The sequence below is a fragment of the Mirounga leonina genome, unplaced genomic scaffold (genome assembly GCF_011800145.1).
Source record: "Mirounga leonina isolate KUSES-001 unplaced genomic scaffold, KU_Mleo_1.0 Mir_173, whole genome shotgun sequence".
NCBI classification, from domain to species: domain Eukaryota; kingdom Metazoa; phylum Chordata; class Mammalia; order Carnivora; family Phocidae; genus Mirounga; species Mirounga leonina.
The window spans coordinates 44,054,797-44,198,975 of NW_023270447.1; the positions used below are offsets into that span (position 1 = coordinate 44,054,797).

General features: G+C 45.9%; 2 protein-coding genes, 1 long non-coding RNA gene and 1 pseudogene across 3 annotated transcripts; 1 reads left to right on the forward strand and 3 right to left on the reverse strand.

Annotated features, from left to right (window-relative positions):
• Nucleotides 1-27,790: 27,790 nt before the first annotated feature.
• LOC118019337 lies at nucleotides 27,791-31,637 on the reverse strand. The gene is made up of 3 exons (XR_004681657.1): nucleotides 31,554-31,637; nucleotides 29,110-29,170; nucleotides 27,791-27,869 (listed from the first exon to the last, which is right to left on the reverse strand). It is a non-coding gene; the product is annotated as an uncharacterized LOC118019337 (long non-coding RNA).
• Nucleotides 30,814-97,310, forward strand: KANK4 (KN motif and ankyrin repeat domains 4). Its single transcript, XM_035018400.1, has 10 exons — nucleotides 30,814-31,026; nucleotides 64,784-64,871; nucleotides 71,380-73,323; nucleotides 74,605-74,716; nucleotides 77,363-77,581; nucleotides 79,443-79,530; nucleotides 81,923-82,142; nucleotides 85,502-85,644; nucleotides 90,201-90,401; nucleotides 95,399-97,310. The coding sequence occupies exons 2-10, from the start codon at nucleotides 64,856-64,858 to the stop codon at nucleotides 95,501-95,503; spliced, it is 3,048 nt and encodes a 1,015-aa protein (XP_034874291.1). The 5' UTR covers nucleotides 30,814-31,026; nucleotides 64,784-64,855; the 3' UTR covers nucleotides 95,504-97,310.
• A 2,490-nt stretch (nucleotides 97,311-99,800) lies between these two features.
• Nucleotides 99,801-111,962, reverse strand: LOC118018961 (annotated as a pseudogene).
• Nucleotides 111,963-132,059: 20,097 nt separating this feature from the next.
• L1TD1 (LINE1 type transposase domain containing 1) lies at nucleotides 132,060-136,857 on the reverse strand (the record flags this gene model as incomplete). Its single annotated transcript, XM_035017721.1, has 2 exons — nucleotides 132,060-133,758; nucleotides 135,862-136,857. Coding segments are annotated over 2 exons (2,580 nt in total), but the record flags the coding sequence as incomplete, so codon positions are not given.
• Nucleotides 136,858-144,179: the final 7,322 nt, after the last annotated feature.

Here is a 144,179-nt window from a genome sequence, read left to right on the forward strand (position 1 = left end):
CAGCATTACTTAGCCTAACCTCACTATGTGTCTTGCCCTGGGCTAAGTGAGTATTTTAACGTAGAGACTAAATTCTAGAGCAAGGGAGCCTGAGTGTCCATTAGAGCGAGGGAGCCTGAGTGTCCATCTGGGTTAGTTACTTTCTCATTGTGTGATCTTGGACCAGTGAACTTCTCTGTGCCTATTTTCTGCATTTAGAAGAGGGGGGGAAATAATGGAAACCACCTTATAGGGTTTTTATGAGGATTAAACTAGGTGTGCAACATAGCCCAGCACATAGTAAGTTTTCAAAAATGTTGGATGGTGATGATCTTATTTAATTTTCACAACAACTCTACGTAAGATTTGTTGATTGTCAAGCCATTGGGATTGCAGCATAACCGGGCCCTAGGCACACAAGTAACAAGACAAAGTTTTGAGATTAGAATTCAGCACTGACCCATCGGTCCACCTTTCAGGCGAACTTCTGTGTGCCTGGAAGCTGTCCAGCTCAGTGTGCAGCTACTTCTCACCTGTCTTCAGCTGCTCTCTAGAGGGTTCATTCACTTACTCAGCCTCCCCAGTGACCAAACCCATGCAAAAGATCCCCCTGGGGTGGACACTCAGAGCTACAGCCCTACAGCCACCAATCCTGGTCCCTCAGTCAGAGACAGTCCTGCTCTCCTGCCTAAAAGGCTGCCCAGGAATCAGACCCTTAGATATGGAATCCATTTGATTCCCTTCTGCACCAGACTCACCTCTTGGTCTGCCAAAGCCAAATGATTTATTTAAACAGTTTTTATTTTTTTTTAAAGATTTTATTTATTTATTATTTGAGAGAGAGAGAATGAGAGACAGCACGAGAGGGAAGAGGGTCAGAGGGAGAAGCAGACCCCCTGCTGAGCAGGGAGCCCGATGCGGGACTCGATCCCAGGACTCCAGGATCATGACCTGAGCTGAAGGCAGTCGCTCAACCAACTGAGCCACCCAGGCGCCCTATTTAAACAGTTTTTAAAAAGAAATAATCGGTGCACAAGGTAAAAATACTCCAAAGATGCAAAAGGTTATAGAGAGATGTCTCTTCCTCCCTGCTCCCCAAAGGCAACCAAGGTGGGTTTTTTAATCAGTTCCTTGTTTCTCTCGCTGGCTGTCCCATCGCCCCAGAATGCACTTCTGGGGCTAATCTCCCTCCGGCTTGGTAGCCACACCCACTGCTCTCTCCTGCCTGCAACACCCTCCTCCTGGCCTCCTAATCCTGCACATCCTGCCAGGTCTATTCAAGCCACCTTGTCTGGGAAGAGGTTTTTAGCAATTCCAGCTCTTACTCATCTCTCTTCTTCCTGACAGCATCCCATATCCGGACATTTTGTCATACCCAACTGACCAGGGGGTAGTTTCTAATGCGTGGTGTAGGCCACCCTCACTCCGCCAACCAGCCTGAAGGCCAATTATCCATCCCCGTGGCTTCCAATACCGCCCACACCCCGATGACTCCAAGTCCACTCTCCTGAGTTTCAGACATATTTTGCTTGAAACTGGCCTCTTCCTAGTTGTCCTATGGGAATGTGCTAAACTGAATTCTTGCTTCTTGCCCTTAACTTACCCTACTTTTTTTTTTTTAAAGATTTTATTTATTTATCTGAGAGAGAATGGGAGACAGAAAGCATGAGAGGGGGAGGATCAGAGGGAGAAGCAGACTCCCCGCCGAGCAGGGAGCCCGATGCGGGACTCGATCCCGGGACTCCAGGATCATGACCTGAGCCGAAGGCAGTTGCTTAACCGACTGAGCCACCCAGGCGCCCACTTACCCTACTTCTTGAATCTCCTCTCTCAATGAATGGCATCAACATCTGTTTAGTCATTTGAACCTGAAACTTCCCACCACCCCCACAGCCACTATTCCCCTATGTCCCTAAATTTCCGGCAAGGTGACCACCTGCCATTCTCCAGACAGAGGCTTCACTTTCGTGCCTTTGCTCCTTCTATTCCCTTGACTTTCCTCTTTCCCGCTCCCCTCTGCCCAGCCCTAGCCAGACTCCATGGTCCAGCACAACTATCATCTTCTTCGTGAGACCTTTCCCTCCCCTCTAGCTCTGATCTCCGCTCTCGGGCAGAATAAACTACTCTTTCCTCTGTGCCCTCATATTTGTGTTCTTGCTGCATATACATGGTTGGAACAACTTAGACTTGGGCACCCTTAGACTTGGACCCTTCACAGAGTGGATCTCCTGGTGAGCACTTCCTGCTTCTAACCTGGTTCCCTTTGCCTTTGTGTTTGTATCTTCTCTCCCAAGCACTATCCAAGAGTGAGCAGACGTCATCCATTCGTTTAGCATTCCCAGTGCCAAACTTGGTGCCTGGTTGTTGAGGAGACAGATATTCAATGTATGTCTCTTAGACACATACATGAATGAATGAGAGAATGCATGAATTAGATATTATATAACTTTTAAATCTGTAAACAAGGGATTGTAATGTATAATTTTTAAGGGACCTTGAAGCTGTAAAATTGTATTATTTGGAGCTCCTCAGTGTCTCTAGCAGCCCCTTTCCTTCCTTCCTCCCTTCCGTCTTTCCTTTCTTCCTCCATCTTTCATTCAAATAGCTATTGAGTTCCCTGTATGCCAGGTCCTGGACAGGACACTGGGGAGACTAAGGATAATAAGGAATTTTGTCTGCTTTCAAGAAGCTTACACCTTGGTATCACAATTCCAGATTTCAAGATAATTTACAAAGCTGTAGTAACCAAAACAGTATGGCACTAGCATAAAAATAGACACACGGACCAAGAGAACAGTATGGAGAGCCCAGAAATCCAAGCTTGTATGCTTAATTAATCTATGACAAAGGAGGCAAGAATATACAATAAGGAAAAGACAGTCTCTTCAACACATCGTGCTAGGAAAACTGGACAGCTGCAGGCAAAAGAATGAAAGTGGACCACTTTCTTACACCATACACAAAAATAAACTCAAAATAGATTAAAGACCTAACCATGAGACTTGAAGCCATAAAACTCCTAGAAGAAAATATAGGCAGTAATTTCTTTGACATTGGCTTTAGTAACATTTTTCTACATATGTCTCCTCAGGCAGTGGAAACAAAAGCAAAAATAAACCGTTGGGACTACATCAAAATAAAAAGCTTTTGCACCATGAGGGAAACCATCAACAAAACAAAAAGACAACCTATTGAATGGGAGAAGATATTTGCAAATGATATAGCTGATAAGGGACGAATATCCAAAATATATAAAAGAGTTATACAACTCAACACCAAAAAAACAAATAATCCAATTTAAAAAAGAGAAGAGATCCTGAATATACATATTCTAAAGAAGACATACAGATGGCCAACCCATGAAAAGATGTTCAACATCACTCATAATCAGGAAGTGCAAATCAAACCACAATGAGATGTCACCTTATGTCTGTCAGAATGGCTAGAATTAAAAAGACAACAAATAACAAGTGTTGGTGAGGATATGGACAAAAAGGAACACTTGTACCTGTTGGTGGGAAAATTGGTGGAGCCACTGTGGAAACAGTATGGAGACTCCTCAAAAACATAAAAATAGAGTTAGCATATGATCCACTAACTCCACTACTGGTATTTATCTAAAGAAAATGAAACACCAATTCGAAAAGGTATGTGTCCCCCTATGTTTATTGCAGCATTATTTATAATAGCCAAGATATGGAAGCAACCCAAGTGTCCATTGACAGATGAGCGGATAAAGACGATGTGGTATGTATACAATGGAATATTTCTCAGACATAAAAAAGATTTGCAAAAACATGGATGGACCTAGAGGATATTATGCTAAATGAAATAAGTCAGAGAAAGACAAATAGCATATGATTTTACTCATCTGTAGGATCTAAAAAACAGAACAAATGAATAAGCAAGCAAACAACAAAAAAGCACAAACAGACTCTTAGATACAGAGAACAAAATGATGGTTGCCAGAGTGGAGGAGGTTGGAGGACAGGCAAAATGGGTGAAGGGGAGTGGGAGATACAGTTATGGAATGAATAAGTCACAGGCTGAAAGGTACAGCATAGGGAATATTGTCAATGGTATTATAATAGACTTGTATGGTGATAGATGGTAGCTACACTTGTGGTGAGCACAACATAATGCATAGAGTTGTCAAATCACTATGTTTTACCCTTGAAACTAATATAACAGTGTGTGTCAATTATACGTCAATAAAAATAATAATAATTTAAAAAAGAGACTCACAGCTTAATGGTGGAGGGGAGGGGCAGGAATGTGTAATTCAGATGTCAGGCACCCACTTCCCCTTTCCGAGGACAGCTTTCTTTAACTTACAGGCCAACAGGTCTAGTACCACTGTCTCTCTCTGGGTTGTCCACTATTGCTAGTATCATGCATATTTCCCAGGTGCTGCCACATCCTCTGTGGGCCCCCCTCTTTATTGCTGATCACTATTTGAAACTCATGGTCACCTGACAGAATGAGACCTTCCCCACTGGTACCAGAAGATTGAGAGGCACAGTCTCCCTTCCCTGACCACCAGGCCTCTTAGGTCTTCCCGAGGCTACCCTTCCACGCTATGCAGGTATACATGACCTCCATCACAGGAAGGTTGGAACAACTTAGACTTGGACACCCTTAGACTTGGACCCTTCACAGAGTGGATCTCCTGGTGAGCACTTCCTGCTTCTAACCTGGTTCCCTTTGCCTTTGTATTTGTATCTTCTCTCCCAAGCACTATCCATCTGAATCAACATCCACTTTTCTAATAAGAGCTATCTTCCCACCTTCAAGGAAGGATATCAATCACTGAGCTCATTTATCCCCCATTTTCTCCCCAAGTAATGCCCCAAATCTGAGTTATTTACTTCTAGGTAAGGCCACAGGGCTCCAACCAATGGTCATCAAGACTCAAGAACCATGTGGGGAAGGGGTTTCCAGGTCCCATGGTCAAAGATGAGTAAGGGTCCTACAGGTTAGATTTCCTTTTCCACATTCTACCAGCAAGAGCTTTAGTCCTCCTTAGCCATTTCATTAGTGGTCTGGCTAAATTAAGGAAATACATATTTCCTGATGACAGACAATATTTTTTGGACACAGTATAATCACTGTAAACTCTTATTACAGGAGAGAGTTCTGCAACTGCCAGAATGCCTCACCTATCTGTGGAGTCAGTATGCCCCATTACTGTGCAGAGCAGGACTCAGTTCCTTTTTTGCACTGGAGAACAATCTGTTTATAAATAAAAGAACAGTGATACCTCCTAGGGGCTGTTCCCCATGTTACTCCGGCGAAACATGCCTCTGTATGTTCATTGTTGCAACTCAAGCATCATGTGCAGTAAAGAACGTGTAGTCAGTGCTCAATTATTGGCTGTTCTCAATCTCAGTCAATCTCAAATAATATCACCAGTTACCCACTTGCTTAGACAAAAATCTTGGGCTCACTCCCCCGCCATACTCCATATCCAATTCATAAGTCAATCTTGTCTATCTTCAGAACATACTCTATATTTGATCACTTGAATCTACCACCAGCTTTATCCTGTGATATTTTTCTTTTTTCTTTTTTTAAAGATTTTATTTATTTATTTGACACAGAGAGAGACAGCGAGAGAGGGAACACAAGCAGGGGGAGTGAGAGAGGGAGAAGCAGGCTTTCCCCTGAGCAGGGAGCCTGATGCAGGGCTCGATCCCAGGACCCTGGGATCATGACCTGAGCTGAAGGCTGTCGCTCAACCAACTGAGCCACCCAGGCACCCCATATGGTATTTTTCTTTATTTTACTTACTACCTACCATGATATTATAAATCTATAGGTGGTCCTCATTATTTGTGGATTTTTTTTTTTGTGAATCCATCTACTTGTTACAATTCATTTATGATCCTAAAATCAATTCTTCTGGTGCTTTCATGGTCTTTCATGGACACCCATAGAGAGAGGAAAAAATTTGAGTCACGTAATGAGCATGTTCCCAGCTGAGGTGAAACAAGGCAACCCTCTGCCTTCTTGTTTCAGCTCTTATACCATAAGTGAATATCTTTTTTTACGGTCTATTTAGTGCCATGTTTTCACATGTTTGTGCCTTTTCTTGGTGATTTTACTGTTTAAAATGGCCCCCAAGCATAGTGCTGAAGTGCCATTTAGTCTGAAGTGTAAATAGGCTGTGGTGAGCCTTATGGAGAAAATAAAATATGTGCTAGATAAGCTTCATTCAGGCCCGTAGTTATAATTACAGTGCTGTTGGCCATGAGTGCAATGTTAGCAAATTAACAGTATATATTACATAAGGTGTTTTTAAACAGAAACACACATAAAACAAAGTTATGTATTGATCAGTTGATGAAAATGTGACCAGAGACTCAAAAACCTAACCCTGTATTTCCCCTAGGAGCAGTGGTTCACAGTGACTTTATACAGCGTAACTGCTGCAAATAAGGAGAATCAACTACATTACTTTTTTTTTTTTAAGATTTTATTTCTTTTTTTAGAGAGAGAGAGAAAGAGAGAGTGTGCACAAGTGAACAGGAAGGGGGCTAGGGGCAGAGGGGGAGGGAGACGACAAGCAGACTCAGTGCTGAGCATGGGACTCCATCCCACAACCCCGACACCATGACCTGAGCCAAAATTAGGAGTCAGAAGCTCAACGGACTGCACCACCCAGGCACCCCATATTAATTTATTTGTTATCTGACTCACAGCAAGAATGAAAACTCAGTGAGGGCAGAAACTTTGCCTTTCCTGGAATGATGCCTGGCACATAGAAAGTATTTAATAAATACTTTTGGATCAATGAATGAGTTAGGAGACATTTTGTCTGGACCTCGGGTGATGGAAAAAATTGCTGAAGTTAAACAGTTCCTGAACATAAGTGACAAATTACAGTATGATCAGCCATATCTATGATGATCACAATGGAAACCACAGGTATTTTCAAATCACTGTATAGTTGTAGAAAACCTGAAATATAGTTTTATACTCATCAATACTTTCAATTATAGTAGGTATTTTGCTCACCACCAGATATCATTATTTTAATGTGTTAATAAAGGAACATTTCGGTACCACACATTTGAATAATTGTATTGAGCATAATTGATTTCCTTTGTAATCCTGTGGTTTTTATTTTCTGCATTTAAGACATTAAACATTAAAACATTGAGAGGAGATCCACAGGACGTGCTAGACCATCAGTGAGATCCATGGCACAAAGGAGTCTAAGAATCTTGGACTCAGTTTGGGTCAAGGCCACATTCAAGTCACACATCAAGGATCATGAAGCTACTTAGAGAGAACTGGGATCTACACTCAAATCTGCCTGCAAGCATCACCATAGACCGGGCCCCCTCTACAAAGACACTCCTCTGTGCATCCCCTCAGACATCTGGAAGAACACTGGCAGAAAGTTTCCAAAGGATTCCATAAAGTGTGTCCATGTGCAGAGCTTCTCACCAGGCCTGGACGGCATCGCTCTTCCAAGGGTGGTCTGAAAACAGTTTTGATCAAAGATGAGAAAAGAACAGAAATTGAGAGTAAGAGTTTGGGGAAACCTTTTTAGAAATTTGAATCTAACAATAAAATAACTAAGGCTTGTATTTTGTGTCTTTGTGTTTTTAAAAACCTTCCTTTTATTTTACAAAATCATCAGTCTGCAATGGATTGGAAATTTACAAAGACTAAAAACACACAACCAAACAAATCTGGTCTTTTTTCCACACACAGTTTGAGAATCACTATTGCTGGGGGATACAGTGGACGGATATGGGGAAAGAGACATGGATGGGTCATCAGGCAAGATGGGGCAAGTGCCTGTGTGTGTCTGTGGTGAGTGGGGACAGAGAATACAGTGAGAGAGTGGCCTGGAAACATGCTGGGGATTTGGGGCTTTTCAGTAGGACATAAAAAGCCACCGACCTGTTTTGAGCAGGAAATGAAATGGTCATATCTGAGTTTTAAGTGATAGTATTTGTTGAGCGAAACTAAATTTAAAAAATTCTCAGGCACTGGCTCTTTCAGAGAAGAGAATGTGCCTCTTTCATCAGAATGTACAAATACACAGAAATTGATTTCCATGCCTGGATTAACACACAAAGATGTGCATGAATGAGGATTGCTCTGGAAAACCAATTTGCCTCTTTTCTCCTGTCCTCTCCTCTCTCTTATTATTTCCTCTCTTTCCTCTCTTATTCTTTGTGTCTCATTTACTACTTTCCAACAGTACTTGCTGTGATGAGGGAAAAGGCCTGTATCTGAGCCCAGAGCTACCAGCCACATGTGGTCACTGAGCCCTTGCAACAGAATGGGGCGTCTGTGGCTGAGGAACTGAACTGTAAATGTAATTTAAATTTAAATAGCCGCACAGAAAGATTTTAAACAGCCACACGTGGCTGTTGGCTACCATACTGGAGAGTGCAGAGACTTTCACTACAATGAAAACAGGGAAGGGAAAATATAGATGCCGAGAAGTCTTCAGACGGGCTGTCGTGGCATATTCAGTTAATGAGAGTAGTCACAGTAGAACGAAGATGGCAATGAATCCTGCTTTTAACCCAAATATGTATGTTCTGGCCTATTTGTGCCCAGTGCACCTCTTGGAAAGAGGCCTGGGAACCAGGAGCTTGGATCCTGATTTTGATATATTACTTTACACAGGTCACTGCCAGGGGAAGGGCAAGAACTAATGTCCACTGAGCATTAACAAAACACCAGGCATGAGGTGTTAAGTTTACAGATTACTATGCTTGAATGTCACGCAAACCCATGAAATATCATTTTTATTCCCACGTGATAGATGAGGAAAAGGAGGAGCAGAGAAGTAAGCAATTTGTCCAAGCCACCCAGGTCTCGAGGTGTAGAGTAGGTATTTAGATATTTAGAGCCAGTTCTAAGGCCAAAACTCTTTCTACTGCACCTCTGGGCTTCCCTAAATTCTTCTGAGCATCTACTCCCTCCCTTCTTGCCCCCCCACACCCCCTACCCAGTGAGACAGGACAGGCAGTCCTCATACTGTCTACCCTCCAGGAGGGTGAAGAGGACCCAATGAAGGTTGGGAAGGCCCTGATATGTTGACAAGGCAAACTGTGCTGAGTGTGTGTAAGGGAGGGAGGTGATATTTTCTGAGAATACAAACAGGGCACAGTGTTCTGAGATGGCTCTGCACTCTCGCTGATATTGAAAATACTTTAAATTTTCCATTTAAGAAAAGCCTGAGGCCAGGCCTGTTTCAATCATGTAAAAACCAATATCAGTTTGGAAAGGTTATCACCGCCTTGCCAATTCCAGTCAACATTAAAAATGCAAATATTTAGTATTTAAATATAGCCTTTGGCCTCCAGCACTCAGGACATCACCTAAACCACAGTGGGCAGGTGTAGCACCTGCCCCTGAAGCCTTGGCCGGCTCCCTAGGAAGGAAGCAGAGGCTGTGCCTAAAAGTCTGCTTTAGACCAGGCTGATGGAAGCACTTCTAGCCCAATGAAGGTCTGGGTCCTCAGAGGTTGTGCAGCTGCAGTTGCTGAACCAGACAGACATCCATTCACTGGGGGCAGAGACCCCGTCGATTTTCTTTGTCCTGGTCTTCCCAGTACCTTATTCCAGGGCCTGCTTCATAGGCAGAGCTCAAGGGATATTTATCGAATAGATGAATTCATTCATTCATCATCTTTTATGGGTTATCCTATCATATCCCAGGCATTTGGGGAAATCTCGAGTAATTTACCATCTAAGAAGGGTGGTAAGATGTGCAAATAAATAATAACAACATGAAATAGCATCAAGTCAACCTTACCGCAAGTCTTAATTCTGGAGGTCTCTCAACAGGTGTTTGAAAATATATCGGATGACGAATACTTGTGTGGTCAGACATCGTGATTCTGGGTGCTCTGGGACATGGAGTAACTAGGCAGTGAGATCAGCAATGGGAGCTCCGTGGAAGAGGCACCAAGAACCACTGCTGAGGGGGGCTCGTGTCCTTGGTTGTCTCCTCCACTCAGACTGTAGGCTCTCTGAGGGCAGGACTGTGCCTTATTCAGCTCTCCACTCCAGTACCTCACATGGGGCCTGACACATAGTAGGAAGCAACATATGCTGAATGAATGAAGGAATAAATGAATGAACATTAGGAATCCATAAGGGATCACAGAAAAAGCGGCGTTCACTGAGAGTTTAGTATGCACCACATACTTAATACATAGCTTCTCAGTTAATTATAAGAATCAGGATGCAGCCAGGAGACAGAAACCACATCAGCGACCCGAACAGAGAGAATTAACAGAGGATTGTTAACTGGGTATAAAGTCATTAACTGGGTAACTGAAAGGGTAAGATGAGCACTATAAAGTATAACCGAGCTAGCAACTACAGAAAGCAGCTATCACCCTAAGATAAGGGACCCCAAGGGGAAAAGTTGCGATGATTAAGTTAGAGGCTCGGTAGAGAGACCTCGTGAGTTGGAACTCAGACACCAGCTCCAGACCGGAACGGGGGGCACAGCCAGACTGGAGCTGGTGTCCCTGATTGGATGCACGAACCTAATGCGTTGTTGAAAACTACAAACCGGCTTCAGCTACTGCAATGGGAAGGCCTTTGCCGTTGCTACGTGAAAAAGCCTTGCTGGGGTGATGGTCAGAGCCACCCCTCCCTGCTTCGAGACCCAGTTCAGATGCCATCTCCCCTGAGAAGCCTTCTTGATCTCTTCCTTCAGATAGAAACCCCACAGGAAGCAGACAGGAAGGCAGAAGTCTTATCGTCCCCCTCCAGCTGTGCAGCCCCCTCCAGCACCCCCCACTTGCAGAACTTGAGAGGGAGCCAGATGGACCAGCAGAAACGGGATTCGCGGAGACCCAGCCCGGTCATCACAAAGCAGAGTACAGAAGGGTTTTGGAGCTGAGACGCCATGGTGTCCTAACTATACAGGAATCTTCCCATCAATGTCGCGATGTGGAGACTGCTACTACCCCCATCATATAGATGAGGAAACCGAAGGTCTAAGTAAGTCAAGGTGACTTGTCTAATAAGTTGATGTGGCAGCAGCCTGATTTGAAGCCAGATCCATCTGCTCTTAATGGCAATACTCTACCAAGTTTCCTTCACGTTTTTAGGTTAAGAAGGTGTCAGGGGACAGGACAGATTTTAAGTCCCAGTGCTGCTGCGTCGGCAGCTGGGGATGAGATGGGGGCGTTCAGGTGTCACCTATAAGAGCAGGGAAGCAGGCATGGGGAAGTCATTACAAATATCTTCCAGTGTGCCACTTTAATCTCTCACTTTACTGTCCTTTAAGAAAGTTGAGATCTTCATTACTTGATCAAAAATTAGCCACTCAACAAAGTCCTCCCCATCCTTCAAGACCCAGCTCAGATGCCACCTCCCCTGAGAAGCCTTTCCAATCGCTACAGAGCCAGCCATGCACTCACACGGTATACCGGTGGGACTTGGTGCAGATACCTGGGCGGGGTTTTCTGGACTATAGGCCACACTAGATTGTGGGCTGCTTGAGGGCAGGCCTGAGTCTATCTGGGCTCTGCCTGACACATGGGGGGCACCCAATGTCTAGTGATAATTATAAAGCCTTGTTTCTTCCAGAAGCATGCTTCTGTAGGAGCACAAGCAACTCGAGGACCATATCTTTTGACTCATTCTCTGCTTTCCAGGAGTTCTTGGTCTAGTGCTGAAGACATGTTGGCAAAACACTGAAAAACAAACCCCCTGGTTGAGCTCTTCACCTCCCGCCTTTTCCAAAACATTCTTCTCACTCAGTCAGATGGAAATGTCACCATCGGAAGCCCCTGCTAAAACCTTCCAAAGGCTTCCTGCTCTTAGGATAAAGACTAACTCCTCAACTTTTTTGTCTAGGACCTCTGTCATCTGTCCCCCTGCCCCTCTTCAGCCTTGCATCTCATCGCTCCCCAATCCCCTCCGGCCTCCTTCTACTCCACTGGCCAGCTACTGAACCTCTTCAGCTTCCCCAACTCACCAAGCTCTTCGCATCTTGGTTCTTCGCTGGTGGGGTTCCCTCTACCCAGAACCCTCTCTTCTTGCTCCCTTTGCCCGAATCACTCTGGCTAATCTTGTAGGTCTTAGGTGCTGAGTCACTTCCTCCAGGAGGCTATTGGCAGGGTAACATGATGCTCCCAGAGCAAACTGCTCCTGATCATGCCTCTTATCCTCTGAATTGTAATGGCCTGCACTTGCTCAGAACACTGAGCATCCTGGTACAAGGCAGATGCTTTGTAGAACAGATCTGAATGAATTAAAAACTGCGAACAACAAAAAACTAAGAGAGGTCTCTCCAAGGGAGTTTGGAAGTCACAGGCTGCCTAAAACGTGGTGAGAAAACTCCTAGTGTCCAGGTGCCTGGTAAAAAGAGGACCTCTGGAATGGTGCGAAGGGCTCTGGATCTGGAGGCAGATCAGGGCTGGAGCCTCAGTGACTGGGGGGCAACCAGTTGGACGCTATGTTATTTTCTTCATCTCTATGATAGGCAATGTTTTCCTCCACCCTACTGGGTGCTACAGTTCACCAAGGAAATTAAACTGACAAATGACAGATTAGTGAGAGAAAAAACAAACAGAGTTTATGAGTGTGCGCAGCATGCATACATGTGGGAAAAACTTAGTGATGAGCGACTCAAAAGGGTGGTTAGAGCTTGGGACATATATTGTATAGCATCTTAATGGAGGACAATAAATTTGTAGATCAGTGACAAGACACAGAAGGAGAGGTCTAAGCTATCAGGGGGTGCATACTGTGGATAGGGAAATAAACAAATGGGGAAACGATTAGAAGATAAGGGCTATTTTAGCAGGTGTGTTGTCATTCCTCTTGGTGCCATGTGTGAGCTGCTAAGAGTCTAGAGTTATCTCTTGCAATGAAGAGTTTAAGAGTTGTCCTCCTGGGTCCTCCCTTTCAGGGTGCAGGAGAGGGAGATACCTTTACAAATGAAAATTCATGTTCTGCTTTTAGGCAAACAGGGGGTAAAGGCAGGGCGCTTTTTTGGTGTTTGCTGTTTCTCAGTTGTCTTCAGCCCAGGATAATCCTTATGACAAAATGGCATACTTTGGGGTGGCATATTCTGATCCCTTACAGTCTAAAAATGCTTGTCCTTCCCGCCACATAGGCTTGGGATGGGATGGCGCATGTGGGAACTCTGTGCAAACTCTAAAGTGCCAGACGAATGTCAGGCATAACCATTTCCACAACGATCATTTCCAGGAGACAATACAGGCTGCAGCCTGGCCAGTTTGAGTCACAGCAGTCCAAACACAGGCCTCAAGCTTTCTAGCTCCTTCTCCCCCGGGGCCGGGGGGGCGGGGGGGCGGGGGGGTGGCTATTTGCAAAGAAGACACATCAAAGCTCCAGCTGTGGATTTTTATAGTTCAATGTTGCATAAGCTTCCTTCTTGAGAAACAGAGTCTGGAGGAAAGGTGAGGAAGCTAATCGAAACTTCCTGCTCCTCAGCCCCCACCCCCCAGGGCTGGCTCCTTGAAGACCCAGCCTGCAGGCCACTCTTGACTTTTGTTTCCCTTGTTTCTCAGTAGGACTTCCCTACTGTTCTCTGTGGAAGCCAGAGAGACACATCTCCTCAAAAAGGACCCAGTGCACTCCCATGGTCCCAGGCCCCCAGAGCAATAAATCAAAGGACAGAGCTCATTAAGCATGATTCAGCCACAAGAATGGGACATTTTGAAGAATTCAAATCCTCCTTTTGCTCCTTAACAAAGCAAAAGACATCCATAGAGTAAACATTAATGTACCTACTATATGTCAGGTAATAAACATGTTTTGCATTATGTCAACTGTCCCCATTTTAAGAATGAGTAAATTGGGGCTTAGGGTATTATGCCAAGTGAAATAAGTCAATCAGAAAAAGACAATTATTGCATGATCTCACTCATAGGTGGAATTTAAGAAACAAAACAGGATCATCAGGGAAGGGAGGGAAAAATAAAACAAGAAGAAATCAAAGAGGGAGACAAACCATAAGAGACTCTTAATCATAGGAAGCAAACTGAGGATTGCTGGAGGGGGGTGGGGTGGAGGGATGGGGTAACTGGGTACGGACATTGAGGAGGGCTCGTGATGTGATGAGCACTGGGTGTTACAGAAGACTGATGAATCACTGACCTCTATCTCTGAAACTAATAATACATTATATGTTAATTAACTGAATTTAAATTAAAAAAATAAAATGGGGAAAGAAAAAAAGAAAAGAAAAGTTTAAGTTGGGTGGGGGCACGGATGGGAGGGCGGATGGGGGAGTGCGTGGGTAGGGAGGTGAATGGGCGGGTGGGAGAGCAGGTGAGAGCATGATTGGGTAGGTGGATGGGAGAGTGGGAAAAGCTTCTTGTCAGAATCAAGAGGAAGTGCTTGTATCCCCCCAGAAAGGCAGGGCTGTCACTTGTGATTTCATACTGAAGCCCCTCCCAGGAAAGGGCATCGTGTGTCGTCAGGGCAGTGTAAGCCAGGCTCTGGCAAAGCTGTTCCCTGGACTTAAGATTCTAGAGAGGCTCTTTCAACTTTTAGTTGTGGTTTCAGAGTCAGAAGAGTCTGTGCTCCACTATGTATGTACTGTGTGACTATAGACAAGTTACCAAACATCTCTGTGCTCAGTTTCCTTTTTTGTAAAATGAAGAACTACCCAACCTCATAGTGCTATGAGGTTTAAGTGATGTCACTCAAATATAAACATTTGTTAAATATTTATAACAAATATTTGTCTTAAATATAAGTTAGTTTTCTTCTCTCTGTCTCCTAGGCAATGTGAAAACCATTGCAGAGATGAGCTAAGACCAGTGAGACTCTCCCCTGAAGGGGAAAAACTCCAGGTGTAAATGAATTGCTCTGGAGCAGGCCTCGCTCTACTCTTCTGGGGTTGAGAATAGTTTCAGTGCAGGTAGCCAAAGAGAAATGAGTTTTTCCTTGTAATGAGGAAATTAAAGGTGACTTTGACTCTTGGCAACCTCTGAACTGCGGCTTCGTTTCAGTGTCCTCAGAGAAACTTAGGTCCAGACCTCCCATGGCCTTTTCTTTTGACTGAGAGAGGAACTGGTAGAGAGAAGTGGGGAGAGAGGGGGCAGAAAGGGGTAAGGGCCGAAGATCCAAAGCAGCCTGCAGGCACATTTACTTTTCCTGACTCACCCAAAGGACGGATGTGGAAGGAAAATATATTCCTTAGATTGATTGCTTCAGGATGAGAGTATGTGTGTGCCTGTGTGAGTGTGTGTGTGTGTGCGCGCGTACATGCACACATGCTTGTGTGGATGGGGATGTGGGTGTGTGTGCGGGGTGTAGTAGTGGGGTATGGATGTGTGGGAGGGTAGGGGAAGGGGTATGGGTATGGGGGTATGTGGGTGTGGGTAGGTAGATGGGGAGGGGGAGGGGATGGAGAGGGGAGGGAAGTACATGGGGGAGGGGAGAGGAGATGGGGGAGCATGTGGGGAAGGAAGTGTGCAGAGTTGTGGGTATGTATCTGTCTAGTCACACTGAAGGGTTGGGCCTCAGTAAATGCATAAAATCATGTATGTCTAAGCACTGTTAATAAATTCTTATTCACTGGCGATTTATAAAGAAGTTTATTTTCCATTCACTCATTCATTTTCTTATCACCAACACTGACCTACAGTGAGAAAAACAAGAAATTAATATCCCTGAGGAACTTAGGATCTTGAGAGAAGATAAGACATGGATGGGTTTCATAACAGTAATGAACACGTTTGCTGCATGCCCGACGCTGTTCTGGCACTTTCTGTGTGTACTATCTAATTAACTGCTCATAATAACCTTATATGATAGGTCCCACTGTGACTCTCATTTAGCAAATGAGGAAACTGAGGCTTGGAGCAACTGGCCCAAGGTCAGACGGCTCAGATTCCTTTTTTTTTTTTTATTCTTATGTTAATCCCCATACATTACATCATTAGTTTTAGATGAAGTGTTCCATGATTCATTGTTTGTGCATAACACCCAGTGCTCCATGCAGAATGTGCCCTCCTCAATACCCACCACCAGGCTAACCCATCCTCCCACCCCCCTCCCCTCTAGAACCCTCAGTTTGTTTTTCAGAGTCCATCGTCTCTCATGGTTCGTCCACCCCTCCGATTTCCCCCGCTTCATTCTTCCCCTCCCGCTACCTTCTTCTTCTTCTTCTTTTTTTTCTTAACATATATTGCATTATTTGTTTCAGAGGTACAGATCTGAGATTCAACAGTCTTGCACAATTCACAGCGCTTCCCAGAGCACATACCCTCCCCAGTGTCTATCACCCAGTCACCCCATCCCTCCCACCCCACCCCCCACTCCAGCAACCCTCAGTTTGTTTCCTGCAATTAAGAATTCCTCATATCAGTGAGATCATATGATACATGTCTTTCTCTGTTTGACTTATTTCACTCAGCATAATACCCTCCAGTTCCATCCACGTCGTTGCCAATGGCAAGATCTCATTCCTTTTGATGGCTGCATAATATTCCATTGTATATATATACCACTTCTTCTTTATCCATTCATCTGTCGATGGACATCTTGGCTCTTTCCACAGTTTGGCTATTGTGGACATTGCTGCTATAAACATCGGGGTGCACGTACCCCTTCGGATCCCTACTTTTGTATCTTTGGGGTAAATACCCAGTAGTGCAATTGCTGGATCATATGGTAGCTCTATTTTCAACTTTTTGAGGAACCTCCATACAGTTTTCCAGAGTGGCTCAGACGGCTCAGATTCCAATGCATGCAGCCTGGCTCCTGAATATGTGCTCTTAAGTATCACCTTAAGTCTACACCATTTGTTCCCCGCTGACCTACAAGGGCTAGGCTTATGTCCCGTACAAAGGACTGGCTGCCAGGGAGCAGCCACCCAGCAAGATGCTTGGTGCTCGAGCACCTGTGAACACCTAACCCATGGCCCTACGTCCACAGCTGTCTGGGCCCAATCTCTTCACCCATTCCTCTCCCTACATCTCCTACCGTTTCTACTTCTCATGTCACCCCAACACTAGTAGAGAGGGGTACCGAGAGGAGACCAGTGTAAACTCAAGGGCTCATCCCCCTCCCTGCAGGCCAGCTTCCCCACCAGACGTGAGGTGGGCGTACTGGTCCTGTGGTATTCTTTACCCCAAAGGCCTCCCGCCTCTGACCCTGGAAGGCAATGCCCATGACGGCAGCTGCAATGGGGTCACTGGGCCTTGGACCCATGGAGGGATCTGACTCTAGTCCTTGAGGTCATAATAACATCTCCACCGATGAAGCTCTTGCCAGGGAGTCGAAGAGGCTCTGGGGCTTTAGGTCCATTATCTCTTTCAGTTTAAGTCCCACGACAGCCCCAATTGAGGCAAGGATTATTAGCACCCTCCCCCCTTTACAGATAAGAAAACTAAGGCTCAGAGAGGCCAGTCAGATCAAGCAATGGTGCCAGGAGGACAGACTTGTCTACACCTCAGAGCCCAGGCTCCAGGCCATGCTCTCGTGGGCTTTCCCTCCTCACAATGGGCTGCAAGCGGAGTGAAAGCTGGTCCTGACTCTCCACTGCCAGATGGGAGAGAATGGATGGGCGGTGCTGGATGGTAAGCCACCTCCACCACTGAGGGACAGACGCTGGGGGAGTAGGTCACGTCTGCTAGCCCGAGAGTCCAGGGAGTCCCCTCCACGTAACCAAATGGAGGCAGTGCAGAGGAAGACCTGCCGTCTCTCCTTAACTTTGCCCCCGCCTGTCAGCACCCCCCAACCTGTCTGCCCCTCACACGCTCTTGTGGGGGGTCCTAGGGAAAGCGACCCGTGAGAACAACTGAAAAAGCGGGTTCCTACAAGCCCCACCCCCACCCCAGGCCATCGGAGGCTGGAGCAAGGAGACCCCCTTTGATAGTAGGTAACAAAAAGAGAGAGAAGAACCCTCCCCCTGTGGTTGTTCCTTCAGTCAGGGCTGGGGTGTGCTGACAGGATCCGCAGAGGCGACACTGGGGCCAGGGGACACGGTGACGGCTGCCAAAGGCTAGTACCAGAGGTGGCGGGGCTGGCAGCGTGTGCGGCGGGAACAGAAGAGGACAGCATGGAGAGGTGGCCTGGCAGCCGGCTGGATTCGTTGCTAATGTGGGAGGCGGTATTTGGGAGCTGCCAGAGAGAGACAGACGCTTTGGTGGGGGGTGCAGTTTGAATGAGAGTGGGATTACGCAGCAGTGAGTCCAACAGTAAAGTGACAGCACGCGGGCTGCAAGTCATCATTTCCAGCAGTTAAAACCCTGATTAATAAAGGCTCCCAAAGGCTGTGTTCCTGCCCTAGGGCCAGTGGAGGTTTTAGAAGGACATTACAAATGTTGGCTATTGTCCTTCATAAAGGAACAATTCAATGAACAGCCCTGGCCGAAAGGGGGGGAGGTGCATTCCTCCAAGGGGTTGTCTCCCACCCCGGGCTGTCCAGTACTGCACAGGAAGTCATCTGAGTCAACTGCTGGTGACCTATGACCTACGGCCCAGCACAAGAAGGGAGCACAAAAAGGGAGCTGGGCCAATCAGATTCCCACCTCAGGAATTTGAACCAAGAAATGCTGAGACACGCAGGCAGTTAGCAGCTGGGCTGGAGGCCACAGGAATGCACTGGAAGGTTCTATGCAGTGAAGTCAGAGCCAGAGTCTACTAACCACAGAACCGGTTAGTAGAAGGTGAGCAGGGAGCAGTGAGACTCTGGGAAAGACAGGGAGAAAAGCAGCTGAGAAGGAAACCACGTGGTCCCCAACACACTGAAGCTCCCGGCACCTTGATCCTCACTCCAGCCCTGACTCCACCTTCCTCCCTTTCTCCTGAGGGATGGGAGTGGCTCTCTGTTCCTGGAAACCAGTCCACGGTGGTTTTACAGGTTATAACAAAGACATTGAAGAACGGTGTGAGCAAGGTGGAGAGTCCAGGCATGATGATCAGCTGCCTCCCAACCACATCTGCGGCCATGCAAGAAAAATTTGACTTTGAAGGCCTTCGCACATCTAAATCATGCCCCAGGGAGGAAGGCAGTGCTGTGGAGTGGTTACTTAACCTTCGTTGGGAGCTAAAAGCTTCGAATCCCAGCTTCTCTTTCTAACCGTGGGAACTGGGGGCAAATGGACTCTTCTAAGTCTCAGTTTCCACACCTCTAAAATGGGGATAGAAAAGAGCCTCCTCCCTCAGGTTGTTGGAGGTGTTACGGGAGATGCCTTGCGTTGGGTAAGTCCTTCCTTTAGCTGCTGTGTATGCTGTGTATCAACTCCTCCATGAAGGGTAAGAGGTGGAATTAGAGGTTGAGGAATCTCCCTGTAGAATTTTCTACCTGCAAGGACCAGCGTGGGGCTGTCCACTGACAGGTGCACACCCTTCTCTTTGTCACTCTCAGGGATCCTGTAGGAAAGAGGCTTTCAGGGTCACCTTAGCTGCAGACAGGCCTGACTTAGCCAGTCTTATTAATAGGAGTGTGTCCATTTCTGTCTTAAAATAGCCACACAATGTTATTTAAAATGAGCTTCCAGGTGGGTGGTCAGATAGCTTTTTCTTTTTTCCCTTTTTATTGTCTTCCTCTTAGGAGAGTTCAAGAACTCTCATATTTTTCTATTTCATTTATAGCAAAACAGTCGTAACAGGAAGATCCATTGCTCTGTGTAACTTCCTGAGTCGAGGATGTTCAGACTGTCTGAGGGGGTCCCACAGTCAAGCACCACTCCCACCCACCCCTCACACCCTTCTTTGCAGCGTCCCTGGCAGACACTCATCTGCCAGGCATGTTGGGCCTCCTGGCTCCAACAGGACGGGCCGCACGGGGGGGGGGGGGGGGGGGGGGGGGGGGGCCGCGGGGGGGGGGGGCCCCCGCGGGGGGGGGGCCTCCACAGGGGCGGGGCCTCCACGGGGGGAGGGGCCTCATGGGAGAGGGGCCTCATCGGGCAGTGGGGAGGACCTAACTCAGGCTTTTGCCTCTCTTCTAATCGTTTGGGTTTTTTGTATCTTTTTTTTTTTAAAGATTTTATTTATTTGACACAGAGAGAGACAGAGAGACAGCACAAGTAGGGGGAGTGGCAGGCAGAGGGAGAGGGAGAAGCAGGCTCCCCACCAAGGAAGGAGCCCCCTGTGGGGCTCCATGCAAGAACCCCAGCCAAAGGCAGCTGCTCAACCAACTAAGCCACCCAGGCACCCCATCTATTCTAATCTTTTAAGTCATGGATGGTCCCTGCCTGGAAGCAAAAAGGCCCTTTCCTAACCTCAAACCCACACGCTCCCTGCCACCACCATTTCTTTCCCTCTACATGTTTCTTACTCACCCTATTCAGCCATTACACCCTCCTGAACCCTCCATCCATTCTGAAGGCTCACATCACTTTTGTCTTAACAGAAGTCATCACTTCCTCTGTGGTTTTTCAGGGGAAAGTGGCTCATCCTCTCAGACCCATTCCCCAGTTCAGTAGAAATAGAAAGAGCCAGAACGTCCTGGCTCTTCGTTGTCACTCTGCACCAGCGCTTGTCCACTCTCATATCTTTCTTTAAGCCTCATGCCATCCGACCGCTCTCCTAAACACTGAAAACTGTCCAGAGCTCACTCCCTGAATCATTCATGGCCTGGCTGTCAGTCTTCCTCTCCAGCTCAGGTTCTGTATCACCCTAGGAGATTTCAATGCCCAGGCAGACAACTGACTAGACTGTTACTTCTTGGGTCTTCTTAACTCCAAGGGACCTCACCTCCTCTGGACTTCAGCCTTCATGCCCAGACCCAACCCCGGATCTTATTATGGTTCCATTCTCGAATCCCTTTAACTATCTCATGACACTGGCATTTTGATCTCCAAAAGACCCCAGCTCTTCTGTCCTATTTCCTTCAGTCTTTCTACTTCCTTCAGTCTGTCAGTCCTCCTGGTGGGAGTCCAGACCCTGTAGGTGATCCTGAACTGCATTCACAGTAGTACCATCATTTCCCTTGCGTGGCTATCCTGCTATGCCTTCCTCCCCACAACAAATTCCAGTTCTTTTCTTCCAGTGTCAGTGGAGACCATTCAAGTCCAGCTCTTCAACCTGTGCCCTGCCCCTCCCCTGCTGACTCCTCTCTTTTATGCTTCAACTCCCCCACTCCTCTGATATTTTCCTCTTGTTCTATAAACCTGTCTAGGTTACTCCCTCTGACAAGAACCCTCCTAAGACCCTTTCCACCACTCTCCAATTTGACTGTCCCCCACTATAGTCTACTCATGTGTGACCCCCTTCCTCACCTCCTACACATTCCCCAACCTAATGCACTCTGGTATCTGTCCTGACCACTCAATGGAAACTGCTTTCCCTAAAGTCATTATCCTAGGTAATATTACTGTGTAATAAATTACAAAGTACCTCAAACTTAGTGGCATAAAACAACCATTTTATTATGCTCATGCATTCTGAGGCTAAGTCAGATTGGTCACATAATATAGCCTTTTTCTGCACCATGGTGTCTTCTGACCAGAGACCTAAACATGGCCTCTCTGTGTGGTCTGTCTTCTTTGAAGCACGGCAGCCTCAGGACAGTCTGGTTCCTTACACGACATGCTCTTTGGCTTCTCTCCCAGGGTTTCAGTTACCACCTATGTGCCATCAGCTCCCAGATCTGTCCTACCACAGTCCTCTCTCTAAGCATCAGACTGGAGACCCATCAACCTGGTGGATGTGTCCAAAGATACATCAATTTCAGCATGAACTAAGGTGAGCTCACCATCTTCCACTCTAAACCGGCTCCTCTCCTAGTATTCTTTCTCTCTCTTAGTTGTCCAAACTTCGACTCTTCCTTTTCCCTCACTCCTTACATCTGATTATTTACCAAGTCATGTTCATTCTGCCTCTGAAATGTTTCTACAAATTTGATCCCTTTACAAATGAAAAGATTAAGAATCAGAGAGGTTGTTACTTCCCAAGATTAAACAGTTATCATGTATTTATTCTTTCATGTGTCAATCAAACACTTACTGGGTACAACTGAGTTCTAGGAACTGGGATGAAAAAGCTTGTAAAACGTGGTTCCTGGTTCCTTTCATGGCAGAGATAGGCAAGTAGGCAGTAGATTACTATAAGGTATGATAAATGCTGTGATTGTGGGGAGCACTGGGTGCAACAGGGGCAGTGAGCATATCCTGCAGTGGGAGGGGTGAAGGTGGGGGCCTTATTAGTTAGCTATTGCTGTGTAACAAATACTCCAAACTTTGGCTGCTTAAAACAGCAAATGTGTATTAGTTCATAGTTTCTGTGGGTCAGAAATCTGGGTACAGTTTAGCTGGCTCCTCTGGATCAAGGCCTCACAAGGCTGCAGTCAAACTATGTGGGACAGCAGTCATCTCAATATTTTGCTAGGGGAGGAGGGTTTCACCCTGAAGCACACTCACTTGGCTGTTGGCAGGCCTCACATTTTCACTGGATGTTGGCCAGACACATCAGTTTCTTGCCCCTCCATTGGGCTACTCAGAACAACCCTTGCTTCTTTCAGAGCAAGGGTTCTGAGAGAAAAACAGTGAGAATAAGGGAAGAAGAGAGGGAGCCCAAGATGCAAGCCAGTCTTTCTGCAACCTCATCTTGTAAGTGGTAGCCTACCACTTAAGAAGACCCAAGAAGTAACAGTCTAGTCAGTTGTCTGCCTGGGCATTGAAATCTCCTAGGGTGATACAGAACCTGAGCTGGAGAGGAAGACTGACAGCCAGGCCATGAATGATTCAGGGAGTGAGCTCTGGACTTGTGATAACAAACATTCTGTTTGTTAGAAGTGAATCACTAGGTCCAGCCCATACTCAAAGGGACATGAATAAAAGGAGGAGGGAATACCTGGGGGTCATCTCAGAGACACTCTATCTCAGTGGTCAGGTGATATCTGAACTAGATTCAGAAAGAGTTAGCTATACGAAGAGCTATGCAAGACTGTCCTAGGCAGAGAATGCTCTATGTGAAACAATCCGGAAGTGAGAGAGAGAGCGCTGAGGTTGGAAGAATTCCATGCTCAGGAAGGTTAGAGTATAGGCTGCCATCCCCGTGGAGATTAGAATGCAAGTGGATGTTGTCAAGATCTGTTTGATAACTAATTCTGTCGTCCAATGGGTCACCTGTGCCTCCCAACTTAATATCCGATTTCTTGCTTAATATGTTACTGTCCACACTGTGATTTAACCAAGTTTTAAATAGTTAATCAACATTGACTATTTCACATACACAACAAAGCTCCATTATATAAAAAGATAAAGAAATTGAACTTACAGTCTCTTTCCTTTTTACAAAACCTCAAAAATGCTCAGAATGCTTTTACAGGAGAGCACATTTATAAATCATTACCGATGTGAAAGACACGGCTAGTATTTCCAGTTATCAGTGGGTGGAGATGACCTGACATTTTGGAATGTATTTATTTAATTTTTAAATAAAATTTTACATTGAACTATAACACAGAAAAGCGCCCAAATAAAGCACAATGCAATGGATTTTCAGAAAGTAACATAATCTCGTAAATATTACCCAGATTTAAAAAACAGAACATTGTCACCTCCCGAATCTCCCTTGTGCCATCTCCAAAGATATCCACAATCCTGATTTCTATCATCATGGAGAAGTTCTTCCTGTGTTTAAACTTTATCAAATGGAGTCATACAGTCTATACTTCTTAAACTTGGTACTCATCATTCATTTTTGTGAAATTCTTCCAATTTTTTTTTTTTTTTTACAATTTTTTAAAAAGTAGGCTCCATGGGACACCTGGGTGGCTCAGTCGGTTAAGTGGCTGCCTTCGGCCCAGGTCATGATCCCAGGGTCCTGGGATCGAGTCCCACATCGGGCTCCTTGCTCAGCAGGGAACCTGCTTCTCCCTCTCTCTCCCTCTGCTTGTGCTCTCTCTGTCAAATAAATAAAATCTTTAAAAAAAAAAATAAAAAGAAAAATAAAAAGTAGGCTCCATGCCCAACATTGGGCTCAAACTCACAACCCTGAGATCAAGAGTTGCATGCTCTACCAACTGAGCTAGCCAGACACCCCTTCCATATTGTTTTAAGTAGCAGTAGTTCCATTTTCACTGCTGTGTAGTATTCCATTGAAGGACTTAACCACAGTTTATCCATTCTACACTGGACATAAACTTAAATGGTTTCCAGTTTAGGGAAATTATGAATAGTACTGCTATTACTATTCATGATTATGCTTTATGGTGTACATATGCACACATCTTTATTGGGTCTATGTCTAAGAGTAGAATTGCTGAATTATGAGTGCACATATATTCAGCTTTAGTAGATATTGACAGTTTCCAAGGCGAGTATCAATTTACACTCCAGGAACAATGTTTATGAGTTCCATTTGCTCTACATCTTTGCCAACATTTTGTATTATTAACATTTTTACTATAAGCTATTCTAAAGAATGTACAGTGATACCTTATTGAGGTTTAATCTGCATTTCTCTAATAACTAATGATGTTGAGCATTTTTTCATATCATTGCCTTTCAAATACCTTCTTTTGTGAAGTGTTTGTTTAAATGTTTGCTCATTTCCCTATTGGATTGTTTTTTTTCTTATTCCTTTGCAGACATTCTTTATATATTGTATTAGTTTCCTAGGAAAGCCATAACAAAGTACCACAAACTGGTACCATAAAGTACCAAAATACCACAGAAATGTATTTTCTCACAGTTCTGGAGGCTAGAAGTCTGAGATCAAGGTGTTGGTAGAGTTGGTTCCTTCTGAGGGCTATGGGAAAACCTCTGTTCCATACTTCTCTCCTAGCTTCTGGGTGGTTTGCTGGCAATCTTTGGTGTTCCCTGGCTTGTAGATCTCTGCCTTCATCTTCACATGGCATTCTCCCTGTATATGTGTCTCTGTATCCACATCTCCCCTTTCATAAGGATACCAGTCACATTGGCCTAGGGGTCCGTCCTACTTCAGTATTACTTCATGTCAACTAATTATATCTGTGATGACTCTATTTCCAAATAAGGTGACATTCTAAGGTACTAGGGGTTAGGATATCAACATATGAATTTTGAGGGGGGACACAATTCAACCCATAACATATATGTTTTGAAAACATCTTCTCCCAGTTTGTGGCTTGCTATTACACTCTCTTAATTATGTTGTGGTAGGTTAAATATGACCATAAATTCTTTTTCACTCTCTCCATTGAGAGTTGGTATTTATTACTCTCTCCTTCTGATTCTAGGCTTGCCCTGTGACTGCTTAACCAATAAAACCTGTTGAAAGTGATGCCATACCAGTTCTGGGCCTAACCTTTGAGAGATTGGGCAACTCCTACTTCTTCTCTCTTGGAAGACTTGCTTTTGAGACACCAGTCTGTGAGAAACCTGAGCCAAATGGAGAGGCTTTTTAATGTAAGTTTCAATGAACAGAATAAAATACTTATTTAATGTATCATTGTGGTTTCTGTTGTTGTTTTTAGGGTTAGTGCTTCTGGTGTCTTGTTTAAGAAATATTTGCTTCCTTCTAGGACATGAGTATTTACCTATGTTATATTCTAGAAGCTTATTATCTTTCACATTTTAATCTGTATTGCCTAAATGATTACTGATTTTTATGTATGATATAACGTAGTGGGGGCATATTCCTCTTGAATTTAATAATAATGATAACTTTTTGGAATTTAGAATTAAGTGTGCAGTATAGACACCAACAAAGTAGTAATTTAACATCACAAGTAAGTAAAGCTCCATAACTACTTTACCTATTTTACCTACCTGCACTCCTATCACTCCCCAATAGGTCTCAAGACAATGAAAATTTAGTTATTTATTCACTCATAAAATATTTACTAAGAGCCAGGATTTACATTTATCTGTGCTGGATTCTAAACTAGGTGCTGAAAATCATCCAATGAGATACAGGCCTCTCTGAGTGTAATTACGTCTTGTGGGGAAAATTGGCAATAAATTTTAATTTTTTTAATAACACATAATTTAAATTGTGCTGACTGTATGAAAGAAAAGCAGAGATGCTATAGGAGTGGAGTCCAGGAACTCCTAAGTTAGTCCTGGGGTTGGAGGTACAACAGAGAGATTCTTTGCAGAAGTGATATTTAAGCAGAGATTCACAGGATGAATATTAATTATGTAAAGGAAGAACTAGAGGGAGGGAAATTCTAGGCAGAAGAAAACACAGCATGTGCAGAGAACTCTAGGCAGGAAAGAACTCAGTGTGTTACAGGAACTAAGAGGAGTCTCATGGCTAGAGGAGAGAGGATAAGGGGGACACAAGTTGAGACTGGAGAGGTAGGAAGGGGCTAGACCTATAAACCTTCTTAAAAGAATCAGACTTTATCCCAAGAGCAGTGGATGCCTTTGATGGGTTGTAAGCAGGGGAGGGGCATGGCCAGATATGTGTGTTTTTGAAGATCACTAAGGCTGCCTTATAATACAAGGTAGAACATGAGCAATGTGTAACATAGGCTTCAAAATGCCATGGTGGTTCAAAGCATGGAGAAATCCCATTGTCTGAGTTATCAGGAAGTCCTTCATGGAGGAAGTACCACATTACAGTAGAATCATTCAGACACGGGAAGACAGGGTGTGTGTGTGTGTGTGTGTGTGTGTGTGTGTGTGTTTATTGGGAGGCAGAGAAGGAAGTGTCTAGGTGTAGGGAGTAGATTGCACTCAGCCACAAAGCTAGATATGTAGGGACAGGTCTGGGGAATGGTGAACTGTCCTCCAGTCTGGCTGGAGGATAATGGGAAATAAAGCTGGAAGGTTAGGTTGTGGACATGAAGGGCTCAGAAGGTATACATGAATACATATATGTACAGCCCATTCTCATCATGTGCTGATCTGTGTTGGCAAAGTCGCTTACTTGCTAACATTTTCTTGTAACCCCAACATCAATTCCTGTAGCACTTTTGTAGTCTTTTGTGGACATGTGCAGAGTGGTGAAAATTTTGAGTCACCTGGTGTGCATGTTTACAGCTAAGGTTGAGCAAGGACACCCTCTGCTTTCTTGTTTCAGCTCTCATGCTCTAAACAAGTGTCCTTTTTGTGGTCTATTTAGCGGTGCTTTTTTACATTTTTGTGCTTTTTTAGGTGATTTCACTGTTTAAAATAGCCCCAAAGCATAGTGTTGCAGTGCTACCTACCTAGTGTTCTAAGCGCAAGGAGACTGTGATGTGCCTTATATAGAAAATACATGTGTTAAATAACCCCCATTCAGGAGTGAATTACAGTGATGTTGGCCACTAACTAGTTCAATGTTAATGAATCAACAATGTACCTGATGGGGATTCAGGACTGCACTTGTTGTGATGAGCACTGGGTGATGGATCTTGAAACTAATATTACACTGTATGTTAACTAACTGGAATTTAAGTAAAAGCTTTAAAAATAAATAAATAAAATAAAAATATAATGCATATATAGTTTTCAACCAAAAACATGAAACAAAGTTATATATCGATCAGTTGATGAAAATGGGCCCAGAGGCTTGTAGGAACCCAACCCTGTATTTTCCCCTGGGAGCAATGGTTCAGTATTAGCAATTTCAGTGTTTGTGGTCACTTTATAGGACTCCTGGGAATAATGAGAATTGACTGTATCTACGCACCTATTTTCCACCCTGAAAGCTGGTTATTAGGGGCGCCTGGGTGGCTCAGTTGGTTAGGCGACTGCCTTCGGCTCAGGTCATGATCCTGGAGTCCCGGGATGGAGTCCTGCATCGGGCTCCCTGCTCTGCAGGGAGTCTCCTTTTCCCTCTGACCCTCCCAACCCTCCCCCCTCTCATGTGCTCTCTCTCTCAGTCTCTCTCTCTCAAATAAATAAATAAAATCTTTAAAAAAAAAAAGCAGCTGGTTATTAAATATTATCAACACATCACTGACCGAGGCAGATCCTGCAGGAGCTCACCACACGGTGGAGGTGTTGGTGACCCACACTCTCACAGCTGGGCAGTGTTTGCTTGAAGCAGGATCTGAATGACACAGCTCCATGTTAGCAGCACTTTCTAAACTCTCAGTTAGAGGCGGTTCAGTCTTTGGAGTCACTAAGACCCAAGTTTGAATCCCACCTCCCCAGTTAACTAGTTGTGTGTCCTCAGGCAAGTAACACTGTTACCTTTGATGGGAGAATAATGGCCATTGGACAGTTTTATCATGAGTCCTGATGAGACGGGGTGTGTAAAGTGCTTGACTCAGCGCCTGGCACATGCATTCATGGCGAATACTTGTTAATCCAGCAGATGTGGGGAGCAAGGAGGCCTTCCATTCTCTTCCTGCTACCCAGTCCTTTGAGTACAGAGCTTCAGGATATAGCAGTGTTGTGCCCAGTCATTCTAAATCAGCTTTTCAGACTCACTCTGTCTGAAAGGCCCAGGCTGGGTCTTGCACTGGAGATGCCCAAACCAGAGATCCTAGAAGACCTGCTGCCTGCAAAGGGTCCTCTCTTTTCAGGACCGCACAAGGGGTCACTTTCCAGTCTAATTCTTGTTGCTCCCCTGTTATGAAAAAATAGGCAGTTTCCTAGCCAGTATCTGTCTGTGGCTCCTGGGTTTTTTTGGGGGGGTACTAAGGGGTGCATCTATTTGCTTAGCCCACTTTTCATCCTGTTTCTCGATACCCTAATCTGGGATTCAGAAGCCCTGGCTGCCCCAGTTCAGGCCTCGCTTCCTCTGACTCAGCTTTACCCTCAAGATACAGCCTCATATCTGAGTCATCAGGCTGAGCTTTCGAGGACAACAGTCTGGCACTCCCGCTCCATCTTCCCAGGAGAGGTGCTATGTCTCCACACCCCAGTGCCAGTCCGATGCCTAACTTGGCTCACAATGCCCAGAAACCAAGAAACAGATTTTTAATGAGTTTGGAGGATGCAGAGGAAAAAGGCTCCAGGACCAGGAGTCAGAATGCTGGGTTCAGTTCCAGCTCTATCAATTAGCTTGTGCAACTTTGAGCTAGTCGTGGAAGCCTCCTCAACTGGGTCTTCCTCTTCCATAAAACACAAGTAGTAATCCATGCTGGGTCCATCCCACAGGGACATCAGGAGGCCTGAATGAAATTGTGTGAAGTGCCCCCAAACTCGAAGGTACATACCCCTGTTCCATGGGCTAGATCAGGTTCATAAACTCATTTCATTTGGCTTGAACAACACTGACCTTCAAGTAATTAGCATTTAAATTTTTAAAATGCGTTATCACCAAACTGGGAGACTTCACTTACATATCTGATGGACAGCTCCTCTTTAAAAATGAGATGATCTGGCCATATTAACTCCTTGCCCCTGTGAAAATAAAGAGAAACCTCACTAAAGTGGATTCAGGATGCTAGAAGGGGAGGCTGCTAGGGGGAGCCCTACCACTCAATGTCAATTATAGGAAAAACTGTCAATTACTGACCCCTAACAGAAGACTCTCAACAGGAAAAAAGCATCAATTACAGGCCCCCAAAGGGAAAGATGTACATTGCATCTCCTACAAGAGATAGACTGCCCCTGCAACTCAGCCACTGAAAACCCGTTATCATGCTGAACTCTTCCTTCTCTCTACTGCACTTTTGTTCAAAACGACCCATCCCAACTTCCTCCTTCTTCTCCGTACAATAACGTTCCTCTCTTTTGTTTGCTGGATTTGCCTATGGTTTTGCTCTGGCTTGCTTGCCCTGGATTGAAATTCTCTGCTACTCCCAAATAAACCCATTTTTGCTATTATAGTGACCGGCAGTTTTATTTCTAAGGTTAACACCCTGACCGGCAACAACCCACTAGAGCTGAACAGCAGCAGCCCCTTACTTGGGCAGGAACCTGGAGCTGCCTTCAAGCTCGCCACAGTCCACACTACTCCCTATTACCTCCTAGTACCTAGGCCAAGCCTCTGTTGCCATTTCTTGTTGCTCTAGGACTGTTAATTTGCTTCTAGTGGAGCCCTGGTAGAAGCAAATCTTTTTAATAATCATGTTTCTATCAAAATGGGAAAATAAAAGTCCCAGAACTGTCCCTTGCCCCAAATCATCTCCTCCTTCGGATTCTCGATGTCAAAAAACGCAAGCCCTGCGGTTAAGTTTTCCCCTGTGCCAACTGGCCCTTTGAAAGGTGTGTAAGGTGAGTGAGAGCTGGGATCTGGAGTCCCACAGGCTCTACATTCAACCCTGCCCACGCCTGTTTGAACTCATCTGTAAAATGGAGTAGGATCAGCCCTTTTCCCCTAGGTTGACTTTGTACAACCTATGGCATTTAGTGTGCTGGTCACTCAAGGTTGGCGAATGAAATGGAAACGGTTTGAACTGATAAAAAGAATTGTGGGTGGTGGGAGTGTGAAATGAAAGACCGGATTCCTGAGTGGGGCTAAAGCAATGGCTGGGGAGGAAAAAAGCAAAGGGAAAAAGTACTGACTTAGAGGAGATATGAGTTCGGTTACATCCATCCCCACCCTCACTCTCCCACCTCTGCAATGAGAAAATCCCGCCAGGGATGTACAAGACCTCACTGTACCCACGGTTCTGTTACCAAGACTGGGTTCTGGTGGTGGCTTGAGCAAGCATTACCTTGTGTGACTTTGTCTCCCCCTCTATAAGATGAGGCTAGAAATGGCCCAACAGTTACTGTGGTCGTGAAGATGAAGTGAGAAATGCACGTGAACGCACTTTGGAAAGCTGCAAAGCGCTATATACAGTTAGGAGTTTTCCAGTCTCTTTACAAAAAGTTTTTCTTCCAAACTCTGTCCAAGGGCTTTTAAGCTTATCAAGGCTAAGACCCTCCCCTCGGTTTCGCAATGCTGCCCCTTCCTACACACCAAAGCCCGCGCCGCGTCAGGAGTCTTTTTTTTTTTTTTTTCCTCCCCTAGCGAAGGCGGGGACTCGGGTGGTGTTGGCAGCCGGCGACGCCGGCCGCGCCTGGCCAGTCCCGCATCGGCCGCGGTGGGTGTGCCCCACAGGGTGTGCGCCCCGGGCCCAGGCCCAGCTCGCCGGCGAGAGGGCGCCCGAGGGTGTGCGCGCCCCGGGCGACCGGAGTGCGCCAGCCCGTGGGTGCGCGCCCCGGACGGGGACCGTGCACCAGGAGGCTGCTTGCGCCCCGAAGCCGGGCTGTGCGCCGGCCCCAGGCACGGCCGGCCGCCTCCCTGCCGACTTCTGCGGCGCGCCAAGGTAAGGCGCTCTGCGACCCCAGCCCGCGCGGCGCGGTGAGTGGGGCGTGCCAGCACCCTGCCCCGCGCGACCCGGGTCTTGGCCCCGGCGCCCAGCCGCTCTTCTCCGCCTCTGCCGCCCGCCTCGCCCCCTCCCCGCGCCGCGTCCCCGGCTCCCCTTAAGACAGAGGCTGCGGCAGCCTGGGTCGCCCCGGCGCCCCTGCCCGGGGCTGGCGACAGCGCGCGGAGGGGGCTGCCGGGGCTGCGCGGGCTGCGCGGGCTACCCAGGGGCGGGCGCCGCTCCCATTCCGCCCCGACCCGCTCCCCGAGCCCCTGTGCTGGGGAGGGAGGAGACCAGTGGGGAGGCGGAGGCCGCGGTGTCCTTGCGGCTCCGGTGGTGCAGCCCCCGCCCAGCGCTGCCCAGCGGGGCGCTGCGCTGCGGTCCGGGATGCAGATTGCGGGACTGGCGCCCTGCGCCGGCTCCCAGGACGACCTGGAATCGAGCTCTTAGTCTCCTGTCTTTCGCAAAAGCCGGCCCCCAGTGCCTACCCTGGTATCCCTCGGCTCCCAGCTGAACTTTCCAGAGCTCGCGTTGGGCCACGACCTTGGATGGAAGCAGCGGGGCCGCCCTGGGGAGCCGCGTGCGCTGGCAGCCTAGGGCACTTCCGTTGAGCCTGCGTGCCACTTGGTGAGATTCCCACCTTCTCATCTCTCCCTTAACGTCAAACCTTTGACCCCAAGTACTTTGTCCCTGCAGAGTGGCCAGTTACTTAGCCTGGGAGTTCAAAAGTGGAGTCTCTTGGCCCCTACACCAGGTCTAAATAAGCCCTTGCCCTGAGCCTCTGCCAGGGCTGCAAGAACGGGCGGTTTCAGTTTTCGAGAGACCTCGGGTGCAGGCCTGGGGGCCAGGAAGAGGCATTTTCCAGGAGAAGGAGGAGGAGATTCCCCCCTTCCTGAGGATGACCCCCTGAAGCTTGGGCAAAGTCCTATTGAACAAGTAGCATCAGGGGAGGGGCAGATGCAGACAATGACCAGGTTGAGGCCTGGGGACAAAGCATCTTGAATTAAACACACAACCCACCTGGGTAAAACCAGACGTGGGTTCTTAGGAACCTTTCAAGACATGACACAGAAGAACACAGAGCTACACTTAGAATAGCAGCAGAGTGCACTCTGATATGCCTTTTCAATTCCAGTCCTCCTGCCCCATGTCTGAAACTCTGCCTGCTGGACCATAATGTGAGTTCTGGGGAATGTGAAAGGACAGAGAATGAGGGATGGCTCAGGGTGCATTCGGTCAACAAATACTGTGTGCAGGCACCAGGCAAGGTAGCGGGATAGAGAAATGAAGAAAACACGCACTATCTGGCCTCATGGAGGGTGCAGTCCAGTGGCCAAGACCGACATGGATCAAATCATGCAAATAGAGAATTACAAGCGGTGCTGACTTCTTTTGAAAGGGAGGGATAAGGTACTATGAAATTCTGTGATAGGCACCGTAGTCGCTCCGTTGGAAGGCTGGTAGGAGTTAAGCAGTTGAAGAGGATTGAACGAGCCTTCTAGTCAGAAGGAACAGCACAGGAGAGGACTCTGAGGCGAGCAGCAGAGACCATTAGAGGGACTGAAAGACTGTATAAGTGATGACCAGGGGCCCAAATGGCATCCCATTGCCTGGGCCAATCAGTAGATCCGTAGTTTCCTTTCTCAGCCATGATAATGGGCAGTCGGAGTCCCCCCCCTCGGTGGGGTGGCTTATCTTAAGACTTTTAAAGCTAGAATGAACTCATTGCCTATAGTGTAAAATTCTTTAGGATGGCTTACATGGCATTTGCTAATCTGGGTCCCACTGCCTTTCCAGCCCCGTTTCTGGTTCTCCCACTCCCCCATCTCCCGGCCACCATACCCTGCTCCGTGAGCACCCTCTGTGTTTTACTCACGGCTACACTTCAGGCAGTTCCTGGAACACACGTTGTCTTTGCACATGCTATCCTTTGTCTAAAATATTCTCCCTACTTGTGCACCCAGTGAATGCACACCCAGCTTTCAACGTCAACATGACACTTAAGGTTTCCACCACCACCGCCATCCTAGAAGGCCTTTCCTGACCAGAGTCCAATGCTGCCTTTTCTCTGTTTCCGAAGCTCCCTGGACATGTTTCTGTCCAGGGAGCATCAACTGCACTGAGCATCACAAAAACATATTTCTCTTTCCTCCTGTTCTATTTGTGTCTCAAGTACCCAGCACAGAGAAGGAGACATCGAAGGTACTCAGTAAATGCTTATTGGATGAAAACGGTCCAGGCTGGTATTTCTTAACTTTTTTGGGGGGAGGGAGGGAGTGTTACATCTATCTTGGAGATTCTGATAAAATTGTGGATACCATATTTTCCTCCAAGTGCATATAATCTCCTGTCACCCACTGACCCCACTTCCAGAACTTTGGACTTTAAGTTTACAGGAAACAGAGGCCCAGTGAGGTGCAGTAACTCCAGCTGGTTAACAGCATGCTGCACCCCCCCCACCTCCCCACCATCTCCCAACCCCCAGCTCCTGACTCCGGGGCTCCTTCCAGCTCTCTCTGCATCTCCAAGCCAAGTAGCCTCCTTTCATCCCTGGCACCTTGTGAAGGCCACTGCTCATGGCTGGAAGATGGATATTTTGGTTTTGCTTCAGTTCAGTAGCAGCCTAAGGTGTGACAGGGAGAAAAATCTTACTATGGGCAGAGTTGACAATTAGGAAGACAGATGGGCCATCTCCCTGCCCTGTTTGCGTCAATGTTACTACATCTGTTTTAGTTGGAGGATGGTCACGTGGGCTTCACAGTCATCTTCTGAGCCCTGGGTTGAGTTGTGTCGGCCAGGTTTGGCAACACTCTGGATCCAGGGCCCAGCTCTTGGTCTTGTCAAAGGCTTCTTCCCTATAGGGCAGGCTCTGGGGATGGATGAAGTGAATGGGGTTCTTGCTTCCCGCCCTTGGAACTCTGGCCTGCCTGCCTCCTGCTTTCTGGATATCAGATGGTCAACCACTTTGTGCTATTCCGTAGTAGTTTGTGGGACGAGGCATGGGCTTGGAGGCTAGGGCATATGGGGATTGGAGCCTAGATCTGCTGCCCACCAGCTGTGTGATTTACAGCTAGACCCCTAATGTCTCTGTGCCTCAGCATGCTAATTCCCCAGACCCAGAGTTTAGATGAAGATAGGCCTTCTGTGAACAGTTTCCAGTCTACATGGATAATATTTCAAAGTAGGATTAAAGGAAAGACAAGGGGCCCTCCTGCTAACAATAGGCCTGTCACAGTTTCCTGGATAAAATAAATGCTGCCCCAAGATTTCAAGGAGATGGTTAATGTGATATGCAGGCAGTTATAGATTGGTGGTGTCTGAGAAGCTGGCTGAATGTTCCTTCTCCAAGGGAAAGAAGCATATATTCAAAAGGAATGTCTCACTGTCTCATTTGGGCCCTGGGGCCTGGGCCCTGCCCTGCATGCAGCTTTCTGGGGACACAGGCTTTGTGGGAGAACACATGAATTCCCATCTCCCCATCCCCATTATTTTTCCCCCAAAGTGGGGAAATTGTTGGCTGGATTTATTTATATTTTTAATGTCGCTGTGGCTCCCCCCCGCCTTTGTGTGGAAGCATCCTTTGTTGTCTCCTTTGGTACGTATTAATAGTTTGCTGCTCTGACGTCAAGTGACAAGCGGGCACACAAATATGGCGCTGGGGAGAACTGGCTCCACGCAAAGATGCAGCCTTTGGTGCCGATTCCCCTCCACGGCCTGGTTTTTGCCCAGAAGCCAGAGATGCCGGCTCTCAGTGAAATCGATTCTGATTTTCCTGGCGGGATACCAGGCGGCAGGGCTGAGTGTTTCCTCGCCTGTCCTCACCATCCCACTCCCTTCTGCCTAGCCTCCTACTCCTGGGGAAGGGCTTCAAAGACAAGGAATGTCAACTTGGGTGGTGGCCGAATACAACCTAGTGTGGTCAGGGCCTAGACATTTATTAGGCATGATACTGAGTGTGTGGGGAGGAGGGACATTTTATCAGGAATGTTTGAGCTTTGTAAGAAATTGCTTTCATGTGTCATTTGTATGATTTAAATAAATAAATAATAAAGGCCATCACCCCTCTGCTCCTCAAAAAAAAAAAAAAAAAAAAAGGGAGGAGGGCAAGGGAGGGGCCATGGCTTCACCACGTGCTAGCCCCATGAGCCTGAGCAAATGCCTGGGGTTTACTGAACTTCATTCAGCTTTCTCATCTGTAAAACGCTCCTCTTAGTGCTGACTTAAGGCTCTTCGGATAAAGAAAACAGAGACTCCCTAAAGCTGATTCCAATGCAGAGGGCGAGGAGCAGTGAAATGCAGCCGTGGTATTTACCAACGGGCCTGAAAGGGTGGAGGCAGGCCTCGAGGGAGGGTGGAGAAGGTTCTGAGTTCGAGGCTATTCCACCAGCACAGCCTGTGCCATGGGCTCAACTCCGCACCTGCCCGCGCCAGCCCTCATCCTTCTATCACAGGAACCTCTCCTTTGTCACTCAGTACAAGTGCTGGAGAGGACCCTGTTGTGTGAGCTCAGTTCTCTGGACGCTGAGGCTCTCTCTCCAGGCCATGTCTTGGCTGGGCTCTGGCCAGCCTGGGCATGGGTTGCTGCTGGGGCAGGCATCCTCCCTGGGCCAGTCAGATGGGAGAGGAGAGCAGAGGAGGGTCATGTGTACAGAACGAGACCTTTTGTGGCAGGAAGGGCTGTGGGTGGAGATTCCTCGAGAAGGACATGAGCTGGAACTCCGGGATATGCCCAGTACAAATACTGCCTGAACTGGAAGGACCTAACAGGTTCTTAACTTGGGGTTAACCGCCCCAAGGAGCTCACGTGTAGAATTCAGTTTGTGGACGTGGTTGGGAGAATAAAATAACATCTTTACTTAGCATTTTCTTTGAATTTTCTTTTGAATTTTCTTTAGCATTTACTATGAATGTAGGCAACAAACCATAGTGTATTTGAAGTATCTGGGAGGTTGTCACCAGTAGAAATCACAAATCTTTTCATATCTCATTGTAGCTGCTGCAGATAAACTTGAACTAGGATTTATGCCCATTGCAGCTTTGAAATTACAGCCGTTATTACACTGGTGCTAAAGCTTGTTATTTAATGCATTAATAAAGAATGTATATTACACATTCATTTTTTAAAAATTTAATAATTATATTTCAATGTAATTGGCTTTCTTTGTAGTCAAGCTATACATTTTATTTTATGTATTTGAAAATGTTCCAAGAAAGGGTCCATTGGCTTCATCAGTCCACTAAAGGGGTCCGTGGCACAAAAAGGGTTAAGACCCTCTGACAGGAAGTCAGTAAGCTACAGTTCCCGCTTTCCCACCCTCCCTCACCCTAATCTTTCATATACTCATCTATCTCTGTCTAATTAGTGCAAGACATTCTTGAGCAGTAGCAAATTTCATTTAATAGTTTGGCAAATTTGCAAGAGCGCATAATTTGTAGTTTGGGTAGAAGGTTTTGATGTATATCCAGAGGTTAATTTACAAATTGCAGGCACACATGGGCAACTGGTTAGGTGGTTCCTATCAGCCCACAAACCCAGCAGCCCATACATTGATTGCTTGGTCCATCCCATGCAAACCAGTCCATTGAAACAACCACAGACTGGACAGTTGTGTTCTTGAGAGGTTAAGGAGCTTGTGTAGATAGCTAAGACTAATCGATGAATCACTTGATGAAATGCAAGCTGGAATCCTAGGAAGGAGGAGGAGCACTGGGAGAAGAGGCATTGAAGTGGGCTCTGAAATGGAGGGAATGCAAAGGAAGCAGACAGGAGGAAGGAGGGAGTCAGTGAGGATGTGGGGGAACTGGCCACATGTCGATTTTGAGGAGGAAGCCTGGAGAGAGGAGAGCCTGATGGAGCACGTTAGAATAGTGGTTGGTGTTTTGCTATCGTTTATTGAATGCTTGACAGGTGCCAGACCCGTGCCAAGCCCTTTCAATATAGCAGTTCTTCAATCTTTACCAACTGCCCAGTAAGGGTTGACTATTATTATTCCATTGTATTGGGTGAGTAAAATGAGGCTCTAAGAGGTTAAATACTTGCTGTCGCTCACAGAGGGATTAAGTGGTGGAGCCAGGAGCTCAGCCCAGATTTGGCTAATTCCAAAACCCAGTGCTCTTAAAAATTACCACAACCACAGAAGAGTCTGTTTGGAAGAAAACTATGGCTGCCATTTTGTTTCAGTAAGAAAGTGCTTACTGTCCATCCCTGTCTTCCCCATCCTTCTCGCCAGCCTTTTGCCTGTTCTCACCCCTCCTCCCTTCCCCCTCTCTACCCTTACTCCTCTCACAGGCACCTACGCTACATTAGTGAGAGGGGGATAAGACTCGAGAGCGAAAGCTGTAAGGCCAAGCAGAACCGGGTTCTCACCCCAGCTCTGCCGCCTGGCTAAGACCAGGCCGAGCCTCAGTTTGTATCTGTGAAATGGAGGTAACGATGCCTCCTTCTTAAATTTGCATGCGCTCTCTCTAGTGCTTCAGTGCCATTTTGGATAGTTCTTTCCAGTCGGGTGTCTCCAGCCTCTGTTTACACTGGGTGATGGCCCCTATCTCCTAGGCTTCTCTAGGAGGGCTTCCCTGAACCCCTCAAACCTGGCCTGTGGGCAGCAGGTGTCACTCCTTGTAGGGTCAGCTCTGGCCTCCGGGGAGAATTCATGAGCATTACTTGTGAGGCTGTGTCCTCTGTCTCTAAGCTCTCTCCCCCCCATCCCAGGGCTCAGTGCAGCATCTGGCCTGGAGTCTTGTTCAGGAGAACCTTGATCAAAGCAAATGAACGGTGTCCTTCAATTCCCTTTGCAGGACCATTCTTGGCACCTGTTCTAGGTCCCATCACCTGGAGCTTGTCTCTACGAAACCTCACTGGTTACCTAGACCACCCCTCTCGTCTTATAGATGTGGACCAGCGAGGGCAGGTGTCAAGCTCCGGTGGCACAGCTGGGGAGAGAACCCAGCCCTCTTGCACTCGCTCACCTCCTGGCCCTGACACTAACACTGAACGTGTTTCTCTGCCACACTGTTAAGCAGGCTGCTATTCTGGGGTGAGAGGATGTGCGTGGAGCACCTCCGTGGAGCACCTGAAATTACATTCTTGTGCAGTTGCTTACTTGCCCCACTCTTTTTTTTTTTTTAAGATTTTATTTATTATTTATTTGACAGAGAGAGACACAGCGAGAGAGGGAACACAAGCAGGGGGAGTGAGAGAGGGAGAAGCAGGCTTCCCGCTGAGCTGGGAGCCCGATGTGGGGCTCGATCCCAGGACCCTGGGATCATGACCTGAGCCAAAGGCAGTTGCTCAATCGACTGAGCCACGCAGGCGCCCCTACTTGCCCCACTCTTGTGCCTGCCTCAGGGCTGGCCTTCTCTGATCTAATCTTCTTCCGCATTCTATGCCCAAGTCCCAAGTCCTCGGCTTTGCCAGCTGCTGAATGGAGCCCTGTGTCAGCCAGGCCTGTGGGTGGCCGCCTTCAGGGGATGCCTTGTGGTGCCAAAAGACTCCTGTCCTGAGAATTCTGCCCACTGGCAGGACTGAGGCCCGAAATTCCTGGCATTCAGTCATTCCTTTGGATGACTTTGTCTTCTCTAGAGAGCTATTGTTAAAATGCTAACACGTTGCCCTGAAGGGGAGCCTCTTAGCTCAGTACCGTGGCCCAGTGTGGAAGAGGGCAATGCCGGGGGGCTTTGGTGAAGCCACACCACCTCCCTGTCCCTCCGCTTCTTAGCTGTGAAATGGGGATAATGTGAGATTGCATTATAGGGTTACCCCAAGGGTGAAAGGAGATAGTGCACATACAGTGCGGGGCACATAATAAATACTCAGTAAAATCAGCTTCTTTTTTTTCTTTCTTTCTAAGGCAGTTGACTATTTGGTCAGTTCTCTCGCTGAAGTCCTGGTTCTTATTAGTTTGTGTGTGTGTGTTTTAAGTATTTTGTTTATTTGAGTAATGTGGTCTCCTTTTAAGATTTTTTTTCTCCTTTCTAATTATAAAATGGTTTTGAACTTACTTTATTTTCTTGTCTTTAAACTAGGGTAAAAGACCCTGTCTTATTGGTTCATTGAGAATTTATTGAGCTAAAGTACCTGGGGATGCCAGGCGTGCCGGGGCTCTCAGTGAAAGCCTGGTGGTATTCTGAGTTATCCTGGAGGTGGGGATTGAAAGCACCTGGGGATTGGGGGGAGGTTCTCGGCGGGTCACTGGGGAGGAGATGGAAGGCAAAGAGGGAAGAGAAGGGGGAAGCAGGGGGGACCCTGCTCCTCCACCCCGGCCCTTTGAACCCGTTGTCTGGGTCAGAAGGGACCTGGGAAGGGGCGCCTGGGTGGCTCAGTTGGTTAAGCGACTGCCTTCGGCTCAGGTCATGATCCTGGAGTCCCGGGATCGAGTCCCACATCAGGCTCCCTGCTCAGCAGGGAGTCTGCTTCTCCCTCTGACCCTCCTCCCTCTCATGCTCTCTGTCTCTCATTGTCTCTCTCGCAAATAAATAAAATCTTAAAAAAAAAAAATTAAAAAAAAAAAAAAGAAAGAAAAAAAGAAGGGACCTGGGAATACTGTCCCGGCTCTGGAGGTGGATCCGTGGATCCTGCGATCTTTCCCCAGATCTTTGGCCTTCTAGGCCTATTCTTGGAGGTTCTGAATCCCCTGGAGGAATGGCATTCTTGGCCTCCCCCTCCTGGCTTGACTTTGGTGGAGTGGTGGTGAGCAGACGAGTTTTCCTTACCCCACTGGTCTCCCAGTGGGTGTCAGTGGGTATTGTAAATTGCTCCTTTGAGAGCAGTTAGGCTTTTGAGAACATCAGCCCTGGCCAGATTCTCTGCAGTTTCTCCTGAGACAAAGATGGTTCTCTTCAGCCTGGGTCTGGGAGAGGGTCTAGGAGCAGGAGCATCCTGGCCCAGCCTCCTGGCCTGTGAATGAGGGGCAGCGTCACAGGAGTTTTCTAGCAGTCCCCAGAGCAGAGAGCCTCACTTCCAGGGTTCTCTGCGAGAGGATCCTCCCCTCTTCCTTGTCTTCCCTGGGCAGTGAGAATTGTGGTCGGCACTTCTCCTCACACTGGCTTGCTGTGAGCTTCTCCAGTGTGCCTTCCTGCCAGCCTCGGGGGAAGGCTCATCCCCACTGTCGTCCATCATAACCGAAGTCACCCTTCCAAAGCAGGGTCTAACTGATGCAGAAAATCACTCTCCCTTAGTCCAGAGACCAGGAGCGAAGAGCAGAGGTGAATACTGGTTTCTGGGACCTTGAAACCAAGCAGCAACCTGCCGCTCAGGTGGGGAGGGAGGGTGAAGGGGATACAGCTGGAGCCTTCCCGTGTATCTGCTTTGGGGCTACAAAGGAGCCAGCATCCATTTCAGCCCACAAGTGGGGCTTGGAACCCTGCAGTTCATTATACCTCACATTTGTTGATTGCCTGTGGGCTGTTACTATCCCTTCTTTCCTCCTTCCCTCTCTCCTCCCTCCCTCCCTCCTTCCTTCCTGCCTTCCAGTAAATACCAACTAATCACTTACCCTGGGCCAGGGAGTGTGGTAGGCAGAAAGCTTACAGCATGATAGAGGAAACAAAGAATCAGATAGCTAATTACACACAGTTTGATGAGTGCATCTGACAGATGTTCTTACAGGGTGCGATGGGGGTGCAGAAGTGGGGGGAGAGGGACCAGTTCTGACTGGTGTGTGGAGAAGAGACGATGCTGGTCGCTAAAACTGTCTTGCAGGTTGAGTAGGAGCTACCAGATGGAGAAGGAAGGAGGAGGATGCCGGAGAGCAGGAGCAGATGGAGGTGTAGAAGGTGGTGTAGGAGATGGGCAGAGCCACAGTGTATACGGAAAGCTCAGGGTGATCACTTACTCAATGAGTTTTGGTTTTTCCTCCTGTAAAATGAGGATAGTGGTACCAAAGTCATAGCTGGTATACACACCCACAAATATCCTTCCTTTTTACCAATTTATGACCTACCAGCCAGACTTAAACATGCAGAAATAAAGACAACGAGAGGCAGAAGGCGAGGAGTGCCAAAATCAGTGGAAATACGACGGAGGGGAAGTAGCGTTTGGAAAACAGCCTTGGAGGATGGGCAATATTAACTGAGGTTAATACTTAGGATTAGGAAGAGTTGGTACAATTTAAGCGGATCCTTGAAGGATGGGGCAGACCCTGGTAGAGAAGACAGAAAAGGGTGTCTGAAAGGTTGATACAGTGTGAGCCCAGGCACAGAGGTGCTCAGGCACAGGGTGAGGTTGTGAGGGGCAGAGGAGCTGAGGACCAGCCTGGAAGGGTGGCCTGAGATCACTTCAGTGCCTAACTGGTGGGCTGGTGGGCAGCACTGGGTTTGCATGTGGGTTTTATTTATCCCCAGTATTTCAAAAAAGAAAGAAGATTTAAGTCAACATGTAAAAATCAGATTTTACATAAATCCACATGCTTGCTTCTTTTGGAAAAAGTCGGTCTGGCCACACCAGCCCTGAATTAAGTGAGTCGGTGACATTCAGGTGATCGTGGCTGTCCAGAGCTGCGGGCTGATATCGCACTGGCCAGCTAGCTTGCCCAGTCTCTCCACCATGCAGCTCACTCTCAGGTTCATACAGTGTGTTCAGAAAGCTCCTACTGAAGTGCTAATTCATTACAAGGGAGGGGAAAGAAAATTCTAAACCATTAACTTTGTAATTCCTTCGTCAGATGAGGGAATGAATTTTACCGCCTGGGAAAATTTTAATTATGGAGGAGCGGTTAGGTGGGGGCAACGGAATGCTTGATGCACGATGGCCTGGTAGGGGAAACTCTCAGAAGTGAAGCATGGGAGGAGACACCTGAAAAGAGACGTTGGGGCCCTGCGGTGAGTCATTTTGACCACTTCACTCAGCCATGGCATCTGGTGTCTTTGCTGGAAGGACCAAAACACCTGTCCTTGGCAAATATTTATCGCATTGTAGATGCTACTAGCTTACTTTATTAACCTTTTAAGCTTAAAAAATTGGACTCTTGAAGGACAAGGTGAAATTTGTGTGTTTTTTTAATTAATAAAGAAACTAATGGAAAAGAGAACTTTTTTCCATTTTAAAAATAATCTTTACAGTGTGTGTGTGAGAGAGAGAGAGAGTGGGTGGTCTTTGCAATTTGAAAGGTTCAATAAACCCTACTGGGAAATTTTTTATTAAAAATTATTTTAAAAAATCATGCCAGTGAGTGGCAAACATTTACAATAATACAGAAACATACGAAAGAGAAAACTATGAACTGTTAAGAATTGGTGATTAAGAGGGTGCCTGGCTGGGTCAGTCAGTAGAGTATCTGACTCTTGATCTCAGGGTTGTGAGTTCAAGCCCAGCGTTGGGCGTGGAGCCTACTTAAAAAAAAAAAAAAGGATGGGGCACCTGAGTGGCTCAGTCGGTTAAGCGGCTGCCTTCCGCTCAAGTCATGATTGCAGGGTCCTGAGATCAAGCCCCACATCAGGCTCCCTGCTCAGTGGGGAGCCTGCTTCTCCCTCTGCCTCTGCCTGCCGCTCCCCCTGCTTATACTCTCTCTCAAATAAATAAATAAAATCTTAAAAAAAAAAAATTGGTTAGGGTATATGGGATAGGTTAGAGTGTATTGTTCTAGACATAGCACTACACATCTATGAGATGTAATTATATCCTTATATAGATCTAGGTATCTATCTGGATAGAAATTTTTTTTTAGTAAAAATGAGGGTTTACATACTATTCTGCTGTTTTCCTCCTAATGATCTGTCTTGAATATTGAAGGTCATTACGTCACCTCTATGCCGATGTAAAGAGAGTCTGTGATGGAAAATACTACCAGATAGAAAGTGCCTGTTTTGAATCTCCACTGTGCCCCTCTCAGCCTCAGTTTACTCCTCTATATAATGGGGACAACGATTCCTTCCTTCAAAGGTTAAGATGAGGGTTAAATACAATGCCAAGTGTGCTCAGCATAGCTTCTTGGATACTGGGTGACAGAGCCCCCTGCACCACTGAGAAAAAGTAAACCCTGCTTCCATCTTTCTTTCTTAGGCTAGAATTCGGGGGGGAATGTGTCAATTACAATTTTTCAGAGTGGAATTTAAAATTCTTTTTTCAGAGCTGAGTAACATTAAAATCTCAAGCAGTTCATTAACAGATGCATTCAGGTTTTGTGTAGGACATTTTCTCTGGACTCACTTTTATTTATTCAGCTGCAGGAAAATTCCTGAAGCCAGGTATGTGGATTGGAAGGTATGTCTGATAGGGAAGCTGTGACCTGTGCCTGCCCTTTGTGGGGGCGCCTCTTGCCAGGGGGGAAAGTCAGCCCTTCTCAGTACAAGGCGGGGTGGGGGAGGGCGGGGGGGTGGGATTCAGGTCTTGTCTCTGGAGGCATCCCCTTCCTGCTACCTACTTTTCCTTTTTCACTTCCCTCCTTCCCCTTCTGGTTCTAAACTACACCCACGCTAAGTCCCCCCTTCCTCCCTATAGTCTCCCCCAACACCTTTTCCTTGTGTAAACCCCAACCCTAGATTAAACTTTACTGTCCCATTTCTTTGATGCAGCCTGGGACTGAGGGATTCCTTTTTGAACCCATGCCCTTTGACCTCTGCTGCTGCTTGGCCTCCCTCATGTTTATCTGCGTTGTCTCTCGTGGGGCCTCCCTCTTAGTACGTGGTCTGTTTCCTGCCTTACTGGGAAGGTGGAGGGCATGTGGCTTGAACTCTCACCCCCGCCTCATCGCTTCTCCCCATCTTTGCTCTCCTCTCCCTTGCCAGAGCCCAGCCTTACTTAGCCTCTCTGGGCCTCCTCTCTTCCTTGTACAGTAAGACTAATAGAATCGCCTTGCAGCTCTGGTTATGAGGCAGATGGAATTCAACTCTGCCGCCTGTGTCTTTCTTGCATCTCAGTCCGTTCCTCCTCCTGGCTTCTCCCCCTTGGCCTGCAGACATGCCCACCTTCCTCGGAGCCTACCTTGCCCCTTCTTTGAGCTGCTGCCCATTTCTCTCCTGAATTCCACTGAAGCAGCAAAGAGTAGCCCCACCTCCTGCTTCTACCATCTTGTCAACCCCTGGCATCTTCCCTTGTCCTCTGAAACTGAGCCCAGGCTCCCTGGTTTCCTCAAGGTGTACCCATTTTGGGTTTCTGGGCTGCGAGCCACCCTGGTTTTTCTTCCCCATTGGCTTCCCACATGTGACTTACTTCAGGAGTTTTCCTTACACTCCTTCTCTGCTCACTCTTGCTCCCCACCCCCCAGTACCCACATGAGTCTGCCCCTCTAATCTTCAGGTCTCCCCCCCGCCCCGTCTTGGGCCCACTTGTTCCACTGTCTGCTGGGCCACACTCTCTGGGTGAACCTCTCTCTGTGGGTGAACCCCTAGTCAGGCACTCAGCAGGCCCAAGGATGAACACCCATCCCCCTACTCCCAAATCTCTTTTCCCTCCTGATCTTCCTAACTCACTGCTTGTCCCCAGCGCTCTAGTTACCCAGATTTGAAAGCCGGGGCTGCCAACACCTCCCTGTCCTCCCTGATCCCGTGCCTGAACAGAGTGAGTGTTCAGCAAACAAAAGGTGGAAACCAGTGAATCCCACAGGTTGCCAAGTCCTGTCATTTTCTTGCTTGCTTGCTCATCCCCTTTCAATTCCTACTGCAGCCGCGGGGATAAACATTTTATATACTTCATCCCAATGAATCTGTACAACCCGGTAAAGAGAAAATTGTGTTTTCCTGTTTTACACATGTGTAGACACCATGGCTGGGTGGGGGGGGCGGTTTAGGGAACTTGCTAAACACACAACTGGTAAGTGGCAGAGCAGGGATTCGAACTTGCACCCACCTTCCTCCAAATCCACATTCTTCTTCTTTTTTTAAAGATTTATTTATTTATTTATTTATTTATTTATTTATTTATTTGAGAGAGAGCACAAGTTGGGGGGAGGGGCAGAGGGAGAAGGAGAAGCAGACTCCCCACTGAGCAGGGAGCCCAACAGGGGGCTCGATCCCAGGACCCTGGGATCATGACCTGAGCCGAAAGCAGACACCTAACCGACTGAGCAACCCAGGCGCCCCCCAAGTCCACATTCTTAATCTTTATGCTCTCCTACCTCTAGCAGTTCCAGTAGCAAGCTACGCTGTAAGCACTGAGTAAGCCCTGCAAGCTGAATACCATGTATGTAAATGGACACATTCTTCTGTGGCTAGATTGTTCCTGTGTTGCTGTTCTGTTTACCCTGCTGTTACCCCAGCTCATCGCTGGTTTAGTTCAGGGTCTGTGCCTTGACCCTTGGTGTTAGCACTTGGAAGCCTTGACCGAGCCCAAGTCCCTGCTGTGAAATGCAAGGGCCTAGAAGTAGGAATATGAACATCTCTTCAGATAGGGCATATGTTTCCCTTTCTCTAGGTCTTAATCTCCCTATCTGTACAACCAGAGAGTTGGGCCAGTTAATTACAAGAGCCTGTCTAGCTCTTATGCCCCGTGAATCTGTTTCATGGTTCTGCTTGCTCAGCACACAGTAGGTACTGCTGGGCAATGCACAGAGAGCAGAAGACGCATCGCCCTGGCTGTCATGAGATGACAGAGTTATTGTGGGAGACAAAGCAAACATTCAGGAAACTGCCAACAATGTAAGGCATTATGTAATTATGCCTGCGATCTCAGATTATATACATTTGTGATGGTTCAATAAAGGAGAAGAAAGGCTGCTGCTCTCTTAAAAGAAAAAAAATACGTAAAAGGAACAGTTAGTGAAAAGCATTCAGTCTGGCCAGACTTCTTGTCAGACCCACCACGCTTTTCCCTCTCAAAATCATTTGTTCATTCCGTAAATACTTACTGTCCACTAATGGGCCAGGCTCTGGGGACACTGCCCCCGAACACTACACCTCCCCCACTCGCTCACTGCCACCGGAGTTGTATCCGACACCCAGCTTTCATCTGGTTCCTGCCCTGCTGAAGAAACTTCGATGCTTTCCTGCTCTCTGCAGAATCAATGAGCTGACCTCCAGCCCCGCCTTCCCCATCCTCTGCCCCCGCCCTGCACTCTGGGCCTGGTTTGCTGGCCATTCCCCAAGCCCCTCGTACATATTTTCATGTCTGAGCTAGAGGGCTGCTTCCTCGGTGGGCCTGGCAGGCTTGTATTCATCCTTCAAAGCCCAGCTCGAATACCACGACTGCAATGGGCTTGCGGTCCCCCGTAATGCCTTCGCCCACCTCTGGGACACCGCCTGGCCTTGTTTAGGTCTCTGCCTCCCATTTTGGATTGTGAGATCTTTATTCCCCGTCTTATTCATCCGTGGATCCCCAGAACCTAGCCCTGTGCCTGAACAATGATTTCTGATGAATGGCTGACCCAACACCATCTGAGGCCCACCCCTGAACAGCAAGGCTCCCCTTGCTTCCCTCAAGCTGCTGGGCTCTTCCACTTCATGTCTTGGGTCCCCCCCCCCCCCCAAAAGGTGACAGGATGATTAAGGAGGCATCACTGTTGTCTCGTCTCCAAACAATAGTGGGGAGACTCAGCCAAAAGGGCCTGACTTTGGCCCTGGAGGGGGCTTTTAGCAGTGGCGTAGGTGGAAACCACCGTGGCCAGCGGGCTGTGGTGAAGGAGGCATTGTGTTGGGCTTGGCTGGCGGGGGTTCTGTGCTCCAGAGGACAAGTGGGTAAGGATGTCGGGCAGGCCGGCTCCGTGCTACACACACCCGCCGCAGGGCTGGGCCCCAAACGCCTTCTGCCCCAGGAAGAAAAGGAGGCTTTGTGTGATCTGGCTGCACTCCAAGGGAAATACTCCTGTTGTTCTTCTATTTTAAACTGCTCCTTTTTAAAGAAGGAAAGTCCAGAAGTGAAAATCTCTCTCCCACTCCAACACATCCTGCCCACCAATTTCAAATCAGTCGCTGCCTTGAAAGTATTAATGAATCTATTAATCGATCAATTCATTCATTCGATTACTAGAGCTTTAAGGAGCACTGCTATGGGTCGGCCCTGTACGAGGCACCAGGGAGATCATCCTTATCCCTTTTAGACCCTGTTCCTGATCGCTGCATGTCCACATCTTTGTGGAACAATGGTCCCACTCCTCTCAGGCCTGACGTCCCTCTGCGGGTCAGTATTCCCGCTTCAGGGGCTCCATTCGCCCCTGCCTGTTCTCTGCTTCTGCAGCCCAGTCCTGCAGCTCCTTGCAGAGCCCTGAGTTACAGCCCACCATCCTTCCCTTGACTCAGCCCTTGCAGACAAGCATGGACAGACGCATGCCACAGCCTGGGAGGTTAGAAACTTAGGCAGGAAGACCTAAATTCAACCGGAGCTCTACCATTCACTTTCTTTGTGACTTGGACCCAGTGATGAAAGCTCTCTGGGCTTTGGCTTCCAGAGCTGCAAACCAGAGCAAATAACACTGGACCTTGCACACGGAGTCTTTGGGAGAAGGAAAAGATAGTGGTGCGCTACCTGACCCAGTGCGTCCATACCACAGGCCCCTCTCAATAAATAATAACAGAACAATGAACAATTATTGAGAACTAACTAGTTGCTTCCTTCCCTCAGAAACAACAGCAACCACAGCTTCTGTTTGAGTGTTTTCTACATGCCAAGTGCTCTGTTAGGTATAGGCATGTTGCCACCTGGACAGCCTTATAGAAGGGACAGTACTATTTTATACCCTTTCAAAGCTGAAGGAAACTGGCTCAAAGAGGTAGAGTGACATGGCCAAGGTCACCAAGCTTACAAGCAGAGGCGCTGGGAATCGTGCCAAGGTCTGTTGGGCTCCCCCGCCATCCCTTCCCAAACACACGCCCGGCTCCTCGGTGCTGGAACCAGCAGCACCAGCGTCTCCCGAGAGGGTGTTGGAAATGCAAATCCTCAGGACCCCTGAATCAGCATCTGCATTTAACAAGATCTTCAGGAGACGTACATGCTCAATACACCTTGAGCTGCAGTGAACTACAGTTCACAAAATGTTTTTTAGACTAGGTTAGAGCAGGACTTCTCAACTCTAGTGTACATCAAAATCACCTGGAGGGCTTGTTAAAACACAGAGTCCTGCCCCCCCCGCCGCCCACCCCAAGATTCTGACTTTGCTTCTATTGTTTGTTCCCTTCACATTTATGATTTTCACTTCGGGGGTTCCTCAGTGTAGGGATAGTGGATTTGAGTGGGATGCAGGCAAACTCCTGGCTCAGGTCGTAGCCCAAGATGGCTCTTGGCTTATAGCTGTTGGAGCCATGAGGGGAGATCTGGGCTGGATTGGGTCCTCACAGAGTCACTGGTAGCAGCATGTCCCTGCTTTGGGGGGAAACGGGCCCAGTAGCAGGGAGGTACATCTCTCTCCCGAGTTGTATGAGGCCGGACCCATGGATTCCTGCATCAGCCACTGCAGCGCCTGCCCCGCCCCCCCTCCACCATGCCCAGGTGAACAACAGAGAAACAAATTTAATTGGTCACCGAAAACCCTTGTATCTGGCCTGAAAATATCTTTCTAATGTAGATTTTGACAGAGTGCTAGATCTGCAAAGAGCATTTTCTCTAAAATTGGTATCTGTGTAACTTGACCGCTGCTATCGAGTTAAATAGCAATTAAGCTCTCAAAGATTATTTGAAAAGTAATTGTGTTGTATTGATTAAATCATTTTAAGTTAATTAGAAAGTCACAGCATTTCTTAGCTTATTCCTTTGCAAATAAATTTATTTTATTTATAGACCTACTGCATGACCAAACAATGTTGTTTATATTTTCAATAATCATCTGATATTTAAGGAGCATGGCTGGCGATGCAATTTAATGCAAAGACTCCTTCATTTGCTACATCCTTCTATTTGGTTCCTTCCTTTACTATTTTTTTTTAAAGATTTTATTTATTTATTTGACAGAGAGAGACACAGAGAGAGGGAACACAAGCAGGGGGAGTGGGAGAGGGAGAAGCAGACTCCCCATAGAGCAGGGAGCCCAATGTGGGGCTCGATCCCAGGACCCTGAGATCATGACCTGAGCCAAAGGCAGTCGCTCAACCGACTGAGCCACCCAGGCGCCCTTCCTTCCTTTACTATTTAAGCTCCACGGGCAACTTGCTTCATAGACAGTTACAGAACTAGAATCTTAAAGGCAGAGAACACCGTGGTCAAGAGCTTGCTCTCTAGAATCAGACACACCTCAATTTGAATTCCAGTGCTGGTGCTTCCTAGCTTTGTGCCCCGAACCCGTCATCTGTGAAAAGGATGTAGGAGCACCTACCTACTATGCTCAATTTGAAATTTAATAAGTTATCATTTGTACAATACCGGATAATGTCTGGCTAATAATAATTATTATTTATAATAATAACAGTATAATTATTCTGATGATGATGATGATGATGCCTCAGTTTGGTCATCTGTAAAATGGGTGTGTCAGGGAATTAAAAATGTAAACACATGAATATTCAAAACTTCTCTGCCTATGGAGACTTCAAGTAATTCCCTTCTAAGAAAATTTCAAGCAGAGTTTTCTTGGCTCTTGCCCCAGTAATGCAGATTGGGGTCACCCAGTGATGAGAAAGCGCTGGACAAATGGAGCCAATATTGGGATTCCTGGTGATGAGGGGAGAGAGAGACTGGCAGAGGATGGGTGAGTAGATGCCAGAGGTGAGGGAGGTGAATGAGTGAAGAGCCAGGTGGAAGGGTTTAAGTAAGAGATGATGGAGAACAGAGCTCACTACTTCTGGAACAGTTGCTTTGCTGGAAATAGATGCTGAGAAGAGCAGAGATAGGAAAAGAAAATGTTAAGACTTTGCCTTGTGCTAAGAATGCACTTCCCCTTTGGTGTTTTCTCTAGAGACTGCAGTGAAGGTTTGGATTGCCTCCAATTCATTTTTTCCTGCTTAACTGCCCTTTCTTTGAACACAACCACTGAGCTGAGGCCGAGCCATGAGGGGCCATTTTTACCTCGTTTACAGGGGAGTCATGACAGTGCTCTTCCGGGGCTGAATGGGGATGAGTAAAGGACTCATACGGAGTAGGTGCTCCACAGGTGTTGATGACTACGCATCATACTTTCCTTGTGACCAGAGCTGGCCCGCGAAGGTCACCAACAGGGGTATGCACAGTTCTCTGGCTCTCTTCACTGCAATATGCCATTATCCCACATTTAACCTGCGACGCTGGCCACATTGTTTTTAAAGAAACCAATCGAATCAATTTGATATCCTCCAATACCACACTGCAGACCACTGCCATCTGCAGGAGGCTTATAAAGGAAAGCACTCCATCAGGAGTCTAGAAAATAGAATATGACCTTTCCCCTGCTGTATGGTATGGACAAGTCATGGAGCCTTAGTTTCCCCATTAGTAAATGAAGATGATGTCCAGGACCTGTTTTGTTTCTCTGCTCCCAGCAGTTGACAATCAGCAGGGGTGATTGAGCGCTTGCTACCTGCAGACCCCGAAGCATGAAGGAGGGGCCTTGCTTTACAAAAGCCCCATAATCGGGCTAGAAGAAAAGATGTGAGCATCTTTATTATATTTGTTGTTAGAATTAATTAACAAAAGTCTGCCTGTGCTATGTTCCAAATGCCCAATCATTTTGTGACATCTCTGAGCTGCTGTGAGTGATACAGACATGGGATGTGAACTTTGGAGACACTTTTTCTTAGTGACTTTACCCACATTAAAACAAAACAAAACCCAAACCAGAACAGTATATGACCTTTCTATATACTGCCGATGCTTCACTGCCGTAAACTCCATCTTCTTCAAGGAAAAGCTGAAGTTGATGGGAGTTTCTAGAGCCCTTCCTCTCTCACTGTCTCTCTCTGGTTCATTTCTGATGATGCCCAGCGCTTATCCAGCTGCATGCTGCGGAGGCTGGGTGCTCCTTATCCTTGTCTGACCCATATCACATAGGCCTGCTCTTCCTTAGACAGTGCCTGCTGGAGGGGCAGGCGGGGCCTTGGGAAAGAATAAAAAGCCTTTCAACTTGCCCGAAAAATCTGGAAACATCTCTGGTTCCACCCAGGTGTCTGGAGATTACTTATCAGGCTCAGTTTGGCTTAACTGACTTTCTTGAATGCGCAGGCTGTGCCAACATAAATCTTCCTCCCAACCCAGGAGGCAGATGCCGCAGCCCACGCAAGCCCTAAAGTGTCTGCACCTGCACCCATGTTCCGAAGCCAGGCAGATGTCTGGGAAGGCTCCCACTGGATTCTGACCAGGGACAATGATGCTGAGAGCAGGGGCTGCCCAGAGAGGCTGGGTGCACCGTGGAGGGCGTGTCTGTGCCGACCCTGGAGATGCTTTCACTGAAGCGACCCAGGAGGAAGGAGGGGAGGCTGAATTCCATGGTTTACTCTGAGTTGTGGTTCTCAAGCTCTTTTGACTGTGGCCCCATCTGGCGAAGTACAAGACCCTGTCGCCCACAGAGCCCAGTGGCTCCTACTTTGCAGTGGGAAAGAATTTGCAGTAACAGTGGATAAAAGGGGAAGCGAAAACTAAGCAACGTGGTCATGCAGCAAATACTCAGAACAAAACAATCCACAGAAACTCTGGAAAGTAATCTACAAGCAACATAAATTAACAGAATAGAAGCAATGAAAAACCAAGCCAATGCTGAGGCTGTGTTGCAGCAGTCAAGGGTCATAGGTGCAAACAGCTGAACCAGCTCTAGCAAGCTTAGGTAGAAGAGGAGTTCATTAAAGGATGTCGAGTCACTCCACCACCCTCTCCTCAATCACTTGCCTGCAGCCCTTCCTTTTCCAGGGCACTTTCTTCCAGTTTGAGGTCTGGCCTGTGTGCCTCTACCTGGTGAGCACGGGTCCCATGCCTGAGTCCTAACTGAAATGGAGGCTGGCACTGCAAATTCTGGCTTCAGCTTTGGGGAGGTGCGACTCCTAAGGAAGGAAATAACCCAGGCATAGGAAGGGTGTTCACAAAGTGCTGGCTAGCCCAAAAACAAGCAACAAATATCTTCTGTATTAATAACAAAGCGTCCTCCAGAGACTTTTGGGAATTCCAGCTCTTGGCCTGTGCACATACACAGGACTTTTGCAGTGCTATTTAGTGAGGGATGGAGGTCACACTTCTTTGTAGAACAGAGAATTAATGTTCTCAGTAAACTCTTGTAATGAACTAATTTTTGTTTGTGAATGCCAAAGTTTATTAACTCTCACTAACTCACTTATGTTTCTAGTTCCTTAGAAAAATGAAATCCCATGTATGGGTTTTTTTTGGGGGGGGTGATGAAAATGTTCTAAAATTAGATTGTGGTCTTTTCAACAACTGGTGCTAGGAAAACTGAATATTCATATGCAAAAGAATAAAGCCGGACCTTAACCTTAAACCACATATACAAATGACCTCAACCGTATATCAAAGTCCTCAACCTTAAAGCTAAAAACTATAAAACTTGTAGAAGAAAACGCTGAGGAAAATCTTCATGACAGTGAATTTGGCAGCGATTTCATGGATTGGATACCAAAGCACAGGCAACAAAAGAAAATTCAGATAAACTGGACTTCATCAAAATGAATAAGCTTTGTACATCAAAGGATACTATCAAGAAAGCAAAAAGGCGTCCTACAGAATGGGAGAAAATACTTGCCAATCACATATTTAATAAGGGGTTAATATCCAGAAACTGAACTACAACAAAAACAATTTTGCCAATTCAAAAATGGGCAAAGGACTTGAATAGACATTTCTCCAAAAAAGGTATACGAATGGCCAATAAACACATAAAAAAGATGCTCAACAATCATCGGTCATTAGGTCAGTAAAAATCAAAACCACCAGGAGATGACACTTCACACCTACTACATTTGCTAGGATGACTCTAATAACTTTTTTTTAAATTTTTTTTTAAGATTTTATTTATTTGACAGAGAGAGATACAGCGAGAGGAGGAACACAAGCAGGGGGAGCAGGAGAGGGAGAGCAGGCTTCCCGCAGAACAAGGAGTCCGACGCAGGGCTCGATCCCAGGACCCTGGGACCATGGCCTGAGCTGAAGGCAGACGCCCAACGACTGAGCCACCCAGGCGCCCCTCTAATAACTTTTTTTAAATGGGGGGGGAAAAAACCCCAATGCTGGTGAAGATATGGAGAAATTGGAACCATTATACATTGCTAGTGGGAACATAAAACGGTGCAGCTGCTTTGGAAAACAGTTTGGTGGTTCTTCAAAAAGTTAAAAATAGAATTACCATATGACCCAGCAATTTCACTTCTACGGGGAAGCAGGGACTTGAATAAATACTTGTATACCAGTGTTCATAGAAGCATTATTCACAATAGCTCAAAGATGGAAGTAACCCAAGTGTCCATTGATGGATGAATGGATAAACAAAATGTGCTACATGCACACAATGGAATAATATTCAACCATAAAAAGAAATGAAATTTTGCTATATGTTAAACCTTGGATGGACCTTGAAGACATGCTAAATGAAACAAGCCAGACACAGAAGGACACATATTCTATGATTCCATTTATATGAGGTATCTAGAAAAGGCCAATTCATAGAGACAGAAAGTGGACTAGATGTTACCAGGGAGAGAGGAAATGGGGACTGTTTCACGGGTTACAGAGTTTATGTTGGAGATGAAAATGTATGGGGTGTATATAGTGGTGATGGTGATCATTATGAATGTTTTTAAACGTCATTGAATTCTACACTTACAAATGGTTAAAACGATAAATTTTATCTTATGTATATGTATTTTTATTTTAGTTTTTTTTAAGATTTTATTTATTTGAGAGAGAGAGAATGAGAGACAGACAGCACGAGAGGGAAGAGGGTCAGAGGGAGAAGCAGACCCCTCGCTGAGCAGGGAGCCCGATGCGGGACTCGATCCCGGGACTCTAGGATCATGACCTGAGCCGAAGGCAGTCGCTTAACCAACTGAGCCACCCAGGCGCCCCTTATTTTAGTTTTTAAAGATTTTATTTATTTATGTGTCAGAGAGAGAGAGAGAGCACAAACAGGGGGAACGGCAGGCAGAGGGAGAAGCAGTTTCCCCACTGAGCAGGGAGCCCGATGTGGGACTCGATCCCAGGACTCTGGGATTCTGACCTGAGCCGAAGGCAGACGCTTAACCAACTGAGCCTGTATATGTATTTTACCACAATTTTAAAAATTAGGTGATGGCAATGTTTGCACAAATCTGAGTATACTACAACTATTGAATCGTCCAATTTATAGGAGTAAACTGTATGGTATGTAGATTACATCCAAATAAAGCTGTTTTAAAAAAAATCCTTTCCAGCTCTGACAGTTTCTATGATCCATCCATTCATTCACGTATTTATTCACTGATTCAAACATTTTTGTTGAGTTCCTCTCATATCAACTGTTCGGAATAGCGTGATAAATAAAGCAAACACAATCTCTGCCCTCCCCTCACTTAAAATACTATGGGTTTACAAAGGAATCATAGCTAACATTTACTGACTGTTTTTTTTTTTAAGATTTTATTTATTTATTCAAGAGAGAGAATGAGAGAGAGAGAGAGAGAGCATGAGAGGGGGAGGGTCAGAGGGAGAAGCAGACTCCTTGCTGAGCAGGGACCCCGATGCGGGACTCGATCCCGGGACTCCAGGATCATGACCTGAGCCGAAGGCAGTCGCTCAACCGACTGAGCCACCCAGGCACCCCTGACTGTTTATTTTATACAGAGCATTGGCACAAACACTTTGCACACTCATTTCATGCGGTCCTCACAACCATGTACTTAGCTGAATAAGGAAATTTGCTCGAGGTCACAGAGCCAGGATTTGAACCTGGTCTGCCTTACCTCAAAGCCTGTGCTCTTAACTATTTATCATATGTGGCCGCTGGGTTCCAGCCACCTGGAATTGGGGTCTCCCTGAAGACCTGCCCTGAGGCCCATGTGTCAGGCTGCCTGATCTGGTAGCAAGGGAGAGTGAAAGATGAGGTGGAATGCCCTCCAGGAGGGAGTGAGTCTGGAGAATAAGACCTAAGTCAGGGGTATCTTTCATAGCCATTTACAGTAATCATTATAGAGCAGGTATAACTATCTTTTAAAAATGGTTAGGTGATGGAATTTTATTTCTTTTTTTTTTTTTAATTTTATTTATTTGACAGAGAGAGACACAGCGAGAGAGGGAACACAAGCAGGGGGAGTGGGAGAGGGAGAAGCAGGCTTCCCACCGAGCATGGAGCCCGATGCGGGACTCGATCCTGGGACTTCAGGATCATGACCTGAGCCGAAGGCAGTCGCTTAACCAACTGAGCCACCCAGGCGCCCGGTGATGGAATTTTAAATATAAAATCAAATTCACAACTGAATTTATATTATTATATTAACAGCTAATATATTTATTATTTGTTGAACACAACCTATATAGCAGCCTTGGTTCTAAGTGGTTGACATACCTCATCATATTTAATGCTCCAGGACATGTAGGGTGTATTACTCTTCCTACTTTACAAGTGAGGCGGCTGAGGCACAGAGAGGTTAAGCAATTTGTTCAAGGTTGCACAGCCAGTGGCAGAGCTGGGATTCCAGCCATGGCTTCTCGACGTGGAGCCCAGACTCTTAACCACCACAGAACTTGCTCTTTGGTTATGTTAAGATATACAAAGTATTTGGACATGAGGTGGTAGGATTATGGTGACTTCCTACCTTTTTCCCCCCACAAATAGTTAATACTTTTATTTTCCAAGAATATATCACGATAGTGATTTTTTAGACCAAGAAAAGAAATCACACGTCTCTGTGACCTTTTCATCTTCTTACTTCACTGTTTTATTTGGTTGTGTTTGATTTGGCAGCTGCCTGAGCACGGGCACAAACGAAGCCCGGGCGGGGGAAGAGAGGCGGGCAGCGTGGCGGGAGATGCGGTGAGGTGTGATGCCACGGCAGCCCTGTTGGGGGCCGCTGCCCCGATTCGGCTGCAATCTTCCCGGGAGGGCGTGTCCCCTTCTCATCACACCCTCATCCACACGGAGGATCTTTCTTTGAAGACATTTCCCGCCCCCGCCCAGAACTTGTCTGTGTTGTTCGCTGGTTAAGCGCGGTGCATACACTGAATTCGAATCTGGGTGAGGATCTTGATGATACCTGGGCAACTAACTGTGCTGAGCCTCAGCTAATGGGAATCACTGTACCACCCCAAAGGGTTACTGTGTGAATTAAATAGGATGGTGTTTGGAATGGACCTAGGGTGCCTGGCACAGTGTAGGGTCAACAAAGAGTACGGCATTTGGATGTTATCTAGGTCCTTTTTGATTAATTCCTGTGGTTAGAAATCTTTCAAATATTGACCATCAGTATTTCTTCTTTTCTGAGTTGCCTGCTCGGGCCCCTTCCTCATTTGTCCCTTGGTGTGTGAATTTACAGTGCGTTTGCATCAAGGACTGAGAGCGTTCTGGGAGGGTCTTTTTCCCTGGGGCCCTGATGCCTTCCATTTTCTGTGGGAAACACATTTCACTGGTTAGTGCAGCCTCCTCTCTCCCTGAAATTGGCCCTGTTTCCTCCCTGAGAAATTTTCACCCGTTTTAGAAAGGTCAGTCTTCAAAACAGCTGATCCCCCCTCGGACTGCTACACCCCCAGGTCTCACACACGCATGATTTCTTTCTCCATCCATTTGAGTTGTGGTCCGTCACAGTGGCCGTGGCCAGAACCAGTCTGCTCAGAGAGGCTCTGTTTCAGTGGCATGCGTACCTAATGAGCATGCTCCCCCTCGACCCTGGGTAATCACATCAGCTGCAATAGCTGACCTTCCAGAGCAAAGTGCAAAAGCCTAAGGGACTGCTTAGATAAAAGGCACATTCTTAAGATAGTTTCATCTCCTTTTCCCTCTTGCCTAAATGTCCATCGTGCCTGACTTGGAGAGTCCACTCTTTTCCCATCGTGGGGCAAACGGGACCTGGGCCAGAAGTTGGAAATTTCTAAACTGCAAAAGGAATCAGTGTCCCCTCGGCCAAGTGATGCTTGCCAGAAAAGTTCTTGTGGATAAATGTGTGTGGTCCTGGGGATTCTCCGGGGGGCTTGGTGGTAACATAAGATTGGCTACTATCTTAAGACCTCTGTCCGAGTGAGGCCTAGGGGTGGATATATGCCTGTTTCCGACACATGGCAAGGCCCAGAGGCCATGGGAGGGGGTCCTCCCACAAGAAGCACAACCCCCTAGAGAGTTGTTGGGGTTTTCCATGAAGACCTTCCCTAGATGCGAAGTCACCTTCTGCGTGGACAGCACCAACCCTGAAGCTTGCGTCCCGGTATGTGTGTGTCTCCTGCACTCACCTGCAGGCCCGGTTCAGGCTGCATGGCTGTGAGGAAAGGGTATATTGGACCGCGAGACAGAAAATCTGAGTTTGAGTTGAGGCTTTGCCTTTTGTTAGCTTTGTAATGTGGGGAACCAACTTTGTTTCTTCATCTGGAAAATGGGCGGTAACATTCCTGGTTCTGCTCACCTCCTTGCCTGACTGCGGAGCGAAATGAGTGTGGGGGGCAAATTAGAAAGGTGTAGAAGACTCTCTCCTCCTCTTAGAGATAGAGTGGTCAGCACAGTGTCTGTCCCAACATCTCAGGTGGAGCCCAGAGAGACGAAAGGGCTCCTTCTCTCCAGAAAGAGGTCTGAAGTCATAGGACCCGGTGAAATGGAGAGCTTTTTTTTTACTCCCAGTGTCCTGGTGAAATGATACATGCTTCTAGCCATTCTCTGGCCAGTTTGGAGGGGATGGTCAATGATCATTTTAATCTATCAGAGAGGCAGCCTGCTCCTTGGTATCCATTTTTCCACATAACCTCAGAGTTCAAGGTATATTTCTGATTTTTTTTTTAATTCTGGTGGTTTGGCCTGTGTGCTCAGTTAGCACAGAAAAATACTTGCAGCAGTTGAGAAAAGTGTATGCTGCTGTCCCATAGCCTTGTCCCTCACATCCACCTGTGCCCTTTGGGAAGTCCCTTGACCTCCTTCTTGAACAAGATGCCCTAGAATCTTTTAAGGAAAATAAGGAGTGTGATCCAGTGTAGTAGGAAAAACAGAATTCTAATCCAAGAACATTCATTTTAATCCAGAGTCACTCTAGGGTAAGCCAAGAGAAGTCATTCAGAGTCTCTGTCTCATTTTCTGCACCTGTACAATGGGGATGCTCAGTGGGGATGCTCATCCCCATCTGGCTGCCTCAAGTTGCTTCGAGGATAAGTGGGACGCAGAATGTCAAGTGCTTTCCAAGTGCACTGGGCTGGATGCAGGCAGCATTTCGGGGTGACACTCAGCTCTGGCATCAACCACAGCATGGGTTGGGCAGTGTCTGTGAAGGTCAGAGCTGCTCTGACATGTCTTACTGATGGAGCTTCATTTCCCAGGGTAGCCTCGTTTGTCTAGGGCTCACGGAAGGTAAAGGGGACGAGGTCCCTATAATCTTTTTGCTAAGCCTGCATACAGGAGCCCAGATGTTCTCCTGGCTCCTTTTGACCACACCTACCCTGCTGTATCTCCTTCAGGTCCAGTTGTGGTGCTGGATTTGGAGAGCTTGGAGCCTCTGAGTGCAAGCCTCACACCTGCCTCTGCTCCAAAGAGCTGTGGCTGCAGTGGGCTGGCTGAGACTCTTCACAACGCTTGCCTGAGACCATCTGAGACCGTCCTCCTCCACAGCTGCCTTCTCGCTGGCTCCTTCACCTGCCCCCTGAACTCACTGGTCTGTGCTGCAGTTAGAAACCCTGCACAGAGCTGGGTCCTTATAGTAGGTATCTCCTGGCTTTTCTCTTGCTGCCAGAATAGGGTGCATTTTGGTCCAGGGGCATCAGACTGGTAGAGTGGCAGGAAGCAGAAGCTGCCAGTCTAGTCTGGGATCTCACTGGCCATTATACCTTCCTGCTCTGCCCCAGGAGACTTCCAGTTACTGACCAGGGCAGCCAGCCCTGGGATTGCTTGCGGAAGCTTTGCATGGTTGTGGGGCCCCAGGAGGTCGGTGGAGGAGGAAGTTTCTAAAGCAGAGCCTGGAAGAAAGAGATGCACCCCTGGAGGGTTTCAACTCCTAAGGACAATTTCCCATGTCCTCCTTAGGAACAGTTTTATTAATGAGCCGCCTGAGCTGCAGGGAGAGAGAAGGAAAAGCGTAATTAATTATGACCCCTCAGAGAAGCATCCAGAGTTGGGGCAGTCAGGGGAGGAAGGTATGTGCTGTTTCGGTGTTGTTAGCTATGGCAGGAGCTCTGGGCACTAACTTCCCAATGAAGGACTTGAGCTTGCTTCCTCTTGCTGCAAGATCGGGGATCAGCTTATTGAGCACTGAATTCCTGCCTGACCCTACTGCCCTCTTCCCGGGAGGGAAAAGGAAGTCAGTATTTGCTTTTCCAGCAAGGTCACGGATCACCTGACCAAAGCCTGTAACAGCTGGGAAGCCAGTGCTGCTAAGCTGACACGCCCCCCCCGCCCCCCACCCCCCCAGCCCTCAGCTCTGGTCCAGCAGCCAGCACCTCACTTTCAGCAGGGAGCCGCTCCAGGCGATGGCAGGGGGAGGATGCCAAGGCAAGGTAATGTGGTGATGATAGCTTTCCTCCCGACAGTCTGCCCTTCCTCACAAAACTCCAGGTTCAGCTGCTGCATTGCAGGCAAATGTGACAGACACTTGCCGAACGAGATGAGAACGGAGTTCATGAGGTTGTGTCAATGTGCCATTTATTGAGAAGGAGTTATCTCTTTGTTTCCTGGGTCGGCGGGAAGTGAGCCGGCTGGAGAACTCTGTAGGCAGAATCTTTTTTAGGAGTGCAGCTCCCCTTCCGCGGGTGTTTGGGCTTCAGCCCCTCGGGATGTTAAGCGGCACCGTCGGAAGCCTCCCCGGCACAGGGGCCATTTACACTGGGAGGCATGGGGCCCTGGAATGGGGAAGCAGGAAGCGCTCATCATTTTGGCAGGATCTGTAAGAGGTATGGGTACATTGTGGTTTTTTTGTTTTGTTTTGTTTTTTGGTCGTCTTTTGGAAAGAGTGCTTTGTCTTTGCAAGTGATTGTGCAGGGATTGACGGGGTTGCTGTTTGGTGCACTACCTTGCTAAATACTTGACTTTGTAAGGTTGAATTCTCCAAGAATTATCGTGGCAATACGGCCGTGCTTGGAGCCAAGCTTTCCTCTCAAGGAAATGCAAGCTGCTATTTATTTTGGCATGCAGCCTGTTCTAGGATGAAATACGGCGTTTTTATTATTGCAGAATAAAGAGAGGTTTGAAGAGAATAAAAGTACAGAACTAGGTTTCAGTTTCAGGACTAAGTAAAGGAAGGTTTCTTTGTATTTGGATTTGAGGTTAGGAATGAGATTGTAAATGGCATCATAAAAGGAATAACTGCAGAGAGGGAGAGGGTGTAGGTCTACACTGCAGGAGTCAGGCTGGCTGGGGGAAATCAGGACTGTTCCTAATGTGGCCTGGTAGTCACACGTGGGCTATCAGAGTGACTACCCCTTTGGTAGATTTTGAACGGGCAGCCTCAGTCCCCATCTCTTCACTGCCGGTTGGCTTGGAGAGGGGGTGTGGAGGGATGAAGTCGCACAAACTGTCCTACCCCTAGGTAACTGGGTAACTTTGGATCGGCCACAGAGCCTCTTTGTGCCTTCGATGTCGTGTTTGTAATTCGGAGGTGCTACCATGAACTGAGTGTCTGCCACATGTTAGGATGTGGGGGTGTGGTGGTGGGGGGTGAAGGGGAAGAGATGAGTCCTGCAGGAATTCTGACCTTCGCAAGCTTACAGAGTAGGAGGGGAGAGGAGCGAGAGAGAAAATGCTGTATATACTTGAAACATCTAGAATATGATGAGCTAATGAGAGAGGCTGGGACTGAACGGGGCATTCTTGATCCTGGGATAAGCCATCAACAAATGAAAAGTTACATAACAACACCAGGTAGTATAAGGTTCTGAATACCGAGGATACAACCTAACGGCATTGAGTAATAAATTGCTTTATGTCAAAATTTTTAGTGCTTTAGAAGGTTGCAAAATTCCATTCGAAAGGGGACTTCTGCCCAACAAAGTTAATTTTCATATTCCGTTGCATTGCAGAATAGCATGTGTTGATGTGGCAATTTTTCTTCAATTCCACTCACCAAATCACATCAAACATATACCCTTAGCTAAATTCTAAGATGTCCACCCCTAGGACCATGCCTGGCCCAAGTGCAGAAGGAGGCTGGGGTGGGTGAGGCTGCCAGGGGCAGGATGTGGGCCTGACAGTTCCCTCCTTTCCTGCCTGTGTCTAGACCTTTTCCAGTGGAAGCTTGCTAAGCCCTCTTCTTCAGAGAGTTGGGGTGTCAGCTCCATTTAATTTCTGTAACCTTGCAATGATTGATTTTAGTAAAATTCAAGTCTAAGAGAACTATTAGAAGTCTCCATAGAGTTCTTTTTTTTTTTAAGATTTATTTATTTATTTGAGAGTGGGGGAGGGGAGGGGCAGAGGGAAAGATCCTACAACCCTGAGATCTGACCCAAGCTGAAACCAGGGGTCGAACACTCAACCGACTGAACCATCCAGGTGCCCCTCCATAGAGTTCTTTTCAGTGAAATTTGACCTAATGTGTGCTGCATAATTATTTGAGGCCCTAGGATCTGATACATTAAGGGCTGAATCCTAACTCAAACCAAAGGCAGTGAGTGTGACTGAACTCTCTGAGGTGAGGTGAGTTTGTGTCAAAGATCCATCTGCACCCAGGTGGCCCCCTCTTGCTTAGAAGGAGCCTTGTTGCTTAGTGTCCAGTCTTGGAGAAGCAGATCACACACACCTTTCGCCAAGAGGCCTTACAAGAGAGTAGTTCTCCTTATCTGTCCCAGAAGGTGTTTTACACATACTTGTGGGAGAAGCAGAGAAGCATCAAAGTCAGGAACATTTCCTGCTCCCCAACCCCCCGCCTCCCCTCCCCCACCCCGCCGAGAGAGCTAGGGATCAGTTGTAGCATCGGGACTGGGCAAATGTTTACAAATCACTTCCCAGGACATGACTGGAGTCGGGTAGACTTGAGGGCAAATCCTGCTCCAACAGCTGCTTGTTATGTGACTTTGGCAGGCCTGGAAACTCTCTCAGCCTCAGTCTCCCTATCTAAAAAATGGGGACAATAGTAATAATCTCCTTGGGGTTACGGTGAGGATTGCATGAGATAATTCGAGCATGTTAAGTGCTTTGAACTCTGCCTGTTGCTCAGTAATGATATGGGGTTGGAGGAAGAAGGGAACAGAAGGGAGAGGAGAAACCTATGATGATGGAGAGACAGGTGAGGGGCCGCGCTTAGAGTTCGTGTCCTCACCCTTCTCTTCCCCAGACTTCACCTTGAAGCTGCCAAGCCTCTCCTGCCCGCCAGCATCTGGGAGGCTCCCCCATCGCCTGCAGGCTGCCGACCTGTGGCATTATCAGCCACAGTGTCCTCTGCCTGGAAACCTTCTCTTGTTTTTCTTTCTTTTTAAAAAAAAATTATCTTTATTTTTTAATTGAGATAACTGAGACATAATTGACATATAATATTGTATTGGTTTTAGGTGTACAACATAATGACTTGATATTTGTATATATTGTGAAATGGCTTCCACAGTAAGTCGAGTTAATATCTGTCACCATAGTTACGAACTACATAACACCATAGTTACATAGTTACAAACTATTTTTACGATGAGAACTTTTTTTTAAAATTCCCGCCTAACACAGTGTTATATATCAGTTTCAGGTGTACCGTATAGTGATTTAACAATTCTAAACATTACTGAGTGCTCATCGTGGAAATGTGCTTTTAACCCCCTTTATCTATTTTGCCCATCCCCCCACCCATCTCCCCTCTGGTAACCATCTGTTTGTTCTCTATAGTTAAGAGTCTGTTTTTTGTCTATCTCTTTTCTTCTTTGTTTGTTTGGTTTCTTAAACTCCACATGAGTGAAATCATATGGTATTTGCCTTTCTCTGACTGACTTATTTCACTTAGCATAATACCCTCTAGATCCATCCATATTGCAAATGGCAAGATCTCATTCTTTTTTATGGCTGAGTGATATTCCATTGTGTATATGTGTGTGTATGTGTATACTGATATATATATATCACACTTATGATGAAGACTTTTAAGATCCACTCTCTTAACAACTTTTAAATATGTAATACAGTATTATTAACTATAGTCGTCATGCTGCACATTACATCCCTATGACTGGAAGTTTGTACTTTTTGACCACCATCACCCATTTCATCCACCCTGTCACACTCTGCCTCTGACAGCCACCAGTCTGTTCTCTGTATCTATGAAATCGGGTGTTTTTAGATTCTACAAACAAGTAAGATCATATGGCATTTGTCTTTCTCTGTCTGACTTAATTCACTTAGCATAGCGCCCTCAAGATCCATGCATGTTGTCACAAATGACCACGATTTCCTTCTTTGTCATGGCTGAACAATATTTCATTGTATATATTTACCACACGTTCTTCACCCTTTCATCCACTGATGGACACCGAGGTGGTTTCAGAACCTTTTCTTTCTAGCAAGGGCAAACCTCCCTCGCCTCAGGTCAGAACCTTCCAGATCTCTCCACTTGCTGCCTCCTTAAGCAGCCACACTCGCCCTCCTTCAGTCACACTTGCCCTCCTTCTCCCCAACGTCTCTCTACTCCAGCTCTATGCGGCATTCAAACTCAAGTACTTGTTGCCCCCAGAGTAGGTGAGGTACTTCGTGTTGCCATTCCCTCTGCAAGGAGTGTCTCTGCCCCTAGAAACCGGGCGTGCCCTTCCGGGCTCTGTCACACTTGAATAGGTAAAGGCCCCTATGGCAGCTCATGGAATGGGTTTGGAGTGCTCACAGAGAGAGGATACATGAAATTTTGCCGGGCAGATTTTAGACTTCCTCTCGTTTGGTGGACCACACATTTCCCAGCCCTCTTCCCCAGTTTACTTATTTCTTCCCCTTTATTCCATCCCGGGTTGTTGGAGGCCACCCCTCATCCATCTCTTACTCCCAGTTTCCCCCAACCCTTCCCTCATCCCCAGTACACTTTTCTGGTCCGGACTTCATTGCCAAGCACATTGGAATTCCCGAAACAACCCTGTGTCCACTGCTGAGGTGTCAGATAATTCACTGTTATGATGTGTGTGGAGTTAGAATGATAAAAAGACCATTTCCTGGGTGATTTATTATAATGAGGGCAGGAGCCACATTGTTTACCATTCGAAGAAAGAGTCCTGGCAATGGATTAAAACTTTGGGGAGAATTTATGATCAAACCTCAAGGTATCCTAATTCAGTCTGGACAGTCTTCTGCCTGAATAGTTCCTGATGTCTTTGGAGCACCCAGCTTGAACTTGCCCTGCCCTGCCCAAGATTAGACATCACCTCTAAGGAATAGTGCCTCCTCAGTACTTGCAATGATCTCAGGCCTGTTTTGAATCTCATTGGGATGTCTCAGATCATTTATAGGTACTCTGGTTCCAGTTTTTTCCCCCAAAATGGATTAGAATTATTTTACCGTGATGGAAGGGAGTAGATTACAGCTTTTGATGTTGTGGAAGGAGTACCTTGCTAGTTGTCAGAGCTCTGGGCCTGGCTCTGCCCCCTTCACTAGAATGCTGAGAGGCCCCGCACAAAGCAATTAACTTCTGAGCCTCAGTTTCTTCGTCTGCCAAGTGAGGGGGCTGGGCCAAATACTTCCTTTGGTGTCGACCATCGCTAGCATCCTGGGAAGACATGCCCAGGGTCGGACACACTCTAGGAGGAGTGTGGAGCTCCCGGGCACCCCTGGGAGAAAGGCAGGGATGGGAGTTCTTTGGGGTGCTCTTGCCTCCATACTTATGCTAACTGTCCTTCTGTCCTTCTTTCTTTCAGGACTCTTCAGTGGGTTGTACAGACTTATCGGATGAAGAGTGCCTGAGAGACTGACAGTCTGCATTCCCTAAGATGGAGAAGACAGATGGTAGGCAGGCTGCTCTGTATAACCTGGTCTAAAGTGAGCACTTGGGTTGGAAAGGGATTGCTACCATAGATCCAAGAAACAGCCTAAGGGAGGCTCACAAGAGACATTCCCCACACAGATAGTACTGGGAGACCCAAACTATGTGTTTCAGGTATGAACGAGAGAAAGTAGTAGAGGATGAGAATGAAGACTTCTGTAATTGTTGGACAGTTTTCTCATTTCTTCCAAGCACCAAGAAGGGAGCAGGATGCTCTCACTCATTACTCTCATTTTAAGGATGAAGAACTTGAGGTCTGAGAAAGAGGCACAATATGGTGAAAGAGCCTCCATGTATATCTGGGTGACTTCCTGTTATTTAACTCCTCTGAGCCTCAGTCTCCTCATGTATCAGCTTTGCTGTGGAACAAACCACTAAAAAACTTATTGACTTAAAGACATTTACTATTTCTGAAAAGATTCTGTCTGGGCCCTTTTTTCTGGTCTGGGCCAGCACGGCTGGAATTTGCTGGGCGTCTTCATGTGTTTGTGGTCTTCTGGGGCACTTAGCTGGATGGTTTAGAATGGCCACACTTACATGCCTGTTGGTTGACTCTATGTCACCTGGGGCACAGGTGATGATTTGGCCATGTGTTTCTCACCACCCAGCAGGTTAGCTGGGGCCTATTCACGTGCTGGCAGAAGGGTTCCAAGCACAGCAAGAACAGACAAACCCCAATGTGCCAGCAATTGTCAAGTCTCTGCATATGTCACACTTGCTTTTGACCCACTGCCCAAAGCAGGTCACAAGACCAACCTCAGGGTCTGTGTGGGAGAGGAGGGTCCAAGAATGGGGTATGATTGTGACTGTTTCTGCAAACAGTCTACCACACCTCGTTTATAAGCAGGTATTAATACCTATTCATACGGTTGGTAAAACACTAAATGAGATAATGCATGCAAAGTTGTTGAGTAATACTATCTAGCGCAACAAATGTTTTCATGAATATTCCCCTCATCCCCTGCCCAGGAAACTTGCTGAAGGTCATAGACTAGACCCTGATCTCCTGACTTCTTCTTCTTTTTTTCAAGATTTTATTTTTAAGTAATCTCTACACCCAACATGGGGCTCAAACCCATAATCTTACATTTTTTTTTAAAGATTTTATTTATTTATTTGACAGAGAGAGAGAGCACAAGCAGGGGGAACAGCAGAGGCAGAGGGAGAAGCAGGATCCCCGCGGAGCAGGGAGCCCAATGCGGGGCTCGATCCCAGGACCCCGGGATCATGACCTGAGCTGAAGGCAGACGCTTAACCGACTGAGCCACCCAGGTGCCCCTCAAACCCATGATCTTGACATCAAGAGTTGCATGCTTCATCGACTGAGCCAGCCAGGCAGCCCCCCAATCTGCTGACTTCTAATGAAATGCTCTTTCCAGATCACCAAATGTCGGGAAACAGGAGTGCCTATAATCCCCGAATCACATGACCCTTCACCAGCACAGGATTTAGGCACCAGACAGCAGCCCCAGCCCTGCGTCTTCCTTCTTTCCAAATGTAGTCACTGTATATTTCAGGAGTCTGCCTTTCTCCCCAGAGAGCTGCCTTTTCATGGAAGTGGTTCCACAGAACACCAGCTAATTCTCTTCATGCCCCAGGGGCCTGTCATTCCTGCCTGCCTCATTTGTCCCTGCTCAGCAACCTTAGCACTGCTGTGCTACTCCACGTGATTCCCACAGCTAGCTCAAGAAAGGGCCCCCCTCCCTTCAGGCACAACCGCCTCACGAAATAAAGGCAGAAGAGGGACAAGCTTCCCTCACTGTCTTGGCCTTCTGAAGAGGCTCATTAAATTCCCCTTCCTTCCCGCTGTGTTTTTGGCCACTTTCTCTATAGTTTCTGTTTTACCCATTTCCTTCAGAAACCTAGTGTAGTCTTTTGGACTTTTCTTTCTCGCATTAAATACCTCTGATTCATTAGCTCACCTGCTGAACTTCACTGTGTTCTTCAAGATAATCACTGTGGCATCTCCTTCCTTCCCTAGGCCCCTTCAAATCCCCTTTTCCTTGCGTCTGTGAGTCTTAGGCTCATGACTGTATTTGCGGGTCATTTCCAAGGGTCTAATTATCTGCCGTGCTTTCAGACCAAGACTCTGTAGGGAATCCTAGGTAGCTCTGAGCCTATATATCTTACTTTTTTCTTCTCCCCTGACTCATTTTCCCAGTTCCTCCAGAATTATCTTCTTGGACTCTTGAGGCTGTCATTCTAACACAGAGCTAAATATTCCAAAGAACGAGCACACCCTCAGCAAATCCTCCCCTGCCCGGCTCAGAACCAGCCCATCGTGCCTTTCTTGAGTACCTGCGCCATATTCTCTCTATCACATTCATGCTAACAGCCACAACAACTCTGTAAGTTAGGTATTATTATTATCACCATGTTACAAATGGAGAAACTGAGGCATAGGGGAATTCAGTAATTTGCCCAGAATCACAGAAGTAGGAAATGACAGAGCCAAGATTCAAATCCAGCCAGTTTAGCTATGTGTTCGTTTATCTGATCAGAAGCTCATTTTGAGCAGAGATGGTCCTCTTAATTAATTTTTGCCCTGGCCCAATGCCCGGAATTCTGAGCTCCTTCATACCTGTCACCAGGTAGAATTAAGAGGAACAGAGCCAAATGTGAGCACAGGTCTGCTGGCATATCAGATCAGCTCCCTCATTCAAGGTCCAGCATTCGTTTTACACTGGGAGGAAGAAAAGGAACACAGTGGTGGGTGGCGGGTGGAGCAGGTGTGTGTGTGTGTGTGTGTGTGTGTGTGTGTGTGAGAGAGAGAGAGAGAGATACCCCATAGTACTAGCTTAGGAAAGCACCTATGTAACCCATCATCTTGGATAGCTGTTCAGTCTCACACTCCTTTGGTTTCCTTCAATCTCCCTTGTGGAAGATTTTGCCTTTGAATCTGCTCTTTCTTATTTGATGCTCTTCTTGTATTTGTGCTCTGGACCTCATCCCAGAGGCCACCGGGTAAATCAGCCTCAATTGAATTGAGGCAATAAGCAGATAAATAATGCAGCCTTTCCTTTAGGAGACTTCTCTGCCTTCCGGGTCATAAATCTGCTCTCTGCTTAACCTTAAACAAATATCTCCTCTCTGATTTGGCCTGTCTCTGTAATCCAGGAGGCTGCTGAGTCAACCAGGAGGTTGAGCATAGTCTGGAAATCTAACAGAGAGCAATAGCTCTCAGTTACTGAAATTACCAGTGTGCTTCTTTGGGGGAAAGCAGGTTGGTAAAAAAAAAAAAAAATTATGTGGGTGAATGGGAACTTATTTGGTGTTTTGGGGGGGCTTGGGAAGTATTCACTCCTTCCTGCCTGAAGTTCAGGTCCCTGGCACAGAAACGGTGGAACCCAATGAAGACCATCCTGTGGGTTGTCCCCTGCCATGGTCATGGTGTAACTGCCCACAGGCCCTGTGGCCTTACTGAGCATCGAGCCCGGTAGGCTTGATTGTGTCCGTGTGCACAGGGTCAGCCTGCATGTGTCTAGTTGGCCTCGTTTAGTTCTTTGGAAATAACTGTACTTGTCTAAGTACAGAGGGCCACCTGACCACACGTGGCACTGACCGAAAGGAGAGATCTGTCGGGCAAGAGGGAAGAGGTCAGGCCTAATGTGCCAGCACCTTTAGGGGAAAAGCAACCCCAAGAAGCTACCCCCAGGTAGCACCTTCATTTGCACCTTTTCTTTAACTTGTCCCTTTCCCTTCATTGCTTTTAGCTTCTCTTACCTGGAGCATGTCAGCCGGCTCCCATCTGGTCTCAGGGCCTTTGGTTTGCCCTTCTTCCAGTCCTCTGCGAGGACACTCTTTGTGACACCACCGTTGATTACCTGACGAGTAGAGTCAAGGCTTGTTGGTGTGCATGCAAGCTGCTCATGACCCGGTTCTTGCTGACCTTTCCAAATGTCTCCTTCTCCTGGTTCACCCTTCTCTACCATACATCACCCGCACTTATAGAACCCCAGAATACTGTGGCATTCCATACCTCCGTGCCTTTGCACATTCTCCAACATGTGTCTAGAATCTGTCCTATTTATTGCTGCACTACAAACACCCCAAAACTCAGTGGCTGAAAATAAGAATGTATTACTAACACAGGTTAGCTGAGTGGTTCTCACTCGGAGTCCCGTCTGTCATTGAAATCAGATGAGGGCTGGGGCCAGAGTCATCTGAAGGTTAATGCCTGGCACCTGGGCTAGGATGGCTGGAACAGCTTGGGCTGGTGAGGCAGCTCTCTCCCTCTTCCCACATCACCTCTCTATGGGGCTCTTTGGCTTCCCCACAGTATGGCAGGTCTCGGGGAAGTTGGACTTTGTACACGGCATCTGACCTTCCACTGAGAGGAACTTACTGGCTTCTTACGACCTAGCCTTGGAATTCTCTCAGCATCGTTTCTACCATATTATTTTGGTCAAAGGAGTCACAGTCCAGCTCAGATTCGAAGGGGTGGAGAAATAGACTCCACCTCTCAGTGTGGGATTCCCTTGACTGTACAGAGAGGGTGGGAAGTGATGGTGGCCATCTTGGAGATAAACAGCTACAATGTCTTTCACCCTCTTGTTCTGGCAAGTTCCTGTTTGTTCATTTTATGCCCAATCTTATGTCACTTTTGTGAAGTCATCCCTCTCCTCCCAAGGCAGAATTAACCTCCTGAAGAAACTGGGAAAATAAGTCAGGAAGGCTGTCTTTTGGGCACATATCTGTTACCATCCTTGGCACACCATGTTGTACCTACTGGTGTTTCTCCTACTTGACCATACATTTTTTTGAGGGCAGGTCTGTACCTAATTTATGTTTGTGTCCTTAGGATCTAGCTTAGCAACCAACACATAGGTCTGCAAAAAAACAGTGGTTGAAGTGAGCAAATTGAATTACTACTATTTTGTAATTTTGCCCCTAGGGCCCATTACCCTTGGAACTAAGCAGTCAGTCAGTCACAGAGAATTTGTGGAGCTCCTCCTGTGTGCCCAGGCAAATTAGCTTCCATTATGGGGCTTCAGTTCTCTCTGTTTTGTGTTTCCACAAAGACAATAACTACAATATTGAGTATATATGGATTTTCATCATTGTTCAAAGCACTTTATATGTATAAATTAATCAGTTCTCACAAGAATCTCACCTTGCTGTTAGTATTCCCACTGTATAGATGATAAGACATAGGGAGGCTAAGTAATTTCCCCAAGAGCCGAAATATAGACCAGGCTTTTGAATCTGCATTCTTGATCTCTGTGCTGCCCACCATGTGCTCTCCTGAGCTAAGCATTTTGGGGGCATGTTTAACAGAATGTCACAGAGATAATAAGGGGGATTACATGAGAACAAACTGTTTAACCTGAAGAAGAGGCTACTTGGAGACAAGTCCTTATGGATTCAGTCAAAGGACTGACTTGTCCTCAGCATCCCCTGCCGGAGTCAAGAAAACCACTGGTGCCTTGGCATGAGGGAGAACTTTCTCACCACAATGTCCCCTGACAGTCTGGGCTGCCCTGAAAAGTCATGAGTCCCGCTTCTCTTGGAGGACGTAGGCTGATGTCCCTTTGACATGGCCCTTGTCCCTTACCACCTTTTATCCAGTCTGTGAAGAATGTGATATTTCCTCACTTGACATGAGTTTTTGTTTTTTAAATATTTGTATTTATTTATTTGATAGAGAGAGATATAGTGAGAGAGGGAACACAAGCAGGGGGAGTGGGAGACGGCGAAGCAGGCTTCCCGCTGAGCAGGGAGCCCGACATGGGGCTCAATCCCAGGACCCTGGGACCATGACCTGAGCCGAAGGCAGACACTTAACGACTGAGCCACCCAGGCGCCCCTTGACATGAGTTTTTGAAAGTGAGGTTCATGTTTGTTAAGCACTAAGCAGTTTTCAGGTGCAAAAGAGCATGGGCTGCGCATGATTACACATGCCAGTTCTCTCTGATCTTCATGTGCCTGAAGGCTCACCCAGATGAGGACACTTACATAATGTAGAAGGCATAACTCCTTGATACCTCTGGCTTCAGCAAGATTTCCTAGTATCTGTTTGAGTAATGCGAGGTTCTGTCATAGTGTCGAGGCAATTGTGTACCTTATCCTTCAAAACACTCAATATTCATAATTGCCAATTAGTACCCTGATCTGGCAGATTCCTGGCCACTTGAGTTCAGCCATTACATGACTCAAACCCAGAAAAACAGTATGAGACTATTTTATTTTGCTGGCCTGCCAGCAGATTCCACAGCAATAACTGAGATGAATACTGCAAATTAGAAACTATTTCCTCTACCTATTTCCTTGCAGACATTGGCTAAGTACACACTGATTTAATAAACTGGATTCTCAGCATGGCCGGAAGACTGTGAGCATCTCAGCTTAATTTAGAGACAGGGACATTTAGGAGAAGTCTCACGTGAGAGCATTAAGTCTAAATCACACATATTAGGCCTCACCACCCATAATTCTTATTAACATTGTGCTTCCTTTTTACATGTCTCCCAGCCAAAGACCAGTCCTCCTCTCAGGGGGATGAAGAGAAAGGCCCTCCAAAGAGCCACCCCTACTCTGTGGAAACCCCGTATGGCTTTCATCTGGACCTGGACTTCCTCAAGTACGTGGATGACATTGAGAAGGGAAACACCATCAGAAGGATTCCTATCCACAGAAGGGCCAAGCAGGCCAAGTTCAGCACCTTGCCTCGAAACTTCAGCCTCCCCGACAGCAGGGCTCGCCCCCATGCTGCTCTTCCCCACCAAAACTGGTCCCCAGTGGTGCCGAAGAAGGTGTCGCTGGGGACAGAGGAGCGAGCCCAGTCGCTGCCCCCTGGTGAACACCCGCAAGCCTCCGCCAGCGGGAGTGAGGTGAGCTACCACAGGAAGGCCCTACTGGCAGAGACAGCCAGACATTTGGAGGCTGGTGCGCCCAGGGAGGCCGAGCCAGCCCCCGGGAGTGGACGGCCCCAGCTCTTGAGAGCGTCCAGCATGCCAGCCACACTGCTACAAAACAGGGCCTCAGAGGACTCAAGCCTAAACTCAGGTCCCCCCACACCTCCGGCCCTCCCTCCACTTCAGGGTGAAGGCAGTGTCTGTGATGGCGCCTTTGGCCCTGCAGACGGATTTGCAGGTTTTCAGAACTCCACCCCACGAGCAACAACGCAACCCAAAGTCAGAGAGTTTGGGGACGTGGTGCCAGGGATTCCAGAGCTGGTCCAGGAGGGCACTGAGCCTCCTGAGGACGAAGATGAAGAGGAGGCTCCCAATCCCCTCTCTCTCCCAAGTCCTCCCGTCTTATCCCAGGATGCACTTGTTGTTCTGGAGGATGAAGAAGACGAACACAAAACCAGAGAAGCAGAGGTGGTGGTCACCCCTGGCTCCCCAACACCCAGCCCCCCACCGCTGCCATCACCCATTCCTGAGAATGAGTTCCCCCTAGAAGAAATCGAGCTCAACATCAGCGAGATCCCACCCCCACCACCTGTGGAAATAGATGTGAGGAGCATTGGCATCCGGGTCACGGAGGAAAGCCTGGGCCTCCCCGCGGTGGATCCCCAAAGCATCTCTAGCCTGAAGCAACGGCTCTCTGCCCTCGAGGGTGAGCTGTCTGGAAGAACCGAGGAACTGGCCCAGGTCAGAGCTGCCCTCCAGCAGCAGGAGGAGGAAATCAAGGCCAGAGGGCAGAGGATTCAAGAGCTAGAACACACTGTAGCTCAAATGGCAGAAAAGCTTAGCCACGAGAACACCAGAGACATTCAGGGCCACGCTGACGCCATGGTCAACACTGACCCCCTGCATGGACTCTTGCCCAGGGAGTCCTGTGACAAGAGCATTGAGGTCAACCTTGTGGGCAGCACAGGATCTGAAAGCTGGAGGGCCAGAGGACAGGAGAATGGCCTCTTCGGGGGGCAGGCCAGCCACAAGCAGGGGGATCGGGGCCCCGCAGAATTCGTGCCACCACCACAGCTGTCACTGCCACAAGGACCCGAGGTGGTCCTCGCCCCCTCTTTACCTAGCTGCCTCTCCACTGAGCTGAGGATCGAAGAAGCAGGCCCTGAGCAGGAGGGAAGCCCTCAGGTAGGAGCCGAGGGTCTGGGCGGGGGAGCAGGGCACTCTTCATGGAGCAGCGACAGAAAGACGCCCCCAGCAGCAGGGCGAGAGGAGACCAGCTCAGAGCTGCCAGGGAAGGAGCACCCGGGGAGGCCACCAAGCTCACCCACAGATGCCACTCTCGGCCAATACGTTAAGAAGATCCAGGAACTCCTGCAGGAGCAGTGGAGCTGCCTGGAGCACGGGTACCCGGAGCTGGCCAGCGCCATCAAGCAGCCCGCCTCCAAGCTCAGCAGCATCCAGAGCCAGCTGCTGAGCTCCCTCAACCTGCTGCTGTCCGCCTACTCGGCCCACGCTCCACCCCAGAGGGAGCCCCCGGCCCCCTCTGCCTCCCCGCCCATGGGTAAATACTGGTGCCCAAGGCAGGGAGCCATTTCTCCTTTACCTGACAAGTCAAAGGGAATAGGGGTTTGAATTGCATGTGTATATTTTTCAAAAGGTTCAAGCACCTCCAGGAACCCAGTGGAAGAAACACCGATCTATGTAACAGTGGAGGCCCTGTGCCCCTACTCTTGTCCGGGCTCTAAGGCTGGGACTGACTGCAGGGCCACCACATATAGCTGGCACAGATAGCACAGGGCACAAAGATGCCAGCCAGGAAGGCACACGGGGGCTGAAATTCAGCCCCCACTCACTTGCCAAGTCTGCAGCACCGTGTCCACCCGGGCGGCGCCCGTTTCTCACTTGCGTAGCATGAAGGCAATGTCTAGGGCAAGACGGGCCCTGGCTGTGCGTGCTCTAATCCTCAGCCTCCCTTCATTGTTTCCTGGGCTCTTGCCTTCCTGTGGTCCCCTCTGGTTCTTGCATTTAGGGGTTCGCTCTAGCCTGGTTTTGAAGGAGCACTGTATTGAGATCTGAAATATTCCACTGAATATTTTCTGTGTGTGCATGTGCGTGTGCGTGTGTGTGTGTAGGAGAGAGACTGAATGCTACATGTGGAAGTCGACCCTTGGGCTGAGCAGCACTTCTTTTGTAACAAGTTACACGCTCCTTTCTGTTGAGTAAAGTGGAACCATATTTTGCTTTGCTCAACGAGCAGTGTGCAAGCCTGCGTCCTGCTGCAGATCACGAATGGGCTGCTTTTTTCATTATTTCAGTGCTAATTCCAGTCTTGCCCATTGGAAAATGCCTCCGATACCTTTGAGCACAGCAAAAAAGACGTGCTCTTGCTCACGCGTCTGCCATGCCTACCCCACTTCCCAGGTGTGTCAAGTGGCACGTAAGCCAGGAAAGACCGCGGAGGTGCCCTCGGGCCGACGTGGGTGCGGGAACAGGAGTCGTGTGTATGGGGTTCTGTGCCTGCCCCGCCGTTCACTGAGCAAGTCGGCTAAGACAGGGACAGTGATGGCACTCACGGCTCTTCTGGAAGAGTGCTCCAGGAACTCCACTCTGTCATCCACACACAGAGGGGCTTGTGAACAGGGACAGTTGGGCTGGTGTTGACTAGAAGGCCGGGCCTCCTCAAAGACCTTCACAATATCTGATTTACATGATCTAGATCTCTGTCCCTTTCTACCTCCTCCCATGCCTTCAGCCTGTCTCCCCTCAAAGCAAGAGTCCCGGTTTTGCTGCATTCTGGGACATCCCCAAGATCATTCTAACCTGTGATGTTGTGTCTACCTAGAGATCTCCCCGTCGACCAGCCTTAAATCCATAATGAAAAAGAAAGACTATGGCTTCCGTGCAGGAGGTAATGGGACCAAAAAGAACCTTCAGTTTGTTGGGGTTAACGGTGGGTAAGCATCGCTCATGAAGCCCAGACTGCCCCCCTCCACACTACCTATCCCGCTGTTGTCCTTAGCACTCTCTTTTCCTAGGGGGAAGCATCTGGTTTCCATTTTTCTTCAAGGGAATTAACGGCCCTTGAAAACTCCATCTTGGGTTTGCATGTGTTTGGCTCCTTGCCAGCTGTGGTGGTCTGTTGGATCCTGGGCTTTTAATGTCTCGGCTTTGGTGTCCCTGGGGACAGGGTTCCAGGTGGCTTCTGGGAGTTTGGGGAGCACATGGGCCCTTTACAGAATACATTTAATCCGAACCATAACAGTGAAAGCAGGACAAACTCTTCATTTGTTGAACTTCAAATTTCATCCATTTAATTTTTTTTTTCTTCCTTTTACTAACTTCCTGCAAACCAAACCAGCATTTTTTAGGATGAAGAAAAACAACCAAGGTCTATTGACTCAGAACATGAACCAAACCTCATATATTCTAGAGAGTAAATCACTGGATTTATAATATTTTCTAAATCATTCAACAAACATTTATTAAATGCCAACAAATGTGTTAGGTGTCAGGGATAAAAAAAAGTCAAATAAATCCTTGGTCCCTGCCTTTAGCTCATGGTTTGGACAGGGCAGAGATAAGACACCGATCTGCTGAGATGAATTCTAGTAAAGAAGGGAGCATGGGCCCAGCCAGTGGTGGGCCCCGGAGGTCGGAATCCCTGCTAGTTTGGGTCAGACCAGAAGGAAGACACCAGATTTAAACAAGGGTGACGTCACTGTTGCAGGCTCTGTGAGGAAAATGTCAGAAATAATGACATGGGATGTCACAGGAGAGTCACTGTTGCCATTCCCACTGACGTCAGACTCTGTGAACCCAGGAGAAGCAGGTCCTATCTCTCCCCTGCCCCTGGCAGTGCCCGCCCCGTGCCCAAACCTGGAAGTCCATCCATAGCTATTGCTGGCCCCATTGTCTACCATCGACTCCCACCTGTCTTCCCTAAAATGTGCCAAGTGGGTCCCATCGTGGGGCCCTTGCATTTGCTATCTGTCCTTCCTTCTGTCTCCCCACCGCCCTTAAAGTGCCCGTCCCAGATATTCTTCAGTATTTGTCACTTTAGTGCAATGGTTCTCAACCTTGGCCACACCTTGGAAACCCTGAGGGAGCTTTAAACATACCAATGCCTGAGTTTCCCCCCACCCCCAAAAACTCTGGCTTCATTAGGCTGGGGTGCTGTGCAGATACTGGGAATGTATACACCCTCAAGTGATTATAATGTGCAGCCAAGGTGAAAAACTTCTGCTCTAATTAACGTAGGGCCTCCTCCCATTACTCTAGTCCATGGTCCTTTATTATTTTATTCATTGTTCTTATCACTATCTAATTATCTTGTTTACATGTTTGTTTTCTGTTTTTCTCTACTAGAAATAGAAGCTCAGTTAGGACAGGGACTTTGGTATAGCATTTAGAACAGAGTATGGCACACAGTAGGTGCTCAATAAATTTCTGTTGAATGAATGAATGGGCTTCCAGGTGAAGTTTTTATGGAAGCAACTGTAAGAGAAGAACTGCCTGGTAAACATAATATGTCCCCCCTTCTCTTAGTCACAAAAGCAAAAGGTTGTTCCAAGCACGACAGAGGAAGAAATATCTGTGGTTTTTTAAACAAGACAGAATGTGAGCATGCCAAGGAGCAGCCTGGCTCTGCAAATCCAGTGAGCATGGGGGCCTTACATAGGGGCCAGCATCCAGAGAAAGGGCCTAAGGGGGTTCAATGGAAGCTGTGGCCACTGGTCTCCCCTGGTCTCTGTGGCAGTGTTCAATGGCCCCAGAGCCTGAAATCTTCATCTTAACTGCAGGATCCTCTATCGGGGGGTCTCCTGTTGACCATCAGCAGAAGGATCCATAAATCTGCCGGGACTTCCCTCCACCGTCTGTGGTCTGCCACCTCAATGGAGTCACACAAAATTGAACCTAAGGATCACTGCTGGGGAGGGTGGGCCACGAGGCAAGGGGGCCATGCCCTTGCTTTTGCTGTTGCAAGCAGTAGCTGAATAGGCTGCAGCCAGGACACGCAGATGCTGGGTTCAGGCACCCTGACTGTTCGTGTTTCCTATGGAACACTGCTGGGAAGAGACACAGATGGGTCCTCCCATGTCAGGTGTAAGCCTGGCTGGAACAGTGGGGGAGAAAGGGAAGCTTCACAATCACCCAGAGACGTGAAGATCTGTCCGTCAACTCCAAGAATTCAGGGTGGGAGTGGGGGGTGTTTGCCTACATCTGGGCCCCTCTCTAGACAACACGTTAGGACTCCAGGAGCAAATGCTTTTGTGAGAATCTTGGACGGCTTATCTGGATCATCCGAATGCATAGGCCAATTAGGGCATGGGCTATTTGTGTGTTCCCTGCAAACAGCTTAATTATCTTTTCTCCCCAAGTGGCGTCCGGTGTCAGGCCACAGCTCTTGACCACATCTTTCTCTGACATAAGGTTCCTGGGAATCCCCTCCCCCAGGCGTGCAGATACAGAGAATGGAGGATGTGGTTAGCAAGCTGGGGATTATTATCTGAAGCCCTCTGAAGCCCACCTGGTTCTTATTTGTGTTGACCTGGACACCGGGCAGGAAACACAGAACGAGTGACCTTTGTCTCCTTCTCCAGCTACGAGACCACCTCAAGTGAGGAGACCAGCGGTGAGGACAGCTCCCCGGAAGATGTGTCAGACAGTGAGGCCGAGAAGAAATGTGATGGCCCAGAACATAGGCGGGGCAAGGAGGCCCACCCTGCCTGCAAGGCTGGGCTGAGCATCCCCGAGGGCGCCAGCACCACAGGCCAGGAAAGTGGGCCTGGGGAAGAAGTCCCCCATCCCAAGGCTGAGAGGTGAGTCAGATGGGTACAGATGGGGGCACCCGATCTCTGGGAAAGAGCAAGGGCACTACTTCATCCTTTTATTCTAGTCTATTTTTTCATTTGTTCATTCATCTTTCTACCCATTCACCAGTATTTCCGGAGTTTCTGATCTATGCCAGCCACAGACGTGAATCCCTCCTTCGTGGGATATATTGTCGCACACAGAGCTCTGCATGTAAAGCTAACATCGTCCCAGGCCTGGAAATGTGAAGGACTTTACATGTACTATAATCCTTTTAATTATCCTGCAAAGTAGAAATTATTATAATCCCCACTTTACAGATGTGGAAAAGAGGCTTAGAGAAGTTAAGGGACACAGCCGAGTGGGGCTTCTGACCAGGTCTTGTCTGATTCTCACCCACATGCTTTTCTGCCTATCCTGTTGGCCATGTTTTTTTAATATATTTTTTTAAATTTTTATTAACATATAATGTATTATTTGTTTCAGAGGTACAGGTCTGTGATTCATCAGTCTTACACAATTCAGAGCTCACGATAGCACATACCCTCCCCAGTGTCTATCACCCAGCTGCCCCAACCCTCCCACCCCCCACCACTCCAGCAACCCTCAGTTTGTTTCCTGAGATTAAGAGTCTCTTATGGTTTGTCCCCCTCTCTGGTTTCATATTGTTCCGTCCCTTCCCCTGTGGTCCTCTGTCTTGTTTCTCAAACTCCTCATATCAGTGAGCTCATATGATAATTGTCTTTTCCTGTTGGCCATGTTGACATAATCCCATCTTTTAAAGAGGTGTGAGGTCATGTCACGTGATGAAAAGCAGCCCTGTCTTTGAGGCTGGACACACGTGGGTTCAAATCCCATGTCTGCCATCATGTTCCTTTACACAGGCGCCTAAATTGTACTTGCCTCAGATTCCTCATCTGTAGTATGTGGGTAACAGCCACCTGACAGGTTTGATCTGGGGACTGGATGAGAAAAAGTATGTGAAATGCCTAGCACAGTGCCTACCACAGAGCAGGCTCTCAAGAAATAGTAGGGGGGCACCTGGGTGGCTCAGTCAGTTAAGTGTCTGACTCTTGACCTCAGCTCAGGTCTTGATCTCAGGGCCATGAGTTTAAGTGCCACATTGGGCTCCACGCTGGGTGTGGAGGCTACTTAAAAGAAAAAGAAAAAGTAGTAGAAATAAGGATAATAAGTCCCATTACCAACATTGCCCCCCTCAGCCGGGGGGGAGTGACGAGCAGTGAATGGGGGCTCACTGGTAAGCAGGTCCACAGGGCTGCTCAACATGGCAGCACTGTAGAGACATGCTGAGGGCAGAGCTTCCTGGTGACCAGTGCCATCAAGTCCCACCCCGGGATGGTCTGTCTGCTCTTACACTAACATAGGAAGAGTGCTCAGCACCTAGAGCACCCCAGCTTAACTGAGTTTCATTGTATTGACTCTATTAGCTTGATGGTATTCTTCATGGAAGAATAACCTGAAAAAAATTGCTGGTAGGGATTGGGTTCTCTGGATTTTTCAAGTCACTTAGGCAGGAAATGTTTTATCCAAAGTCAGGAAGACAGCCTTCCCTTTTCCCAGCATGTCAGGAATTGCAGTTAGTCCCGTGGCCCCCAGAATGCTTTGGTGATCTGCTCCCGCCTCCTGAAAACAGCAGGATAAAAAGGGCAATGTGCTTGACTCACTCTTCAGCAGAGTTCAGAGGCCAAGCCTCATTGTCAGGAGGCTGCATTCAGCGGAATGCCCCTTGCCTGGGAAGTGGCCCAGTGTGGGTGCTTCAGCTGCTGAGAATCGAAAGTCAAGCTGGGGGATTACCTTCTTTTATATTAATATGAAAACTGATACAGATATATGTCTTTTTTTCTTTAGATATAAACCCTCAGAAGAATTCCTCAGTGCATGCCGGGCATTGAGCCAACATCTGCCAGAAACTGGGGCCACCACCAACCAACTTTTGGTACTGTGATTTTTCACTGTCATGGAAGGATGTCCCTACTGTTTAAGCTGTTAGTTCCAACTGGGTGACTTTGGTCCCTTGCCTGAGGCAGCGGTGTGGATGTGCATGGAATCCCTTTCCTCTGGGTGCCCTCCTTTGCCCAAACTCTGCTGCTGGGGTGATGATGATTATGCTGGGAGACCGGACCTGATGCATATGCATCAGGGAGCAGCCTGGCGCTCAGAGGCACTGCGGAGCGTCATCAGGCATTGCACCTGAAAGTCCAGCATAAAACTCTATGTGGGCTTCAAAACCAAAGCAAACCTTGTGTGGCTTGGGCTCAAAATCACCTCCCAACTGGAGAGAACTACGGGCAGAGTGAGGAGTACGTGGAACGGGAACCAGGGGTTCTAGTCCCAGGACAGCTGCTGGTGAGATACTGAGCAAGTCATTTCACCGCTCAGAGCTTGTTTCCTCATTAATAAAATGAGGGTGGGTGGTGGGCAGCATGGTATTTAATTCTGTAGTCTTTACTATGTTGTTGGTGGTGGGTTTTTTTTAAGATTTTATTCATTTATTTGTCAGAGAGAGAGAGAGAACACAAGCAGGGGGAGCGATAGGCAGAGGGAGAAGCAGGCTCCCCGCTGAGCAAGGAGCCCGATGTGGGACTTGATCCCAGGACCCTGGGATCATGACCCGAGCCAAAGGCAGACGCTTAGCCGACTGAGCCACCCAGGCGTCCCTTTACTCTGTTTTTCGACACGAACCTCTGGGTCAAGAGACCAAAAGCAAAAAAAATACATCTGCTTGCTCCTTTAACACCTTCATGGCCCACAAGGAATTAAACATGTAGCCATTAGGTTTGACTTTTATTCGAGAGATCCTGGCGCAGATCCATATTCCCAAGTCAGGAGAGCCAACTGGTAGGCCCCGACGTGTAAGAGCCTATAAGCATTTTTAAAGCCCATTTTGTTCTCCTTTGCAGGAGGGCCTTAGGGATAAAAAAACGATTAATTCAGCCCAACCCATTTTGATTATTTTATCTTAGCTGATTTCGCAAAACAAAAACAAAAACAACCAGTATGTGATGTGAATGTTGATCGAAACTCCTGTTAATCTTAAATGAATTACAGAATTAAGCTTTATGTTCCTTAATATTAGGATCTTTCTCCAGATTCTCCTGAAGATTCCACATGAAAGGGAGATATTCTGATATATAAAGTGTTTCAGCCACAAAAGATTCCACTGTTTCTGCCTAGAAAAGTGATAGGGGAGGGAAGTCTGGCTGGCTCAGTTGGTAGAGCATGCAACTCGATCTCGAGGTCGTGAGTTCAAGCCCCAAGTTGGGCATAGAGTTTACTTAAAAATAAAATTAAAATTAAAAAGAAAAGGAAAGCAATAGAGGATGTGCAAACCTGACACCACACCCATATTAGGATCAAAGTACCCCTTCCCCCACCCCACCTTAGAGACAAAGCAGGTTGTACAAGGGCCTCACTCTATAGAGCCATGGGAGGTTAGGGACCCAGCCCTGTTTCATCCCCATTTTGTAGATGGGACAGGTAAGTTTCAAAAAGACTATATGACTTCGAAGGTCACACCGCTGAGCTGGGACTTAAGCCTGGCCACGTGGGTTTAGTGACTCCAAATCCAGTTCCTTTCCAGAATGAGTGTGAAATCACATCCCCACGCTTTCTCCTCCGCTTCAGATAAATAACTTAAACATGTTCTATTTTAAACATGTAACACATGAGTAACACACAGAGTTGATGTCATTTGCTCTGGAACTCTCCTCATTCATGGTTCCAAAGGAGTTACATACTGCAGATAGTGGGGTCCTGCCAGGGTTGTTAAACCATTTTTTCTGAAGGTTCTAGCAAAGCTTAAAAGCCAAAAATAATTCAAGCACAGCTGTTTGGGTTTTATTTCTAGCATCACTTGGGTATGTTGTTTATCTTAGCCTTCAGCGTGCGTCTTCCCCATTAGTAAAATGTTGTGACTTGCTAGCTATGCCTATTAAGAACACACAAAAGTCCTGGTAGGGTCTGGGCTAAGGTCAATACAGGCTGGCTATATGTGTGTGAAAGACAGGGCCTTGGTTATGCTGTACATACAGGGGTGTGATCGAAAGCACAGTAGATTCAAAGTGTCACCTGGAAAAACGCTTTGTCACTGGTATTGTTTGCTCTCCCAGATCTCTTTCTACCTCACGTGGGGGGCTGTTCGCACAGCTTCCAACCCCCCCCCCGCCCCAGCTCTGACCCCTCCAGGAGTAGGTCACGTGGAGTTAGAGGGAGCTGAGGGACAGAGGTGGACGCATCCAAAGCTGACTTCTCCCAGTGGAAGCTAACAGCCCAGCTGGAGCTCCCCAGGCCAGGTGACCTCCTGGATTTGGAATCTGTTGGTATTTCAGAGGCAGAGCTTGAACACCCTCCGTCAAGAGTGGTTCCGCGTCTCCAGCCGGAAGTCGTCGAGCCCTGCTGTGGTGGCTGCCTACCTCCGAGGGGTCCGGCCCCACTCCCCACACTTCCTGCAGCTGCTGGTGAACTTGGCTGATGGCAATGGGAACACGGCCCTTCACTATAGCGTGTCCCACTCCAACTTCTCTGTGGTGAAGCTGCTGCTGGAGACAGGTCAGAAATGGTTGCGTCTGCTCAGTCTGGGTTCCTCCTTGAAGGGCCATTTTGGTACCCACTTCCTTCCAGCATGAGATTCTTCACTGTCCTGAGCTCCTGCTGTATTCTAGAACTGGACTAAACCACCATGCCTTTATTATGGCACTTATTCTTCACAGCACCCTTGTGATGGAGGTGTCATTATCCTCATGTTGCTGTGTGGGACAACATCATGCAGCCTAGGAGTGACAGTGTGGACAGATGGGTGATGGGGCTGGCTGAAGGCGTGTCCAGGCCCAATGGCATCTGTGAGTTTAGGAAGGTTGTATGAGGGATATCTAGGAGGGTACCAATAAGAGATATAAAACCCCAAATGATCTCTATGGGTTAGGCCCTCTGCTGAGCACTTGGCATATGAGATCTTGTTTAATCCTCAAAACTCCTGTTAATTGGGATGATTATCCCTGTTTTGTAGATGATGAAAGTGATGCTCAGAAAAGTCAACAGACTTTTGTGTGATCCTGAGAGCGCGCAATGACTCCATGTGTTGCTGGGGTTTAAAGGTGATACCATTGGTTTGTTCTTCTCATTCCTGGCATCCAGGAATTGGGGCACATGCTAGATCCGTAACCCTTACTTAGGAGGCCGGAGGAGGCGTTTAAGTGAGCATCAGGAAGTCTGAATTCCAGATCCAACAGCTTTCCCCCAACTTGGATCTTACCCACCCTTGCTTAAATGCCTCCCACAGCTTTCCATTGCTCTAAGAATGAAAGGCAGCTTCCTCAGCCTGGCCTTCAGGAATCCCGGATGGCCTGGCTCCCACCTGCATTTGCTACCTCAGTCATCACCATGCATCCTCCTTCCATCCACTCCAGTTACATGGCCTCCAACTCACCAAGTTCATTCCCTCCGTAGGACTGCTGCATTCTCTTTCTATCTGAATCCTTCTCCCTGAAGCCCTTCTCAGTCCTGGCTCCTTCTCATCATTCCAGTTCTCCAAAATTCTGTTAAGCAGTATTGAGGGCTTTTTACCTGAATGGAAAGGTGATGTACCTAATGACAGCCTAAAATTCTTTCTGCTTTCCACACCATCAGAGGAAGATAAAGTCACAACTCTAACATTGAGCCAATTGCACTAGATTTCAGTTCTTCATGGATTCATGGACACCATAAAAGGGGTAGCTCAGTTGAGAAAGGCACATAATTAAATGGAACATACCTCTGTGTTCTGGGCATGCAGAGCCTCATCTTGAAGAGCTTGGACTTGAAGCCGGTTAGAAGTCCTCCTGGTGGGCCAGGCCAGGCCAGAGAACAGACAACCTAAGCTTTGGTTGTTATACATTTCTGCTGGTGTCAACTGGGAATACATTCGGTTCTCCTCAACCCTAAAGTGATCTGGAAGCTTTCTGTTTATCATACTGATACAGCTAAAATAGCCATAAGCATAAAGTATAAAGGGGAGCTAGAGAATGGGCTGAAGGTACCATTACTTTCCTTCACTGTAGAAGGCCTGTTGAGGAGGGCATATTGGTCACACTCTGAAACCTAGGCACGCAGTTGTGAGGCATCCAGAAAGCACATTACAGACTATAAGGGGCTACACAGAAGTGACTCTTCATGATTGAGTATAGAGCCAACAGGTGCACCTCTGCCACCTTAGTCCTTGGTGATGCACCTTCATTTTGCCAGAACGCCACTACAGAGGAGAAAGCTTGCGGAATTGGAGCATGCTCAGTCAAGAGCCTTTCCCCTCGCCCCCAGGGATGGTTGGCTCACTCCCTGGTGGCTGCTCAGAAGCATCTGCTGTGAAAGTCCTGGGTCCTCAGCCCCTTTTCTGAGCCCCTGGGGAGGAGTCAGTCCTTACTCTACTGAGTTATAAGTCATGTTTCTGAAGAGACTAAAGAGAACTGTAACCTGAGGACTGTTTACACCTCTTAAAAGCAAACATCAAATAGTCATGAGAATAAAAAGGCAATGCAGATATTCCCATCTTTCTCAGGGCAGAGCTGTGAGGCAATGCATAGGGTTATATTTAGCTTTCATAGCCCAGCTGGTCATGACAGTGGTCAGAATGATTTTTTTGTATACAATGGCATCCTGACATCACAATGGCACATTTCTGAAAAATTCCCCCCATAGGTGTGGGGGAACTGTCAAACCAATATTGGTTTTTTACCCAAGAACAGAACTCATAAGTAGCCCAGACATTTTTTCATAAAAAAACAGATTTGTTACAATGAATACCTAAGTTTTCATGAGCAAGTAGCAAGGCTATAAAAACAAGAATACTATTCTGGACAATAATAGTGAAATAGTTAATGCTTATTGAGTGTTTGTTATGTGCTAGGTGCAGTTCTAAGTGCTTTCAATATATTAACTCATTAAATTTTACAGTAACCCCACAGGTTCTATTATCACAGTAACCCCATAGGTTCTATTATTCTCCCCATTTTACAGAGGAAACGCTAAGAAAGGCTAAATGACTTGATCTACTGAGATAGTTTTTTATTGTCCAAAAGAGATACATAGGTTTTTCAGATAAGCAACAGTATGGGGAAGATTTTGTTTACCTCATGGTACCGCCCTTATGGGGTGGGATCGTTTATACAAGAGATAACAGGCTGATGATCTCCTATGTCGCCTTTGGTGGAGAGGGATATGAATGCATATCCCCAGGGTTACAAAGCAGACATTTATTCTGAGTTCTCAACTAATACTTCATCTTAAAAATATGCTATTTTTCACTCTACTGTGAAATGTATTATTAATATAAACATGCATGGAGGCTTTTTTTCTCCCTCCATTTTTCAAACGAAATAGTTATTCCTGGAAGACTTCCTATGTTTATCCTGTGGCATTTTTCAGGCCCCCTGGTACACTGCCCAACATATCACTCGGCCTTTGGGAAAGACCTGAAGACTCAGCCGTCAGCTTAAGAGTTACACACAACATAGAGTAAAATCTAAAATGCACAGCTCTGGGTGCTGTGTGGCTGGATGAGTGATGGGCTCTAGAGCCAGACAGACCTGCGTCCTGGTCTCATTTCACCTTTACTTGGGCAGTTGATGAAGCTTCAATGACCATCAGTGTCTAGAACACTGCTTTAGGAAATAATCATGATCATTGTACCCCTTGGCCATCTCTGGACCTACTACCATGGACCTTTCTTGCTGGGTAGCCTCAGAAAACTTGTAAAGAAAACTAGTTCACTTTTAAAGGCCTCTACAAATGTAAACACTGACTCCACCACTGGGAAAAGACTGTTCTGTACCATGGCCTTTTAACCAGCAGGCAGTTGGCAGATGTTGATCAGGCTAAGCAGAAACTCACTTATGCTCCCTTGTGAGCTAGTCCAATGCCCAGTGCTCCTCTTGCAGGTGTCTGCAACGTGGACCATCCGAACCGAGCTGGCTATACTGCCGTGATGATCACTCCCTTGGCTTCTGCAGAGACCGACGAAGACATGGCTGTTGTCTGGAAACTCTTAAGAGAAGGAAACGTGAACATCCAAGCTACTCAGGTAGGAGGTGTGAACATGATCCCCTCTTTAATAAATATGGGTACCTCTCAGTTTTATTCTGCCAGTGGGGTGAGAAATTCCACAGAGATCCATGTAGAGTTTTTAACCCAAGAAGGCTGGGCCCTCCAAATGGCATCTGTCCAAAGCCTATACATTTGGTCTCCTCAAAAGCTTCTGAGATCCAGACAGGCTAGGATGGAGGTCAGTGAGCTTGTTATCTATGTCCTGGTCCACAACTGGGCAAAGTCCATCTGGATCTGACTTCTTGAACGAAGTGATCCCACAGTTAGCACCAGCAGGAGAAGGCATGAAAAGGCTGAAAGCATTTGCTAGTTGGTTGCATAGGAAGCCCCTGCAGGTGACCCACCTCAATCATGAATTAGAAAACAGTTCAGAGGGTTGGCATGTCTCTGTTCAGCTTCCAGGCCCCTCTACTTGACAGCACAGAGTAGGGGTCTGGTCCTTAGCCAGTAGGGCTTTGCATTAGACAAGGCTCCATAGAGAACGAGGGGAACTCTTCAAAAGACCACATACCCATCTTTGACCAATATGAGAACAACAGGGTGCATGCAACTCTCCTTCCCCGCCCACCTCCCCAGAGTGATCAGAGAGGTAGCCTAACTATCAAGAACTGTGAAGGGTGTGAGATTGTACTCTACCTTAATGTTAACAAGTTGGCATGCTACAGTGTCATGGATGCTGGTAGAAGACATGAAACTCCTGTGCCAGAGACAAAGGACAGTGTATTATTCACAGCAAGAAGAGTAGTCAGAGCATTGGTATTTATACCAGTTCTCTGAGCCCCAATTCCCAATTCCCATAGGGCAGTGTGAGGATGGCCAGATCCCTTTGCATAGAGTGGGTTATATTACTGGAGAGGAACCTTGAGTGTAGGGAACCTGAATCTTTTATACTGGATAGTGAGTATGTCTGCCCTCTGTTTTGGAGAAGATACTATCTCTCTCTTCCAAGGCTGTTCACTGTACCAGCATCTTTAAAAAGACTGTCTAAATTATCATGATTTCATTCATATGTGGAATTTAAGAAATAAAAGAGAGGATCATTGAGGAAGGGAGGGAAACTAAAACAAGACGAAAACAGAGAGGGAGACAAACCGTAAGAGACTCCTAATCATAGGAAAGAAACTGAGGGTTGTGGAGGGGAAGGGGGTGGGGGGATGGGGTAACTGGGTGATGGGCATTAAGGAGGTCATGTGATGTAATGAGTACTGGGTGTTATAAAAGACTTATGAATCACTGACCTCTACCTCTGAAACTAATAATACACTGTATGTTAATTAATTGAATTTAAATAAATTTTTTAAAACCCCAAAAATACAAAATAAAAAGACCATCTAGAACAACAAGGCAGAAAATGCCTCACTCACTCACAAGATGTGGAAAAAACTAAGACCCATAAAAAAGTGCCTCCCAACAATATATTTAACTCCCCTGTCCGCCCCCCGACAAAGTGACTGCAGATGGTAGCCTACCCAGATAGAGTCACTTTGCACACTCCATCTAATAGCAATCCTACTGGTGGCAAGAAACAGACACTTGTAGATTACTTTCTGTTTTTCAAAGTATTTTCACCTAGAGCTCCTACACCATTGGATTTAATAAGGCTGTTTTCATTTTAAATGTTTCCCAAAAACATGTTAATTTTTCTTCTAAATTGGTCCTCTATTTTTTTAAATTTTAAGATTTTATTTATTTATTTGACACAGAGAGAGAGAGAGAGAGAGAGCACAAGCAGGGTGAGCGGCAGGCAGAGGGAGAGGGAGAAGCAGGCTCCCCGCTGAGCAGGGAGCCCGATGCGGGGCTCGATCCCAGGACCCTGGGATCATGACTTGAGCTGAAGGCAGATCCTTAACCGACTGAGCCACGCAGGCACCCCTCTAAATTGGTCCTCTCGCAAGAAGGGATGGTCACCAAAATAAAAATCAATGCCCCCCCTTTTTAGAGGGGGGTGGGGTGCAGTAGAGGGAGAGGGAAGGACTCTCAAGCAGGCTCCACGCCCAGTGCAGAGCCTGATGTGGGGCTTGATCTCACAAACCTGAGATCATGACCTGAGCAGAAATCAAGAGTTGGATGCTTAACGGACTGGGCCGTTTTTTTATAGAGGAGAAAGTGATGCTTTAGGAGGGTAAGGGGCTCATCCCAGGTTGTTAAAGGAGGGCGGGAATTCATAGCTGCTACTGCTCCCTTCCAGCTCCCTCCAGGGCTTCTCCATAGAGGAGAGCAGTAGGGATCAGGTCAGTAAGAGTGAGTTGGGAGCCTGGGAGTCTCCTAGGCTAAGCTGTTTCTTTCTTTTTGTATCTCCAGGATCAGCACAGTGCCTGGCATATAGCAGCAGTTTATAAGTATCAGTGAATTAAATTGTATAGAATTGGACAAAGAGGGAGGTGAGGATGACAGGAGAAGTCAGGCAGGGGGGCAGACAAGAAGACGATCTACATATGTCATCTGGCTTTCAATGGAAATCTCATGGTCTGGTTAGTCCAGTGAAGAAAGAACCATTACGGGGCAACTGGGTGGCTCAGTCAGTTAGGCGTCTGCCTTCAGCTCAGGTCATGATCCCAGGGTACTGGGATTGAGTCCCACGTTGGGTTCCCAGTTCAGCAGAGAGTCTGCTTCTCCCTCTGCCTCTGCCCTGCTTATGCTCTCTCTCTCAAATGAATAAATAAAATCGGAAGGGAGGGAGGAAGGAAGGAAGAACCATTACTTCAGGGCTGAATATAAGCAACCCAAAAGGCAAACAGTCTTCTCTGGACAGATTTGTCTGGGTTCTAGAGAAATGGAGAACCAGGACACCAAAGAATACATTCCCACATACTGAGCATTTGTCATACATTACCTCCCATGCTCCTAACAACAATAATAGCTAACATATGCAGAGCACCTGTTAAGCACTCCGGTCTCACAACAACCCCATAAGGCAGGTAACTTTGTTAAGCATTCCCATTTTACCAGATCAGGAAAAGTCATTGAGAGGTTCATTTGTCCAGATTCACACAGATAATAAGCAGCACAGCCAGGATTTTCCTATTGCAAACCCCCTTTCTTTTTTCTAAGCCCCAGCATTCTGGGCAGGGAAGCATAATTCATCAGTGACTGCAGATTGGCCCTTAATCAGTGAACAAACACATCAGCAAACATGTCCTCAGCACTTCTTACGTGTAAGACACAGCACTCAGAACTGCAGGGGACCTGAAAGGACAGAAAACAGAAAGGTTGCCTCATTCTCACAACTTTAAAAAAGGCTGATGTCCAGTGAGAGAGACAAGCCCGACCTCCCTGGAACCCAGGAGGACCATGAGGGCAAAATATAATCAAGTTGTGTAAGAGGACCATGGTTATAAAGGAAAATCTATGAGAAATAATGCCCAATTTGTAATCAGAAAAATCACTACTGGTGTGCCTGGGTGGCTCAGTCGTTAAGCATCTGTCTTCTGCTCAGGTCATGATCCCAGGGTCCTGGGATCAAGCCCCGCACTGCACTCCCTGCTCAGGAGGGAGCCTGCTTCTCCCTCTCTCACTCCCCCTGCTTGTGTTCCCTCTCTCGCTGTGTTTCTCTCTGTGTCAAATAAATAAATAAAATCTTTAAAAAAAAAAAAAAAGAAAAATTGCTACCACACATTGTTATATTTACATCCTTTATGTCACTTAATTCCCACAAAAGCCCTGTGAGGTACATGGGACAGGTCATTATCATATTAATTTTTAAGAAAAGAAAAAAAACCAAGATTCAGGGAATACGAGGGATGGGGCCAGGGTCACGCGCTAAGAAACAGAAGATCCAGGGCTTGGGCTCACTTTCTGACTCTGAGCCATTGCCATGTGCGCTAATGATTACAGGGATGTCACAAAGGGTCAATGGCGGGGCACCTGGTTGGCTCAGTCCAAAGAGAATGAGACTCTTGATCTCGGGTTCGTGAGTTTGAGCCCCAAGTGGGGTGACAACATTACTTAAATAAATAAAAAACTTTAAAAAAAATTGTCTGTGACTATGGATTAGAAATGACCACAGGACCATGCAGGCAGAGATCTTATCAAGACAGAGAGGGTTCTGGGTATCACTGAACTGAAAATACCAGGGGTGTTCTGAGCAGACGAAGGCTTCCTGGAGGAAGTTAGGCTGGGGCAGGCCATAGGAAGCCATGGTGGGGAAGCATTCAACCCTTCCTTTACTCCATCATTCCACATTTACCAGCATGTACTCAGTGCCAGGCACTGGGGGGACAGAGATGAAATGAAAAAGACTTAGTCCCTGCCATCAGAAATTTCACAGTCCACGAGAGAGACTGACAGGTTGCAATACCAAGTGGTAAGTTCTATGTTACGATCCCGTGCCGGAGGGGTTCGTAGAGGGCTTTAGAGAGGATGTGGCATTTGATCAGTGTTTGGGAAAAGCAGAAGTTTGCTGGGTGGAGAAGGATGGGTCCAACCCCAGCAGCAGGAGATTCAGATCAACAGTCATTTTCTGGCAAAGTCTTGCCCAAGTGTCCCCGGGCTGGAGAGGGGATCCTCACCACACCCCTGTGCTCTGTGTGGCAGGGGGGCCAGACCGCGCTGATGCTGGGAGTCAGCCACGACCGGGAGGACATGGTCCAGGCGCTGCTGAGCTGCCAGGCAGATGTGAACCTGCAGGACCACGAGGGATCCTCAGCCCTCATGCTGGCCTGTCACCATGGCAACGCCGACATGGTGCGCCTGCTCCTGGCACACCCCGCCTGCGACAGCACCCTGACTGACAAGGTGAGACTTCCAGGCAATTAACAAGTAAGTGTTTCACTTCCCTTCCTGAAAAGTGCCTGGCCAGCCAGCAGAATTCCAGGGACCACGTGACCCTGGGATCATGACCTGAGCCAAAGGCAGACGCTTAATCGACTGAGCCACCTAGGTGCCCCTGGACACATGCTTCTTAAATAAGTGTCTCTGTCAGTTGATGGTGATGACAGTGAGGATGGTGGCCAGCATGGACCCAGTGCTTGCTCAGCGCGGGGCACTGCATGAAGCACAGACTGCGGACCTCGTCATTAAAACCCTACAACAGCTTTATGAGGTTGTCTCTGTGGATGCCACCCGTGTGCTCAGAAGGAAACAGAATCACCTCATGGTTATGTAACATACCCCCATCACACAGCTGGTGCAGGCTAGCTCCATCGAATTCCTCAGAGTACTCTCAGGAGCCAGACCCTTTCCATGCATTAGCTCCTAATCCTCTCGATAATCTAGTGATGTAGACACTTCCATCCCCATTTTTACTGATAAGGAAACAGAGACCTAGAGAGTTTATGTAGCTGTCCTCAGGTCACAAGCTGCTGGTTCTCAGAGCAAGGACGCAAGCCCAGGTTTGACTTCAGTGGCACTATAATGTAATGCTTTAAACACACTTCCCTGTACTTTCTTAACATCCACAGTTTGCAAGGGAAAAAGGCCCAGAGAGGGGGAAGAGTCCCCTCCCTGCCCAAGGGGAGACCCTCTCACCGGGCCATATCTGAACCACCCGAGATTGTTCCATCACTGATTCAAGCTGCTGGGTCCCTCACATCACACCCAGGCAGCACACACCCTGGTCCAGCAATCTTCAGTGCCTGTGAACCCCAACTCCGCCCAAAGCCATTTCTGAGATAGAGAGCACAGACCCTCTGGAAATGCATGTGGGAACAGTGGTGGGTTGCTGGAAAAAAGAGCCTCCTGTTGCAAACATTATACAGTCAGACAAAGGATCTGTGTTCATGAACTCGCTGCAGGATTGTCCCGGGGCAGAAAGAGGCAGCCCCACCCTCCTTTCTGGAACAGGCCCAGGGTCCTCCTAGGAGGGACTACTGCCCCAGGGAAGCCTGAAAGGGCAGGCCTGTGGGACAGGGGGCACATCCCTGGTCAGCTGGGATACTCAGGCGGTCTCCTGGACGCCTCTGTCCAGATCTGTCACAAGTTGAGAGAGAGGTCAGTGACTGCTTCCTGGAGGTGGAGGAAGAGCGCAGTGAGGGCTCTCTTGTAAGCTGGACAAATCGAGTGATTGCTAGAAGCATGGGCTTTAGACACTCATTAGTTTGAAACTGGGTTTAGTAACTGTGTGACTTCAGGCAGGTCATCTAACCCTCTTAGCCCCTGTAAATGGGGAGAGTCGTAGACCGTACCTAAATATGGTAGTATTTGTGAAACACGTATTTGACATCGAGCAGATGCTCAGTTGATGGTAACAGTTATTGTCATGAATAGGTGAGCAGAGACAGCTAATCAGAAGCAACCAGCACAAGAATGAGTAGGGGCCTTGGCGTTTGCAGGCAGTGTCTGGAGGGACTAGGAGGATGAAGGTCTGGAATTAGGGGAGCAAGTCAGACAAGAATAGCCACCAAAGGGAGAAATGGCTCTCACTGAGGGGTGATTCTGCCCTCTGGGGGAGATTCAACAATGTCTGGAGACATTTTATTTGCTGTATTGGGGGAGGAGGGGAGGCGGGGATGCTGCTAAACATCCTAACGATAAAGAACTACAGATCATCTGGCCCAATACATCAATAGCTGTGGAACTCTGGCATGAGTGAGTGCTGAAGTCCAGGCAGGATTGGACCACTGTCCCAATCAGTGCTGGATCAGGAAGAGCCTGACCAGGGTTGAGGACCAGGGCAGGGCCAGAATCCTGGGAGGGAGGAACTGGACAGCTACCCAGATGGTGGCCAAAGCCCATTGTAGTGGAAGGTGAGAGGGTTAGGGGATGCTCGGCGAGTACGGGGTGCCCAGGAAGTGCTAGCAGCAGGCCCACAGAGGGTTCTAGACCCTACTAATGGCCCACTCACCTGCTGCCTGCTTGGGTGAGGGCTGAGTCAGGATTCACACCTCAATTTCCCAAAGGTAACTTGCATGAGACATTTCAGAGGGACCAGGGAACTGCCGACGGAGGCCATACTGAGCACCAAGCCCTGTTACTCCAGCTTTACCCTGAGGGTAGGGTCCAGCCCTTACCATGGCCACCCTGTCGTTTCAATGTGCGCCTTCCCTATGGAGACTTAGACGCGGTTTCGATGACTTGATAATTTCTTGGAAAACTGAGTGAGAATTCTGTACTGAACTAGGTTTATCTCATCCTACCAATATTTACAGGTTGATATAAATGTGGAACCCCCAGAACAGCCAGTAAGGCACTTTCTCCAGGTTTGGAAGTTAATTTGAGAAATCAGTTACCCAGCCTCTGGGGGGCTGCCCGAGAGATGAGGAAGAGGAAGTGGTGGGGACAGCTCTCTGGGCTCTGAGGCTCACACTTTGAAGGGCTTATTTCGGCAATGCCTCCAAAGTACCCATCAAACTGAAAGCTTCCTAAGGCAGAGACTATGCCTTGCTCCTTTTTGCCTGATACATTGTAGGTTCTTGTCATATTGAAAGACAGCCCGACTACTACACACACACACACACACACACACACACACACGCACACACCACACAGGTGTGCTGGCTGCCTGAGCCCCTCCCATCTCTTCAGTCTTCAGTGTTCCCAGCTGGGACTGGCCAGGTGGGGTTCCCACTGGAACCATGCACTGTCGCCTTGTTCCCAGGACTCTGGCAAGGGCATTTGAGGGATACACCCTCCCCAGGTCTGCAGGTGAGAAGCCCACAGATGCAGGCTGTCACCTCCCAGTGGCCCTGTTCAAAGATGTATGTGTCCCCTAGGACTGGCCCATGGCTCTTTCCCATAATCATAGTAATCACACCATCTCCACCTCATAGAGCCTCAGGGTTGACAAAGCACAGCAATGGAAACCAGAGTACAGGGGGACAGGCCTACCAAAACCCAAGCCTCTCTCTTCCATCGAAACTCTGCAGGCTGCTTTTAGAAGACTCCTCTGCTTAAGGTCTTTGCTTGATTCCAACCTAGGAGAGTACTCCTTAGCAGTGCCTTTGCTCAGGTTCATCATCAGCTTGAAATGAATACCTCTTTGTTATCATCCAGCGTTCCCTCTGTCAATGCTCACTGGGTGCCGACCAAAGGGCAGGCACTGGGCCAGGTACTGGGATGTTCTTGCTGGGCTGGCAGCCACAGGCCAGATCTCGCGTCTGACCTCATGGAGACCTTAATTTATCAAACAGCTCCACAGATACCAACTTAAAAATGGTGGTGAAAGGAAGGTACAGAGAGTCATGAGGCATTTTCAGGAAAAGAAACTCTTATGTTTGATGAAGCCCATGCACATCCTTCGGGGTCCTACTGAAACACCACTTCCTTCCTCTGCTCCCTGCACCCCAACACACACACACACACAGCACCATCCTCTCCCCTGAGCTCACTCGGTTTCTATTCTGGTATGTCTGGCTCTGTGCCATGCATTATAGTGATTGACAAGTGTGTGGAGCCCCGAGGGCAGCTGGACTCCATCCTTGTGAGACTGAAGAGCTCTAAGCTGCGTGTGAACACCCCCCACCTGCTTCCGTGGATTCTCACATTTCAGGAAGTAATTCCACTCATATACAATAGGGCAGAGAACAATCCAATGGGGTCTTGGGTGCCCCCCAACATATTAAATCCATGAATAGTTATGAAGCAGAATATAAAAATATTCACACTCCCTGGGCTACAGAAGGGTCACATCGGGTTTTGCCTCCAGATGAGTTACCAAAGAAGTAGTTTTGAAGCTGTGGGATTTCAGAATTCTAGAATGGGACTGAAGAGACCATGGCTGCCATCACAGAGCTCAGCGTCTACTGCGTTGAGTCAGCCTTCCCCCTCACTCTTTTTTTTAAAGATTTTATTATTTATTTATTTGACGGAGAGAGAGAGAGAGAGCACATAAGCAGGGGAACAGCAGAGGGAGAGGGAGAAGCAGACTCCCCTCCGAGTAGGGAGCCCAATGTGGGGCTCAATCCCAGGACCTTGAGATCATGACCTGAGCCAAAGGTAGATGCTTAACGACTGAGCCACCCAGGCGCCCCTCCCCCTCACTCTTTATAGAGAATGGCCTGTGTTGTTGGCTGAGAGCCCCTCTGAATACCTCTTCTTTAGACAGTGGGCCTGGCAGCTCCCCGCACAATGTAAAAAGCACCGTGGCATCCTGCATCAGGTGTAAAAATGTGCATGTCCTTCTATGCTGTAGACCCACTTCTCAGAGTTGGTCCTTAGGAAATAACTAGAAAGGGGGAAATGCTTTCTGCACTAAATCTGTGATGGTGCAGACCTGGAAACAACCTAAGTCTCCAATAGAAGAGAAAGAGTTCAGTAAGTTATGGAATATTACACAGCCAATAAGAAAAAATTATATGTTATGATGACTGTGCAAGAACAAGGAAAAATCTTCTAGTACGCCATGATACGTTAAAAATAAAAGCAGGTTCAAAACTGATATGTACTATCACTCCTCTTTTTAAAAACCAACAACAAATTTGCACAAGAGAAAAGACTAGAGGGAAATACACCAAAATGCTAACTTTCATGAAGGTCTGGGTAATGGAAAAATGGAAGAGTTATTTTTTTCCTCTGTTTTCCGGTTAAAAAAAAAAGTATTAAAAACCATGTGGGAAAAACCAACCAACCATGTGACACTTATTTCCATCGCACAGATTTCCCAGAAGTGACTGCTGTTTCCATGGAAGGCGACCCATTTTTCATGATCCTCATGCCATTCCAATCTCCCCCTCTCCTAGGGTCTCTGGATGCTTGGAATAGACTTTGATGCCCCATGCCTACTTCCAACTCACCCTTCTCTAGGGCAGGAGGCAGACAGGTTAAAATCTGTTTCTCTTTTTCTCTCTTCCCTGTAGGCTGGCCGAACAGCTCTGTCCATCGTTCTGAAATCACCCGCCCATGTGGAAATTGCAGGGCTTCTGCAGGCCCACGCAGAGCAGGGCAGGTCCCTGGGGCCCTAGGGGCTAAGGAAGAACTGGCAGCTGGAAACAAAAGACTCCTTCTCTGGACTCCTTAGCCCTTGGAGAGGGCATGGGTCACAGCCAGAGGGCCACCATTCAAGAGAAGAAACTATGTCAAATATGCACATACATTCCTGTTATATAATTCTGCTCATTAGAACGCTTTGTAGTTTTTGCCTTAGGTCAAGCCCCAAAACTACGCAGGCTGCAGAGCAGGGTATAAGGTGCAGGGTGCACCCGTGTTGTCTAAAAAAATCCCAAACATCTTCAGCCTTGAATTCCTCATGACTCTATTCTTTGTCGCACTGTGTAGCAAGCGCATAGGCAGGAGCACATTAGCCAAGCAATACTTTTTACATGGAATTTTAAAGTGCACCACCTTTTTGTTTTGTAATCAGTTACATGAATATGTCCCATTGAATATGCATGTCTGGAGAGGATTGGGCAGAGGTGGGGGGGTGGGAGGAGGTGGATTTAAGCAGCCACCCTGGCAATCATTATCTAGAGGACCCTCAGAGAATCACCACATAGACAGCTGAAACTGAACAAACCACATACTTTAAGCGGGTTTGTTTAGCTCAGGTTGACAGAGAAATCCTAAATTCGGGCAAAGTAGGAAGAGCCTATGGGTATCAATACCAGATACAGAGTCTTGACCATTTCTGAGTCATTAAGTGGCTCCAGTTTGTGCCAGGGAAATTGGAATTAATTAGGAACTCCAATCAAGTAAAGCACACCACGTGTATTTGGGCAGAGTCCAGTTACATCAGCTCTTCTGAATCTATGAAAGAAACCAGTAGGAGCGAGCATCCTACTGGGGAAAGGTTGCTGTCATCCAGAAGCCACCACATTTCCTCTGCAGTCATATCCATGGCCTCATGGGAATCCTGGCTCCTTTCCCCACAGAGCCCTTGTGTGAACTCTGAGCCCCCAAGAGCCTTGGAGGCTTCTGGGGCTCCTGGTTGCAGAACCTGTCAACCTGGGCTATGGCAGGAGTGTGGGGGCTGCGCAGGGCAGGGTCCCCCTCGCCTGACTGCTCTCTCTGCTGGATAGTTCTTTCTTAAACTTCCATAATCCCAGGGGCCCACGTGTGCATGGCTTCTATTCAGTAACTCACACAATGTTATCTATTAATTTGTTCTTAAAGTCTCTTATGCAAAAAAATCCTCCTTATATAAAAAGAAAGACATCAAAGTTTGGTGAGCCTTGCACTAGAACCTCAAAAGCTTGAGTTCTCATTTTGACTTATAGCCAATTTGCTTGGTGCCCCTTGGGTGAGTCACAAAATCTCCTTGGGCCCTGGTTTCATCATCTCTAAGAAAGGAAATCATTATACAACTTACCTCCTAGGGGTGTTGTACAAGGAACAGCTGAACGGAAGTTTTGGAATCCAGTTTGTAACCCATAAGGACTACAGAAATGGCGCAGCAAACTTCTGTACGCTGCTGGGATTCATGAGAGATTCAAAGTCCCAGAGCAGGACACTGACATGTGACAGTGTTGCTCAGAGGTAGAGAGAATGGAGCGAATAATGAGCTAAAAATATTTTAAGTGGGTTTATTTTGACCTCAAGGCACACTTTAAGAGCAAAAACCCACTTTAAAAAATGTTCTAGCCCAGCGCTTCTCAAACTTTGATATGCATACAATCACCTGTAGATCTCGTTAGAATGTAGTAGGTCTGACAGGAAGGCACCTGAGATTCTAACCAGTTCTCAGGGGATGCTGATGCTCCTGGGCCACACCACACTTGGAATAGCAAGGCTCTGGCCTGGCCTGACTGTTTATATTAAAATGCTGCCTCTCAATCTTTTGTCTCGAAGTTGTTGGAATTTGCATTGTGGGTCTTATTTGTGCATTCTTGGAATTTGCATTGAGATCTTATTTGTATCAAAGTTCTGCAGACAGCTGTAGGGGGTCTGTGTCCTATGTTGCCAATTTAGAGTCTATTTTTGTATCTCATGTTAGGATGGCCACTTTCATTTGGGTCAATTATCTTTTAATGATCTTGAGTCCAGCTATCAAAACAGCTTATTTTTTTTTAAGATTTTATTTATTTATTTGACAGAAAGACACAGCGAGAGAGGGAACACAAGCAGGGGGAGTGTCAGAGGGAGAGGGAGAAGCAGGCTTCCCAATGAGCAGGGAGCCCGATGCGGGGCTCCATCCCAGGACCCTGGGATCATGACCTGAGCCGAAGGCAGACGCTTAACGGCTGAGCCACCCAGGCACCCCTCAAAAACAGCTTATTTACCAGAGAAGACAAACTGGTTTGCCTAGGGTTTGAGGCCACTGAGTCACTATCAAAAGGCTTTGTCCATCCTTTCTCAGATTTTTAGTATGTTTCTTTTCATCTTGACTTTGGAATGTGAACACATGATCTCCCTCCTTATAACTATTCCATTCTGTTGGAATGTCTGAGCCCAGAACATGGTGAGACTGAACAAGCATAGCCTGTCACCCTGTTACTGTCTCTCCAGTATTCATTCAACAAACATCTACTGACACCAGCCAGGTGCCTGACACTGTTCCTTGTGCTGGCTTTTATTTATGTATTTACTTATTTTAGTCATTTCAACTTTATAATTTTTTTAAGATTTTATTTATTTATTTATTTGAGAGAGGGATGGTGGGGAGAGGGAACAGAGGGAGAAGGACCAGTAGACTCCATGTTGAATGCAGAGCCCAACACAGGGCTCGACCCCAGGACCCCAAAATCATGACCTGAGCCGAAACCAAGAATCAGATGCTTAATGGAATGAGCCACCCAGGGGCCTCTCAACTTTAATATTTTTTTGTTACTCAAGTATGACTGACATACAATGTTCTATTAGTTTCAGGCATACAGTATATTAATTCTATACATTACTCGATGTTCACCATAGTAAGTGTAGTCACCATTTGTTACCATACGACATTACAATATTACTGACCATATTCCCTATGCTGTAATTTCTATCTCCCTGACTTATTTATTTTATCACTATAAGTTTATACCTCTTAATTCCCTTCATCTGATTTGCCCCTCCCTTTTTTTCCAAGGTTTTATTTATTTATTTGACAGAGAGGGAACACAAGCAGGGGGAGCAGGAGAGGGAGAAGCAGGCTTCCCAGGGATCATGTCCTGGGATCATGACCTGAGCCAAAGGCAGATGCTTAACGACTGGGCCACCCAGGCGCCCCTTGCCCATCCCTTCTTTTTTTTTTTTTTTTTAAGATTTTATTTATTTATTTGACAGAGAGAGACACAGCGAGAGAGGGAACACAAGCAAGGGGGGTGGGGGAGGGCGAAGCAGGCTTCCCGCGGAGCATGGAGCCAAATGTGGGGCTCGATCCCAGGACTCTGGGATCACGACCTGAGCCGAAGGCAGACACTTAACGACTGAGCCACCCAGGCGCCCCTGCCCATCCCTTCTTAACATCACTCATCGTCAGGGAAATGCAAGTCAAAGCCACAATGAGATACCAACTCACACCAAACAGCATGGCTAGTATCAAAAAGACAAGTGTTGACAAAGATGAAGAGAAGAGGGAACCCTCAGGCTCTGTTGGTAGGAATGTAAATCAGTGCAGCCACTCTGGAAAAAAATTAAAAATAGAAATACTATATGATCCAGTAATTCCACTACTGGGTATTTGCCCAAAGGAAACAAAAACATTGTTTCAAAAAGATGGATACACTGGCAGTGGTTTTAGTCACCCCTAGAAAAATCATGTCTAAGGTTACCATGATCCCAAACCCAGGCTTACCAAAACATTAAGCCAAGGCTCCACTGATTAATACATTTGTCAAGTGCCTGGCAGCACAACCACCAAGCAACATAAATCAGGCTCACTGGGGACAGGTATTAAGCTTAGGGTTGGAGAGAGGCCCGCAGATATCTTAACTTCCCTCACTGCCTTCGTGGGGCGTACAAACTGTTTTCGGAAGACAGGACACTTGTGCCGATAGTAAGGAATAAGACCAGGCAATATAATTCATTCCACAAATATTTCTTTTTTTTTTTTTTTCTTTTAGTGGGGGAAGGACAGAGGGACAGAGAGAGAGAGTATCTTAAGCAGGCTCCACGCACAGCACAGAGCCTGACTCCAGGCTTGATCTCAAAATGTTGAGATCACAACCTGAAATCAAGAGTCGGACACTTAACTGACACGGCCACCCCGGCGCTCCTTCCACAGATATTTCTAGAGTGCCCACTGTGTGCAGGCATTGGGCTCACATTAGAGATATCATGGTTCAGGCTTCCACTTGGCCATCTACTTAGGAAAACGGAATGGTGAGAAGGAAGCCCAGAATGCTACAGGGGTACCAATAAGGGGTACCAGAGCTGGTCTTGGGAATCCAAGGAAGGCTTCCTCAAGGAAGAGGTATCTGAACTGAAAATTTAAAGATTAGTGGATGTTTGCCAAAAAAGCAAGAGAAGGGAGAGGTGAGGAGAGGCAAGAGCGTGCCAGGTAGAAAGCAGGATTGCCAAGGCTGAACGATGGAGGACAGCAGGCATTTGGGGACCTTCACTCGGTTCAGTAGGACTTCTGTGTAGAGTCTGAGCTAGATGCTGGGATCAAAGTGTGGATTCAGAAGAGATGAGACTTACTATACACGAGGACAGATGATAAAGAGCCTAAAGAGTCTTTGTTCCAAAGGCAATGGCAAGCTGTTGAAAAACAGACTAACAACCAAAAAATTGTCAACCCTCATCAAACACAGATTTCTCAGGGATCTGCTGTCATCCAAGTACTGTGTTTGGGGCTGGGGACATACTGGTGGGCAAGTTAGACACAGAACTCAGTTTTGTAGCAAAGAAAGACAAACCCATCATTCTGGTGCAAGATGATGCATGTTGAAACTGGGAAAGTATGAGGTGCTATGAGGACAGGTGGACGGGCCCCTCAGCCTAGTCTGAGGGTGGGGAGGGGGTCCAAGAAGGCTTCCCGGAGTAGTGAAGCTATCTGAAGGATGGGGAGGTATAGCCATGCCAAGAGGAGCTGAAGAAGAAGCATGCAGAAAGCCTCAAGGCAAGAGAGAACACGGAATTGGAGCATTAAAAGTACTTCAGTGTTCCTGGAGTAGAAAAAAAAACAAAGAATAGCAAGAGGAGGCCAGAGAAAAAGCCACCGTAACAAATTTGAACTTGAAGGAACTAGGGAAGCTGGACATGCCACTCAGATCCACATTCTAGAAACAGCACTTCAGTTTTGGGGGCACGGGTGACAATTGCTCAGCAAACATCTGTGGCCTACCTATTGTAGGTGCTAGGCTCCAGAGTTAGTGGTTTGGTGGTGGAGATGGACACAGGCTGTGCCGTAGGATGAGTAATGGGCGTCTGAATCGTGCTGTGGAGACCACCGCTGCAGAGTGAGTCAGGGAAGCCTTGCGGAGGATGGGGCTTTTCTGCTAAGCCATACAGGGGTGTAGGAGTTTGCCTGGGCACACTGGACAGAACAGCGGCCATAAAGATGTGGCACAGAAAGAGCATGGGCTGTCCGCGCAGTGGAGCGAATTCTAGAATCACTTCAGTTTGGGTCACATTGTGGAGGTGCCCAGACAGGAGGAGATTTGAAAAGGTCTATAGACACATCTCACTTGTATGCTTGAGATTAGATATTTCAACTTGAGCCTGTAGCTTGAGGAGGAATCCCAGAACTTTGAGAACCTGAAGCTCTCTTCAGAAAAATGCACACATGTGCAAAATGTGCATGTCAGTTCAGGGATTCAGAAATCGGCAGTTAAAATCTCTCTGCTACAGGCAGTGGGGAGCAGAGTGATCAGATGTGCACTCAAGAATGATCCCGGGGTGGGGCTGGAGAGAGACTGGAGGCTAGAAGATCAGTTAGATGGTTCTCGGTAGACACTGGGTATGAAGCTGTGAAGGCCCAGTCCATGACGGCATCAGTGGGAAGAATCAGGCCCTATGGGAAAGGCATCAGGAGTGGGGATGTGCCAGGATGTCATGACCAACTGGATGGTGGACAGGGGTCAAAAATGAACGACAGGAAAATGGTGGTGCCATTGTCCAATGTCTACTCTTCCCTTCTTCCTTAGTAATAAATCCTCAACTTGTAGCTGGACATACCACCACCCAGAATACTCTATCTCCCAGCCTCCCCTGCAGCTTGATGTGGTCAGAGAACTAGGTTCCAGCTAATGAGGTGAGCGAAGTGATGTGCACACACTCCAGCTCCTGCATTTACAGGGAAGGGAAATGCATTCCCCCCTTCCTGCTGGCAGGACTGTGGTAGTGATTCATCTTGATCCATAAAGATGAGGCCAATGCCCTATGGATCATAGAATAGCAAGTCAGAAAGAGCTTAGACCCCCAACACTGTAAAGTCATCAGATCTGATCTGGACTATTTAGTCCCCATTTATATGTGAGCATGAAACAATCCTTTTACTTGTTTAAGCCATTGTACATCTGGATCTCTGTTGCAGTAGGAACTGGACAAGTGCACTCAGCATCCCATGACAGGCTCAAGGGTCTAATGTGATGGGTAGTGGATTTCAGGAGGGAAAAGCTTGGGAAGGCTTTTGGAAGGGGCATCCTTTCAATGGCTAGACATAATGTATATCTCTTCACGGTACAAGCCCCGGTCCCATGCCCACAGAGAAATCATCTGGCCCACACAGCCTTGTAGAAGGTGAGGCCTTGTGTCACCCTAGCAGATTCCTAAATACAAAGTCTGTATCACAAGGTGGCTAGTCCTTAAGCAAGACAGTACATATGAACTGGCCTGCCATGGAAATGTGCATAGGACTAGTGAATTTTCTGAGAAATCTGAATAAAGAAACATGCCGAGTTTCAGGCAAGAGCAGTGGGTTATGGTTAGAGAGTAAGAATGGAGAGAGGCCATGAGGTGGAATGAGGCATAAGGAGAGAGAATCTGCATGCACAGAAGTCAAGACAGGTTGAAAGTATGAGGCACCAGGAGCTATGGGCTGAGAAAAGATGGAGGACAAGGAGAAGGTTACGCCCATCAGATACACACCTACGGACTGCCGGACAGGCCCTCCTTTCCCAGGACCCTCCCCTCCCCACCCCATCGGGCATCCACAGAACTGCGGCGGGACCTGCTACACTCCGACAGGAAAACCTGGCCCTTGGCCATTGAAAGATGGACACTAGATACTACCCGGGCTAATCAGGACTTCCAGGAATTTTGGAGCTGAGATTTAGGAGATTCAGTCTCCCGGGTGTCTGGTTATAACTTGTAGATCTCAGAAGCTACTAGTGGCCAAGTTCAGCCCTGTGGTTTGAGGAGTAAAAGTGACTCGTCAGCTAGAAAGATTGAAGTCAGATTTCCTGGCTTCACCAGAGCAACCCCTGCCCCTTCCCAAAGACCCCAGTAGATACGCATGTCAATGCCATGACTACCCAACTGGTTTTCTTTACCCCATCTCCTCTCTGGCCTCTGTAGCTTGGTGTCTGAGCTATCTTGGGTGTTGAATCCCATCAGGACCACTTGGCCACTCAGGCTCTTAATCTGTAAACTGGGCAATCATTGTTTCTCCTCTGTTCTTGTAAGTGGTTAACTGGATAAAGTATCTGCATAGCACTTGGCCCCCATGGCAGAACTCGATATACGGTAGCATACTCCGCCCTCCCCCCAGCCACTTGATCCTTTTCTCCGAGACTTGGCCTCATAAAAATAGCAACTTGCCTTCACAAATGACTTAGAACTACCCAGGCATCAGTCTAATGGGTGTTATATGAAATCATTTATTCTTCACAATAATCCTAAGTAGGTATTAATATTATTCCTGTTGTACATATGCAGAAACTAAAGCACAGAGAGGTTAAATAACTCATCCAGGGGTGCCTGGGTGGCTCATTCGGTTGAGGGCTGACCTTGATTTTGGCTCAGGTTATGATCTCAGGGTCCTGGGATCGAGCCCTGTGTTGGGCTCCATGCTTAGTGGGGAGTCTGCTGGAAATTCTCTCTGTCTCCCCTTCTGCCCCTCCCCCCCATGCTTGGGCATGCCCATGAGCCCACGCACTCTCTCTCTCAAATAAATAAATCCTTAAAAAAAAAAAAAACCTCATCCAAGGCCACACAGCTAGTCCACAGCAGGTCTGGGATTTCAAGCCAGGAGTTCTGGCTCTGTGACGACACAGCACGACCTGCCATATATCTGGAGCTCTTTTAGCTTCCTTGCCAGTGACCCAGGCTGGGGAGGGGCGCCCAGCAGCAGGGGGTAGACACTGCTGAGGAAACAAAGCTGCTTCAGGGAGCCAGCGTTTAGTCAGTGGCTGACCCGCAGGGCCTACTGGGTGGCCCCAGGACAGAGGAGACAAATAGGCAGAGTGTTTGGGACTAGAACAGCTCAGGGGTCAGCACTCCCATGTACTCAGCATTTCTGGGGAAGAAAGCAGCCTTCTGTGCAGGGTGCAGATGGACTGAACCCCACATTGACTGAACTGTCCTTTAATAGGTAATTCCTTACAGTTCCAAATCTATTCCTTCACCCGCCCTCATCCTGGAGAGAGATGGGTCTGGACCAGAGGTAGCCGGCTGGTGTCCCCGGGGTGGGAGTGGGGGAAGAGGGGGGGTCCCACCTGCTCCCCTCTCTACCCCACTTCCACATCCTGTACCCCATCCTGCTTCCGTCCTCAGGGAAGGCCTGGTAACAGCTCTGGGGCCTTTGCTCTGAAACAAACAGAACCATTCCCTTGTTCAGTGGAGGATAGGAGAGACATTCTCTAATCCTTTTGTTGCCTTAGAAGTGAGGAAATTTCCATTCTTCTCGAGAAGGGAGAACTACAGGAAGAAACTAGATCTCCTTCTCTACTACCCCAGTGGTCAGATCCACAGCAGGACTGAGACAAAGCTCAGACTCTGTCTCTGTTCTAGCCGCCTGCAGAGAGGGCTCACACTGTGTCTTCCATCCTTTATTGGCTCAGAGAGGCGGGCCCGGCTCTGGGGAGGACTGAGGTTCTAAACACCAATTCTCATGTGTGTGAGGGTGGTTTCCAACCACATCCAAGCAATTCTTGGATGCCAGGTGGGTGTCCTCCCATTCAGCTCAACGCTGACACCATGTCCCCGGAGAAAACATCAGACTCTACAGGTTAAGGTCTCAGTCCCCCAAGACTGCCCCCTCCCCACTTCTCATGCCACCTGTGCTTCCTACCCACTGGCTATAGGCTAGAGGTTCCAATGGCCCCCTCCTTGGGTTCAATTAATTTGCTAGAGCAGCTCTCAGAACTCAGAGAAACATTTTACTTATTACATTGTTTCCAGCGACCAAGGCATGAGAGCCCCTGGCTCTGGAGGCCCCAAAGGACAGAGTCTGGCCACAATCCAAAGGCAAAGAGACAAGTGGTGGTGCAACAAGAAAGGAGTTTATTTCAGTGAGGCCAACACTGGGAAGAGAGCGGACTAACGTCCCAAGAACTGTCTTCAAGGTGCTGAGAATACTTCTAACTTTATTTTATTTTATTTTTTTTATTTTTATTTTTTTAAAGATTTTATTTATTTTTTTGACAGAGAGAGACACAGCGAGAGCGGGAACACAAGCAGGGGGAGTGGGAGAGGGAGAAGCAGGCTCCCTGCCGAGCAGGGAGCCCAATGTGGGACTCGATCCCAGGACCCTGGGATCATGACCTGAGCCGAAGGCAGACGCTCAACGACTGAGCCACCCAGGCGCCCTACTTCTAACTTTATATAGGGAAAACGTGAAACAAGGATTGGTGGTAAACAGCAAAGGTCAGGTTGATCACTGGAGTGGAGTCAATCACGGGGAGTCTTTTTTTTACGATTTTATTTATTCATGTGAGAGAGAGACCGTGAGCGTGAGAGAACGTGAGCCAGGGGGAGAGGGAGAAGCAGGCTCTCCAATGAGCAGGGAGCCCGATGCGGGGCTTGATCCCAGGACCCTGGGATCATGACCTGAGCCAAAGGCAGCCGCTTAACCGACTGAGCCACCCGGGTGCCCCAATCACGGGGAGTCTTGTTGGCATCACAGTAGTTGTTATTACTTGGGGGGTAGTTTCGGTGCCCATCACAGGACGTTTTGCCTGTTGGGTCCCTTCCTGGAGTGAACAAATAAACTGGAGGGAAAAACAAAGCGATGAAGAGGAACAGATTGAAGGCAAATGGAGCCAGTCAGGGAAATGACTGCGCGGGTCCTCCAAATCCCCACTGTCAAGTCACCATTCCATTTCAATGGAAGGAGAAGGGAGGACGGTCATTTCTTCTGCAAACTACTTCCTGCTGACTGGGGATGAGGTAGGAATGTTGGAAGACTTTGACAGGGTAGGAGAACTCTGTTTCTTGAGTTCCTCCTGAGATGGACAGCAAAGAGATAACTTAAGATCTCCTATAGTGGGGATGGGGTCACTGGGTGATGGGCATTAAGGGGGGCACGTGACGTAATGAGCACTAGGTGTTATATGCAACTGATGAATCAGTTAACGCTACCTCTGAAACTAATAATATACTATATGTTAATTGAATTTAAATAAAAAAAAAGATCTCCTGTGGGAGTTGTCATCCACTCAGACGGTTGTTGAGTCCTGCCAAGAGTCATTATCTGCAGGTGCCTTCTTAATGTGGGTGTGATGAATCCATGGCTGGACGCCTGCACGTTTTGGAGAAGTAGGAGTAGTTAGAAGCATATTGTAAGGACCTGCCCATTTTTCAGTTAACCCATCTTCTGGTCCTTGGTTCTTCCAAGCCTTTAGTAGGACCCAGTCTCTGGCTGAAAAGGGTGCAGTGGCTCCTCAGGAAATGGCTTGTTCTTAGAAAAGGCAAATTCGGGGCGCCTGGGTGGCTCAGTTGTTAAGCATCTGCCTTCGGCTCGGGTCATGATCCCAGGGTCCTGGGATCGAGCCCCACATCGGGCTCCCTGCTTGGCGGGAAGCCTGCTTCTCCCTCTCCCACTCCCCCTGCTTGTGTTCCCTCTCTCGCTGTGTCTCTCTCTCAAATAAAGAAATAAAAAAATCTTTAGAAAAAAAAAAAGAAAAGGCAAATTCATGAACAGATGTCAAAATTTGATTCAGCTGCTGCACATACTATTTAATTCCATTTGCATGTTCTAAGTAGGGGCAAATAGCCCCTACTCAAGTCTGAATGGGTTTCCCATGTGTAATTTCATAAGGGCTCCATTTGAGCCCTGCTTCTAGAGGCCACCGTTCCACAGAGGAGGGCAATAGGAAGTGCCTTTTCCCAAGTCAGGACCGTCTCTTGGCACATTTTAGCCAGGGCTTTCTTTAAAGTATGGTTCATTTCTTTGTTTTACCATTGACTGGGCGGGGGGGGGGGGGGGGGGGGATGATTCCTAACCACAAATTGTTTCAGAAGCACTATTCCACATAATGTCATCACACACACCATTTTATCCATTTAAATCTCTTTTCCCGGGCACCTGGGTGGCTCAGATGGTTAAGCGACTGCCTTCGGCTCAGGTCATGATCCTGGGGTCCTGGGATCGAGTCCCACGTCGGGCCCCCTGCTCAGCAGGGAGTCTGCCTCTCTCTCTGACCCTCCCCCCTCTCATGTTCTCTATCTCATTCTCTCTCTCAAATAAATAAATAAAATCTTTTAAAAAAATAATAAAAATAACTCTTCCCTATTAAGCTATGGACTGAGGGTAAGCAGGGAGACTTCATATTTCTTCAGCTTTTAATTCCCATTGCCTAGCTTCTGACCTGACAAAGAGTAGACAACAATAAGTTGAATTAATATGTAGGCCCAGGCTGGATCACCTAGGACCATATATGTTGAACATAAGACCAAGGTCTTTGTCCTCCTGGACCAGAATCCCTCTAACCCAAATCCCCTTTGTCCAAAGTCACAATGAGTTCCAGAACTTGGGGAGAGGCTGAGATGACAGATGAGACTGTTACATGCTGCCTTCCCCAAAGTACCACCCGAACAACATGTTAAGACATTGCTGAGTTCCCCCTCTCGGTAAGACTCAGTCTTCCTAGCATCTTAGAGAGGGAAGAGCAAAGTGGGAGTCCTAGGAGGTTTCGGAGTTAAGGAAGTTCAGCAATTTTTTAATCAAGGATTTGATTAGGATTTGGTTAAGGATCACACTATAATAGTTTCAGATTGGTGCCCACAGCAAGGGGAGCATCTTTAAGGCAAGGGGTTCAAAAAGTCTTGGGGATTAAGTTTGTCATTTGGTATTTTCTGCTATTTCTTTTTTTTTTTTTTTTAAGATTTTATTTATTTATTCATGAGAGACAGAGAGAGAGGCAGAGGCAGAGGGAGAAGCAGGCTCCCAAGGAGCAGGGAGCCCGATGCGGGACTCGATCCCAGGACGCTGGGATCATGACCTGAGCCGAAGGCAGACGCTTAACCATCTGAGCCACCCAGGCGCCCATTTTCTGCTATTTCAAGTTATTTCAACTTTTATCTTCTGGGCCAGTTTCCTGAAATAGTCACCTTACGTTGATGAAGACAGTGGAACAGGCAGTCATGGTAATGCCGAGAGCAGCTGTGTGGGTGTAGATGGTTTCAGCTCTCACGAGTCAGGAGGCCCACCTGAAGGAGGAGAGAGCTGGGAGGTTCATGGCTGATGGGCCCAGACACCTATGAGTTTCTCACCACGATGCTATCAAATAATCCTGCAACAGAAAACTCCCGTCCCTCATGACACAAGAATGCCATCTGTTCAGCTGACACTGATTTTTAGTCAGTGGTCCTATGGGCAGCCATTTGGTCTTTCTCCTCCACCTTCCCTCTCCCTCTGACACTGGCTTAGCCTTGACTCAGTTAGGCTAGAATAAGTGCTTAAAATCTTTTCACCCAGAGCCTACCATGCTTTGTGTGGGCATTTGCCAGTGGGCTACTCACATATGACTGCACCTGTGACCTTCTCCACGCCCCTCCTGGTCTGGGTGCAGTCCGGAAGCAGGAGGCCGGCCCTACAGCTTCCAAAGTGATTATTCTGTAGCAGACATAGGGCAAGATGAGCAAGCCCAGCGGGGATGAATGCTGACGCATATTAGAAAGGTCAAGCAATGCGGGGAGCATACAGCTTCTGCTTGGGAGACACGGATGCATCTGGCCCAGACAAGAAGGCCTAATCTAATTTCTAAACAGGAAGAACATTAACTCCTTGGGATGGAACACCAGGCCTGATTTGTCTAGAAACTTACTGGGAGTGGGACGTGGGGGATGACTAACATTTAACTGAGGACCTGTAGAGCATTTTTTCACACAGCATTTCATGGAAAAGCTTAGCATATCCAGAATCTTTGTAAACTGAACACTATTTTCAATACCCTAGGTGGAGAAAGACCAAAACAGAGGTAGTCTCCTCTGTTTAAAGGAAATTTGTAGCAAATGAAGGAAGCATTCCCTGTTTTTTTTGTTTTGTTTTATTCAGTTGACCTCTCTTTGACAGTCTATTATCCAAAAGAAGGTAACAGTTGAAAATTTTCCACTGGTGCGTGCTACCCAACGAGGTGAGGTGAGATCTGACATCCCTGTCTCAGCCACATCAACAATCCTCTCATCTCATTTGTTAATTGTGAATAAAATAAAAAGATCTGAAAGAGTGAAGAGCCCATTCTTTCTGGAACCACATCCCATCAAGTGCTGCTCTTAACACTCATTTATTCATTTAGAATTGGGAATGAAGGGCTACTTAAAAAAAAGAAAGTAAATATTTGGGGCTCCTGGCTGGCTTAGCCAGTAGAGTATGCAACTCTTGATCTCCGGGTTGTGAGTTCAAACCTCACATTGGATGGAGTTTACTTTAAAAAAAAAAAAATGTAGACTTGGGATACCTGGGTGGCTCAGTTGGTTACACAGTTGCCTTCAGCTCAGGTCATGATCCCAGGGTCTTGGGATCGAGCCCCACATCGGGCTCCCTGCTCAGTGGGGAGTCTGCTTCTTCCTCTGCCGCTCTCCCTGCTTGTGCGCTCTCTCACTCTCTCTCTCTGACAAATATATAAAAAAAATCTTTAAAAAATCATAAATAAATAAATAAATAAAGATTATATAAAAAAGTCTCCTTAAAAAAAAAATGTATACTTGGGAATGAGGTAAGTATTCTTTCATTCCTCCACACACTGCAGCTCTGGCCTCTGGCTTCTAGGACTTCTTGTTTATTTTTGTTTTTGTTTAAAATGGAAAGTTGATTTGCTCAGTACACCAAATAGGAAACAAGCACTGTCATGACAAATATACAGAAATATGCAGACCAACATAAAACAGTAATTTGGTTTAAATGAAGGGAAACCTTTTTACATGTTGTAACAACATACTCCCCAGAATCTTTTCTTCAGTTAATTTAACTATACATTTCAATAAAATGAAGGATAAGGGATTAAGTGGAAGTTAGTTTGTGAATTTTTCTTAAGAATAAAACTCCAACTCTATCAATCCATGCCAGTTAAACACTAATTTCCCAAATAAATGCAAAACGAGATGAAGGAGTTAGTGACTTTTTTTTAACAGTCCAGAGGAAAATGGTTACTACAAATACAGCAGGCAAACCATTAAGACTGACCCATCTAGGGTGCCTGGGTGGCTCAGTCGTTAAGCATCTGCCTTCGGCTCAGGTCATGGTCCCAGGGTCCTGGGATCGAGCCCTACATCGGGCTCCCTGCTCTATGAGAAGCCTACTTCTCCCTCTCCCACTCCCTCTGCTGTGTTCCCTCTCTTACTGTGTCTCTCTCTGTCAAATAAATAAATAAAGTCTTTAAAAAAAAAAAAGGCTGACCAATCTAGAACACAGTATTGTACTAAATTTCAGTCTCAAATTGTGCTAAATGCTTATCATTATTATGGCCCATTTTAGTCCACGATATGGTTTAATGCAAGACAGATCCCCGCTTGTTAAAGAAATACATAGATTACTGTTGCTTTTTTGGTTTTGTTTTTAAATACATATATATATACACATATATATATATATATATATATATATATATATATATGCACTTTAAAAAGCTGGGTATATTTCCATATACAAAGGCATGTTTTTCCCAGGAGGAATTTACAGGAAGTAGTCTGCACCAGGTAATATGAGGCTCTCCACCACAAGGTGCTGGGTCAAACTGAGGGAAGGAGTATTTTAAAGTGTCATCTAATATTCCATGATAGCACCCTGATTCCCACAACAGTAACAGTAAGTAATTGGGTGCACTTTTAAAAATGGTAACCACATTCTGATCATGACACCAACTGTATTCCTCCATGACAAGTTAGTGAGCTCGAGAAACCAGGCTGAGACCACTGGCATGGTTACATGTTTCAGAAATGTCTTGTCCAAATGTATAGCCAGCACTAGGTGGTGAAATATTCCACTGACTGCGATCATCTGGATCTGACCACTACAGATCACACCATGGGCCCTCCTGTGGAACTTCTTGTAAATGATTCAAGGCGCTTATATGATCCAGTGTAACTAGGAATGGAGAGAGGCCACCATGGAGGTCGAATATCGGTCCATCTACTAAAGCTGTAAGTGGAAGATAATCAAATAGATCTGTAAAATATTTCCACACTTTGGCATTTCCATACTTTCGTAGACTTTGATCATAAAAGCCATATGCTTGGGTAACTTGTTGGCTTTCATGGTTTCCTCTCAATATTGTAATGTATTCTAGGTAACACACCTTTAAGACGACAAGAAGAGTCACACTCTCCACGGGGTATAGCTTATCTACATAGGCACCTGTGAATAGATAGTTTGTACTTGGTGATTTTCCACCAGTTCTAAAGAATTCCATCAGATCATGGAACTGACCATGCACATCTCCACACAGGGTAACAGGACAACGAACCTCTTGCACTTTTGATTCTTTTGTTAAAATTTCCTTAGCCTTTTTGCACCTCACTGCACTTGGTTCTCGTTAAGCTGTTTATAATCGTTCAGCTGCTTGACCCACTGGTGCAGCTCCTTGGTGAACATCTAGCTGTCCATGGCGGCCGGATCCCCTTCCCCACCGCCTCCTTCCCCCTTCACGCCCCAGGCACCGTTCCTTTCTCCAGCTGCTGCCAGCTCCCAGCAGCAGAGGAAGGAGCCAGGGAGCAGGGAGAGTGGCAGCGGGCCCCTTGCACCACCTAAAGCCAGCCTGGCGAGGCTGCGTGACTGGGGAGGGAGGGGTGAAGAACGTGGGCAGATTAGGCAGTGTGCCAGAGTGCCGCAGGGGTCTTCAGCGAAACACCCACCAGGAGCTAACACCTGCTACCCCCATGGCCTCTCCCTCAGGCTCCTCCTTTTTTAAGTCCTTTTAAAAGGTTTCATCCTCTGGCCAGCACAAACATGAAAAGATGCTTGACATCACTTACCATCAGGGAAATGCAAATCAAAACTATGAGTTATCGCCTCACACCTGTCAGAATGGCTAAAATCAACAATAGAAGACACAAGTGTTGGCGCGGATGTGGAGAAATGGGAACCCTCACTGTTGGTAGGAAGGCTAACTGGTGCGGCCACCGTGGAAAACCGTATGGAGGTTCCTCAAAAAGTTAAAAATAGACCTACCTTAAGATCCAGTAACTGCGGGCGCCTGTGGGTGCAGTTGGTTAAGCGACTGCCTTCGGCTCAGGTCATGATCCTGGAGTCCCAGGATCAAGTCCCACATCGGGCTCCCTGCTCAGCAGGGGGTCTGCTTCTCCCTCTGACTCTCCCCCTCTCATGCTCTCTCTCTCTCTCAAATAAATAAATAAAATAAAATCTTAAAAAAAAAATTAAAAAAAAAAGATCCAGTAACTGCACTAGTGGGTATTTACCTAAAAAATACAAAACCACGAGTTCAAAGGGACACATGCACCCCGATGTTTATAGCAGCATTATCTACAATAGCCAAATTATGGAAGCAGCCCAAGTATCCATCGAAAGATGAATGGATAAAGAAGATGTGAGATACATACACACACACACACACACACACATATATAGGAATATTACTCAGCCATAAAAAAGAATGAGATCTTGCCATTTGCAACAACATGGATGGAGCTAGAGAGTATAATGCTAAGTGAAAGAAGTCAAAGAAAGACAAATACCATATGATTTCACTCATATGTGGAATGTAAGAAACACAACAAATGAGCAAAGGGGTAAGAAAGAGAGAGACAAACCAAGAAACAGACTCTTCACTTTAGAGAACTGCTGGTTACCAGAGGGGAGGTGGGCAAGGGGATGGGTGAAATACATGATGGGGATTAAGGAGGGCACCGATGTGATGAGCACCGGGTGTTGTATGGACTGTAGAATCACTATATTGTACACCTGAAACTAACATAACACTGTATATTAACTATACTAGAATTAAAATTAAAAACTTAATTAAAAAAAGGTTTCATCCTCAACTCTTTATTGAGGAGGGTACATTCTGCATGGAGCACTGGGTGTTGTGCACAAACAATGAATCATGGAACACTTCATCTAAAACTAATGATGTAATGTATGGGGATTAACATAAGAATAAAATTAAAAAAAAAAAAGGTTTCATCCTCAACTCTTCTTTTCCCTTCTCTCCTTAGAACCCTCAGGACTTTAGTGATTACTTTCATCCAAATCACTTCCACTCCTAACACGCTTTCCTGACCCTCCAGAACGCTGTTCATCCCACCTGACTTTGAGCAGTGGCCATGCGGGGGTGCCTGATGCATGTCCTACCCTACCTACCACCTGTGCCTGACAGCCCGGTCCCGGCATTTGCCTGAATCCTTTCTGAGCTCACAGCATCCAACTCTAAACAAGGGCTCTCCACTGCCTATAGAAATTCTCTAAACGCTAGCCTTGGATTCAAGATCTGGTGTGGTCTGGCTTCCAAACATCCATCACTACCCTACTTGGTATACCCTCCAGCTTAACAATACCTCTATGCTTCTCCGACCTCTGAGAACTTGCTTACATCGTTTCCTCTGATATTACAATCTTTTCATGCCCAGTTTCTGCATGTTCAGAACTCACCTAGGGTTCTCATCTAGTCCTTTGGGTTTGAAGTAGCAAAATATGTTGAAATAAGTAAATTCCCCAAAAGGCCATCTCCAGTGGGTGTGACATCCTAGAAGGTCAACACAAGGCACTACCTCAAAGGAGAGTCCAGTTACACATTAACTGCTGGTAACAGAAAAAATACAGGAGGAGTCATCTATTCCAAGAAGTTAGAAAAACAATAAATAAACCCAAAGAAAGTAAAATAAGGGAAGCAATAAAGTTAAAATCAGAAATTAATGATTAAAGGGTGCCTGGATGGCTCAGTCCGTTAAGCATCAGACTCCTGATTTCAGCTCAGATCAAGACCTCAGGGTCGTGAGATTGAGCCTCACGTGGGGCTCTGTGTGCTCCGTGCGGAGTCTGCTTGTCCCTCTCCCTCCTCCTCTGCCCCTTCCCCTGCTAGCAATCGGGGTGTTGGGCACATAGGACTTCAGGCACCCCCGCATGGTCAGTACTCAAAGTCAGGTGGGATGAACAGTGCTCTGGAGGGTCAGGAAAGAGTGTTAGGAGTAGAAGTGATTTGGATGAAAGTAATCACTAAAATCCTGAGGGTTCCAAGGAGAGAAGGGAAAAGAAGAAGAGTTGAGGATGAAACCCTTTTTTTAAAAAAAAAAATTTATTTCTCTCTCAAATAAAATCTTTTAAAAAAAGAAATCAATGATTAAGAAAACAAAAAAATGAATTTATAAATCTAAAAACTAGATCACTGAACAATATGGATGTCACTAGCTAGCCTTACAGAAGAAACAAGGAAGAGAGCACAAAAACACAAAATTAGGAAAGGGAAACTCGTCCCATGTACAGAGGAAATAGAGGTAAGTATGAGACCATTATATAACACTATAATTTAATACATTTTGAAAATCCTAATAAAACTGCTGATCTTCTATGAAAATATTTTTCCCAGAACTGGGTTGGAAACACATGGGAATAAACAAATAAATAACATGCAGAAATAAAAACAATTCTCCTCCGGGCGCCTGGGTGGCTCAGTTGGTTAAGCGACTGCCTTCGGCTCAGGTCATGATCCTGGAGTCCCTGGATCGAGTCCCGCATCGGGCTCCCTGCTCGGCGGGGAGTCTGCTTCTCCCTCTCCCACTCCCCGTTTCTGTTCCCTCTCTCGCTGTGTCTTTCTCTGTCAAATAAATAAATAAAATCTTTAAAAAAAAAAAAAATTCTCCTCCAATACCCTAGTCCTAAATCATTTCACATGTGAATCTTTAAAAATTGAATAAACAGATTTTTTGATAATGTTTAAACTATTCAAGAGCATAGAGAAGTAAAGGAAATACCTTAACTCATTTTACATAATTGGCAAATGACTGATCTGAGAACCTAATAAAGACAAAACTGCAGACTAGTTTTACTTGTAAAGAGTTGGAAAAAAGTTTAAATATATATATATACACACACAAACCACATATAAATTGTATATATCAAATCAAATCAGCAGTACATTAAAAGAATAACATACCAAGACCAAGTAAAGTTCATTTCAGGAATCAAGGAATCCAAGGATGATTCCATATTAGGAAATTTAGTAATATAAATTAATTTTAAGTAAGTCAAGAGAAAAGCCATGATTGTCTTTACTATTAAAAATGCATTTATTAAAATTTATACACCCACTCCTCTTCATAAACCTCTTAATAAAAAGAAAATGGAGTACCTTGCCGGCTTAGTCAGTAGAGCATGTGACTCTTTTTTTTTTTTTTTAAAGATTTTATTTATTTATTTGACAGAGAGAGACACAGCGAGAGAGGGAACACAAGCAGGGGGAGTGGGAGAGAGAGAGAAGAAGGCTTCCCGCGGAGCAGGGAGCCCGATGCGGGGCTCGATCCCAGGACCCTGGGATCATGACCTGAGCTGAAGGCAGATGCTTAACGACTGAGCCACCCAGGTGCCCCGAGCGTGTGACTCTTGATGTGGAGGTTTTGAGTTTGAGCCCCACACTGGGTGTAGAGATTACTTAAAAATAAAATCCTTAAGAAAATGAAAATAAAAGGTATTTCTTTATTTTAATGAAAATATTTCTCAAAACCAAAGCCCGAATGTGTTTCATGCTAAAACGCCAGAAGCATTTCTGACCAAGCCAGGTATAAGAGAGGACCTAAGAGTACCACGGTTGACTATTGCTCTAGAAATTCCTGCCAAGACAATTAGACAAGGACTAAATTAAAATGTGTAATTAATAGAAAGGAGGTTGCAAAACTGTCATTATTTACAGAGCATATGATTGAACATCTAAAAAAAAAAAAAACCAGCTTAAACCTACTAGAAAAATAAGAGGTGAGAAAAGAGATTATTTAAAAATTAACATTAGGGGCACCTAGGTGGCTCAGTAGGTTAAGTGTCCAAGTCTTGATTTTGGCTCAGGTCATGATCTCAGGGTTGTGAGATCGAGCACCATTTCGGGCTCCGTGCTGGGTGTGGAGTCTGCTTAAGATTCTTTCTCTTTCTGCCCCTTCCCCCCTTAAAAACTTAATATAAAAAAGCAGTATTTTATTAAAAATAACTTCTAGTTAAAAATTCAGGTCAAGGGGCGCCTGGGTGGCTCAGTCGTTAAGCATCTGCCTTCGGCTCAGGTCATGATCCCAGGGTCCTGGGACTGAGTCCCACATCGGGCTCCCTGCTTGGCGGGAAGCCTGCTTCTCCCTCTCCCCCTCCCCCTGCTTGTGTTCCCTCTCTCGCTGTTTCTCTGTCAAATAAATAAATAAAATCTTAAAAAAAAAAAAATTTAGGTCAAGATGGTAGATTGGGCATATTCTAAAACACTACTTTCTCTGCCTAATACATAAAAATGCTAGCTAGAATATTTAAAATATCTGAGTATTAAAATATTTTAATACGTGTCTCTAAGGCAAGAAAAGGGGGTTCCACAGGTGTCCGATATATGAGTAGTTGAGATTGTATAGCCTATGAAAGGACCAGAGAGGAATACAGGCTATAGGAACTGAGGTTAAAAATGCCCACAAGCCTGGCATTTAATGAGAAGTTGGATCTGGCTGCCCATCCACAAAGGGAAGTGTCTGAATGTCCTTCCATTACCCCAGGTTCTTAGCTAGAAGACAAGAGTTAGCCTTCCCAGACTGGAACCATGCAATTGGAATCCTGAGTCCACATACATGTGGGGCCTGTATTCTCAGGGTGGCAAAATCCAAGCCAATCCACTAACATTAAAAATGATCTAGAATCAGGGAATCCAAAATAGAACCCAAGAGGAGGCAACCAAATGGAGACTTCCACAAACCAAGCCAGGTAAGGAGAAATCTCTTGAGCAAGAATTCTAATACATGTGAGGAAGTCCAAGGCCATGCAAGTGCAATCCACGTACTTAAGTGGGAGAACCCACTCCTAAAGTAAAGCTCCTAGAACAGTCTAAATGAAGTTAAAATAAATACTTGAATGAAGAAAAAACAGCACCATCAAACGGAAATAGGAAGGAGGGGACTCTCCTACCAGCATGACTCAAGCCTGTAAGATTTCCAGCCCCGTTTGCTCTACCAGCATCTGTCCTCTATAACCGCCTCTCTGGCACACAAAGGGGACAGCAGACTCTGCTGTGACACTTCACTTGTTTTCATTTCGAGCTCTGGCTCCGGGAGATGGAACCAAGGCTAAGTAGGAAGGAGAGAAAGGCAAAGACACAAGGAAGCTGTGAAGAGAGAAGTATATAATCACATGGGGCAGGGACAAAGTCATTGCCCAAGAAAGTTGAGCACTTCCCCAAACACTTCAGACACTTATTTTTTTCATGTGGAATATATATATAAAAAAAAAGGTTGGTGGTGCAGGTAAGAGTATTGACCCTCCGTTTTCAGGATCTACTTTTTTTTTAAGTGCTTGTCTAAGAAACTGAGAGCTTATCATTACTAGACCCCACTTGGCTAGCAGGCTTTTGGTGGCCAATGGGCTATTATTGCCAGGTTGGGGCCAATCCTGAACTCAGACAGCACTTAAAAACCTCCAGCCAAGGGGTTCCTGGCTGGCTCAGTCAACAGAGCATGCGACCCTTGAGCTTCGGGGTTGTGAGTTTGTGCCCCACATTGGGGGTAGAGGTTACTTTTGAAGAAGAAGACGGTGGTGGTGGTGGAGGTGGTGGTGGTGGTGGTGGAGGAGGAGAAAGAGGAGGAGGAGGAGGAGGAGGAGCAACTCCAGCCAAGTACCCTGTTGTCTATAAGGGACTATCAATTTTCCAGGTCTTACCAATGTGGCCCTTCAATTATTGAGTGCCTGCCTCCAGCCTGGGGCTGAGGAGAATAAAAAGGGCTCTATGTCTTAGGCATCAGAGACAGCTTCCTGGCGGAGGTGACATCAAATGCTAAGTGGAAGGCATTTCCAGGTGATAATGGGGAGGTTGTGGGAGCAGCCTGTGGGCTAGGCAGAGAGAAAGCAAAACAGAGAACTGCCAGTCCAGAGAGGCTGGCTGGGGAAGTGTAATGAGAGAAGGGAGAAACCAGTTATGGTCTCTTCAAAATCTCTGTTGCCTTGAATTAATTTGTAAACCTGTTTTGGCTGTCTCTTGGGCACATACAATTTTTTAAATTAAAATTTCCCTAATGAGGTGATAAATTCTTGGATGGCAGAGAGTTTGACACAGTATCTTTCTTCCCAGCAGAGCCCTATCCTTGTCTGGAGAGGCCAACTGCCAGGCAGCCAGGCTCAAATCTGGCATCACTGGAAGCATGAACAGATGATGATGATTAATGTCGCTGAAGACCCATAAGCTTTCTGCCCCTGCTGCACCCGGGCTCTGCATGGAACACAGATTCTTCTGGTCCGAAGGACTCTGACAGAGGCGAGAGGGGCTCTGGGGCTTGAGGGGGTAGGACCACATCCCCGTCCCTCTGGGTGAGACAGCAAGATTCTTGCTCTTGAGTCTCACCTCTTGCATCAAGTTCTTGCTGTGTTCATTTCTTGACAGTTTGTTTGCAGAGTTCATAATTTTTCAAAGAGTGGATCTGGGGGGAATCCGAATGTTCTTGAGAACAATTTAATTTTATGTTGTAATTCAGAGAGGATGAGAAAAAAAAAAAAGCCTAATATAAGCATCTCCTAGGGTCTCTTCCTCAGTTATCAGAGCTGCTTCTGTCTTGGCACACTGGGGGAAGGAAGGTTTCCTGGTTGGTTTGAAGAGAGAAATGCCCCGTGAGAATTAGGTCTCTCCCAAAGACAGGCAGAAAGTTCTAGGGAGTTCATAATCATGCTGTGAACAACTATTAAGTTCCAGAACAACATTGTGGATATGGCTATATTAATGTTTTTAATTTCACTGGCTTTGCAGCTTTCTTTGTAATTCAGATGTAAGTCTGTTTCCATTTCATAGTTGCAGAAGTGTTAAGCGCAAGGAGTTTAAATAAGCACAAAGCTTACATAAGTAACTTTATAACAGAAAATTCTGTAACCAAATTTTTTTCTTTAGAAGCCAAGTAAATCTGTGAGGCCTTTGGCCTTCACGTAGGGGGTGGTGCTGCTGCTGGGACTTTGAACAACCTGCTGGTTTCAGGGCCCGAGCTGGAGCAGCCACCTGGCCTGCCTACCTGGCACATCCATGTCACCTTGACCATGTGGGGACATCTTTGCGTGCACCTCGACAGCATACCCACCGACTGGGGCATCTGGCCCACCAACTGGTGCATCCCGGGACCACAGCATCTAAGACCTTCTCCTCTGTGGCCTGTCCCTACACAGCTGAGGTGGTAGGCTGCCGATAGTTCTCTCCATTACAGGCTATTGCAAGTGTTCCAGCTAAATACATTTTGGTTAGCAGTCCCTCTCTTCTACAAAATAGGAAGACTCGAAAACTTTGCCTGATTTGCAAGTCCAAATTTTGTTTGGATAGCATGTTAGCATGAACAAAAAGACAGCTGCTGATCTCATTATTAACTGTAAATGGGACCGGCCAGCTTTTACCAGATGAACTGTACTCAGAAGATTCAGACTTCTTAAGAAATCATTCACCCATTGAAAAAAGACTGAAAAAATTAAGGCAGGCAAGAAATTTCAGAGAAGTGATGAGCGATCACTATCTTTATAGTACCCACATGAATGCTCAAAGTATAGCAAGTTTATTCTAAAAGCTCTGGAAAGATAGTAATGCTGCTTATTTAGTAATTTCTATACCCAACATGGGATCAAATTCATGACCCTGAGGTCAAGAGTCACATGCTCTTCTGACTGAGCCAGCCAGGAGCCCCACGAGTCTGCTTACTTAGATATTGGTCTATTTAAAGTAGCTCTGATGAATACTGGGGTCATCTAGACTTGCTTGAAACTTCAACTTTGGGGACGCCTGGGTGGCTCAGTCGGTTAAGCGTCTGTCTTCACCTCAGGTCATGATCCCAGGGTCCTGGGATCAAGTCCCACATCGGGCTCCTTGCTCAGCAGGGAGCCTGCTTCTCCCTCTGCCTGCCTCTCTCCCTGCTTGTGTTCTGTCTCTCTCTCTCTGACAAATAAATAAATAAATAAATCTTAAAAAAAAAAAAAAGAGAGAAACTTCAACTTGGTGCCTCTAAGTTCCAGCACAGTCTTTCATGTTTCAAATGTATCATGGAGTACTCTTGCTTATTCGACTCTTTAAACCTTACAGTATGCAACAACTATGAAGGACTAATGATCTTGGTACCAAACAAGAAAAAAATTTCACAAGGGCTTCCACTTCTGAATTGTCGTATTATCTCACAAGTTTATATAAGATGATCTACCGCCATTGTTCTTCTAACTGCCCAGTATATTAGCAATTCCCCTGTGTGGTTAGGAGGGTGAATAATTCCTTAGACTTTTTGCTAGAATTAGGGTGTCGTCATGACTAAGTGGTGAACTTAGTAGATGGAGATAAGCTTCAAGTGATGATGTCATTATTTTTTTGCTATGTCTTAGCTTTGATGATTAAAAACCCAATTCTGTATAAAACCAAAATGAGTGAGAAGAGAAACAGAGAAGGAAAAGTCATGCAATATCTTAATCAATACTGGGAAACACTGGGGCGCCTGGGTGGCTCAGTTGGTTAAGCGACTGCCTTTGGCTCAGGTCATGATCCTGGAGTCCCGGGATCGAGTCCCGCATTGGGCTCCCTGCTCGGTGGGGAGTCTGCTTCCCCTTCTGCCCTTTTCCCTCTTGTGCTCTCTGTCTCTCTCAAATAAATAAATAAAATCTTTAAAAAAAAAAAATACTGGGAAACACTGGGGTAGGAAATCTATTTACCAGTTCAATGGCCCAAGGTTTTGTATTTCCTTTGAAGAACTTAAGCTGACAAAATCTGTGGCGTTGACACATGGAGCAAAATACTTTAGCTTGGGGTGGCAGGTGCAGCAAATCTCTGGGGCTCCTCAAAAAACTCTCCTGAATCTGGAAACCATCAGCTTAAACTAAGAAGTTTGGCCCTTGCCTTCAAAATGGAAACCTTAAAAGAAAGGACTGTATCAAGAATCCAGCCTGCAGAATGACCGAACTCCAGCAAACGAGAATGCTCCATAGTGCATCACTTTGATGCATTCTGTTGTTTCTAATTCTGTGTTGGTGAACTTTCTGTCCTTTTTTTTTTTTTTTAACCATTTCACATCAAAACAAATTTCTTAAATGAAACATAACTGGAGGGGCGCCTGGGTGGCTCAGTCGTTAAGCGTCTGCCTTCGGCTCAGGTCATGATCTCAGGGTCCTGGGATCGAGCCCCGCATCGGGCTCCCTGCTCCGCGGGAAGCCTGCTTCTCCCTCTCCCCCTCCCCCTGCTTGTGTTCCCTCTCTCACTGTGTCTCTCTGTCAAATAAATAAATAAAATCTTAAAAAAAAAAAAAAGAAACATAACTGGCATGTAACATTGTGTATAAGTTTAAGGCTTATATCAGGTGTCTATTACCTCTGACTAAAGGTAAAAATAATTTTTCTGTATTTAATTTGTATCTTTTTTATGGTGTCATCTTCCCGTTGAGTTTTAACTATTTCCTTCCTTATCCTAATACTTTCTCATTTAATTCAATTTTGAAAAAATTCACCACCAGGGTGCCTCAGTGGCCCAGTCAGTTGAATGTCCAACTCTTGGTTTTGGCTTAGTTGTGGTCTCAGGGTCGTGGGGTCGAGCCCCGTGTTGGGCTCTGGGCTCAGCGTGGAGTCTGCTTATCCCCGTTCCTTTCTCTGCTCGCATGCACAAGCATGCACTCACAAATAAATAAAATCTTAAAAAAAAAAAGTTCACCACCAAAGTCTTTGAGCAGTTTTGATCATGACACTCCCCTAAATATAACCCTTCAAAAGCTCCCAGGTTGCAGTAAATCAGAATGGTTCACCCCAACTCTACAGCAAGAGTACAAATGGAGGCCCACATATTCCTACCTGAACATTTATTTTTTTTAAAGATTTGATTTATTTGAGAGAGAGCGAGCAGGAGCGGGGGGCGGGGAGAGGGAGAAGCAGACTCCCCGCTGAGAGGGAGCCCATCATGGCTAGATCCCAGTACCCTGGGATCATAACCTGAGCCGAAGGCAGATGCTTAACCGACTGACTCTTGGTTTCGACTCAGTTCATGATCTCCAAGTCCTGCGATAGAGGCCCACATGAGCTGCCATGCTCAGAGCAGTCTGCTTGTCCCTCTCCCTCTGCTCCTCCCCCCTGCCCCCCTCTTTTTCTCTCTAAATAAATAAAAATCTTAAAAATAAATAAATAAAAATTATAAAACCTAGCAAACTACTACAAATATGCCTTCATGAGGCCACAGAATGCCACATTCCAGTTCAGAATTCTCAGGCCCTGAGAGTTCCATACCAGAACACGGAGACAGAAGAATCATCTCTGGCCCACAGTCAAACTCCTCTTCCTACCCCCTGCTCATTGTTAAGTTTGGAGGGTTCCTGTAATACACAAGTGGACACCCAGACTCATCCACACCTCTGCCCAAGAAAGCACACTCCATCAGTCCTTGGCCACCTTTGGGGCCCAAGGATATGCATACCAGCTCTCTATCTTTGGGAAGTTAGGTACATAAGAGGTGTTGGAAAGCCCTAACACAAGGCTTCCTCAGCTGGTCAGCCAGGAAATTCTGAGAGCTTGGCTAGAAGATAGGGGGAAGGGCAGGCTCCTCCCTCTTGGACTCCTTGTGTGGACTGGGGTTGGGGAAGGGTCCAAGAGGTGAGGGGTTTTGGAAAGCTGCATCGCACAGGGGTTAGGGTTAGGGGGAGTTCAAGGCAAGTGGTGGCCTCAACGTTTGCTTGTAAACACACTGGGTCCTCCGCACACTTCTTCCTAAGAGAACTGTTTTCTCCGGCCCTGCTCTAAACACAAACCAGAACGAAACACAGAAGAACAAGGAGACACAGATACAACCCTAAAGTGAAGTAGGAAATGAGGGTGAAAGTAAAGAGTGACTTCAACTACATTAAGAATAAGAAAAAGGTACAAAGAAAATTTCAAAAAAGAGTAAGAAAAAGGTAAATCTTGGTAAAAGAAATGAAACAGAATTTTAAAATAAGTATTAGAAACCCCAAAGGAGATACGATGAAGGACATTTATTTATTTATTTAAAGATATTCTTTGAGAGAGAATGAGAGAGATCACAGAGGGAGAGGGAGAGAGAAGACCTCCCGCTGAGCAGAGAGGCTGATCCCAGGACCTGGAGATCACGACCCAAAGGAAAGGCAGATGCTCAACCAACCGAGCCACCCAGGTGCCCCACGATGAAGGATATTTAATGTAAATGAGCCAAAGGCTAAAACCAAAGCAAGAAGTGAAAAACATAAAACTAGAGGAGATAAAAGATTAAGTGGGTAGAAAGAGGCCCAGTTCTTTGCTTACGCAGGGAGAAGGGAGAGAACAAGCCTGTAAAGACGTAAACTTAAAAGCACAATCTCCAAGTAGATAAATAGGTACAGAGCCTCCGCATAACCCCCAGTGACATAACGCAACCAGGTTTGTTATCTCACTAGAAGTCAACTTTGAAAGTTAAAAGGTACCCCATTTTTCCTCCTGAAATGTGTTTTCAATTACCTCCTTTGTCGGCAGCCAGAGGGAAGAAGCTGGTCCTTACAGTTGAGACAGCCGAAACCACTAACACCGTTATTGAAAGCAGTATGAGTAATATTTAGCAAAAGGTATAAAATGACCATGCTCTTTGATCCATTCATTCCAGTCCTGCTAGACTGTCCTCTGACAGGAGTCCTGTAGGGCTGAACAAAGGAAACATTCCAACCCTTAAAAATTTCCAAGTTTCTGTTTGTGCTGACTCCAAACGTAAAACCAAAATGTCCAAAGGCAGGAGGAAGATTTAACAAATTATGGCATATTTATCTGAGGGATTATGCAGCAATTAAAATGATGGTAAAAAGCCTTTTAATGAAAAGATATCCTTTATTGGGGTGCCTGGGTGGGTCAGTCAGTTAAGCGTCTGCCTTCTGCTCGGGTCATGATCCCAGGGTCCTGGGATCGAGCCCTGCATCGGGCTCCCTGCTCAGTGGGGGGCCTACTTCTCCCTCTCCCTTGGCCTGCCACTCCCCCTGCTTGTGCTGTCAAATAAATAAAATCTTTAAAAAAAAATACCGTTTATTAAGGGATATAGGCAGAAAATAAAACTCATTGGGCTCTAAAATTATACAAGGCATACAAATCATTATTTAAAAATCAATGTTCGAATAGCTGTGTTGTTTCAGTGATAGTTTTGGGTAATTTCCCCTTTCCTTCCCTTTCACAAGATACAGGCACACTCAGCTTATCACAGAACCCCAAAGCCTCTAAACTGTCACCTTCTGATTCTGCTCCCCAGTCACTGTCCTTAGGCTTAGGAACCATTGTTATCCCCGTGTGGCTTGGCGGCTGCACTGTGCTCCTCAGAGATCTCTAAGGCAACATCAAATTACGCACTTTTAGCAGCTTGGACTGTTTTTTTTTTTTTTTTTTTAAGATTTTATTTATTTGACAGAGAGACACAGCGAGAGAGGGAACACAAGCAGGGGGAGTGGGAGAGGGAGAAGCAGGCTTCCTGCTGAGCAGGGAGCCCGATGCGGGGCTTGGTCCCAGGACCCCGGGATCATGACCTGAGCGGAAGGCAGACGCTTAACTAATGAGCCATCCAGGCGCCCCTTGAACTGCTTATTCTTGACTGGAGTGGGGTAACTGCACTGATCTGACCCTAGAAACTGATCAAAGTAAAACATCATGTTCCTTTTTCTTGTGCAAATTTGGCAAGATATCAAAACATCTCCTCTATTTGATTCCAAGATTGGGTGTAGCTGTTCTATATCGATATTTGACTTCTTCCACCTTTTTTAACTAGGCTCCATGCCCAGTATGGAGCCCAATGCAGGGCTTGAACTCACAACCCTGAGATCAAGACCTGAGCTGATCTAGAGTCGGACGCTTAACTCACTGAGCCACCCAGGTGCCCCTTCCATATCTCAGGCGTATGTCCTCTGATAAACCTCAGATAAACCTCTAATAAACCTCCTTAGGGCTCCCAGAGAACACAGTACTTCCCCTTTTATATAACTCCCAAGTCCTTTTTTTTTAAGATTTTATTTATTTGACAGAGAGAGACACAGCGAGAGAGGGAACACAAGCAGGGGGAGTGGGAGAGGGAGAAGCAGGCTTCCTGAGGAGCAGGGAGCCCAATGTGGGGATCAATCCCAGGACCCTGAGATCATGACCTGAGCCGAAGGCAGACGCTTAACGACTGAGCCACCCAGGCGCCCCCCAAGTCCTTCTTTAATGCCTGGCTTTCCCACTAAGACCATAAACTCTAAAGTCAGAGATTGTCTCTCTCAGCATAAAGGTGTTCGGACCCTCGGTAATGAGTTCCCACCTTCCCTTGTTGCAGTAAGAGGACATCTCTGTCTCTAAGGGCAGGGGTGTGCTGTCTGCCCTGGGGGAGATTACCACATATTCCCAGAGAAAAACTAACCATGAACTAGAAAGTAAAAAACACGGATTTTTAGGAGAGCCCGGGGCTTGTGCCATAAGAGAGCAACGGAAATTCTCAGCAGGAGTCAAGTCCTCTCAGGACTGGATTTTCCAGGCTGTTCTATCTACCTGGAAGCCCTTCTTCCTGTCTTGGCCCATCTAACTTCTAGGACCCTTCAGGGCTTGCTATGGGGATCACCTCCTTTAAGTCTGGTTTGACTTCCCAGACTATGCAGATTTGCAGGGAGTAAATAGTTTCTGAGAATGGCTGGAAACCATTCAAGGTTTGTTGCAAAGAATTTATTGATCCACTGATACCTTCTAACTCTCTTCATATGCTGCCTGTGGAGACAAGGATACCATACGGGTAGGGATTTAGTCCCTAGGGTGTTTGTATTTCTTTAAAAATCTGGAGGCAATTAGGAATGTAAATAGTAGAGCCACTATGTAACGCAATATCAAACCTCCTGAAAAAATTAAAAATTACCATATGATCCAGCAATTCCATTTCTGGGTATTTACCACAAGAATTCAAAGCAGAATCGTAAGAGCTATTTACGCACACACCCATGTTCATTACAGTATTATTCACAATAGCCAAGAGGTACAAACAACTCAAATGTCCCCTGACAGATGGATAAAGATAATGTGGGATATACACGCAATGGAATGTCATGCAGCCTTTTAAAAAGGAGATCCTGTTACGTGTTACAACGCAGATGAATTTCAAGGACATTATACTAAGTGAAATACGCCAGTCACAAAAGGACAAATACTGATAATGTCACTCATGAGGGATCTAAAGTAGTCAAAATCCTAAACAGAAAATAGAAACGTGATTGCTGAGGGAAAGGGAGGGGGGGTTAATGGGAGGTTTTAGTTTTGCAAGACAGAAGTTCTAGAGATGCTGCAAGATAACGTGAATATACTTAACACTAAACTGTACACTTAAGAATTTTTTTTTAAGGGGCACCTGGGTGGCTCAGATGGTTGAGCGTCTGCCTTCGGCTCGGGTCATGATCCCAGGGTCCTGGGATCAAGCCCCACATCGGGCTCCTGGCTCAGTGGGGAGCCTGCATCTCCTTCTCCCTCTGCCTCTCCCGCTGCTCATGCTCTCTCTCTCTCTCTCTGTCTCAAATGAATAAAAAAAAAAATCTTTAAAAAAAAAATTAATAAAGCCAGGTTTCCCAAAGTGTGGAGTTTGGCACAAAAAAAAAAAAAAGAAAATTTTTTTAAGATGGTAAAGCTAATGGTTAATTACTTTACTAACTGTGGTAATTGTAACCACAATTAAAAAGAAATTAAACCCAGGAGGCAATATGCTAAAATACCAGTAACACCAGTTTGATATTGATGGCCACTTAGAATTCTCATCATTCTTCTTTCTGTTTCTATAAATTTGTGCAAGTAATGTGTATGATTTTTCATTTCCTCATCTACAACATGGGGGGGTAATCACACAGAATATTTTAGTGATGAGAAAGGAGAGTATGTGCAAGAAAAGCATCCTGATGTTTAATACACAGAAGTTCAGCTGCCACCACTCTTCTCGCTCTTGGTCCTCACCAGCCTTCCAACACACTCGGCTGACTCCCACGAAGAAACACACGCCCAATTAATGGCAGACTGGTTCCACAGATCAAATACATACAATAGCATTTAAAGTCATGCTTGTTATTCCACAAGTCCAATAAACAAAATGGATGAGGAAATGAACATTTTACTTTTATCAAATCTCCAACAATAGAGCCATCTTTGTGTGTGTGTGTGTGTGTGTATATATATACACACACACACACACTTTTTTTAAGGGCATTGCTGTAATTAAATCAACAGCCTATAAGTCATAAACGTAACAATCACTGAATTTCCACATATTTCACCTTCAAACCAAAACTTATTTACCAGAATGGCTCAAGCCTGGGGAGATGGGGTGGAGCTGGACTGTGGGCAACTTGGATCAGGCAGCGGCAAGCCTCTCCCCAAGACAACACACTAAAGATTAGTTATTTCCTATATAGTGTATAAAATTTTTAAGTTTGCCTTGTGGCAAAAAATTTCAAAACTGGAGCTCATGGGGCACCTGCCTTCAGCTCAGGTCATGATCTCAGGGTCCTGGGATGGAGGCCCACCTTGGGCTCCCTGCTCAGTGGGGAGTCTGCTTCTCCCTCTGCCCCTCCCCCTGCTCATGCTCTCTCTCACTCTCTCAAATAAATAAAATCTTTAAAAAACACACACACACAAACTGGAGCTCATGCCTCTTCTATAGCCCCTACACCATTATTCTAGGAGACTCCGTCAATCCCCCTTTTTATAGCCTGAAATCCCCTTAACACTCATACTACTTTGAAATATTTTATTACGTTCTTTCTTGGAAAAAGTGGAAATTGTAAATTTCAGAAAAACAGATCAATGAAACAGAACAGAGTCAGAAAACTGGCCTACTATTTGGCAATAAATAAAACTTCACTCCTGACTTAAAGCCATATATGAAAATGGATTTTGGGTAGATTAGAGAATGAAATGTAAAAAGTTAAAATGTAAAGCCACACCCAGTGCTGATGTGAGTATGGAGCAACTGGAAACATACCTTGCTGGTGGGAATGCAAAATAGTTCAACTACTTTGGAAAATAGCTTGGTATATATATATGTTTACCATACAACCCAGCAATCCCACTGCAGACATATATCCAAGAGAAATGAAACCTTAACCTTACGTTCACACAAAAAATAATACATACAGAAATGCTTATGGCAACATTTTTGGAAATTGTCAAAAACTGTTCTTCAACTTGGAAATGGATCAACAAACTATGATACATCCATAAAGCACACTACTCAGTGATAAAATGGTAAGAATGATTGATAAAAGCAATGTGGATTAATCTCAAAGGCATTATGCTAAACGAAAGAAGCCAGACTCAAAGGGTAATTTTAGAGACTGAGGGAACAATTCTGTATTTTTTAAAAAGATTTTTACTTTTTAAGTAATCTCTATACCCAATGTGAGGCTTGAACTCACATACCCAAGATGAAGAATCATAAGCTCTTCCGACTGAGCCAGCCAGGCACTCCCATCTTGATAGCAATTATATACCTGTATCCACTTATCAAAACTTGCAACACTATACGTCATAAAACATGTTACTATATATAAATTATACATTAATTTTTTAAAATGGAAAAACATAAAAAAAAAACATGTAGAATATTTGATTGTAGGCAGGAAAGCAATTCTTAAAGACTTTAAAAGCATCAACCATAAGGCAAAAACAATTATGGGTCGGATTCCATAAAATATTGAGGATTTCTGTTCAAAGAGGATAGAATAGACAAAATTAACAAATGAGTAATGGGGGCCCCTGGGTGGCTCAGTCATTAAGTGTCTGCCTTCGGCTCAGGTCTTGATCCCGGGGTCCTGGAATCAAGCCCCATCGGGCTCCCTGCTTCGGGGGAAGCCTGCTTCTCCCTCTCTCACTTCCCCTGCTTGTGTTCCCTCTCTCGCTGTGTCTCGGTCAAATAAATAAATCTTAAAACTAAAAAAAAAAAAAAAAGTGAGTAATGAACTGGGAGAAAATATTTCTACTATCTAAAAACAATATTGGATTACTATCCAGTTATACAAAGAACTCTTGTAAATCATCAAAAGAAAAGAGGCTTTGGGGCGCCTGGCTAGTTCAGTAGAGCATGTGACTCTTGATCTGAGAATCATTGGGTTCAAGCCCCACATTAGGTGTGGAGATTACTGGGGGAAAAAAAAAAAAAGGCTTTTTTTGGTCACTGATAAAAGAGCAAAAGATATGAATCAGCAAATTCAAAGGGTGAACTCTAAATGACTACAAAAATATATGGACGACTTCTCAACTTCGTGAATTACAGAAATACAAATTAAAACAGGATACCATTTTACAACCATTATGTTGGGAAAAATTAAAAAGTTGAGTGGGGATGTAAGAAAGTAGGAACTCCAGTGAAATACATAGATAGTCAAAGCATATATGACAACAGAACTCTGACCAGCAACTTCTACAATTAGCCTGGGAAACCAAACCACCTTTGCAGCAGTTGGCCTAGAATGGTCAGACTTGGTCAATGACTACCAAATTCCGTTTTTGCTCCCATTTCCAACTCAGGGCCAACCAAAGCCAAATATGTTCCCCAAAGTCATCACATAAGATGCCCTACTCCTGGGGCACGTGGGTGGCTCAGTCAGTTCAGCATCTGCCTTCAGCTCAGGTCATGATCCCAGAGTCCTGGCATTGAGCCCCATGTTGGGCTCTCTGCTCAGCAGGAGGCCTGCTTCTCCCTCTCCCACTCCCCCTGCTTGTGCTTTCTCTCCCTGCCAAATAGAGATGCCCTGCTTCTAGTTAGCTTCCCATGCCAATAACCTCCAATGGTAGCATACCTGGAACCTCTCCTTTTGTTCCACTATAAAGCTTTCCCACTCCTAACTGCCTTTGAGTTTTTGATACTGGCCATGCTGGCTGGCTCCATCATAGTAAGGTCTGAATGAATACCTTGGGCTTGTTCTCATCTGGGTGGTCTTCACTTTTCACAAACTAGAACCACTCTGAAAAACAAACTGGCAATCCTGAGTGGAATTAAGCATAAGCTTACATTAGGATCCAAAGGGTACTCTTGCCCAGGTCCCTAAGGGGGAAGGGATAAAGTTGGTCATAAACAATGGGGGGAAAGAGGGAGACGGAGCAGCTTAGGTGTCCACCACTAGACAAAGTGATAAAATATTAAGGATGCATACTGTCAAATTCATTAGAAACAATGAGTTAGATGTGCATAATAGATTATCTTTTTTTTTAAGTATTAATAGTAATAGATAAGGTCCAAAGCATAATTCCATTCCCATAGGTTAGAAACACAATCACTGACAAAAGGACATTTTAGAAGAAAAACATCCAAGGACTTATAAGGCTTGTGTTAGTGGGTGGATACTAGGGGAGAGAATAAGGGCAAGATTAACAGGAAAATACAAGAGATTTTGAACAGACTTGATAAAGTAGCAGGGTGTGAAGGGTATTACCAACTGTCTACTTTTGTGCTAGAAATTCTCACCCCTCCCCACACCCTGGGAAAAAAACAGCTTAAACACTATCCCCAAGTAAATGCCACAAGGGGTTTAGACTGTGTAGGAGTATGTCAACGTAAGCATCCATGTTGGAGGGTTCTACAAAACAGGCTTTCTCTCAATCTGGCCACTAGAAGTGTATCAGCATCAGCAGAATTGTTGCCTGATCTCCTATAATCATCTACAGAAACAGGCTATTAGTCTTGAAGAAAGCAGCGCGTGGGCATCCTAACAGTTCATGAACACTGTATTAAGTTTCCTGGAGCTGATAACAAAGTATGACAAATAGGTGGCTTGGAACAGAAACTCAATTCTGGAGACCAGAAGTCGGAAATCAAGGTAGTGACAGATCACGCTTCCTCCAAAGGATCTATCCAGGAATCCTTCCTTGTAACTTAACTCTAGTTATGTAAGATGTTATCACTGGGGGAAGAGGATAAAAGGTACATGGGACTATACTATTTTCTCAACACCTCTTATCATTTCCTAAGTAGAGCAAAAGGTAAAAAGTATTTTTACAGAAGAAAAACTGGGGGGAAAAAAGCCTATAAGCCAGACATAGCAATGAAATGCAGCAGAGTAGAAATAGAAAAATAATGGAGTACCTAAGATTAAGGTTTTCAGTTTTCTAACCCATCCATTCCCAACACAACTGAAAATGGCCTCCTGTGGTGCTCACTCACTCTAAAATCAACAACTGGGGGGCACCTGGCTGGCTCAGTTGGTAGACCATGCAACTCTTGATCGCAGGTTTTAAGTTCAAGCCCCATGTTGGGTGTAGAGATTAAAACTCAACAACTGGGAGGGCAACCAGCTTTACTTTAGATCTACTGGCCAGGAAGCAGGATTTCCCATCTACTGAGGATTCTTATGTTGGGCACAGAATTTTACAAGAAACCTGAGAGGAAGGAATGAACCCAGTTACGTATGAAGGAACTAGAGACTCAAGAGGCATTAGTAACCTGCCTGTGGTCACACAGTAGAGTTAGAGCTCAATGCCAGGTGTACTGAGGCCAGGGCATTTAAAGTTGCAAGGTCCATGAAGGTCAGAGTTGTTAAGGACTGAACTGAGAAAAGCTGATTTCAAATGCTGGGCAGAGGACACTTTTTGTTTTTTTTGTTTTTGTAAATTAAATATATTAAATAAGCCCTTGGGAGCAAAAGCCATAAAATGGTTACATCATTTTCTTCATTTCTTATCTGTATGTTGCAAATCAATTTATTTTATTCTAGACTAACAATTGAGAATACATTAACGTCCAACATTAGGAAAGAGATCTGATCTCTTCATTGGATAGCTTTATGCAATAAAATGTAAAGATTAACTATGTAATAACAAAAGTAAGCAAATGAAACATATTCAAAGGAAAAAGGTTTAATATAAAGATTCAAGATTCACATCATGATAAATGATCTAAAACTGAGTACCTTCTTGTGACAAAAGCTCAACTTTTGCATATTTTCCCTATTTAACTTTTTTTCCTGTTTTTCTATTACTTTCACCCCACCTCTCCCCATGGTTACATTGACAGATTCCCTCCCTCTCCCCAATAGTTTAGAAAGCCTACTCTTGCACAAGCTACCATGATTAACACTAATTTTAACACACACCCTTTAACTTCACCAACATCTAAGTAGTATCTGTAACCTTCCTTTCCCCTACTCCCCAAGTATACTGTTCACAGTCCATCCTCCTGGGTAGAAATGTGGCATTTTAATTTCGTTTTCCTTTTTGACTCTTGCTGTGGGAGGAAGGTAATATATATTGTGTGTACGTGTTTATAGTCATCCTAGATTGCTAAAGTATATCCTCCAGTAATTCTTTCAAAGAGGGTATGCAAGAAACAAACTTTGTGAACTCTTCGGTATCAAAAAATGTCTTTGTTTTACCTTCAAAATCAAATGCCAATTTGGCTGGGTATAGGATTCTAGGTGTAAAGCCTTTTGCCTGCAGAACTTTTATGACATTGCTCCACTGACTTCTAGCATCTAGAGTATCTAATGATAAGTCTGCGGTCATTCTGATTCTTGTTCCTCTGTAGGTTATTTCTCTTTTTCTGGAAGCCTTTAGGATTTTTTCTTTATCACTGCAATTCCCAAATTTCACCAAGATGTGTCTAGGAGTGAGTCTCTTCTCATCAATCTTACTAGGTATTCGGTAAGCACTGACCACCTCAAGACTTGAATCCTTTAGCTCTGGAAAGTTTTCTTCAATGATTTCCTTAATTATTTCCTCTGCTCCATTCTCTTTATTATCTTTTTCTGGAATTCCTATCAAACGGATGTTGGAACTTCTGGATCTATCCTCTATGTCTCTTGACCTTTCTTTATTTATTATCTGTTTGGCCATTTGCATTGTATCCTTAGAGAATTCTTCAATTCGGTCTTCCAGATTGTCCATTCTCTCTTCAAGTGTGTATATTCTGCTATTCAGAACATCTATTGAGTTTTTTATTCCCAAGACCTCTGGAAGGTAATTTTTAAGATTTGCAACCTCCTCCTGTAGCTCTCTAAAGTTGTTAATTACATTTCTTCTGAAGTTTTCTTCAGTTTCTTGTATTAAGTCTGTTTCTTTAGATGTTTGCTCATCTGTTAGCAGAGTTTTGTGTCGCTCTTTCTCAGTCTTCCTTAAAAATTTGGTGATTCCTGATGGAGTACTCGAATTTGTACTTAAATGCCTTTTCTGCTTATCAGAACTTATCTCTAGTGATTTTGAGGGAGAGGCCAAACGCAAGGTTGGACAGACTGTCCCAACTCCTTGGTTTCTGGGCATAGCTGTTTCCTTTTTATCCTGGGTTTTTTGTGCCATCTGGTGTTTCACCAATTTTTTCTTCTCAAAGTCCTGAGCCAAATAATCATAGGCAATTTCTTTAAGCCCATCTGAGGCCTCTTTTTTCTCAATCTGGGAGGCAGTCTTTACATTTTCTACCTCAGAGTCCTCTCCTTCCTCCCACGATAAAACTACTTCCATTTCCCACTCTGAACCTTTTTCTTCCTCTGGCTCAGAATCTTCTACCTCTTTAATTAAAACAATCTCCAAACCATTATTTTTTTCTTCAACTCCACGTTGTGTATTTACCTCAGAATGACACTGAAAGGTTGAATCCTGTTTCTCACGTAATACTGAAGCCTCTTCTTCTCCCTCCTCCTCCAGCCCTGAAGTCTCTTCTTCCTCCTCCTCCAGGCCTGAAGCCTCTTCTTCCTCATCCAACTCTGAAGCCTCTTCTCCCTCTTCTTCCAGCTCTGAAGACTCTTCTTCCTGAATCTCTAAGTTCTTCACCTCCTCTGGCTCAGCAACCTTTACTTTTTTAACAAATAGAAAACTCAAGCCATCACTGGCTTCCCCATCGGCTCCATGCTTCAAATCTAGTTGAGTTTTTTCCTGAAAGGAAAAAAAAATGTATCATTTGTCTTTTAAAGGAATTAATCCTTTCACTCTAAGTTTAATTTGACTACATATTTTAACAATTACCAAATATCTAGAAAATTATTTATTACTTGTTCTTGAATGCCTAGGTCCCCAAACAAGTCAAGTTTCCCCTATGATAACCCCATCACACCTGTTATCTGAGTAGCACCTCAACAAATTTCTACGAGGTCATAATGTTTAGTGTGTTCCTTCTATATTCCCAATACGGACTCTCAAGAACAACTTGTGTTAGTGAATATCTGATTACATGCAGGATCCTATGATAGAGAGACTTCTCTAACTTCAGGAACACTACAAAGTCCCCCCACCGCCCCGAAAACTCACATTTCCTTTTCCCCCAAAGGAAACAAAAGTAAATCTAGTATTTCTTAAAGATGCCATGTGCAGTTCAAACTACAGTCACATTACTCAAAAGGAAAGCATGTTTTGGTTAGGAGTACAGGCTCAATTTAAGACCACTTTGTTCAGGGGCACCTAGCTGGCTCAGTTGGCAGAGCCTGCGACTCTCAATCTCAGGGTCATGGGTTCAAGCCCCACTTTGGGCATGGAGCAGACTTAAAAAAAAGATTGCTTGTTCAAACCCAGCTGTCACATTTGCTACTGGTACATCAACTTGCTAGAAAAGCATCTACTTTGGATAGTTGTGAGGGTTCAATAGGACAACCTAGGTACTGAGCTTGAGACAGTATCTGTAATATAGTAAGTTGGCTCATAATATTCCTTGGAACCATGTCCTTGCCTCTGAGCTTTTCACTTAATGCTCCCTCTGTTACGGACTCTTCCCTATTTAGGGCTGGCTAGCCACTAATTGTCCTTCCACCTCCCCAGACCCTCCAGGACAGGCTGGGTGCCTCATCTGTGTAAATCGCCAGGAAACAGTTAATTTCTGAGGACCCATCAAAAATACTGGCTTACAATACAGACCTCTGAGGAGATATTCTATTCATGAGTTGGCATAATAAATATTGTTAAAATGTCTATACTACCCAAGGCAATCTGCAGATTCAGTGCAATCTCTACCAACATCCCAATGGCATTTTTCAAAGGATAGAAAAATCCTAAAATTTGTATGGAACCACAAAAGACCACAAATACCCAAAGCAGGAGGCATCACACCCTGATTTCAAAACATATTACAAAGCTATAGTAATCAAAACAGTATGGTATTGTATGGAACTCACAAAAACAGAAACATAGATCAATATAAACAGAATAGAAAGTCCAGAAAAAAACTCAAAGCATATATGGTCAACTATTTACTGAAAAAGGACCCAAGAATATGGAATGGGGCTAGTGTCTTTAGTAAATGGTGCTGGGAAAACTGGACAGTCACATGCAAAAGAATGAAACTAGACTACTATCTTGCACCACGGACAAAAGTAAGAAATATACACATATCCAAGAAGAGACAGAGAATCTCTACAATATACCACAGGAATTATCTTTTAGGATTGGAATCACAAAAAATATTCAGAAAATAACCGAAAGTGTTTTCAATGAAATCAAATACATGGGAACATAATCTAGTATGATGTAAGAAACAGAAAGATAATCTAATATGATGTAAAAACAAAAATCCATACATGGAATGGATAACAGCTAGATATTAACATTAATGAACACTCGAATAGGCTTTAGTAAAATAGGTTTATTTGCATTTCCGTGACTGCTAATGAAGACTGACCAGGACTGCTTTATAAATTCAAAGTTGAACATACTTATTATACTTGATTTTTTTCATCATCCTACTGCATGAGGGCTTTTAATTGAATTTACTCATTTGTTTATTTCTATTTTTTCCTTTTAATGATTTAAAAGCTACTATCCTAGTGTTTATTTTTCCTTTTAATGTCTGTAATGAATATGTACAATCTCTTCTCAAGCTCTTCCAAGCTGCCAACACCATCCATTAAAAGAAAAAAAGCCATTAAGTTATTACTTTTAATGTCATGCTTTTACTTTTAAGAAATTGTTTTTTAAAACTTGTTTAACCTTTGGAATAACTTTGTCAACCACTACTTATTCTCTGTACATGAGCTCCACAGGTCTACTTACCACTTTTTCTTGAATCCCGTACCTTCTTCCTCTCTTTATTTTTTCCTTTTGTGGGAGTACATCTTTCAGTAATTCGTTCAAAAATGGTTTTTGGCTAATAAAATTGCTGAGACTTTGCATATCTGAAAAGGTCCTTACTTCACCCTCACACTTAAATGTTAATTTAACCTGGCATAGAACTTTAGGTTCCAGATCATTTTCCCTCAGAATGTTGAAGACGTTACTCCATTGCTTCCTAATGTCCAGTGTTGCTGATGAAAAGTCTGCCACCAGCGTAAGTACTGCTCCTTCATCTTCTCTGGAGGTTTTTAGAATTTTCTCTTTATTCTTTAAATTCTGAGGGATTTTCTCCTCTCTTTTTTCTCTGACCGGTTCCTCCTCTCCAATCTCTCGGTTCTCTCGTGTTACTTCTGTATGGATACTATGATCTCCCCAAGTGTTGTCTATATTGCTTATGGCTTCTTCCACACTTTCCATGCCTTTGTCATTTTTTGATTCATCACAGGACAATTCCTTACCTTGGTTCATACTGTACTCTTCAGCTTTGTCTAATTTGCTACTCAGCTCACTTACTTCTTTTCTTTTAAAAGTCAAATTTTCACTATCTTCAACTATTTCAGAGTTTGCTCCTTCTATTTTCTCTACCAACCCTGTTTTTTGTGTGGCTAAACGTTTTATTTGTGGCCACTCCTTATTGGTACTGGAGTTGTTTATATTTTTCACTTCATGTATTTTACTTTCTACTCCTAAAATTTCCTTTAGGTCCTTTTTAAGGGATTCCCTTATCTCTTCAACCATGAAGTCCAGATTTTCCATCAAGCCCTTAAACTTCATCAGCATAACTGCTGACATGTCTTTGCATTTTAAATCTAATACCTGAGCCATCTCCTGGTCAGTTTCTATCAACTGAATTCTTTCCCTATGGGTGCTATTTTCTTGTTTCTTTGCAAGTCTAGCAATTTCTGACTCTACAATGGACATTGCAGATACGTTGTTTTATTTTCCTGAAGAGTAATTTTTGTTCTTGCAGCTCTGCTAGACTCCCCCAAACTCAAAAATCCTTAAAATATATATAATCTGAAATATAAAAAAAAATACTCATTTACTAAAGAATTCTTTTGAGAATCACAGTAATCAAGAACATAAATGTGGTTATTAAAATAGTAAACTATGAGTACTCCACAACAATTTAATATAAAGGGTAACAAGATGGGTATATGTATGCCAAAAAAAAGTCAGAACTCAAAATTCACACATTATTAAAACCCCATTCAAGTAAAGTTTTCAATGCCATAAATCAACCAAATAGTAGATTAAAAAGGCTGAGGGAAATCGGCCAGTTTCCTATACTATTGACTTGTGGGGCGCCTGGGTGGCTCAGTCATTAAGCATCTGCCTTCGGCTCAGGTCATGATCCCAGGGTCCTGGGATCGGGCCCCACATCGGGCTCCCTGTTTGGCAGGAAGCATGCTTCTCCCTCTTCCATTCCCCCTGCTTATGTTCCCTCTCTCGTGCTGTCTCTCTGTCAAACAAATCTTAAAAAAAAAAAAAAAAAGAAAAAGAAAAGAAACATTATTAAAAGAGTGTACCATACCAATTTTTGGAAGTTTAAGGTGACTTGGATGGAATCTTACACAAAATGGAAAGAGAAGCCCCTTTTTTGATTGCAGAGAGAGTTAACATTAAAGACTTTAATTTCTTAAAACCAGCTCTCTGGGCGCCTGGGTGGCTCAGTCGGTTAAGCATCTGACTTGATTTCAGCTTAAGGTCGTGATCTGAGGAGGCTTGGAGCTCTGCACTCAGCAAGGAGTCTGCTTGAGATGCTCTTCCCCCCTCCCTCTGCCCCTCCCCCCTCTTCACACAGGCTCTCCCCCTCCCAAATAAATCTTAAAAAACAAAAAACTACCCAGCTCAAGTCAATTCAGAATATTACTTTCCAGAATGCAAGTATTAAGACATACCCTGAGGGGAGGAGAATAACTAAAACCCATGCCTACTTGCACCTCACAAAGGCCCCTTTTATCTTTGCTTGAGACTCACTTAGGTTGTTCATTTTTGTTTCTCATCTTCCACTCTACTGTCCTGACCCTGCATGGTGGAGAGGCAGAGACCACTCCCATTCCTCATCCTTTAGTTCACAGGGATGAGAAGAGGGTATACACAATACACACACTTTGGACAACAGCCAGGATGCCTGTTCCTGAACCTTTTCCTCTGCAAAGTCTGGTAGGTATTCAAGTTTTAAGCAGTTGAGTTTACTGCTGATACACTAACAATTGTACCCCCTACTGATTAATCACTGCTGTCAAGACCCCAACTGCTTGAACTTGCAGGTATGAAAAGAAAAATTAAATCCCCTTTAACAGAATTCAGCAACTTAATGGAAGGAGACTAGAGCAAATAAAACTGCTAGCTATTATTGAAGCAGATGAACAAGAGAAAGGGGAAACAGGACTATACGTAACAAAGTTACGTATAGTAACTTTGAGGGAAGCATCTAATGGAAGGATACAAAACACGGATCATAGGAATAGAACCCCCCCACACCGGAATTAAGTCATCTGACTGAAAAAAAAAATCATCTGATCTGGTGCAAGGTTAATAAAATATGCATATACATCTATATATAATCCTGATAAAACTTCTGAATGCAGACATGAGCCATATAAGTTCCCAGACACTCATTCACATTTAGTGAGCACAGACTATATGCTAATTAGATAGTAAAGGAAAAAGATGTTGACCTAGATGGGGCCCCTGGGTGGCTCAGTCACTTAAGCACCTGACTTGATTTCAGCTCAGGTCATGAGCTCAGAGATGGGAGTCCTGCATTGGGCTTGTGCTGGGTGTGGAGCCTGCTTAGGATTCTCTCTCTCCCCCTTCCCACAGGGGCTCTCTCAAAACAAAACCCAAAAAACCCTGACACGGGATCTCCCCTTCAGAACATCTAGGGAGAGACAAGTACCAAATGGCAACCGTGCCAATTTACAAGGTTAAGGGGCAAGGGTCAAGGGTGTCTAGACCAGGTGTCATCTGATGTATTCAGTGAGACCCAGGACGGCTTCCCTGGCCAAGCAGCTCACACTGAATCTGAGAAATAAGCAGCAGTTACACAATGAAGAATGGAAGCAGGTACATTCCACATCCACCAGGCTGGAGCGAGCATCTGTGGAAGGGTAACCTACAGGAGGAGGGAGCACAGGGGACGGCTTTGGGGCATTCGCCTTCCCTACTAGACAAATGCTTGCTATGCACCGAAACAAAGGGCCAAGAAAGAATCAGGTTTTAAAGGAAGAGCACAAATTTTGTTTGACCTATCAAGTTTGAGGTGCCCCTGAAATAATTAGAGAACAAGCTAAGTGGGTCTAGAACCCAGCCTAGTTTCTGCTCTGCAGATACACATTTGTGAATCATATGCCCATAGGCAGTTAATTCCGTAACTAACAAACATTCAAGAAAGAAAAAAATCAAATTAGCATGAGACTAAAGATGAGATGATAAACTATATACTGGGAGAAAATATTTCCAAGACACATCTGATAAAGGATTGTTATTCAAAGTATACAAATTCTTACAATTCAGTATAAAGAAAATGAACCACCTGATTAAAAAATGGGCAAAAGACCAAGAGACACCTCACCAGGGAAGATATGCAAATAGCAATTCAGCATACAGAAAGATGCTCCACAACCCATCAGGTAAATGCAAATTAAAATGAGATACCACAACACGCCTAATGGAATGGCCAAGATCCAAAATACTGGCAACATCAGATGCTGGTAAGAACGCAGACTTAAGGGGCACCTGGGTGGCTCAGTCGTTAAGCGTCTGCCTTCAGCTCAGGTCATGATCCCAGGGCCCTGGGATCGAGCCCCGCGTCGGGCTCCCTGCTCTGCGGGGAGCCTGCGAGTTCTCCCTCTCCCACTCCCCCTGCTCATGTTCCCTCTCTCGCTGTGTCTCTCGCTGTCAAATAAATGAATAAATAAATCTTTAAAAATAAATAAATAAATAAATAAATAAAAGAATGCAGAGTTAACACTGCATTCACTGCTTATGCAAATAATATTACAGCTACTTTGGAAGACAATTTGCCAGTTTCTTGCAAAACTAAACATACTCTTCACCATATGATCCTGCAATCGTGCTCCTTGGTATTTATCCAAAGGAGTGGTAAACTTATATCTATACAAAAACCTGCATACCCAGAGGTGTATAGCAGTTTTATTCAGAATTGCCAAAACTTAGAAGCAACAAAGATATTTTTCAGTAGGTGGATAAACTGTGGTACCTCCAAACAATGCAATATTCTTCAGTGCTAACAAGAAATGAGTTACTAAGCCATACGAGGACATGGAGGAACCTAAAATGCATATGAACCAAGTCTAAGAAGGCACCCTGAAAAGGCTACATACTGTGTGGTTCCAATTACATGACATTCTGGAAAAGTCAAAACTATAGAGACAGAAAAAAGATGAGTTGTTCTCAGGGACTGAGGGGAGGGAGATGAACAGGCAGAGCACAGAGGATTTTTAGGACAGTGAAACTATTTTGTATGATACAACAGCAGATACAGGTCACACAGTTGTCAAAACACACAGAAACTCGGGGCGCCTGGGTGGCTCAGTTGGTGAAGCGACTGCCTTCGGCTCAGGTCATGATCCTGGAGTCCCTGGATCGAGTCCCGCATCGGGCTCCCTGCTCGGCAGGGAGTCTGCTTCTCCCTCTGACCCTCCCCCCTCTCATGCTCTCTCTATTTCATTCTCTCTCAAATAAATAAAATTAAAAAAAAAAAACACACACAGAAACTCAGAAAATTCATTCACCAGGAGTGAACCCTAATGCAAACTCCAGGCTTTGGGTGATAATGACGTATCAGTGTAAATTCCCTGGTTGTAACAGATGTAGCACTTGGGCGTGGGATGCTGATGAGCAGTTCATGTGTGGGGCAGGGAACATCGGGGACTTCTCCATACTTTGCACTCAATATGCTGTAAACCTAAAACTGCTCCAAAAATTAAGTTTACTAATTAAAAGATAGCATGAAACATCTCGTCTGCAATGACAAAGCATAAAATAATAGAACTTTAGGGACCACTACAAAAAGGCTGTGATATAAGAATCATAATAGCAGCTAATAGGTTATATTAATGTCAGGACAAAAAGAAGGATACATACTTACAATCACGTAGTTCAACAATGTCTCATTATAGAAAAACCAAAATAAGAAAAATTATGATAGCAAGAACTTAGAAGATAAAGATTTCTATGTATGGCATTTAAATGAGTAAAGGATACAGATATTTACATTCTAAAATAACTCAGTCAAGTGTCTGCCTTCAGCTCAGGTCATGATTCCAGGGTCCTGGGATCGAGCCCCACGGTCAGGCTCTCTGCTCAAGCGGGGAGTCTGCTTCTCCCTCTCCCCCCACCTCGTGGGCTCTCTCTCAGATAAATAAAAAAATTATTTAAAAAATAAGCCAGAAGTTTAAAAGCAAGTAATTTCTACATGTAAATCACTACATTAACTACTCAAAAAAGAAAACATTAATAGTTGCAAAAAATCTTTTTTTTTTTTTAAGATTTTATTTATTTATTTAACAGAGAGATAGCGAGAGCAGGAACACAAGCAGGGGGAGTGGGAGAGGGAAAAACAGGCTTCCTGCTGGGCAGGGAGCCTGATGTGGGACTCATCCCAGGACCCTGGGGATCATGACCTGAACCGAAGGCAGACGCTTAACAACTGAGCCACCCAGGCGCCCAGTTGCAAAAAATCTTAAACCTAGAATTCATTCATGATAAAACTCAAATTATGAGCAACAAGAGGTCAAAGGAAATATGTATAATAAAAATCTTGATTAAGGGCGCCTGGGTGGCTCAGTCATTAAGCGTCTGCCTTTGGCTCAGGTCATGGTCCCAGGGTCCTGGGATTGAGTCCCACATCGGGCTCCCTGCTCTGCGGGAAGCCTGCTTCTCCCTCTCCCACTCCCCCTGCTTGTGTTCCTGCTCTCACTGTCAAAAGAAATAAATAAAATCTTAAAAAAAAAAAAAATCTTAAGTCAGAGAAAAGGTCAAAAGAGGAAACATCAACTTGACTACTAATACAAAAAGTGATCAATATTACACACCTATCATCCCTCCTAATGAAATAAACTAGAAAATCCAACACCGGGAGTTGTACCTGAAGCTTAACCAAGGCGACTATGAGAAAGCAAGGAGTAGGGCGCCTGGGTGGCTCAGTTGTTAAGCGTCTGCCTCCGGCTCAGGTCATGATCCCAGAGTCCTGGGATCGAGCCCTGCATCGGGCTCCCTGCTCAGTGGGAAGCCTGCTTCTCCCTCTCCCTCTGACACTCCCCCTGCTTGTGTTCCCTCCCGGGCTGTGTCTGTGTCAATAAATAAATAAAACCTTTAAAAAAAAAAAAAAAAGAAAGAAAAGAAAGCAAGGATTTAAGAGTCCACTGGGTAAGACTTTCCACGGGGCTTCAATACTTCAGCAACATGGGGAATGAAGTACCTATTCCAGTTTAGGAGACCAAGGGAATGTGTACCTCTTAATCTGGATCCCAGCTGAACAAATCAGTGCAGAAGAGCAGGAAATTCTGAATGTGGATCACATATTAAATGATATTCAGGAACATGAATTTTATTAGCTGTGATAATACTGTGGTTATTTAAGAAATGTCCTTATTTTGGGCGCCTGGGTGGCTCAGATGGTTAAGTGTCTGCCTTCGGCTCAGATCATGATCCCAGGGTCCTGGGATCGAGTCCCGCATCGGGCTCTCTGCTCCTTGGGAGCCTGCTTCTCCCTCTGCCTCTCTCTCTGTGTCTCTCATGAATAAATAAATAAAATCTTTAAAAAAAAAAAGAAATGTCCTTATTTTTTGAGATATATGGTTCAAAAGAGCCAAAATGGCATCACTTACGTTAAGGCGCCAAGTCAGTAAACTGAGACTGAATACCTAACCTAACTGCAGTTTTAACCCAGGACTGTAACCTTGAAGAGGTCAATCAGGAATTTTCTGGTCAGCAGAAAATAATCTGTCACAGGGGTCCTCTCCTTCCCCCCAAAAGAAGATGAGATAATCCACCTATTAAAACCCTTTTGGTGGGGCGCCTGGGTTGCTCAGTCTCTAGGTGTCTGCCTCCAGCTTGCGTCATGATCCAGGGGTCCTGGGATCGAGCCCCCCATTGGGCTCGGTGGGAAGCCTGCTTCTCCCTCTCCCGCTCTCCCTGCTTGTGTTCCCTCTCTTGCTGTGTCTCTCTCTGTCAAATAAATAAATAAAATCTTAAAAAAAAAAAAACCAAAAAACAAAAATACCCTTTTGTTCCCAGATGAAGGGAACCTCACCTGAACTAATCCTTTTTCTGTTTAGGACTTCCTTGTCCTACCTTTAAAAACCTTACCCTTTCTGTAGAACTTTGGCACTCCCCTCCATTTGCTAGACAGGATGAAGTCCAGCTCATGAATTCATAAACTTGTTTGAATTTTTGTTTTTTTAAAAATACTTACTTTTTTTTTTTTTAAACTGAAGCATAGTTGCCATATACTACGGTAGTTCAGGCGTACAAATAGGGACTCTACCTTACAATATGTTCACCACGATGAGAACAGTCACAACAATACTCAAGTTTTTAAAAGTAAAATGACATGTCTGGAATTTACTTTAAATACTGCAGCAGGGACTGGGTGGCTCAGTCGGTTGGTTAAGCATCTGCCTTTTGCTCGGGTCGTGGTCCCAGGGTTATGGGATCAAGCCTCACATCAGGCTCCTTCCTCAGCGGAGAGCCTGCTTATGCTCTCTCTGACAAATAGATAAAATCGTAAAAATATATATATATATATACATATAGGAGTTTATTCTATTGTATGTGTGCAAGTATTCCTAACTTTTTTTTTTTTTTTAAGATTTTATTTAGGAAATCTCTACACCCTATGTGGGGCTCAAACTCACTACTTCAAGATCCAATGACTGAGCCAGCCAGGTGCCCCATCTCCTAACTAAAAAATTGTTAAGAAAAAATCACTGGACTGGGGCGCCTGGGTGGCTCAGTCGTTAAGTGTCTGCCTTCAGCTCAGGTCATGACCCAGGGTCCTAGGATCGAGCCCCGCATCAGGCTCCCTGCTCCACGGGAAGCCTACTTCTCCCTCTCCCACTCCCCCTGCTTGTGTTCCCGCTCTCGCTCGCTCTCTCTGTGTCAAATAAATAAATAAAAATCTTTAAAAAATAAATAAATAAATATTGATCCACAAGGTAAAAACAAACACAAACCCCTCATCAGATCAGTATTATAAAGAAAAATCAATACAACATTTTAAAAGG

What these genes read in the sequence shown, in the direction of transcription:
- KANK4 (XM_035018400.1), top strand. An exon ending in CCACCACCAACCAACTTTTG is followed by an intron (nt 79,531 to 81,922) that starts GTACTGTGATTT and finishes TTGGTATTTCAG; the next exon opens with AGGCAGAGCTTGAACACCCT. An exon ending in ACAGCACCCTGACTGACAAG is followed by an intron (nt 90,402 to 95,398) that starts GTGAGACTTCCA and finishes TCTTCCCTGTAG; the next exon opens with GCTGGCCGAACAGCTCTGTC.